The 121,896-nt window shown below is 36.3% G+C and overlaps 1 protein-coding gene and 1 pseudogene across 3 annotated transcripts; one reads left to right on the top strand and one right to left on the bottom strand.

Moving 5' to 3' along the window:
* Window positions 1–321: 321 nt before the first annotated feature.
* LOC150053799 (coiled-coil domain-containing protein 127 pseudogene) lies at window positions 322–1,113 on the bottom strand (annotated as a pseudogene).
* Window positions 1,114–36,635: 35,522 nt separating this feature from the next.
* Ccdc172 (coiled-coil domain containing 172) lies at window positions 36,636–85,998 on the top strand. 3 transcript variants are annotated; one of them, XM_090346888.1, is made up of 9 exons: window positions 36,636–36,827; window positions 37,008–37,151; window positions 37,360–37,445; window positions 64,133–64,249; window positions 65,706–65,871; window positions 71,416–71,517; window positions 71,861–71,963; window positions 84,586–84,673; window positions 85,736–85,998. In XM_090346888.1, the coding sequence occupies exons 2-9, from the start codon at window positions 37,073–37,075 to the stop codon at window positions 85,769–85,771; spliced, it is 777 nt and encodes a 258-aa protein (XP_090203014.1). In that variant the 5' UTR covers window positions 36,636–36,827; window positions 37,008–37,072; the 3' UTR covers window positions 85,772–85,998. The 3 variants fall into 3 exon arrangements, with proteins under 3 accessions (XP_090203014.1, XP_090203016.1, XP_090203015.1); XM_090346890.1 differs by lacking the exons at window positions 84,586–84,673; window positions 85,736–85,998 and adding an exon at window positions 81,172–81,225; XM_090346889.1 differs by lacking the exons at window positions 84,586–84,673; window positions 85,736–85,998 and adding an exon at window positions 75,483–75,529.
* The last annotated feature ends 35,898 nt before the right edge of the window (window positions 85,999–121,896 follow it).

Genomic DNA, 121,896 nt, shown 5'->3' with positions numbered 1-121,896 from the left:
CTAAAATGAGACAACACTGTTGTGCTAATTTTTTTTTTTTTTGGTTGGTTGTGGGACTTGAACTCTGGGCCAGGGCGCTGTCCCTGAGCTCTTCAGCTCAAAGATACCACCACCCTACCCCTTTGAGCCATAGTGACACTTCTGATTTTCTGGTGGTTAATTGGAGATTAGCGTCTCAGGGACTTCAGTACCCCGGCTGCCTCTGAGGCAGTAGATTCTCTGGAGAGGGCTATACCTGATCACCAACGGGTGGCAGGGAAAAACAAAACATCTCAGATTCAAGAATGCAGAAGGTCCACGACAAATGATTGTCTGGTCTTCTTACTTTTCTGGTATGACCTGATCCACCCGCTTAAACTTTTTCACTTCAACTAAGTCCCAGTATTTGAGATACAGCCACATGGGCTTCCCATTTTGGCGTTTGTTGGTATTCCAGACATCCCCACAATGCTTATCATGCTTAAATATCTCTGTTAAGCCAGCTGCCATCTCTAGGTTGGTGGCCACTGCATTCATGGAAGCAACATCAATTGGTTCTTTTCCAGCTGCAGCCGGATACTGCGGGGGAGAATTGGACTACAGTAGATGCTCTGTCTTTCCACAAGAGCCTCTTCTGTCTTCTTCAGCATGAGCTGGGCTTTCCTTTGTCAGTCCTGCACTTCCAGACAGCTCAAGTACACACTTCTTAGAGGCTGCCACTACATTTTCTTGCTTTATTTGATCCCGTTTCTGTTCTAGAAGCTTCCTTCTTCCACCAACTTGTGTTCCTGAGAGACTGAGGGCTTCTCTGTAACTAGTTGTTCTGTTTTTCTCCTTTTCAAGTTCCAAAGACAGCTGAGCAACTGCTCAGTGTTCTGAGATGACAGCATGGTAACTGGCTTCAAGATCCTCTTGGAAAGCAGCTGTTTTTTGTTTTGTTTTGTTTTGTTTTTGACAATACGTTTCTCTCTCTTTTTCTGTTTCTTTCTGGGACTCCCTAGACCAAATCCAACGAAATGTGGCTAATCCCAGCATTGATACCAACAGGGCATAATTCTACCTGCTCCCATCACCTTCATCAGCTCTGGAATTAGGCCGGATGTTCCAATTTGGGAGATCATTTAAGTTATTCATGGAGATATACCGGATCAGACTGAGCCACCAGTGACCCCGAGCCCGGGAGATTGCTTATCCACCACCCCGCCAGGGGCAGGGGGTAGGGCTAATATGATTTTTTCTATGTCTTTCCATTTCTTTACAAATGGGGTGATGTCATTCTTTCTGACAGCAGCATAGAATTCCATTGTGTATAAATACCACAGCTTGTTGATCCACTCACCAACAGAGGAGCATCTGTGTTGGTTCCATATCTTTGCTATGGTAAATAGTGCTGCAATGAACATAGTTGTGCTAGTGGCTTTAGTATGTCTTTTTTCTGGACGATTGGGTAAATGGCAAAGAGCGGAACTGTTGAGTCATAGGGCAGCTCTGTTTAGTCTTTTGAGGAACCCCCATACTGCTTTCCATAGTGGTTGAAGGAGTTTGCACTCCCACCAACAGTGTAGTAGTGATCCCTCCTGGCCACATCCCCACCAGCATCTGTTGTTATTAGTTTTCTTGATCCTGGCCATTCTAACTGGAGTAAGGTGGAATCTTAGAGTTGTTTTGATTTGCATTTCTTTTATGACCAGAGATGTGGAACATTTCTTCATGTGTCTATAGGCCATTCTTATTTCTTCTTCAGAGAAGACTCTCTTTTAATGGGATGATTGTTTCTTTGGAGATTAGTATCGGAGTGATTCAATTTTTTGAGCTGTTGATATATTTTAGATATGAGGCCTTTGTCTGTTGTATGGTTAGTGAAGATCTTCTCCCACTCTGTAGGCTTTCCAGTTAATTTCCTAGCTATGTCCTTTGCCATGCAGAAGCTCTGCAGTTTAATGCAGTCCCATTTGTCCAAACTTTGTTTAATTTGTTGTGTTTATGGGTCTTTATTAAGAAAATTTCAACCTGTGCCAAGGAGACCTGATGTATCTCCAGTTCCTTCTTGTAAAGTTTTCAGTGTATTTGCTTTTACCTTGAGGTTTTTGATCCATTTGGAGTTAATCCTGGTGTAGGGTGACAAAGAAGGGTCCAACTTTAATTTTCTGCAGGTGCTTAACCAGTTTTGCTAGCACCACTTGTTGAAGAGGCTGTCTCTCTTCCATTCTATTTTTTTGGCTCCCTTATCAAATATTAGGTGGCCATAGGTATGTGGTTTAATATCTGGGTCCTCAGTTCTATTCCATTGGTCTTCAGGCCTGTTCTTGAGCTCACCAGATCTTTTGACAGGGAATGGGTAATAAGGGATGAAAAGTAAAATAAAAATGGGAGTATGGCTCAAGCTTTAGAAATATCTATTGAATAGCAAAGCAGAGATCAATGTTTTTGAAAAATCTTCCAGGATAACCTTCGAATATATACATATACTATATATTTATGCATATACAACTAGTATACATATATAAAGGCTATATGTTTATATATTTAAAGGTTATTCCAAAGAATATAGTGGTGCTTGCCTGAGCCTCCTCAGTGGTGGAACTGCAGGCTATACCACCAGGTGCAGCTCTAAAAATATTTTTTATTTTATATTTGGTTATTTTAGAGAGAAAAATTCCAAAACTGTATATATTGAAGTTCACACATACCTGCTTATCTGCCATCTATTATTTCTGAGAGCAAAATCATGTTCCATGACATGTCATTGCTTCACTGGTCTTAATAAGGAATTCAAGAAAAAAATTGAATCTGTTTATTTTTATAGATTATTAGTACCTGATATACTGGGCCTCTTTTTCCTACTGTCCAGTGACTTTTTTATTGACCCAGATTTAGCCCTAACACTTACATTTTGAGAAACTTCCATCAAGACCAAATTCTTCATAAATTATGGATTGTTTTATTAGCAACATTGAGAAAAATTATAAGAAGTCAAGAAAGACATCTTGAAAAGGCAGTGGGGCGGAATTTGCAAGTTCTCTGTTACCCTGCTACAACAACAACACTGGAAAGTCCTCTTGGCTGACATCCTGTAACATAAAGCATGTTGTTTCTGGAGAGGATGCATACGAATTTGTAAATCCCATCTTTTCTTGAGGATGGCTTGGGGAACCTGACAAAAGGGGTTCACAGTGTATGTCAGCAAATCCAAATCAAGTGTGCAGCATTCATTTCAGCTAGTTCTGAACTGTGTCTTACGGAACTAGGAACAAAGTCAGAATTACAACCTCTGTCCATCATGTGACATCATCTCATATATCAATCGTGATAGATGATTGGCTCCTAGTGTTGTATGTTTTTTCCTTTTAAATTTAGAAATTGTCAACAGGTCAGAACTACTACAGGCAACAATCTCTCTACAATAATATCTAGTGTCTGTAAGGACACTAGAAACAAGTCATCTTGAGGAATCATCTCCATCATCAGAATGCTGGGCTGGGGGGAAATCCCACACTTTGGCCAGAATTTGGTCTCAGCACTTGGTTCACTTGAAATGGAGTGGGCTGGGAGGCAATGACACTCTACAGAATATCACACGGTATAGAATTAGCAAGAGGGCTGGAAGTTTGGCCTAGTAGTAGAGTGCTTGCCTAGCATGCACAAGGATCCAGGTTCAATGCCTTGGTACCACATACATAGAAAAAAGCCAGAAGTGGTGCTATGGCTCAAGTGGTAGAGCTCTAGCCTTGAGAAAGCCAAAAAACAGTGCTCAGGCCCATAGCCCAAGCCCAGGACTGGCAAAAAAAATGAGCAAGAATTAGGAAGGAAAGCCATTATTCATGTGAAATCATTGCCCAGTGGTTAATTACTCAGATTCTTCAGTTAATTCCTTTTTTCCAAGAGCATACTGTTTTAATTAGGTTGCACCTTACAAATTTACCAACATTCCACATTTTTATTTCCCAAATTTCTCTTTCTGATGGTACAATCTAATATACTAATAGTCACATTAATGGCTACAGGTTGATCCCTGAGGCTGTTATTTTTGTGACTACTAATAATGTCATACATCCCAATCATACTAATAATTTCTACCTATTGGTAGTACCCATTCATATGTAATTATTTGTTACTATATAGTAGAATCAAGTGTCACTAGGTAATGAATGACTACCCACAGTACTAAGTTGTTTATGTACCTTGTTTTATTTAACCTTATGAGATTATCCTTCAGATTTATTCAGTTATTCATGCAAAGGGACATTAAGGTTTTAGTTTTATTTTACGAGAGTAGCTTGAAATCGGATCAAGTGTCATCTTAATGATAGAAGGAGTAAAGAAAATTAAGGCCACATTCTTATAGAAAGATTACATAGAGGCAGGAACCTAAGTAAGACTCATGTGTCAACTCCAAGAGGCTTTTTGTCAAACACTGGCTTTCATTTACAGTTCCCCATGAATCTTGGGGTTAGCTACCCTCTAGGAAAGGTGTTATGCTCTATGCTGGTGGGTCAAATTGTGCTCATGCAAACACACACACACACACACACACACACACACACACACACAGCAATAGAGAAGAGCTCTATAGACAGACTTCACATTAAAATTAGAGATGTCCCATTTGTGGCCAGAACAGTTCTAATTCATTCCTACTCTCCCAGCGTAATTATTAAAGCTCCTATATTACTCTCAACGTTAGGGGAATGAGGTAAGTAATGTGCTTTCCCTGGATACAAAATTAGAGTGGTGACAAAAGACTCAGTAACCAAACAAAAATCAAATTTAAGTCCACGTTAAAAAATAGAAATCATGCAAAAAAAAATCTATGGTTACCAAAATGCAAACATCTGGTTCCCAGTTGGGTCCATCAAGCCCTGCTCAAATGCACCCCCATTCAAACAAGAAATTATAGAGTGACCCAAATTCAGATTACTTTATAAAATTACTGTGAAAAGCTTGTGTATAAATTGCTAGATACAAGTGTCACCTTTTGTATATTAACTGTGAGGCAATTACTGACATCATTCCCATTTATAGCTGAGAAAACTGAGGCTTAGAGAACCGGATACATTGTCTATACAGAGCTTCCATATAAGAGAGGGGCCAAGATTTAAGTCCTGGCAGTCTGGCTGTAATATTCCTAGCCAGTATTCTAGTCCACACCTCTGAGAGAGCTCAATAAATGTCACTCCTATTAGTGTTATGATAAATAATAAAAAGACATAAGGGACAGGTCTGGGAAAGGGTGGTGGGAGGCGAGGGAATGGCTTCACCTACTTCTCAATTTGTACTAAGCAACAGCCCAGAATAGAGCTGTTAGCCAGCTGTCATTTTTTTGTTTCTGCTTCCTGTCAAAAGAACAGATTGGACCTGCTGATCTCTGAGCTCTCTTTTAGCACCAAATAATTGTCTTCTAGTCTCCGAATCCTCATTACTACGTAGCATTTCTCTGACACTTGCTTAGTCTTCCAAAGTCTGCCTGCCTCTCTCTGTCTCTGTCTCTGTCTCTGTCTCTGTCTCTGTCTCTCTTTCTCTCTGTCTCTGTCTCTCTGTCTCTGTCTGTTTCTCTGTATCTCTCCTCCACCGTCTCTCCACCCCACTTTCCATTCTCAGCCCTTCTGTACTTGTCTTCCTCTCCATATGGTATTTCCTTAGTGATCTCATCCATTCTTATGGCTTCAGCTCTCACCTCTCTGTGGCTGACTCCCAAGTCTCTGTCTTAGCTCTGTCCTCTCTCCCAAGGTCCAGACACGTTATTTCCAGCTGCCAGCTGGGCTCTCCTAAATCTTATATCGGAAGTTGTGTGTCATCAGGTCACTTCCCACTATCCTTCATCACCCAGGCTCAGCCACTAACCCTGTCTCTTGTAGTCCTAGTCAGGTGATTGTTGAGATTTGACAGCTTTAGCTCTTCCAGCACCACCTGATTGCTTTCTTTCCTTCCATTCTCACTGCCTTCTTTCTCTATGTCTTCCTACAGTCTGCTAGAGACCTCACTGTTGTGAATTATGCTTAGGATCCTTTTTGGCCTTCCCAAGAACATTCAGTCATATCCCAGGGTCTACAGAGGAAAGGCCAACTTCAATTTGGCTCCAACTTGCTTTCTCAAGTCGTATTTTCCTTCTCAATTTTATATATCTGATATGCTTATTTCTTTATGAATGTATATATACATATGTGTATTCTATTCATTTATCTGTCTCTCTACCTATTCCTACTTTTGGCATATGCTCTTTCCTTTATTTAATGTTTCATCTTGTCCCATGCTTCAAGATCCAACTCAAGTACCCATGTCTTTATGAACTCTTCTAGCATTTCCTGGGCAGATGTCAACTTTCTGTCTTATAAAAATGTGTAACACTTTCACAGCTCTTCTTGTGACATGGTAGAACCTCAGAGCTTCAGGGATCACAACTTTCATCTTTCTAATCATCTGCACCCCTCAGTTCTGTGTGAGACTATTAAAAAACACAAGCACATGGGTGGAGAGTTTGACCTAGTGGTAGAAAAAGCTGAAAGTGTTTCAATGGCTCAAGTGGTAAAGCTCTAGCCTTGAAAAAGCTCAAGGACTGAGTTCAAGCCCCAGGACTGGAAAAAAAATACAAGCACTGAATTGTTTGGTGGGGAGTTTTTAAATTGTCCTGTCCTACAAAATAACAGACCTGTACATTTAAGCAAATACAAGAATAAGGTCTAGAGTACCATTCTCTTTCCTAGACTGTGATGACTCACTCTGAAGTGTAGGCAACAAGCTTGTAGGAATAAACTTGCCCAAACACTCTAACTCCTTTCTTCCTTTCAATAACCTCATTCCCTATGCTAATTCTTTCAAAGAAGCTTCCAGAACTCTTAGGGAGTAACTCTTTGCTCTTCTTCATTCCATTGGATATGCTGAGTTTAGATGCTCTTAATAAAGTATCTTTATAGTAAACAGCTATTTCAAATTTGTCGGGGGAAAAAAGTTGTTACAGCAAGTGGAGCTGTGGCTCAACGTGGAAGAGTGGTATCCTTGAGCTGAAGAACTTAGGGACAGCTTCCAGGCCCAGAGTTCAAGCCCCACGATCGAGGAGAAAAAAACAGTTGTTACAAATACTATTTCTAGTGTTTGTGCATGGGCTAGTGTATTTAGACAAAGCAGAAAAAAGGCTTTGAAAGTAACCACAAGCTTCTCTTTTAAGATGACAAACTTAAAACACCAGTGGTTGGGGTAAGTTTCCATACCGTATTTGGATTTGGGCTAAGACCAAACATCAGAAGGAGTTATAAAGAAAAATAGAGAGCAGCATCAGCAGAGGTCATTCATTTTTAACAGTTAAGAAGCAATATTTTAAAAAATACCACATTTCTGTTCAAACTTGTCCTTGGACTAACAAACTGGTTGTAGAATTTTAATTTAATATTACGGCATATGTTACCTTTATGGATTTAAAAATTCATGAGTCGACTCCAAACTCTTTTCAAATTCTGCAGAAAAATAGTCTCACAAAAGTAAGGTCATTATTTGGAATATTTTAAATAAATGTACAATTTCTGAAAAAATGGAATCAATAGATACAATTAATATTGCAAATAAATGCCAGAATGATATACTTCTCACCATATAAACGAACCCTGTTTCACACATAAATGTGCTTTGTGGCAGTGGTTCAAGATCCTTTTTCTTCAACAGTAAGCAGATTGAATGAAATAAAAAATGATGTGCCAGGACTTAAAGGTACAAATGGTACAAATTTCAAATTATTGATTGCTGACTGTGCTTACAGACATCAAACAATACTTTTTCAGGCAGCTATAATAGTCCACTTCAATGGAGACATGATAAATTACAGGAAAATTGAAAATGTAGGGATGATATGACTGGCCCATCATCATTTTAAATTATTAAAGTTTAAGATCTCTCTCTTAAGGTTATATTAAAAAAACAAATACAAAGTAAATGAAAGCTCATTAACTTTACACTTTTCTTACCTAGCACCTTTATTGTAGCTTGAAAAGTACCGAGATGTTTACTCAGAATATAAACTCACTTTAATGTTAGCAAAAGTGCACATTTGGGTAGAATCCATATACAGTGACATCCTTTAATGGAAATCCTAGCAGGACAAAGCAATCATTCTTAAGGGAATCAGACTGTATTTATGTATGTCGGGGAGTAACTTCTGATTTATGAGTGGGACATGAAAGTGTGAGTCTGAGCTCTTTCAACCTGCCAAGTCCTTTAAGATCATTGCTAGGTAATATTTTCCCCCAAGTAATGGTCAAGTATAGCATCAAAATGAAGTCAATGGCCCTGCATCATTGCACTTGAAATGCTCTTTCCCTAGCCTGAAAATGGGAAGCAGATTTATGGATTAGCAAAATTTGTGAGTTGGATTTCTTTCAGTCGCAAGTGATAGAAACCAAATTCAAACAAGGTTCAGCCAAAAAGGTAATTTATTGTTGTCCTTTATTGGAAAGTTCAAGTCAGGCTGGATCCAGGAGTTTAGATGATGTCATCAGGAGTGTATCTGTTTCTCTGTCTCTCAGCTGTATTTCCTCCACGATGGATTCATTCCCAAACTGGCTGTTACCAACGTGGATCCATTCTGGGCTTCTGGGAACTGGTGCAGGCTTGGAGGAAACTTATCTAGGCATTCCCAGCCAAAGCCGGTGAAAACATCCTTACAATTGCCATTGTATTGAACTACGGCACTCTGGCCTGGGACACTGTTTGGCACCTCCTTGCTTCAATAAAGTGATATGTGCTACCTACCTATCTGCTCCAAAACCTCAATGGTCTGCTTAGAGTCCTCCATGATTGGGAACTGAGAACTTCATGAAACAGCAGTCAGTCTCTGTCTCTGTCTTATCCCACCATGTTGCTCTTAATCCATACCAAATTTCAAAGCTGTATACCTTCTGATCCTATTTGAGTCATCCCCAACCGTGGCTACTAACAATGTTCAGTGAGATGGAACAGACTGATGGGCCGGGGCATATCCAGCCCCCGTGGGATTTGGGAGCATCTCTTAATGGACAAGCTCATCAGTTACATGAACAATAGGGTACAGGAAGCAGTCCCTGGAAAGAATGGTTCTACCACATGCAAACAAGAAACAGATTGTACTCAACTATTCAAAGTGCTGGGCAGAGTCAGGACTGGTAGTTGCATGCCATTTTCCTGGAACCCAGTTTTCTAATTTAGCTAAGAGCCAGAAAACCAGTTGAAACAAGTCAAATCTGAATTTCCTCACTCGGCGCCAACACGAAAGGAAAGCTTGTTTCTGACTGCTGCAGTGGCACGGGCTCTTTCCTCCTCCCGAATGTGTTGCTCAAGCCTGCTTGGGGGTCTAGGAACGACACCGGAAGAACCCCGTGGTACCGAGCTGTGGAGCGGTGAAGCTGTCAATTATTTCAAGAATTGAGGAGAGGAAGTTTACTTTTGTCTTTCAGGTTGGCTAAGGAGATGAATATGCCATTGCAGGTACAAGTTGGGTCAAATAAAAATATAAAGGGAGACTCTTTTGAGGGTCATACATCATTGGGTGATATAGAAGTTAATTTTTTTAATCTTGAGAATGTTCACAATTTTTAAGGGATCCCAAAAAAAGGGATCCATGTGTAGTAGTACCATGTGGTGAATGCCAACACTGGTATGACAGTGTTAGAAAGATAAAGAGGAGGGAGAATTAAGTTGCTGGAAAGAGAGGGAATGATCAGTAATCAGGAAATAAGAACCGAGGGGATGTCAGTAGAGGTTTTTATGAGGAGGGGGACAGCAACTGAGCTGAAGCTGAGAGAGTATAACTTGGGGGAAGAATAGCATTTCAGGCAGAGTAAGCAGGAACAGGAGCGAAAGGGGAAATCAATGCATTACTCCTTAATAGAAGTAACTGGCCAAGTTTCCAAGGCCAGCACGAAGAGGGGAGGATTGAAGCAATTATTGGGAAAATTGTCTCAATCTTTCCTTTTCTCCTGGCTATGGAAATCTGGCCACTGCTGCATTTTTGTAAGAGAACGAGTCTTAATTCCAGAGACCACACAATGTTAAGTGATGGAAAGATTATTATTTAGGCAGGGCAGAGGAAAACCACAGCATCTGAATTCAACTAAGCAAAACTACATTTTATTAGAAAGGAAACAGAAAGCTTTTTCTTTGTTTCCTCTGTCTCTTTCTTGCATTCAATCCATTCTTCCCGTTTATTTATTTTATTTTTTTGAGGAGGGAAGGGCAATGTTTTCCTTTAGAAAATCCATTCAGGAAAAATCATAAGTACAGATGCATTTGTTGCCATCTGAGAGTTTAATAAATTCATGTTGTAAAATGATGATAATTAATTCAGATACTTTTGCAAAAACTTACCAATATCAAAACAAAAATCAAATGTACCTCCAGAAATTGATTCCTATGTCCTCTTTCCATTATCCTGTCTCCCAAAATGTCTGGGTAGCTTGTTGACATTCAATACTTCCTTTGAAGATAAAGTATCATTAAATTTTTTCCTTACAAGAAAAGGGATTATGAATTTATGTGAAAACAAGGCGAGTAGGTATGCATACAGGGAAATAAATCTTCAGTTCATTTTTTTTTTTTTTTGCCAGTCCTGGGTTTGAGCTCAGGGCCTGAGCACTTTGACTTTCTCAAGGCTAGAGCTCTACCACTTGAGCCTCAGCACCACTTACAGCTTTTTTTTTTCTATGTATGTAGTACCCAGGAGTCAAACCTGGGTTTTCGTGCATTCTAGGCAAGCACTCTACCACTAGGCCAAATTCCCGGCCCTTCAGTTCAAATTTTAACAACATGGTACATTATTGGATTTTGGGCAAAATCATGCCTTTAAGCCTCAGTTTCTAGATGGTGGAAGTGACGATCTCTATAGCACAGACTAACTTTAAGGATTAAGAAGTATAATCCATACAAAAATGGTCAACACAGCGCATGTTATTATTTCAAAATCAGCAGAGCAGAGGAAGTAGCACATTTGGTACTAAGCACAAAGCAGACATTGTATCAGGATTGTAATCTGGTACCATCTACCTCATCTGTTTGTTCTTTCATCAAAGGGTTGACATTAACATAAATTTAGGGATTGTTACTATGACATTGATCCATAATAGATAACACCAAATGGCCAAGGGATGACCTTTAGAAATTTTGACCATTTTTTTTTTGTAGAAAGGAAAAAGGATACTGGATTCCACTCTCTGAAAACTCTGGCCATTTGGCATCACAAGAGTTTGATTGTAAAGAAAATTAGAGAAAGTCCTACTATGATGTTACCATTGAGCCCCAAAGGCTATGACATAAGCTGTTCCTCTACCCTTGGGCAGAATTTCTTCTGTTATCTGAAAATATACTTCAAATACAACACACCACTTTGTAGGCATTAAATCTTAGAATTTGCTAATGTTTGACATTTGCCTTGAGCTACACATTCTCTTTATAAGAGAAGTTTCTTACTAAAGCATGGACTGGTATCAGTGGATTTGCTATCACTCAAGAAGTGACCATGAATGTTCCCTTTATGTTACACTTAAGAAGAACACATCATTTAGTGCTGCATGCCTTTAAAATATATCTGCCTATTGGGATCTTGACTTTGGAACTGATTTCTTACAAAGGTGCAAATCATTCTTCAAAGGAAAAATTTATGTGGAAACAGAAATCATGACAGAATTTCTGGACATTTACATAATGAATAGATTTTTTTGTACCTCATTTTTATAGTTAACTATTTTGTACTGTTGGTGCATTTTTCACTTAACATACAAAGAATAATGTACAATGACATAGGTTAACGGATATAAAAAGTGAAAGCAAACACTTGGAAGGGAGTTCTGAGAGCTATTACACATGGGCAAAATTCTCCATGACTTGATTCATATACTAAATGTTTAAATTCACTAGTAGGTAGGTATGTCTACCAAATATATATGTTGACTATGATTTATTGAAGCAGTTGAAAAGTTATAAACTATAGCCCCTATGGTCATCTCTCATTCACACTGATGATTAGGTACACTTAGAGAAGGGAGCAACATGAAGTTGGAAGAACAAGATCGTGTCATACTATAAGAAAATATTTAATCATAGAGTGGTAGCCTTGAGCTAAAAAGCTCAGATAGAGCTCAAGTTCAGAGTTCAAGCCCCACAACCAAAAAAAAATATTTAACCAGAAAAGTATAGATACAGTAGATTTGTGGAATCAGAGAAATACAACTTTGCAAAATGGGTAAAAGCAATGACACCAATTTCATAATTAATTATTGATACCTTAGGTTAGATTTGTCCATGACATTCTAATGGTCTTTGGCTATTTACCTGCCTTCTAAAGAATAATGTTGAGGGAAATTTTTGTTTGCTTTTTTTTATAATGAAGACATGGTATTCTCTGCTTGGAAAACATATCAATCAAAAGTAGGAGCTTTTGAAAATAGAATCAGCTCTATCACTCTGCAAGCTAGAGTCTCACTAAAAAGGAGTGTCATGTGCTCATTTCTGTCCCCATCCATGGCTAGCGGTTTACTACCTAGATGAGAATTACAATGCTTGGAGCTGCTGGCTTAGAGAGATGCTGAATGTCCTATGTCAAAGGCTTCCATAGAGCTGCTTGAACAAAAACTTAGACCAGAGTTTGAACTACAAACTATATTTTTTCAGATCATTGATCCTGCCATAACTGAATATACTTCATAAATTAAAAGGGCATTGTGGAAAAATAAATTGTGAGCATATGCAACCAAATATACCAGGTATCATCAATGTAATGTGTCTCAGAACTTTTAATGTAATATACAGTATGAGTCTCCAGGGTACCAAGACCATGTAGATAATTATGGATTTTGTGTTTTAAGGAAGGAAGATTTGAAATTTTTTTTGTTTTTGCTAGTCCTGGGGCTTAAACTTAGGGCCTGGACACTGTCCTTGGGCTTTTTCAAGGCTAGGGCTCTACCACTTGAGCCACAGAACCATGTCTGGCTTTTTCTGAATATGTGGTGCCCAGGAATTTAACCCAGGGCTTCGTGCATGCTAGGTGAGCACTCTACCACTAGGCTATGCTTCTGGCCCAAGACTTGAAAGTCTTGAGGAAAAATTAAGGTTCTTTTAGGTACTGATTCAAAAATACTTTTAATACAATTTTTCTCAAATTTGAGTGTACACTGGTACATTTTAAATAACAGGGTGACAAAAAAAGTATTCAATAAATGTTCTGTGGGGAGGTTTCTTGGAATTTGGCACCCTCCACTAGAAGGTCTTAGGGATGTCTTTTTTGGTAATGAGTTAATTATGGCTTGTCAGTGATTTCGATAAAGAACACTTCCCAAGCCGACAGAGATTGCTGGAGGAATTAAAGAACATATACAACATGGAAACAAGTCATAAGTGTGTTCTTTCTGTACAAATTTTGAGATGAAGAGAGTTTTTTATGTCATAAAACAAAACTGTTAACAGTGGAACAGAAGTTGGGTCAGGCAGATATATTGCTTCTGAGAATATGCTGATTATGGTTCTTATTTTATGGTAACTGAAGAATTTGAGTTGCTTGCTAATGAGATCAAGCACCATTACATATATTACTGGCATCTTCTGAAGCTGTAGATTCATTTTTGGAACCACTTTATGCTACGTTTGTTCAAACTTTTGTCTTCTTTGTGAAAGAATTCACCTGTACATTACATTTTTATGTAATAAATGCTAGTGATAGCATAAAGAAATGTTTCTGTGTTTCTCTTTGTCTGAATTTGAAAGGTATGCATTTTCTTTGAGTTGCATTTTTTTCTGAAAACTAGTTGTTGACAAATAAGTCTGTCACAGAGATTGCAGAACTGAATTTCCTTGTTGATTTCCTAATTCGTTCCCTGAATTACAATGCTTCAGAATAAAGGCAGATCTCTAAAATATTTTGTCATCTTACACTGCTTGGAAGATGAATGGTCTTAAATAGGATAGTTGCTGAAATCCTTTGCTAGAATTGAAATTTCAACACCAAGTTCTATTTATAAGAGAATGTTAGTGGCCAAGATTACTCTGTTGGATGATTTTTTTCTTTAATTCAAGTAGTAGAATTCTGAAGTGAAGTCCAAAGTAAAAAAGATAACAAAAGTGGATTTCCAAGTTAATCAAAGTACTGGAATATGTATTAAGAATATATGAGGTACAATTTTCTCTTCAAGACACTGATTTTATTTCTTTTGGATATATGTCTAAAATGGATTAATTGGTGATTTTAAAGGTAGCTTTATTTTTAATGTTTTGAAGAACCTCCATCATTTTTTTTTTTTTTTTGCCAATCCTGGGACTTGAACTCAGGGTCCAATGCACTGTCTTGAACACTTTTTGCTCAAGGCAAGCACTTTGCCACTTGAGCCACAGTGCCACTTCCAGCTTTTTCTGTGTATGTGGTTCCAAGGAATCAAACCCAGGACTTCAACAATGCTAGGCGAGCATTCTACCAGTAGGCCACATTCCCAGCCCTCCATCCTATTTTTTTTATAATGGCTGTATCCACTGACAGTATTTTCACAGCAGCATTATTCACAGTAAGACAGAAGAAAAGCTGGTTCCTTGCACAAATGAATGCAAAAAGAATCTATGATATATTGATATAGTGGCATACTTTCTAGCTTACAAAGAAGAAATCTGCTGGATGCTAGTGGATCATCCCTATAATCCTAGCTGCTCAGGAGTTGAGTTCTGAAGATCATGGTTCAAAGCCAGCCAGGACAGGAAATTCATGACACTCTTATCTCCAATTCACCACCAGAAAAATTGGAAGTGGAACTGTAGCTCAAAGTGGTAGAGAGCTAGCCTTGAGTGAAAAGAGCTCAAGGATAGCACCTTGGCCACGAGTTCAAGCCCCATTGACTACCACCATCACCAACAACAAAAGAAATCTTACCATTATATCAATATAATTGAACTTGAATGAGATGAGCACAACACACGAGACAAATAGCACATACATTAAATGGAGAATTTAGAATCGTGAAACTATTTTAACAGAGAGTAAAATTTGGTTTCAAGGGCAAAGAAGATGTTTGTCATCAAGGGACACAAAGTTTCAGGAAAGTTCTGGAAATTCAATATACAGAACTTTGAGCATATAATAATACTGTACTTTATGCTCGAGATTTGAAGAGAGGGTAGATTCCTGACTATTATTACCCCAAAAGAAAAATAAGTATTGTATGAAATAGCCAATATGTTAATTAACTTGATTATGGTCAACATACCATCTATACATGAATAGAATCATCAAGTTGGCTTCCTATAGATGATTTTTAATTGTCAAATAATTTTAAGTAAAGCTGAGGGAGAGTGGAAAGGGGGGTTCAGATTTGTCATGAAGCCTGGTTAAAAGGAGAGTCTCCAAGTATCAATTTCCATATTTATGAAATGAAAAGAACCTTGTTAATGAGTAATTTAGTATGAAACAAAAGGGGAGGAAAGAAAATTAAAATATGGAGAATAATACCTAAGTATAGAATTCTTCTCACAATTTTAGATGTGAGGAAAATCATTTTTTTCCCTTACTGATTCTAAATTCTTTGGTTTACCATTCTGTATGTAGATTAGCCATGACTATTGCTTTGCAGGAGACAGAATCTGAAAATTGGACTCAATTTCCTGCCTACACATTTGTATATTGTTGTATGCCTGGATTTTTTTGACACTTCTCATTTGAAAGGCTTTCACTTGCTATGCCTATAAGCTATAGTATTAAGGCTCAATGCCAGTAAAGTTTTAGGAGAAAGAGTGAAAAATTATTTAAAAGGACTACTTTTTGATAATGGCAGTGTTTTGACAGTTTTTGACAGGCAATTTAGAGTAATGCAACCTCCTGGATTAGAGCCAACTTCTGAAATGAGCTGTAATTTAGAATGATGGCAGCTTCTATGACCTCTGTATTGGAGAGTCCATGGAATTAAAACAGAAAAAAATATTCTCCAAACACATTAAATCTTTATTTGAAAACGTGGTTTTAATGTTCTAATATGTAGCCACTTTATTTAGTGAAAGGATTTTCTTGTCCTGTGCACAATTCAAATACTTTGCCAAGGAAGATTTTTGGCCTTTTTAGTGTTTGGTAAAGGTCTTCTTAGATTCAACCGGGTGACAGTCATTTTAAAAAGCTGGTTGTGGGTCTATCTACTCCCTCAGCCCCCTCAATTAAACTAGATCTACTCAGGCACAGGTAATTTTATCACTCTGTCACCCTTTGAGTTGTTACAACATCAAAAAGTTCCTATTTCCCTACAAATATGCTGTCTCAGGTTTTGAGTTTGGTCCTCAAGGCTCCTTTGAAAAATAGATTCTTTTATTCCCTTAATTCTGAGAGTTAAATGCTTTTTAAAGAGTTGTGTAACTTAAATATGAGCTGGTGCACAGTACAGTTTTTAACTGAACCACAATTCTCCAAACATACCAATATATTCCAAAATTGCTAGTCGCAGGCCATAAAATATTTACATTACAGAGTTAATAATGTATGTTTAGTAAAAAAACAATAAAATATTTACAGTTTTTCTAAAGATACTGTATGAGTTTTTTTCCTCTTCAATGGCCATTTTTCTTGAGGTAGACAAAATAGCCTACTTTCAGAGCTTTGAGGCAATATAGAAGGCACAGCTGAAGGAACCTAAATATTCTTCAACATCTGGTGGAAAAATCTAGAAAGCAGTACCAAACAATTCTTTATCCTTACCATTAAATTGGAGCGCTGATAGACTTGGCCATTGGTTTGCTAAAGCTCATCTGTGGGGGTATCATGACCTTCAGAGAATGCTATAACATTTCAAATTTCTCAACAGAGATATTTCGGAAACATTCTCTTTCCTCATAGACCTTTGAATATGATCAGGAGAATCCAATCACAGCTACTAAATCTTCACTGCCATGTGTTCAGGTGTGTGTGTGTGTGTGTGTGTGTGTGTGTGTGTGTGTGTGTGTGTGTGTGTGCTGGTCTTGGGACCACTGACATAGCTTTCAAGGCCTCAAAGAAATTCTAGTAGGAAAAAATTGGTTACAGAGCCCAATAGACTTCACTTTATTGAGAGAATTTCCAGGTGCTTTTCATCCAGATTTGAGAAATTTTGTTAGTTGAATAATTGCTTTCTAAAGTATCATATTCTAATTCTGAGAACCTATAATTATCAAACTACATTTGTGGTATAATAGAGTATGCAGGTATAATTGAATTATAAATGTTGAGATGGGAAGATTATTTTGGATTAGCTGAGCAGGACCTAAATGTAACCAAAGTGTCATTGTAACAAAAGGAGTCAAACAGAGGCTTGACACAGAAGACAACACAAAGTAACATTGGAAGCAAAATGTTAGACTGCTGACTCTAAAAATAACACCAATGAATGCTAGTGGGCTATGGAAATGTGAAAGGGTGAGGGAAAATAATGTCCCCCAGAGCTTCCAGAAGGAACCAGTCCAGCTGATATCTCTCAACTTTAGTCCAGTGAACTAGTTTTGAAATTCTGACCTTTGAACAGCAAGAGAATAATTGTGCATTGTTTTAAGCTACCTAACACATCACAGATTTGTAAGAAATTATTAGCACCATTGCTCTACCCACTTCAATTTTAGTAGTCTTTTATTAATAAGCATAAAGATGTAAGGCAATTTCAAAGTCCTAGGATTTAGACTGATTCCAACCGCAGACAGACAGAAAATCAACCCTTTTCGTAGTAAACATGTCACCTCCACTTCCTTATCAGTATTGAGGACCTCTCCCACAGTCCTAGTCCCTTGAGGTAAGAGGCAAGACAACAGTGTAGGCTCACGGCCAACAATTTTATCCCTCAAATTGTGATCTCAAACCAGGAATTTCTTCTCCTTCTGTGTGCTCAGCATTCTGGTAGCTATTGATGGGAGTTCAGAGAATCAGGAGAGGTCATTCCCCACTCTCCTGCTGAGCAGAGACATTGCACAGCCATTACAAACACTTAGCTTGCATTTCCAGGAATGTTAACGCTTCTTTGGCCACAAAAAAGTATTTTCTCATTTGGGGACAAATCCATCATCACAGTTTAAGGAAAGATGATATCAAAGCATATGGTTACCCGTCATACTCTGATTAGAAGATCTGGAAATCAAGTCCCTTTTCCCAAAGGTTCTCAGGAAGCTAAGGGATGTATTGACAATGGGTCTATTCCAAGGTGGATAAGAGGTTTTTGTATGTGAGAGTGGTGTGTGTGTGTGTGTGTGTGTGTGTGTGTGTGTGTGTGTGTGTGTGTGTGTTGGGAGATGAATCTCCATATTTTATCAAGACTTGTTCCTGTCATCCCTTCTTCATAGTAAAAATTGAAAGGAAAAAAATGGCAGCTGCATAGAGTGAGGATAGCATCTTGTTTCTATGACAACAGTATCTGCTCCCAAGCTCCATCTGGTATTTTCAGGCCTAAGAGCCAGGTAGCATGTAAATGCCTGATTTAAAAAAGAGAGAAAGAGAGAGAGACATCAATAAGATCCTTTGGATCAGGCACAAGTGAACACAGAAGCACCATACCCCTAAAAAAAGAAAAACCCAAACCAAGCAAAGTGAGTGTATTTCTACAGGAGCAACAGGGCATTATGAAGACAGAGTATACAGAATATGCTCAACTCCATTTTATGGACTGAGTGAGTGCAACACGCACATAAATAAAATAGTTTTGGGGGCTGAAATCAGGAACTTCCTTCTAAAAGCAATGTAACAGTGCTCTCATGGGGCGATTCTTTCCCTCTCCCAGATTTCTTTCCTGGGCCTGCTTTGTGGGATTGTGTGTGCCTAAGGTAATACAAATGTTGTAATGCTTACCTGCCTCACTGACCTTCCCTTCAGATTTTATCTTGCTGATTGCTGTTTCCTAGTAACTCTGCACAATTTATGAGCAGAATTTCAGTCTTCCTCCATGGGCTCTGGCACACACACACACATGCTTCTAAAACAGCAGGTCTCCACTATCTTCTACTCTCATTTGGAGTGTATTTATTTAATGAAAGCATCTCCTTTTTCCTCTAAGTAATTACCATCATTAAAAGCATAATATCTCTATGAAAATAATTTCATCTAAAATATGATATACTATGACTTAAATGATACATTTCAATGAAATGTTTGGGACATAATTATACAAATTATTTATTATTAAACTGATATCCAACTTTAACTGTATGTTCTACAATTTTATTTGCCAGAAATAACCAGCCTACTTATAGACAGGTTTGTATAGGTTTCTAAATTCATTTGATCACTTAAGTTTTGATACGGTGTATTAAAATACCAATATGCTGAAGCTTTCTCTAGTTATTGAAAGAAACACTTGAATGGTCATTGCTCACATCATAAACTCATAAACTGTCATTTATAACAAATGTTTTCATAGACTTATTTTTCTTTATTAATTCAACACAGAGTTATTAGGCATTTGGTACTTCCCTGACCCTTCCAGAAGTTGGGAATCTGAAGTTTCCAGAGACACAGCACTCCTCAGTCCCTACCTCCTCCTCTCCCCAGGCATTTGTAGCTCTTGGATTTTATTTCAGGACATTTACTCCCATACAAGTCACTGGCAAATACAAAGATCCATTAGATATGATTCTTGCGTATAGAGAGCAGATAAATTAACTAGAAATGTGATATCTTATCTATCTTAAAATTTCTCCAAGCCTCAGCCAATCCCATGGGCATTATGTTGCAGAGTTGTACATTATCTTACTTTGACTGTTTCTTCATTGTGCTGCTTTCCTGTGGATCACAGGTCAGGAGAGGAAGCAATTGGCTGTGGAAGGATGGGGGACTACTGATAAATTCTGGCCATTGGTGTTCCATATGGTCTTTACTAGGATCTATCCTTCTGAAGGTCCTTCATCTGTCCTATTCTCTCAAACATGAGATCTGGACTTACCAGGAAATTCACATTCTTTTTCACACTCCTTGCCTCAACTCTTTCCTTTAGACTATTCTATCTGTTTGATACTGATACCATCTCAGAGGAGAAAATGGAGAGTCTACTATGTTAAAGAAAATTCTTGTCAGATGAACCTCTTTACCTTTTTTTCTATATGACTCTGATATTTTCATAATTTATCCTTTTACCATGACACATTTTTTTCCTGAGGATTTTCTGTATTTAGAATAAAAATAAATAATCAGTATGTAAGTTGAATAATTGTCCCCAAAGATGGCTGAAATGTGAAATGTGAATTTGACACCTTACTGGGAAAAAGGGACTTTGAAGATACGATTAAACTAGATTTTTAGATGAAAATATATTGAAATATAGGAACGCATGGAGTGGAATCACATTCTTTTTAATAAAAGGGACATCAGAGTTGAGAATAGGATAGAAATTTGAGGATGTTACTTTCCTGACTTGAAAAGGGAAGGGATCAGAAGCCAGTGAGTGCAGGTAGCTTTTACTAGCTAAAAAAGGCAAGAAATGGGATTGTCGCCCTGAGCTACTGGAAAGAGAATGGACATTTTGATTTGGGCTAAGACTTATTTCAGACTATGATCTCTAGAACTGTAAGACCACACAGTTGAATGATGTTAAACATTGGCATGATGCTTAAACAATAAGATACCAGTACCCCTTGTATGCCAATTAGTATAGATCCCTGAGGCCTTTTGCTAAGTCAGATGCAAACTGGTTATAAGATGGGTTGTTGAGGGGCCAGGGGTTAGGCCTAGTGGTAGAGTGCTTGCCTAGCATGCATGAAGACCTGGGTTCAATTCCTGAGTACCACATATACATAAAAAAAGCCAGAAATGGTGTTATGGCCCAAGTGGTGAGCTCTAGCCTTGAGAAAGCCCAAAGACAATGCTCAGGCCCTGAGTTCAAGTCCCAGGACTGGCAAAAAAAGATGGGTTGTTGATATATATGTATACATATACATATGTAAGGTATATGTACACACATATACACATATATACTTATGTATATATGCATAATTATGGAAGTGGGTCTCTGGTGGGGATGGCACTTAAATGCAAGTTCAGTGACTACTTTTTTTATTAGAGAATATATTAACATTGATTTTTACATCATATTTTAAATGACAAGTTTAACAAACAAGTGTTCAAGGAGGGAATCTCTATTTACAATTACTGGGACCTAGTATTTAGAACTTAATCAAAATTAGGCTAAGGATTTGTATGTCATAGAAACATATTAATTTATGAAATAAAACATTATGTCTATAGAGTCATAGATTTTTATGTCTATATAGTTATGTGTATATTTCCATTACCATGTCCATAGCTTTGAGTATGCAGTTATTGAGTCCTCGCTCTTGTACTCTTTGGATTTAATAGCCACATATTAAGGATACCATGCGCCTTTTGTTCCTTACGTCTTGACTTGTCTCACTCAACATGATTCACTCTAGATTCATCCACTTCCCTGCGAATGCCATTATTTTATCTTGTCTGTTGGCTATGTAGAATTCCATTGTGTATATATACCACATTTTCTGTATCCATTCGTCTGCAGTAGGGCATCTGGATTGTTTCCATTGCCTGGCTATTGTGAATAGTGCAGAGATGAACATAGCTGAGCAGGTGTCCTTATAATATCCTGGATCATGATGTTCAGGATAGATGCCCAGAAGTGGTATAGCGGGATCGTAGGGAAGGTCTATTTTCAGTTCTTTAAGAAACCTCCACACTGCTTTCCAGAGTGGCTGAACTAGTCTATATTCCCACCAGCAGTGTAGTAGGGTTCCTTTTTCTCCACAACCCTGCCAGCAACTGTCATTGTCTGAGTTCAAAATCTTGGTCATTCTTGTTGGGGTAAGGTGGTATCTTAGGGTTGTTTTTATTTGCATTTCCTTTATGACCATATGTTGGGGACCGACTGTGGGGTCAATGACCTTGGACCTGACCTTGGACCTACACAACTGTATACACAAGGAAGTAACTCTGATCAGGATGACTTTAAGCAAAGTCAATCAGTTCTTATCATGATGACTTTAAGCAATGTCAATCAGTTCTTATCATGATGACTTTAAGCAATGTTAATCCTTTCTCATTTATCCTATATGTGATTTGTTTACTATTTTGTATGAATGTAGCCTCTGGCAACTCCAAGTTTTAAGAAGAGTATTTAAGGTCGGAACTTAAAATAAACGAGACAGTCTTAGGCAGCAGTCTGGAGCTCACAGTCTTCTTGGACTGCTGACTTGGGCTGTAGTCCTCCCGAACTCCATCTGTTTGTCTCTCTTCTATTTTTTCCTAGTCCTTGCCCCTATTTCAGGAATCCCAATCCGCGAACCCTGGTTTGCTGCCGGCTGACCCCGGCAACTGGCGCCCGAACAGGGACCTGAAAATCTGGGACAAGGTGAAGGACCCCCCCTGTGGTGAGTAACACGTCGTAGGACTATTAGGAGAGTGTATAGTCAGGAGAAGAAAAAATTATGGGTCAAGTTAATAGCTATATGTCATATTTACCGATCTTAACAGGCCTACTTGAAGCCCACGGAATGTGGGTGGAAAAAGGGGCACTTCAGAGCTTCCTACAGTTTCTCGAGGAGGCATGCCCAAGGTCTATAGAGGAGGAATTCCAAAAAGCCTGGCAGGGGATAGGAAAAAGAATTAAAGATTATTATAATGTATATGGCCCCGAAAAGACCCCAGTAGAGGCTATCGATGTATGGAATTTAGTAAGTGAAGGCATAGATCCTGAACATGAGAATGCTGAACTTGAATTAAGGGAACTTTATGAATTAAAGGACCCTTCTGAAAAACCTGAGGCTGAGCCATATGCCGCAGCCCAAGAGAGTCTAAGTGAGATCTTGAAAAGGGAACAACAACCAGTAGATATTGAGTATCAGAATTCAAATTTTAATATGAGGGAGGAAAGTTATGATGAGCTGATGGAGGACCGGATAGCTACAATAGAAAAGAGGTTAGAAGAAATGCTACATCTACTATCTAAAATGGGGATAGAGCAGAGAGCCCCTCCAGAAGTAGGAAGGAGATATGACCCTCAGGCCACTATGGTTTCTGATTCTAAATCCTATCCCTCACACCCACCGCCTCTGGCTGCAGCCTTACGGCCTCAATCCCTTTTCCAACCTTTCAAGCCTAAAGGCCCTAGCAATAAGTCCCTTTTAACAGGCACTACAACCAGGCACAGTGCATCGCAATTAAACCTGGCTCAGGCTGCTAGAGAGAGGGAAGTTATTTCAGAGCCTCGATGCTTCCCTAGTTTAGTTGATCAGGATGAACAAGTATACCATCAACCTGTTACTGTTAAACTATTGCAGGATTTAAAGAGTGCCTGCTCCCAATATGGGCCAACTGCCCCTTTTACTCAAGTAATATTAGAGGCCGCGTGTGCTGGTATTGTATGCCCAAATGACTGGAAGCGGCTTGCCAGAGCATGCCTTAGTGCGGGAGAGTACTTATTATGGGAGACAGAGTTCACTGCACAGTGTCGGGCTAAAATTGAAACAAATAGGTCTAAGAACCTGCCTTACACTTTTGATCAGTTGTTAGGAGAGGGAATCTATAAAAACACCGAAGATCAATTGGGTTATGCAAAGGAAGCCTATTTACAAATAAATGCTGCGGCGAGAGAGGCTTGGAAAAGGTTACGTAATTCCCATCGTACAAAAAATTTAGTAGAAGTTAAACAGGGACCGAATGAACCTTATCTAGAATTTTTGTCTCGATTAATGGAGACTGCAGACCACCTAGTACAAGATGAGAACGCAAGGAATATTATAGTTAGACACATAGCCTATGAAAATGCCAACGCCGCCTGTCAGGCGGCTATCAGACCCCATAGGAATAAGGGAGGAATCAATGACTTTATTTCACTATGTGCTGATATTGGACCCTCCCATGTACAAGGCCTCACTTTAGCCGCCGCTCCTCAAGGAAAGACTGCTACTGAATTTCTAAAATATAGAGGCCAGAGGCCAGAGGCCCGGGCTGCTAGACCCCCAGGGCGTTGCTTCTCTTGTGGACAAATAGGACATTGGATGACGCAATGCCCACGCCAGGCCAGGTTAAAGAGAGAAAAATTACCTGGCACATGTCCACGCTGTGGTAAAGGGAAGCACTGGGCTAAAGATTGCAGGTCAAGAACAGATCGCAATGGCCGCCCGCTTTCGGGAAACTGGAGAAGGGGCCAGCCTCTGGCCCCGCAAAACCATGGGGCAGTCCCTCCCTCTTCTCGGCCACAAGTAAATCTTCTAACAACCCCCCAAAATCAGTCTCCAGCCTCTTCCGTGCCACCCCAGGCAGCGCAGGATTGGACCTCTGTTCCTCCACCTGCTCAGTATTGACCCCAGAAATGGGGACACAAGCTCTCCCCACGGGGGTCTTCGGTCCCCTTCCCCCGGGAGTGGCTGGATTGCTGTTAGGGCGAAGTAGCTCAGCCCTTAAAGGGATACAGATTACACCTGGCAAAATTGACCAGGATTTCACTGGAGAAATCAAAGTTATGGCCTCTGCCCCGAAACACGTAGTATCAATCCCAGCCGGTCAAAAATTAGCACAACTAATACTTGTCCCTTTATCTCATGGGGAGACTGCTAATTCTTCTGCCCCATGCGGACAGAGAGGATTTGGATCCTCTGATATCTATTGGGTACAAAGCATAAAACAAGAGAGGCCTGAGATGACTATATTTATACAAGAAAAACCCTTTAAAGGAATATTAGACACAGGAGCGGATGTGTCTGTAATATCTAAAAAGCATTGGCCAGCCCAATGGCCCCTGACTACCTCTATGACTTCCCTACAGGGGATTGGGCAAGCAACTGACCCACAGCAGAGCAGTGCGATCCTTGTTTGGAGAGATGAAGAAGGGCACTCTGGTCATTTTCAGCCATTTGTCTTGGATCATCTGCCAATTAATTTATGGGGTCGTGATATCATGGAAAAAATGGGAGTGTATATGTTTAGTCCTAGTGCTGCGGTCACTAAGCAGTTACTTGATCAAGGCCTCCTCCCCTTTAGGGGACTAGGCCGAGCAGCACAGGGGGAGCTAGAGCCACTCCAACCCCAGTCTCACCCTACGAGACAAGGATTAGGGTATTCTTTAACGGGGGCTGTTGTTTGTCCTGCCCCTCATGCTGATCCCATAAATTGGCTCTCGGAAGAACCGGTATGGGTCGAACAGTGGCCTCTTTCTCTAGAAAAGATCATTGCAGTTCAGCAGCTGGTACAGGAACAACTAGACTTGGGACATGTGGCCCCTTCTAACTCTCCATGGAATTCTCCAATTTTTGTTATAAAGAAAAAGTCAGGTAAATGGAGGCTGTTACAGGATCTGAGAAAGATAAATGCAACTATGGAACTGATGGGAGCCTTACAGCCCGGCTTGCCTTCCCCCATGGCAATCCCAAAGGATACTTATAAGATTATTATAGATTTGAAGGATTGTTTCTATACTATACCCCTGGCGCCTCAAGACTGTAAGCGCTTTGCCTTCAGCGTCCCCTCTGTTAATTTTAAAGAACCCATGAAGCGATATCATTGGCTTGTGCTCCCACAGGGCATGGCAAATAGCCCAACTTTATGTCAAAGTTTTGTAGCTAGAGCCATTTCTTCCACCCGTGAAAAATTCTCTTCTGTTTATATTGTTCATTATATGGACGACATCTTGTTGGCTTGTTCTGACCCTATCGTCGTACGACAAGCCTTTGGACAACTAAAGCAAGATCTGAGCCGCTTTGGCCTTATAATAGCAGCTGAAAAGGTTCAGGAACATCCCCCTTTTACGTATTTAGGCCATATATTAGGCCCACACTATTTTAAAAGCCAAAAAATACAATTAAAAACTTCACACTTAAGAACCCTTCATGATTTTCAGCAATTCTTAGGAGATATAAATTGGCTTCGTCCTTATCTAAAGCTGTCCACAGGAGAGTTAAAACCCCTCTTTGATCTCTTAAAAGGAGATACCAACCCTACATCCTTGCGCAATTTAAATCCCGACGCCGAGAGGGCCATCCAAATCGTAGAAAAGGCAATTTCCCAGCAACAAGTGAACTATTGTGACTACTCTAAACCATGGGGAGTTTACATTTTAGCTACTTCTCACTCCCCAACTGCTGTATTGTGGCAGGATGGCCCACTTTTATGGCTTTATCTACCATCAACACCTGGCAAAGTGCTGACCCCCTACTACGAATTGGTAGCTAATCTGATACATATGTGCCGAGTGGATTCCCGTAAATATTTAGGTCAGGAACCTCATTTTATCTGTGTCCCATATAATTCACAACAACAAGATTGGCTATTCGCCCATTGCGATTCTTGGGCCATTGCTTGGGCCAATTATACGGGAAAAATTTTGCATCACTACCCATCTAACAAACTCCTCCAATTTGCTACGTGTCATACGTTCCTATTTCCTTCCATAGTACGGGCCTCGCCTTTATCTTCTGCCGCTTTAGTATTTACAGACGGATCCTCTAATGGAACGGCTGCTTTGACCATTAATGGGAAAACTCAATCTTGGGTTACGGGTTTTACCTCCGCCCAAGAGGTAGAGTTAGAGGCTGTTTTACAAGCACTCGTCCTGTTACAAGATGAGCCCTTTAACTTATACTCAGACAGCCAATATGTAATTCGTGCTCTTCAAGTCATAGAAACTGTTCCCTTTATTGGAACTACTAACTCCAATATCCAGACCCAATTTCGCCAAGTACAAACTTTGCTTTGTTCTCGCAACCACCCCTGTTTTTTTGGCTTCATTCGAGCTCACACTAATCTTCCTGGCCCTTTAAGTGAGGGTAACGCAGTTACTGATTCTTCCACCAGAGTTTATTTAACTCAAGTTGAACTTGCTAAGCAGTCACATGCCATCCATCATCAAAACAGCCGAGCCTTGCGCCGACAGTTTAAATTATCTAGAGAAGCGGCACGTCAAATAGTTAAAACTTGCTCCAACTGTGTGCCCTTCTCACCAGCTCCTCATTTAGGTATAAATCCACGAGGACTGCTTTCTAATCACATTTGGCAGATGGATGTCACACATGTTCCATCATTTGGCCGATTAAAATATGTTCATGTTACTGTAGATACTTATTCTAATTTTATCCTAGCCACCCCCCTTGCTGGGGAAGCTACTAAACATTGTATTTCTCACTGCATTCGATGTTTTGCTGTGATGGGGATTCCCTCGCAAATAAAAACAGATAATGGCCCTGGCTATGTAGGCCAAGCATTTCAGTCCTTCTGCCATTCTTATAATATCACTCATATTACAGGCATTCCTTACAATCCTCAAGGTCAAGGCATCGTGGAGAGAGCTAATGGATTATTAAAACATCAAATTGCTAAAATACAGAAAGGAGAGTCGTATCCCGCTACTCCTGTGAATATACTTAATCATGCTTTATTTGTTTTAAATTTTTTGAATCTGGATTCAAATAATTTATCTGCTGCTCAGCGATTCTGGGAAAAAAGAGAGCAGCGTGCTTTTGCCTTAGTAAAATGGAAGGATCCCCTAACTGGTGCTTGGCACGGACCAGATCCTGTTCTAACCTGGGGTAGAGGGCATGTATGTGTTTTCTCACAGGAAGAAAATGATGCCCGCTGGCTGCCCGAACGCTATGTTCGGATTGTGGAGAGTGACAGTGGTCATCCAAGCAGCGACCCACTGGACCTTCACCCCCAACCCTCCAGTAATGCATCCAGTAATGCAGAAAAGACCTGAATTCATGTTTTTGTGTTAAGTGTAAAAGTCTCTGTTTCTTTGTCTTGTTCATGTTACATATTTTTTCTTGTCCAGTTTTGTCTTTGAAATTGGTACCAGTTTTAAATATGGATCCTTATGTTTTTTCTAAAGTTTTGTTTTGAACCTGGTTCTCACCTGCAAGAGTAAAATTATGTTACATATTTTTTCTTGTCCAGTTTTGTCTTTGAAATTGGTACCAGTTTTAAATATGGATCCTTATGTTTTTTCTAAAGTTTTCTTTTGAACCTGGTTCTCACCTGCAAGAGTAAAATTGGCAAAGCTCTCTTGACACAAACTTCCGGAAAATGAATGGCCAATATTAATTTTGTGCACTTTAAAATCTTTGAGTATGAATGTGTGTGAATGAGTGAGTGAACATGTTCAAGGTTTAATCAAGAAAATCATTTATGTTTGAATTATTGCATTGTTTTAAAGAGGGGGGAGAATGGAATGTTAGATCAAAAAAAATGTACTTGATGATTGTATGACAGCTCTTAAGTCCCATTAAGAAGGTCGAATCAGTAGATTGGAGAGAGAACTCCGAGATCATAAAGGGAGGCACTTGGAGCAGAGAAAAGAGCCTCAAGAACCTACTAGTAAGGTCCCAGAACAGCAGAGACTGATCACGTTGAAAACGACTGCAGCTTCTGAAGAATGAGGAATTGCCAGCACTTCAGATCCACCAACAGCCAATATCAAGCCAACTGCTGTTGTTTCTACTCCAAGTAAAGTGACAACTGAAGCTATGGTTGGGAACAAATCAACACCTATGGCCAGTAGCCGTCCAATGGTCACATCTGCAACAGTCACCAATCGAACAACTCCGCAGTTCTAAGCCCCAGATGGATGAATTCCCCCCCCCCGAGAGGAATCGCAGTCAAGGATGGGATAAGAGGGGACGCTCTCTGACCAACCTAAGACAGGGCCTTCAGCTTGATCTGAAGAAGTTCCCCATGACGGGTAAGGCAGAGTCAGCGATCCACCCAACTCAAGACAAGCAAGACCGCATCTTTTAAAAGACAGACGGGGGAGATGTTGGGGACCGACTGTGGGGTCAATGACCTTGGACCTGACCTTGGACCTACACAACTGTATACACAAGGAAGTAACTCTGATCAGGATGACTTTAAGCAAAGTCAATCAGTTCTTATCATGATGACTTTAAGCAATGTCAATCAGTTCTTATCATGATGACTTTAAGCAATGTTAATCCTTTCTCATTTATCCTATATGTGATTTGTTTACTATTTTGTATGAATGTAGCCTCTGGCAACTCCAAGTTTTAAGAAGAGTATTTAAGGTCGGAACTTAAAATAAACGAGACAGTCTTAGGCAGCAGTCTGGAGCTCACAGTCTTCTTGGACTGCTGACTTGGGCTGTAGTCCTCCCGAACTCCATCTGTTTGTCTCTCTTCTATTTTTTCCTAGTCCTTGCCCCTATTTCAGGAATCCCAATCCGCGAACCCTGGTTTGCTGCCGGCTGACCCCGGCAACCATAGATGAACATTTTCTCATATGCTTTTCTGCCATTTTAATCTCTTCTTCTGATAAGTCTCTCTTTAGTTCCCTTGCCCATTTAGTGAATGGTTTATTGGGTTTTCGGGGGATTAGTTTCTTGAGTTCCCTGTAGATACTGGATATTAAGCATTTGTCAGATGTATTGTTGGTGACTATCTTTTCCCAGTTGGTTGGCTGTCTCTCTACTTTTGCAACTATGTTTTTATCTGCAAAGAAACTTTTTATTTTTAGGTAGTCCCATTTATCGAGTCTCTCTCCAATCTGTTGTGACCCTGGGATTCTGTTCAGGAATCTTTTGCCTGTGCCTATGAGTTCCAGTGTCTCTCCTATTACAGACCTATCTCTCTAATGAACACAGACGCAAAACTCCTCAATAAAATATTTGCCAACAGAATCCAGAAACAAATTTAAAAAACCATACACTATGATCAAGTGGGCTTCATCCTACAGATGCAAGGCTGGTTTAACATTCGCAAATCAATCAGTGTAATACATCATATCAATAGATCTCTGGACACGGAGAAGGCATTTGACAAAATACAACATCCATTCATGTTGAAAGCACTAGAAAAAAATAGGAATAAGAGGTACATTCCTCAAAATAGTGAAAGCCATACATGAAAAACCTACAGCCAGTATTATACTAAATGGTGAAAGACTGGAACCATTCACCTTAAAATCAGGAACTAGACAGGGATGCCCACTCTCTCCACTTCTCTTCAATATAGTGCTGGAACCCTTAGCCAGAGCAATAAGGCAAGAAAAGGACATCAAAGGGATCCACATAGGGAAAGAAGAAATTAAACTATCCCTATTCGCAGATGACATGATCCTCTACTTGAGTGACCCAACAAACTCCACTCCCAGACTTCTAGAATTAATAAACTACTTTAGCAAAGTGGCAGGATACAAAATCAATCTTCTGAAGTCAGTAGCCTTCTTGTACACCAACAATACTCAGTGACTACTTTTACAACCAGTTAATTAGCATTTCAATATATTTTTAGTCACTATGACTATACAAAAGAATTTCTCCTCCATGTACAACAATCTTAAAGCATATGAAGAAGATTCTGTCCTCACACTTAATGCTTTGTTTTGTTTTCTTCTAAGGTCTTGTAACCAAAATTGCCAAGGCAATGAATTTTCTGTCTTACAAATTGAAATTTCTGTCTACAAAGATGGAGTCTCTATTTCCTTTCCATTTCTTTTCCCTATTTTCTTCCTTTTTAAAATTCTGCTTCCTGTCACCACTTGAAAATAAGTGAAGTTGGGTGGGGGGGAATAGTCAATAGCTGGTTAAAGACCACATAGCTAGTATTCAGCCAAGTGGAATTCTGGGTCAACACAAATCATCTCGTCCACAATTGTGTTATCATTCCAAGCTAGGGAAAAGAATTTCATCGTCATCTTATCCTTAAAATTCTTTCATTCCTCCAAATAATTTTTTAGAGTCTTCCAGTGCATTCTGAATAACATCCAAACTCCTTGCATTGTCTTTAGGGACCTGCATCATTGGATCCTTACACTTCATACAACCCATTGTATAGCAATGGCTTCACCTCCTTCTCTATTCGACAGATGTCAAGTCCAACAGATGCCCAGGCGAATATTTGAAAAATAAATGTATTGTCTGCATTGTAGTGGATCCCATCCCCAGACATTCCTGTTTCACCCCTACAGTTACTGAGTTTATATGGAATGAGTAAATGTGTATACTTTGTTTTTAGTTGTTGGTGTTTAGAGGGTTCAGTGATCTCATTCACTATTGTACAACAAAATCTGGCACACAGTAAGCCTTCAATAAACACTTACTGAGAGATATCCACAGTCAAGCTTCATGGACTCACCGCAATGCCATGTAGCATCTCTCTCAAGGCACGGAATGACTAGTCCATCTTGCAAACCACTCAGATGACTGTTAGCTAAATGTTGGGACTGAATAAAAGAAGTTTGGTCTGTTACATAAAATATCTCTGCCACACTTAAAGGAAGTAGAAAGCAGCTTTTTGACCTCTGTGGTAATCAGCATACACTGTGAAACAGGAGATTGGAATCTCCTTATCTACTCCTAGATGAGAATATTATGTTTCATTTACAGTTACAGCCATTTGGGCTGAAATATCATATTTTATGAGTAATAGCATCTGTAAGTAAGATAAAAGACACCGCAAAAGAAAATGAAAGCATTTAAAATACAACAATTACTGAAATAAAATCATCTGTAGGACATTTTTCTGACAAGTTCTCTTAGGTTTTATTAATTTCTGCTAAGAATATCACCATGCATCTTTTTTATTAGTGTTTGAATAGTGTCTGCATAATCCTTGCATTTATTCACTGGAGGCTGAACCATAATACCGCATGGATCTTAGTGGTTTTCCTGCTTTTGTCTAGGTTAATGCTTTGAAAAGGGAAATGATAAAGGGCAGATTAGAAAATAGTTTACGAAATCTGTACATGTATAAATTTTATAAGTAGAATGAGGAAATAAAGTACATAAGAATAGAAGTGTCAAATGATGACAGGTACATAACTTATTCAGAAATTCCAATATTTTGCAATATTTCCTTATATGTGTGAAGATATTTAAATTCTTTATGCTCTACTCAGAGTATTCTTGATTTAATAATGGATTCTTAGTGGACTCTTCTATTTAAATGCTAACTAATTATTTCCTTTCATCATCTTACAGGCTTGTCTATATTCTATTATCAACACCAGCAATGTCAAATAAAAGATAAGGTTTATGAGCCATGTACACTGTGATAAAATATTCTGAGCTGTCTAAGGCATTGTGGAGAGAAAATAATGGTAGTGTCTAGTTTTTATAAAGTAATACCATTTGACGAAGGCCACCAAAGTCATTTTAAACACTGAAAGCATAATGCTATTTTATCCTGATAAATAAGCAATTTAGCAAAATGTTTTAAAAAGGATTTATACTTACCTGCTTATACACATATAGGTAAAAATATACACTTGATATTTTTAAACTTAGAGTAACTAAATAACTCATGGAAGGAATAAAGTATTAAAATTTACCCTAATACTACAAATACTCACTATAAGTAATTCTCTCAAATGAATAAAAATAGTCCTTCATCCTTCTTATTAGTAGTTCAGGGGCTTGAACACAAGGGCTCATGCATACCAAGCAGACACACTTCTGCGTGGCTCTACCTTATTTTAGGAATCTTTGATCTTTGAAGTTTTAATAAGAAACCAGATAGAGTAGAATATGATAAATGTTTGCTTAAACTCAGATCTACTCAACCATTATGAGTTGGCAGTTTACTTATTGAGTAAGAAAAAAATACATTAAGGATTACAATAAGTAGTTGGTGATTTGGTAGTAACTAGATAACCAGGTGTTTACTACTCTGCCTGATCCAATTTCCAGTATTTTTCTCTACATAACATTTTATTTTAATTCATTACAAATGGATTGCATCACTAGTCTACTTTCCAGAAGTCTGCAAAAGTTTTCAGAAGAAAATATTAATTTTTAATAAGCATTTAAAGTATATCTGTTTTGAAATGAAACATAGAAATAGTTTCCCTTCCTTCAGTGTTTATATTTTAGAAGCAGTGTGAAGAGGTTAAAGGATGATAGCTTCTGTGTGTATCATGGATCCTTAGCTCTTTCTACTTCAGTCCCCCAAACTCCCCAAATCACTGGTCTCTGAAGGTTGCTGGGCTGATGAAAAGAATTCATGTCTGGCAGGTTCTCAGATGGTGATTGGCATGCAGTGAGAACTATTTTCTGAATGTTTGAGTCTATACACCTATGTTGAATTCTAACTCTAGAGTGTTGCTATCAGAAGTGGGGTGTTTGAGAGCTAGTTGAGAAGGGCCGCATTCCCACTGCGCAGTACTAGGTAGCTCCTCCCACTCAGGGAGGATGAAATGAGAATATACCTTCTATGAACCTGGAAAGGGTCTCTCCACAGACCTGAATTTTCAGGCACTTTCCTCTTGAGTCAGTAAAAAATGAAACACTGCACAATTCTATTATATTTAAAAATGATAAACATCTTCCAGATATTGACTCCAACTACACTTCCTGCTTGAATTTTTAGCCCCCTTTCCTTCCTCTACTGATAAGTCTTCTTAAATCATCGCTATCAGACTCATTCACATTTTCCCCACCATATATGTATAGTACAAGGGTGGAAGTTTTACACAAAGTCTGCTCAGGAGTTATTGTGTATATTCTGTTTAGTATGTACAACATGGCTATGTCTTCAACTATATTTCACACATAGTGCCCTGAAGAGCACTCTATACTCAGTAGATACTCAATAAATGGTTGTTAAACTTGGTTGAACCCGTGTGTGTGTGTGTGTGTGTGTGTGTGTGTGTGTGTGTGTGATAGATGCCCTAAGAAAAACATAAAATAAATGAATTACTTTTCTTCTTTTCATTGCAATATATAAATGCTCAGAGCTAGTGGGTATTTGCAAGTCTGCTTTAGAACTTAGGAAAGTCATCAATCTAAGAAAGATGAGGAAATGAATTTTAAATCACAACAGCCATATAGCTTTTATAAGGCCTCCTAGCAAAGCAATTATTGATGGCTCCATAACCCAGGTGCTTCTGTTATTATGAACAAAAGTCTGAGGTTGAGAAACAATGGGTAATCTTAACTTTAATATTGTACTGATATGCAATTCAGTGAAATATGCCATGATGGAAAGTTGATAGATCCAGGAATCATGTATGGGTATCATAATGCAAATAATTGGCTTTCTTTTTGAAGAACATCTGTTGAAACATCTGAAAGAAGTTGTTTATATGGCTGCCAAAATGCTGGAAAATATAGTAATTCCCCAAGGAGGTTAGAATTATCCAAGGAAAGAAAAGTATTTTTATGTAGTTCTGCTTTTGTCAAATCTTGTAGCTTCTTTAATATGGCACATAGGAAATGTTCAATACTCTGTATTGAATGAGTGTTGAATGAAAAGCAGAAACTCATTAAGCAGTTGTTGGATGAATCATTCTTTCTTTTTAGACATATACAACACATTTTTGGAAAATGGTATGGCCACAAAATTTTATCATGTCATATACCATTTTTATTTGGTATAAATTTAAGTAATGCTACTCTTATTCTGTCCATTATAGGATGCAATCAGAACATACATATGCATATATGAGAAAAAATATTACCCTTATACAAAATATATGAATAAAGCTAAATAAATATATAATCATAATATTTTCATTTCTTAATATGTTAGTTATTCATTATTATGAAACATGTAAAACTAGGATTGTGGGCTTACATAGTTGTGCTTGCTTCAATAAACAAAATAAAAAATTTAAATCCTGTTAATATCTATGCTATAGTAATAGTTCCTCTAAGAAGATTCCAACAACATTAAAAAGCACGAGAATGTTCTGTGACAGGAAGACGATGACTGGAGAACACGAAGATACCATTTCTCTCCATTATCCCTTCTTTGAATTTTCAGCAGCCCTCTTTTCCATTCTCCTGTGTGAGTGAGGGGACTGAGCTTCCAAAGGCTGCCCAGATTTCATGCTGTCAAGTTTTTGTACTGAAAGAGCATGTTAAATAATAAATGGAGTTTGAGTGTAACTAATAAACTGGAATTTTAAATAGCATCATGCTTTTGAAAATCAGCCTCCTTGTGAGGATGCTTCCTATGCAAATCCACAGGAAATAATAATGAATTAGTAATATAATTTATCTTCTTTTTGATGGTCACTGTGGTATATCTTGGAAGCCTCCAAATGAGTGCTCAAAGAAAATCTCAGCTTTGTCTTCTATCCTTGAATAGATATAATTGATGAGTTTATTTTTATATAGCCAGATTATATACATGCATACAGGATTATGTATTTAAAAACATATTACTAAGGGATTTTGAATGACATGGTAAAATACTTGTGATGTAATAAGGGGAAAAGAGTGAAATTCAAAACTGAATTCATGATTTTTGATCTGAGATTTCTTTTTTTGTATGTATACTAGTCCTGGGGCTTGTACTAAGTGCCTAGATACTGTTCTTGAGCATTTTTGTTTGAGGTTAGTGCTTTACCACTGGAGTCATGATTGCACTTCCATCTTTTTTGGTACTTAATTGGAGATAAGAGCCTCATGGATTTTCGTGCCTGGGCTGGCTTTGAACCAGGATCCTCCAACCTCTGCCTCCTGAGTAGCTAGGATTATAAATGTGAGCCACCATGCCTGCTAATCTGAGATTTCTTGATTTCAGGTCTCTGCCATTTACTCTGTTTGCAACCTTGATCAGCTACAAAGTTCAAATCCCGATTCAATAGTTCTTCTTAAGTATTGAAAGTGATCTTGGACAGACTATTTAGTTCTTTCTACCTCAGTACCCAAAGTAACAAAAGTATTGACCTTATAGAATTGTTGGGTTAAGTAAAAGAACATACTTCAAGTTCTCAGATGGTGACTGAACTAAATTGTTCATTACATTCACTTTGTTTACTAAATTGTTTTGTACCTCTGTTTAGCTAACTATATAAGAAGTAGCAAAATCATCTCAAAAGTGCTCTGAATATTAGCAAATATGCAAGCCATTATAGGATTACTTAATAATTACTAGTATAGAAAACAAATAATGACTTTTCATTATTGTTTATTCACAATGATTTCAAGCAAAAGACAATAGTCAAAATTTAATTTTCATTTGCTTCTGAATATGTTTATGAACAGTTCTCTTTTATTACCATTTTCAATGTGCATTATTTTATAATAAAGTTAAAAAACTAGATCTTTCTTAGACATGAATGGAGGGAAATTAAGATAGATGTTAAAATATGTTAAAACTTCTCAACTATTATACTATAGAATGAATGAAATGTTAAATAAGGTTATTTTGATGTATCAACAGTTTACACTTGCCGTATCTTAATTCGACATAAATTCTAATCTTGAACTTACATTTTAAAGTTTAAGCAATGAAATTTTACATTAGACATGAAGTCAAATGTTTATTATAATATCAATATTTTAATATGTTTTCTTCATTAACGAAACAAAACAACTCTCGAATCTGCCAATGTCCCAAAGGTGCCTTTCCCGTGTAAGCTTTAATTATCAACCACTTTGGTCTCTGATACAAACTGTGCAGACCTTTGAGTGTTCACATTACCGCCGCTTGATTACAAAAGGCCATGATTAATTTTACAGCAGACAAAGAGAGATGCCCTGATTACCAAGGAATGATTAAGGCGGAATGTCAGACATTGCACATTTAGAGGAGCCTTTGCCATCCGCAAAGGATAAGACTTTGAAAAGCTGCATCTTTGGAATCACGGGTCCTTCGTACTTGGTGCTCTGGAGATGTGGAGCCCGACTGCAGGAGGACCTGAGGTCTTGGAGGAGTTGCCTGGGTGAACGCTCCTCCCTGGGTGCAGGGTGGGCCCTGAGAGCCGCCGTAGTTCAAATTCTCGCGAGACCTTGCCAAACTCCCGCCCTTCCAGGCCCTGACCCTGTCGTTGGCCTGGGAGGTTTTCGGTGCCTCGGAGGCCACGTGGGCTTGGTTTTGGAAGACCTGAAGACGAGGACCGGGCTGCCAAAGGCCTCTGTTCTTACTTGCTACCAGGACAACACCACGGAGCGAAGCTGAGGCGTGGTCCCGGATACAGGCGGGAGTTGAACCTGTGGCGGGAAAAGCCCCAGGTCTGTGCGTGGTGGGGCGGGGGGGGGGGTGACCGGGCCCCAGTCACGCGTGGACCCCCCGGGGCTCTGAGCCGGCCCCTGCCCCCCGCAGCCCCCAGCTCCCCCTCCCAGAGCCAGGGGCGGGGCAGGAACGGGAGGCAGCGGCGTTGCTCTACGAGACTCCTTTCTTGTGCCTTCCAGGATCCTCAGACTCGGTTATAAAATATTTAACGGTCAGAAAAGGATCCGCAGAGCCTGGGCCCAAGATGAGCTTGGAATCCTTGTTCCAGCACATTATCTTCACCGAGCATAAGGCCGAGGAGAGTCGCCGGGTGATGCGAGAAGGTCAGGTGCTTCTTCTGCCTTTCACCTGGGACGTTGTGGGGGGGGGGGATGCAGAATGGGAGAAGCCCAGAAGGAATGATCTGAAGCCATTGAGGGTCGTTTGCTTTCCACACTGAAGGAAAGACATCTGGGCAGTGTCCCACCATATGTACCTACGTGGTAACTTGAGAAAGATGAGTTGTGTTTACACATGTAATTTGTATTACAGTAAGGTCAGAAATAACTAGATGTCGTGAAAACATCAAGCAGGCAACAGAGAAGCTGAGTGAAGAAAAAATCAAGTTGGAATCTAAGGTATGGCTGTATAAAGCATGCGTGTTATTTGTTGAAACAGTCTACCTTAATTTGGCTTTGTGGGGGGGATATTTTGCTGTTTGACGATTTGTTCCCCAACTGGAGAGCACAGGACTTTGGTGTTGTTCCATGCTGCCCAAAGGTATGTAAAATTCAATCAGAGCTACCTTCAGTTCTAAAATGAACTTGCTTTAAAGAAACGAGTTTAAGTAATGGAGAAATTCATTGTCCGTTCTGTGGGATGGTTAAGTTTTTATAAGAGCATAATGCTGTTGAAAGAATAATTGTTCAATAAGTAGTTAGTGAGGTATATAAATTTTGAATTATAAATAATTTAAGTGTGCTGTGTGGATGTAATGGATTGAATGTAACTCTCAAACGAGTCTCTGCCTTTAGTTTTCTAGTTCTCTACCAGTTTGTACATGTCTTTTATCTAAAACCATACTTTTCCCACTAGTATTTTTCTCTTTTCTGCAGCATTTGCAAAGTTCTATTAATTAAAATATGGAGAAATTAGTCCAATGGCTTCATGAAGAACTTTGAATAGTGGGTAGATTTTGGAGAAACAGTAGAAAACATTTGTAGCCCAGGCACATTGAGGTGAAATGTAGTCAAAAGCAGAGCGTTGATATCTAGGATTAGGTGAATTTTTTTCATGGTTTTTGATCATGTGATAAAAGAGGTTTTAGGAAGATCTCTCTCAACTCTGATTTGGAGTATGTTAACAAGTAGTAGATCACAGTGTGGATGGGAGAAATTATTTTAAAGTATATAGTACCTAATAATGAACTAAGTAAGCAGCACTGAATGGTTAGCCTGTTTGAACCATTTTATTTTCGTCAAATACATCTATTTCAGCTTATCATTATAAGGAAATTCAGTTTCTGTGAATAATCCAAAAGCCTTCACCTGGTGTGCTTCAGCTCCTTTTTCCATGTCTTGCTCATACATCACACGTGAAGCTCTCCTCTGATGTTTTTTTGTTTCTTGTTTTTTGTTGGTTGTGGTGCCTGACCTTTGATCATGGGTGCTGTCCCTGAGTTCTTCAGCTCAAGGCTAGCACTCTACCACTGTGAGCCACAGCCCCACCTCTCTTAGACATTATTTTAGTAAACAAAATATGTAGTGGCTTCCATTATGTTTTGTTGCATATTTAAGATTTTTTCCATATACATCTCTTATTCTTGTTATAGTTATTGCTTAGAATATAATATATATTAGTATAAATAATACTAGTATGGTAAGTATTTGTAGTATTTGCAGTATTTACTGTCTTTTTAATATAATTGACACATAGAAATTGTACATATAGATGGGTGTTATGTTTCTCTGAAAGTTATATTTTGTGATAAGCATTTTCTCATTTATCGTTTCGTTGTGGTAAAAATATTACCAACCTCTTCTTAGAGCTCTTTTGAAATATATAGTACGTGATAGTTATTTACATCTCCAGTTTTTTTTTGTCTAACTCCAGCTAAATAAGCATTGATCAATCTTTATCCACTCTTCTCTCCCTACTGAGAGAGACTGCTATCTTTTAAAATAGTGTCTGGAACTATTATTCCATAAATCTTCCAATTTTGCCTCTGATTTGAAGACAAACTACCTCATACTAACAGTGTTAAAAGCTGGTGATTGGAGCCAGGAGTTTGGCCTAGTGATAGAGTGCTTGCCTAGCATGCACAAAGATCCGGGTCTGATTCCTTAGTACCATGTACATAGAAAAAGCCAGAAGAGGTGCTGTGGCTCAAGTGCTAGAGCTCTAGCCTTGAGAAAACCCAAGGACAGTGCTCAGGTCCTGAGCCCAAGCCCAGGACTGGCAAGAACAACAACAAAAAGAACTGGTGACCTGGGCCACACACATAGAATGACATGATCTAACTTTTCTTTGAGAAATAATTAGGATATTGTCATTTCTGGTAATTAGAAACTAAAAGAAGCAATAAACAGTATGTACATAAATATATAAATAGGCCATACTTAATGAATACTTGCATGCTGAGTACCATTCTGGATTCTTTATCTACATGAACTTTTAATTCTAACAGGGATCCTATACTAAGCAACCGTCATCAGCCCTTTTTATAGTGAGGAAAAGAGAAGGTTAAATGACTTGTCTATGATATTTTAGTTTTAAACCAACTAAACTACCATAATGAAAATAATAATTTATTAAAACTGATTTCTTGAGCTCATTTTAAGCATTTTGTTTTTTATGACATGTAATAATATATGCAAATATTGCACCTAGAGCAATATTTTATAAAGGTCGCTTATGTAAGTTTTTGAATAAGATGCAGTTTTTCTGGGTTGGTGAAGATATTGACCTGACAGATAGTAACTGCTTATTTGGTTTTTTTTTTAATGAAAGGTTTGCACTCTTTGTAATATTTTCTTTGTAAAAAGTGTTTGCTTTGTAATATTTTCTTTGATAATAGCCTATTTTGCCCAAAGATGGAAATTTAATTTGTTGACATATCACACACATAATGAAAATGTTGATTCATTTGTTTGCATTAAAGAAGAACATTCCTAACATTGCTTGGAAACATTTGTTGAAATTACTAATTAATATAGGCTTATAAATGTGCATTGCTTTTTAATCAGCTCATATACATGGGTAATAATGCAATTGTTTTATGCTAATAAAATTAACATATGAAGGGCACAGTTCATACAATACTACTTTGTAATTGAAATCATTTGATTTATAACTACAGTCAAGATGGTGTGTGTATAAAGATTTTAAAAGTAGAACTACAATTATAATGTAGATGACTAATGGGAAGAACAAAAGTAATCATAAATTGATTTCTTGTTTCTTTTATTCCTAGAGTTAATTATGTCTGTCAATAATGATGAAAATATATTTACTTGACTAGTTGACATGGCATTTATTGACCCATTTATCAAACAGAAGTAGGATAAAGAAAAAGTAGACCATAATTTGAATAGGATAATCTGTTACATAGTGCTATCACACAGTCATATATTCAGAAGATATTTTGAACATTTATTTTGGAAGTTGCTGTGGTCCAAAAATGAACTTAGGAAGTACAGTGTTCTTTTTTTTTTCTGTTCTGTAAAACCCAGGTAGCATGTAATTAGAACTTGAATGATAGCATTTGCCTTTCAGGGCTCAATGAGTCCTTTAAAATAAATGGTTGCAGAAGTCTCAGATTATATAGTAAGAGTACTTTGTGAATTGGACAGCTACAGTATGCCTGGTTAGGTTTGGTAATACAAAAAAAACCCCGGAAAGATGAGAACAGATCTTGGATTTGCAACTAATGCCTAACCAGTAGCACACCTATAGCTTCTAGTAGCCAAGGAAAAATTTTACCTTGTTAATGACAGCAAACTAAAAGCAATGACTCATAGAACTATTGTAGTTTCTTATAAGTGTCTGGAAGGTTTTCTTCAAAACTGGATATTTTGTTATAAATTGGGCATTTAATTTTTATCCTTGTACTATGTAAAGTCTGATATAATTCATACTCCCTTAAGACAGAGAAAATGGAGGACAATATAAGACTATGAGCCTCTGGCTCATGCCTATAATCCTAGCTACTCAGGAAACTGAGATCTGAGGATCATGGTTTAAAGCCAGCTGGGGCAGGAAAGTTCACAAGATTCTTATCTCTAATTAGCCATCAGTAAAATGACAGTAGTTTCTGACTCCAAGTGATAGAATTCTAGTCATAGTGAGAAAGGGTCGAGGACAGCACTCAGTCCCTGAGTTCAAACTTCACTATGGGCAAAACAAAAAGGCTTCTCTCATATAAATTTACATTGTTTTAGGGGAAGGATTCGAATTTTGCTACATGAAATCTGGGAGTATATTTTAACAGTACATTATTTTACATTGAGTGTTAGTTGAATTTCATTACTAAAGTAGATTAGTACAGTGGATGACTGTCCTTGTGTACCCCAAATATTACTTAACAGTTCTCAGGTTCACATACTTTTTTTTTTTTCAAAAATAGGGACAAGGATGTTGCTAGAAGATATCTCGGAAAAGTCAAGGACCTCCATTTCCTAGACTCTTGGCAGATAGATAAATTTTCTCTTCCATCTTGTTTGTATCAATTGTGACTTAAGAATGCCTCTGAACCATTAACTCTGGTCTTTCAAATTCAGTAGGCTATACAGAGATGGTTCCCTTTCCCCCAAACAGTATGATTTGTTATCAAAGATAGGAAGAATGTATGTGAGGTAGACGATCTGCCTACAGAAAAGATTTTTGTGATTAAAATAAGAATGTTTTTAGAGTGCCTGTGGATGGTTCAGATGTTTCAGCTCCATTCCTGATAATGTTTTTTTTTATCATTTACTCAGCATAATTTATCACATATGGTAGAATATAATGCAAGATTTTCCTCTAAACCCTCATTTAGGAAAGAGTTCTTTTATGTTGGGGGTCCTTGAAAAGCTTTGCAAATCATGAAATGTACTGTAAATTCTCTCACTTTGGATAAAACATTAGTAGTTTTAGATGCTTAGAGAGATCTTCTGATCGAATTGAAAGGAGGAAGACAAAGACATTTAATGGGCTTTGTTATCATTCTTGGAAATACGACCTCAGAATTTCAAGTGTTAGTTGTCACTTAATGATGCTTAAAAATAATTAACAAATCTCTAAAACATAATGTGATTAAAAGCAAACTATGGAAGTTGCCTAAGTATAATGCCATTTAAATTATGCAAAGCAAAAGGGTATCTTGTAAGGAGTATATAAATATTGGAAAAGCATAATGACATGCATGAGGATGATAGATAGCACATCAAGATAGTGATTATCTCTCTTAGGGGCGGAAGATAGCTGTAATCAGAGAAGGGTATATAGGGCATTTAAGCTTGGAGGTAAAGCTTTATCCTTAAGCTGGAGGTGGGGACACAACCTCTAGGTCACTGTACAAAAAAATAGAACTACACTTGAAGTTTTTCAAGGTAGTGATTTGTAGGTTGTGCTGCAATTACTAATTCCAGACTATTTTAATCACCCTCAAAAGAAATCTTAGAGTCACCCCACCAACCCACTCCCAATTCCCCCAGCCCCAAGCCACAGTGGATCCAGTGTTTATCTTTAGACATTTCAGATAAATAGAATTGTGCAAACATGGTAGTTTATTTTGTTGATCAGGTTTTCAAGATTCATCTAAGTTGTTTCAGTTATCAGTACTTCATTTGTTTCTGACATATGAAAATATTGTATGTATATGGTACATGTATGTTATATAGACATAATTTATATGTAAGTACATGTAATACAATAACATATATTAATAATGTATGTGTTATATATGTATAAATAGACATAAACACAAATATATCAGGTCCATGTGTCATTTTTCGGTTGACCATTTCTACATTTTATTTCTTTTGAAAACTGCTGCTCTGAATATTCATGTACAAGTATTTGTTTGAACATAGTTTTAAACCTCTTGAGTATTCCATGTGAGAATGAAACTTATACATTAGATAATAACTGGGTATATTTATTTTAAATTTATTTTAAATGTGATGTACAGAGGGATTACAGTTACATAAGTCAGATAATGAGTACCTTTCTTTTTGAACAGTGTCAGTCCCCCCTTATTTTCTACCAGTTTTTCCCTGCTGACACCTTTCCCCCCATGCTGTAAAGTTTATTTCCAACACAGTATCTGTAGAATTGGTTCACCTGTTTCTGTGCTTTGCCTTTCCTTCACCAACTCAGATAAACTTACATACAAGACAAAGATAAATTTATATGCAAGACAAATAAAAAGCATCAATAAAAGAGAATAAACCAAAGGAAAGAAAAAGAACTGAAAACAGTACAATAAAAAAACCTCTTGTTTTCATATCTTGGAGTTCATTTCAATAAACATGATTTTATATAATCATATGCACATAGATATTGTACCCTTGTGATTATCCTTTTCTAAGTATTTCCTCCTTGGTTCTTATTGTGTGAATGTGTAGAATGCTGTTTAATTAATCATGTCCAAATGTAATTACTTCTCTTTTACTATCAACTCTGGGTTTATCTTGCTGAGAAAATGCCAAACTATCTGAATGTATCAACTATTCTTTCAGGGTCTTTGTACTGACTCTGTCATCTGTCTAAAATGTGTCTCCTCTCTGCTACTACTGTGACATAGATATTTACTTCACTTGGTTCAGGTACTGGGAACCAAACATCCTGCTGGACTTTGAATTCATGCCAGGAAATCCCCAAGCAGATCCTCATGGTTGGTTACCCTCAAGCAGCTACTGGGTTGCCACCTTAGAGTATTGGTTCTCAATGTGTGATCTGCAGATTTAAAGAAGTCAGGTCCCAAGGTATTTTCGGACTAGATCGGGTGCATTCAGGGTGGTATGGCCTTAGACTCCCAAGGTATTTTCAAAGATTCTGTGAGGTCACATTGTTTTTCTAATGGTAAAAAGATATCGTTATTTTCACTATGCTATTATTTCCCTGGTGGTACAAAAGCAATGATGAATAAAATGATTATCATCTTAACACAAATGAAGGCAGTAGAACCAAACTATGCTAGTAGTCTATTTTTTCACTGCTGTATGCTCCCCATACCATAGTAAGATAATACAAACTGCCAATTCTTTTTATGGGTAAAGTATAAAAAATATAACTTTTGCATCTAACCCTTGAGTCTATGCATTTTCAATATTGTATGTGTTGACATGGAAGTTCACTTACTGAACTACTTGTGCATTTCAGAGCACTTGGGGAATACTTAGGGAGGACTCACGTCTGATGTGCAGTGGCAGTTTTCCTAGAAAACTATTTTTACTTGGATAATTAACAGACAAATTGTAGTTATTTAGACTTGGGTATTTGGCAGAATTTTCTCAGAAATGAAGTTAGCCTAGTAATTCAAGGTTGGCATCTAGTTTTATTATCATTTTGCTGGTAATAATTCACTGTTTCAAACAAAAATTAGAACTTTGATAGACCCATATAGGCCACTAAAGGCTTGAAAACTTCCCAGTAGTTTACTGATTTTCTAATCAGCTTTGTAGTGACATTAGTGAATATGTTATTTTTAATATTATGATATGAAATGTATCAGCATTTGGAGGCTTTCTACAGCTAATGAGGCATGGACTAGTACATAGTGTTACAGAACTGCATGGATAAAATATATAAACTCAAATCATACAATGGACTAATAGAGCTTACTGTAACATACTGAAAAGTTCATTGAAATAGGTCCAGGTTCAAAATTTCAGTTATTCATTAATATTTTTTAATTTTGCTATAGTATAAAAGAGGAACATACACAGTTACAGTTATTTGAAAATACTATAAATGCTTCTATTTGCAGTTGCATATTTGTGTATTCTATATTCTCCAACCAAAATATAGTTAAAACATTGAACAGTAGCAAATATGAGATCAGCTGTCTTCAGTTAATCCAACATTAGTGGTGATTTTGACATAAAATTAGCTTATTATTGTAATTAAATAAGTGAAATGTTTAAATTTTTCCATTTTGAATATTTGATTCAGAAAATACTATTTGATGAAATTTACAAACAAAATCCTTTATTATTATTATTATTTTAGATTCATTTAAAATTTATGATCAAAGGACTCTTTTTCTGGCCATTATGCTGTTTCTTTCACACACACCCTTTATTAGGTGCTAGGTGTTTTTTAAATCATGTATTTTAATTTTTTATTGATCATAGAGCTTATCTTTCCTGACAGTTCTACACATTCCCTTGACAGAAAAGATGTCCCTAAGAAGCAGTTTTATCCCTGCCACTAAGGCCTTTCAAGTGTGCCTGTTGAGGTCAGCCTTATTGTTGATATCCATGCTCAGAATTTTTATAGTTGAGGAATAAGAGATACTTAAACATCCATGAGCAATTCTGGCTTGGGGCTCCAGTTTACTCATATTACTCTTCCATTTCTGGCTGAATGAATGGGATGCAGTTTACTAAATGACACCTCCCTAGACCAATGGGTAGAGTTTTGTTTTTCTAGTTCTATAGCTTCTATAGACACTCTGGGATATGCCAATAGACTGATTTTTTTTTATATTTTTTGTTGTAATTAATAAAAGGGTTACATGATATTTGCCAGATAGAAGGTGCATTAATTCACATACATTGATACCCTTTCACATGTCTTGGAACCCATTACCCTCCCCCCCCCCCCCCCCCCCGGTCTTGGTTTTCCCCCCTTCCCCTTCCCTATCAAACAGATTTTTTTTTAAAACTATGCAGTGAGCTCGTTTCAGCTCCCTACAGCCTTAACTATTGATCAGATGTCATTAGCCCCTAATGCCTGCCTTTCTGAGCAATATTTCTGTGGGTTTGAATTTTAATTAGTCTTATTGTTATCTCTTTGTTTCTGGAATGAACCTTTTCTTCTTGTTGTTTGGATTAAATGGGTTAAAACAATATATATGATCATATTTTATTCAGGATTTCTCTATATTTGTAGGCTTTTTACAAAGTTATTTATATTGCCATATTAACAATATTACTTTACAAACATTTCTTTTTCTTGAGTTCGTATTTTTAATTTAGATTTTGGTGAACTGTATAATTGTTCAAGGAATTTTTTAAAAATAATCAAATGATAGCTTTCTAAGTCATTAATATCTGAATTTTATTTCTATTATCTTCATATACATTTGTCTGTATACAGAATATTGAGTCAGATCTGTTTTTAGAAAATTAAAAAATTTTGTTCAGTTTTCTCTGATTGCTCTTTTTAAATCTACAATTTCAGGTTTTTGCATGGATGTACCTATTCTATCTGGAGCAAGGACTAACCTCCCATTTTAACCTGATGTTAAAATTATATTCTGATTTTTTTCAAGTAGTTCTACTTACATAGTTCAGTTCTCTGTGTTTTCTGAATATTCGTCTTCTGTTATTTGATTGCTGATCCTTGGTAATCTTGAGAGTTTTTTTTTTAATACCTCCTATTGCCAGTTCCACCTCCTACCAATTCCACCTTATTGTTTAATGTTTTCTGCAAATTTAAATTTTAAGTTGCCTTTTTCATATTTTAAAACTTTTTCTGGCTTCCTTTTCATTTCAGCATTTATTTTTTTCCTCTTAATACCCTTACTTGGTCATTTTTTCAGATAATCTTTTATTATCTTCTTGTGAACATCAAGCCATTGATTCACACATATTTTTTGACATAATAGTAAAATATTACAGTGACATTCTGCTCTTTTTGAAATCTATCTAAAAATGTATTTAATTTTTTGTTGGTCATAGGACTTGAACTCTGATCCTGGACTGTCCTGAGTTCTTTCGCTCAAGACTATTGCTCTACCACATGAGCCACAGTGCTACTTCTGGCTTTTGGTGGTTCATTAGAGATAGGAGTCTCACGGACTTTAATGCCCAGACTTACTTCCAACCGTGATCCTCAATCCTCAGCCTCCTGATTAGCTAGAATTACAAGTGTGAGCCACTGGTGCCTGGCTAATAATTCTTTTTTTTTTTTTGAGAATTCTTTTTCTCTGCAGTGAGCTTTTGTATGGCAAAGGACATAGCTAGTAAACTAAGTAGGAAGCCTGCAGAGTGGGAGAAGATCTTCACCAACCGTACAACTAGCAAAGGCCTCATATCTAAAATATATCAACAGCTCACAAAATGGAATCAATCCCAAACTAATCTCCAAAGTAACAACCATCCCATTAAAAGATGGGCCAAAGACTTAAAGAGAGTCTTCTCTGAAGAAGAAACAAAAATGGCCTATAGACACATGAAGAAATGCTCAATATCTCTGGTCATAAAAGAAATGCAAATCAAAACAACTCTAAGATTCCACCTCAATCCAGTTAGAATGGCCAGGATCAGGAAAACTAATAACAACAGATGCTGGAGGGGATGTGGCCAGGAGGGATCAGGACTACACTGTTGGTGGGAGTGCAAACTCGTTCAACCACTATGGAAAGCAGTATGGCGGTTCCTCAAAAGACTAAACATAGAACTCCCCTATGACCCAGCAATTCCACTACTTGGCATTTACCAAATTATCCAGAAACAAGGACATACTAAATCCACCAGCACAACAATGTTCATTGCAGCACTATTTACCATAGCAAAGATATGGAACCAACCTAGATGTCCCTCAGTTGATGAGTGGATCAACAAGATGTGTGGTATTTGTACACAATGGAATTCTATGCTGCTGTCAGAAAGAATGACATTGCCCCATTTGTTAGGAAATGGAAAGACTTAGAAAAAATCATATTAAGTGAAGTAAGCCAGACTCAAAGGAACATAGGCTCAATGGTTTCCCTCATTCATCATAATCAGTAGAAACCTTGGGCTCTCCTAGCAGAGATTTGCAATAGAGCAAAACCTTGATACAAAAGGCCATATAGTAGGATTCTAAATGAAAGGATCTCTAGGATATAGAAACATAAGCCATATAATGAATGATTGTTGTTCTTAAGGTACTATGTTATCTCTCATTTCTTTTGCTGTCCCTTGGTTATCTCATATTGTTACAGTATCTCACTTTGTTACCTGATATATCAGATATATTTGTATTTGGTTATTTGAAATTGGATAGGGAACGGGGGAAAACAAGATGAGGGGTGGGGGTGGGGGGAGGGAAATGGGGACCAAGACATGTGAAAGGGTATCAATGTATGGGAATTAATGCACCATCTGTCTGGAAAATGTCATGTAACCCTTCTATTAATTACAATAAAAAATATATGAAAAAAAGAAAACATACAGTAGACTGGTCCAAGATTGGTAAAATTTTTTCACATCTAATTTATATGAGAATACTAACACTAAAACAATAAATAATTTTTCCATGAAAAAAAAAGAATTCTTTTTCTCTTCTTTCAAACCTCTTTTCCCTGGCATTGGGTTCATGTTATTACTCTGAAAGCTCTGTTTAGACTCACCATTTGCCACCGGATGAAATAACATGTTCTTTGACTTGTTCTTGTTTTCTTGATTTTTTAAGAATTGTCTTCTCATACTTAAAGCTGGTTGAGTTGATGTGATCCCAACTAATTTCTAGAATTCTTGTGGTTTACTTTATTTAACTTGTGAGGAGAATCACTTTTTTTCCTGCTCATGTTTTTTCTTTATGAGGAGAAAGTATATTTCACAGAATCAGTGATATTGTATAGTTCTATTTACCTAGAAAACCTTTCCTTCTGCATTACATTGACAGAATAGGTTCATAAGGTCATAGGCAAGGCACTGTTACCAAGGGGTCAAGTAACAAAGAAGCCATCTTGTTTCAGGCATCTTTCCAGAGGTTTTCAGATTAAGTAATACTGTCATAGAATTTCTTGGATTATCAGTGTTTGCTCAATGTTCTTTCCCTAACAAATTAATACCTAGCTGACACTGACAGGTTCTCAGGAATGGGAGTTGTAATGAAGGTGTTCTTTCTGTAAAGTGTAGATCTAGGTGTTCTTTCTGAAAAGGACAGATTTAGGTTGTAGAAACTTTTGAACACCAGATGAGTACAAAAACTAAAGGAAAACATAAAAGCAAAACTGTATGCGCAACCTATAATCCTAAAACTACTGGGTACAATTTCTCCTATTTTTACATTGTTTTGTTTGTCATGTCTTATGACTTGTTATTGCCTGAATTCATGTCTCAAGGTAAATCGAAAGCCTGATTTTCAAGCACAGTCTTGTCTGGAGTGAAATTCTAATCAGTTTTTTCCTGAAAAAGAGAAAAGAGGAAGTAAAGGGAGAAATATAACCATCACATTGAGGAAAATAGGTAAAATTCTTATGCTAAAGTAGGCTTTAAAAATATTATGAGCTCTTGTTCTCTTTGTTAGGAGTCTTTCTTACTTCCCTGTGGGAAAGAGTGGGTTGTGTTTCTGGAAACTTCTGAAGACCTTCTACCAGTATCTTTACTGAACATAAAGATTTTATTCCAAATTAAAGTAATTCTATTATCTTAATTTCATATAAGCAATGCATGTTTATTAAAATACATTAGTCTGAAAATGGGAAGCATTCAGAATGAAAATTACTCCACTGTGAAGTTAACATTTTAGTAGATTTTCTTTAAAACTTAAAATGTGTATATATATTTTAAAATAATTTTTGTCATATCTTTGATAATATATGATTTTTATATCTTATGTATTTCAGTAAATTTATATCTAAGTTCCTACTGTTCATATCATTGTGATGACAGTCTATATATGTAATTGTACATGCGTCCAAGTGTTTTTGGGAGTAAGTCTTACAAATCTAATAGATATGCCAATGAGCATGTACTTCTCAGTTTTTGATAATTTTGAAGTTGTCCTAAAGAAAGATTATTCCAGTTTGCATTTTGCAGATGTTGCAGACCACTCATATATATGTTAATGTGCATATTCATGTATACATATTTAAATTCTGGGATGGTACCCTTTACTTAGGCTTCTATGTTCAGTTGTCAATCTACCACTTGAGCTACATTTCCAGCTTGGGTTTTTGGCAGGAAAAAGGGCAAAGTTTTGTGAGCTTTTTTGCCTTAGCTTTTTGAACTGTGATCTTCTGAATCTCAGCCTCCTAAGGAGCTAGAGTTCCAAAGGCAAGCCATTGACTTCTTTTTATGCTTTTAGTTTGATTTTTAGGTTAACTTACACTATTATTCCATTTATTTGTATTTGCTTCATCTGTTTATCCCTTTTTGTCTTTTCTTATTGACTTGGGGCATTTATATCTCACCTATTACCCTCGATACCATTTGTGACGAGTTGAATTATTTGTATCTTGAGTTTATATGGATTTCTTTTTTTGAAATCAGGTCTTACTTTTTAGCACAGGTTGGCCTTAAACTTATGTCTCAGAATGCCTTGTGACATCTTAGTGTGAGGATTACAGACATATATCACCATTCCTAGCTATGTCATAGTTTTCTAGGAAAAGATTATAATTATTTTACGTGTTAGAATCTTTTTTCATATATTTTTTATTGTAATTAATAGAAGAGTTACATTATATTCACCAGATAGAAGGTGCATTAATTCACATACATTGATACCCTTTCTCATGTCTTGGTCTCCATTTCCCTCCCCCCTCCCACCATCCCTCATGGTGCTTTTCCCCCTTCCCTATCCAATTTCAAATAACGAAATACAAACATATCCAATATATCAGATAACCAAGTGAGATACTGTAACAATATGAGATAACCAAGGAACAGCAAAAGAGATGAGAGATAACATAGTACATTAAGGACAACAATCACTCATTATATGGCTTTTGTTTCTGTATCCTAAAGGTCCTTTCTTTCTTTTTTTTTTTTTTTTGGCCCCCTTCTCTTTCTTTCTGGCCCTGCTCGCTCCGGCCCCGCTCGCTCTGGCCCCGCTCGCTCTGGCCTTGCTGGCTCTGGCTCGGCTCGCTCCCGCACGCTCCGGCCCTGCTCGCTCCGGCCCCGCTCGCTCCGGCCACCACTCGGTTGGGCTCTGCTTGCTTGCTTTCGCTCTCTGTGGCTTGTTGCAGTCTCGTCTCTGGCACTTCCGGCTTGGTTGTGTCTCGTCTCTGCCACTTCCGGCTTGGTTGTGTATGTGGGATACCGAGGATTCGAACCCGGGTCCTTGTGCATGCTAGGCAAGCACTTTAACCGCTAGGCCAAACTCCCGGGCCCTAAAGGTCCTTTCATTTAGCGTCATACTATATGGCCTTAGGTATCTAGGTTTTGCTCTATTGCAAATCTCTGCTAGGAGAGCCCAAGGTTTCTACTGATTATGACGAATGAGGGAAACCATTGAGCCTAAGTTCCTTTGAGTCTGGCTTACTTCACTTAATATGATTTTTTCTAAGTCTTTTCCATTTCCTTATATATGGGGCAATGTCTTTCTTTCTGACAGCAGCATAGAATTCAATTGTGTATAAATACCACATCTTGTTGATCCACTCATCAACTGAGGGACATCTAGGTTGGTTCCATATCTTTGCTATGGTAAATAGTGCTGCAGTGAACATGATTGTGCTAGTGGATTTAGTATGCCCTTGTTTCTGGATGGTTGGGTAAATGCCAAATAGTGGAATTGCTGGGTCATAGGGGAGCACTATTTTTAGTCTTTTGAGGAACCACCATATTGCTTTCCATAGTGGTTGAATGAGTTTGCAGTCCCACCAACAGTGTAGTAGTGATCCCTCCTGGCCACATCCCCTCCAGCATCTGTTGTTATTTGATTTCTTGATAATGGCCATTCTAACTGGAATGAGGTGGAATCTTAGAGTTGTTTTGATTTGCATTTCTTTTATGACCAGAGATATTGAGCATTTCTTCATGTGTCTATAGGCCATTTTTGTTTCTTCTTCAGAGAAGACTCTCTTTAAGTCTTTGGCCCATCTTTTAATGGGATGGTTGTTACTTTGGAGATTAGTTTGGGATTGATTCCATTTTGTGAGCTGTTGATATATTTTAGATATGAGGCCTTTGCTAGTTGTACGGTTGGTGAAGATCTTCTCCCACTCTGTAGGCTTCCTACTTAGTTTACTAGCTATGTCCTTTGCCATACAAAAGCTCTGTGGTTTAATGTAGTCCCACTTATCCAACCTTTCTCTGATTTGTTGTGATTCTTGGTTCTTCTTAAGAAAGTTTCGACCTGTGCCAATGAGACCTAGTGTATTTTCTATTCCTTCTTGTAAAGTTTTCAGTGTGTCGGCTTTTCCCTCAAGGTCTTTGATCTACAGTTTAATTTGTTTGCTTCTGAATTCATTCTCTGTTTGAGAAAGTTTGTCCTACTGTGATTCCACGTCATATCCTGTCTATTAGAATGGAGAATCTGAAGAACAAGATTTTCAGGCAAAAAAAAGGAACTAAAGGCTTGAAAAAGGAGTATGCATGGTGTGTTTGAGGAACGTCTGAGAAGCCCATGGGTTGGAGAAGGAAGTAAGGAAAGACTGATAGGAAACATGTTTGGAATGGTGATTAATGTTACAAGTTATACAAAGATTTAAAATTCATCATAAGGGATAGAACTTCCTAATACTGAACCTTCCTTGTTGATTGTATCAGCAGAATTCCTGTGTCATAATGAGGTATTCTTTAAATACTGATTTAAAAAAATACAAGTCTGTTTTTTAGAAATTGTTAACATCTGCTATGGATAGAATATTCATTGATGTGGCCTAGTGTTTACAGTGTCTTCTGTCATATATGTTATAATCATATTTGTTTCCTTTATTGTGATTTTAGAAGTGTGAAATCTTTTATACAGCTCCCTTTGTGCTTTTTTATCTAAAGTGTCCCATTATGCTACTGCACAGAGCATTTAATCAGCAAAATGTCACTTCTTCAAGGAAGAAATTATTTTTAACAGCAGTAGCCACAACAAAGACTAGCTCTACATTTTGCTTACTTGGACCTAAACATTAATTTTAAATCCTCAGTCATTTTCAATTTTTTAAAATTCTTCTGGTAGAAAAATACCTAAAGGCACCCAAGCAGTAAAAGTAGTGAAAAGTCACAAATCATAGCTTTATTGAAAACTGACCTCACTGGCCAGATAAGTCAGCACTGGGAAAACTATAAGCTGTGTTAAAAAAAAGAATCAAATATCCCAAGAGGAAAAACAAGGAAAGGGGGAAAAATCTTTATTGCTGAGAAAAGCAGAATTAAACACTGCTATAAATTAAACTTTTCCAAAACGGCAGTATTTTCTGACAGATTTTGGCCATTTGATTTCTAGAACACACTTTAAGGCTTCAGGTAAACATTTTCATTTCTAGTCAGAAGACAAAGAAAGATGAGGAAGAAATTTTTATGCCTGTCATTAGAAACTTTCTGCCCTTTTTTCTTTCCATTGTTTGTAGCCTCTGAGATTGTTTGGACAATTTAGTATACAGTCAATAGCTGAAGTTTCTGTTTAGTACAAATTTAATGGTTCAAGCTCCCATAGGTGTTTTAGTGCCTCAGTACAGACTTGATTCAAATAGATGTGTTTCAGAATAGTTTTTATGGTACAATTTAGTATTTCTTGTGCCATTATGATTGTCACCCATCACTTTTGTAACAGAAGGAAGAAGTTTCTAATGGCTATTTATTCTGTGAAATGTTGATCCTATCAGTATATTCAGAGCACTATTTTGAATATTTACTTAATACTTACATATTCAGGAGGTCTGATTTTCAAACACAGGAGCATTAAAAATTCCTTAAGTGAATTGAAATAATGGAAAGAATAAAAAGAATAATACAGATTCCTGTGGTAAAATGACAGGTTAGCAGCTTCTTCCATTTTACTCCTTGAGTTGGAAGAAGAGTCATTAAAGGGAAGACTATATTCCAAGGAGAGAAAGAAAAGGCATTAAGAATTATGGAAGAAGTGTAAGGACAGCTGAAAAAATGTGAGAAACAAAAGGCTTTGTGGACAAATGTAGGAAACAGTCTGCAGTGCCAACTCTTTCTAAAGGCAAATCAAAGCTACAACCATAACAAGCCAGGGCAACATCAGTAGTAACAGACTGGCAGCCCTAGCCACAGGATACATCTATAGTTTTGGAAGGCCTTCAGTCAATTACAGGGATTTGGTGAGGCAGTGATTCTTCCTGCACAGCAGACCAGCATTAGAGAAGAAATCCACTTTGTTATTCCCAACATCTGAATGCTATGGTCCAGTACTATTTTGAGAGGATTTTTGTCTGAGACTTGAGATTCTTTGAGGACCTGAAAACAAGGAACAGTTGTACTTCAGGGTGTAGAGGGATTCCTTCTACAGCATCTGGGTGGAAAATGGCTAAGAGAACCAGTGATAGGAAAAGGAGGGTCAGACACAGACCTGCTGAGAAGTTTAAGCAGCAACAACATCAGGTTGTGAATGACAGTCGGTTGATGGGTCTGCCCTCTGTGTAAGGGAGTGAGCCCCATTTTCTTGAGAACTACTATAGATACTGGCAGGGTCTGAGCTTGATCTTTACTGATATCTCTTTGATACCTATGCTTTGCTGTCGGGTAAGGATTTAGAACTGGCTCTCTCTTCCTTTCCTGCCCTGGCAGGGTAGTTTACTGCTAGGCAGGTCCTAAAGCACTGAGACTGGCAGGCAGAGTTTCCTTCATTTCCTCCAGTGCAAATTCTTTGTTCCTTATGCTGGCCAACTCTCTGGTGCACTTGGTGCACACACATAGGCTTGGACATTTGCATCCTCTAGGTGCACAAAATAGAGGACATCTGGAGTAGGTGGGAACCTGAATTTCTCACAGACTGTAAAGTAAATTTTGTCCAGGAGCAAACATGTGATGTGTCTACCTCAACCCTTAGCACATATATAGCACCAACCTAAATAGTAAAAACTGTGACAGACTCAAGTTTTCCCCTACTACTACACCCACTCACTCTGGCAGGCTCCAATAATAGAGAACCCAGAAAAGAGCTTCTCCAATTCTTTGTCAGGTTTTAATGATTTTTAAACCATAATGTTACTACTGCAAATCATGTTTTTATTTTTATTTCTCTTCATCTCTTTGTTTTTGTAATCAGATTTACTCATTTGTCTATGTCCTTTTACTTTTTTTACAAAAACATTTCTTTCATTTTGCCTCTTTCCTCTACTTTTTTCCCTCATTTTTATATCCTTTTATCTTAATTGACTTTCTTTTTGCCGGTCCTGGGGCTTGAACTCAGGGTCTCTGCACTGTCCTTGGGCTTTCTTCAAGGGTAGAGTGCTATCACTTGAGTCACAGTACCACTTCTGGCTTTTTCTATGTATGTGGTACTGGGGAATCAAACCTGGATCTTCGTGGATGCTAGGCAAGCACTCTACCACTAGGACAAAACTTGCAGCCCTTGACTTTTAAGGATATAATGTAGTCACTTATTTTTACCAGTTATTTTTGTATGGAAATTAGTGATATTGTACTTGGCTTTAATTGGTTTTAATTGCATTTCAAAATCTGTTTGTTTTTGTTTTTGTGGGTCATGGGGCTTGAACTCTGGGCCTGGAAGCTGTCCCTGAGTTCTTCAGCTCAAGGATACAGCCCTACCCCTTGAGCCACAGCACCACTTCCAGTTTTCTAGTTTTCCAGTAATTAATTGGAGATAAGAGTCTCCTGGTCTTTAGTGCCTGGAGTGGCTTTGAACAACAATCCTTAGATCTCAGCCTCCTGAGTAGCTAGGATTACAGACTTGAGCCACTGTACCAAGCTAGAAATTTTTTTAAGTGGTATTGTTACAACATTTCTTTTTTTACCTGAGTAGAAATGGATTTATCTCTCAAGGGGAAGGTTTTAACTAAGAAGATATTCAGATAATATTGGAGATAAAACCATTCCAACAAATATACAAATCACATGGTAGAAACACATGACGTTCATAACCCTTCAATGACTGAATCTGAAAATACTGAAATGCTAAAAATGCTGTATAGTTCAAAAGTCTATACTTACAAATCAGTAATGACCTCAGAGTGGATACAGACAAATAGATGAATGCAGTAGAGAGGTGTTCATGATTTGGACAAGAAAGGAAATAACATGAATGAGAATTAAACCCTGAAACAGGAAATTAAAGCAGAACTGAGGAAATGGAAAAACCTCCCATGCTCCTGGATTGGAAGAATCAACATTGTGAAAATGACAATCTTGCCAAGGGCTATCTACAAATTCAATGCAATACCAATCAATATCCCAATAGCATTCTTTAAAGAAATAGAAGAGGCAATCCAAAATTTCATATGGAATAATAAAAGACCCCGTATAGCAAAGACACTTCTTAGCAGAAAGAACAGCTCAGGAGGAATTTCAATACCAAACTTTAGACTCTCTTACAGAGCTATAATAATCAAAATAGCTTGGTACTGGCACAAGAACAGGCCTGAAGACCAATGTACTAGAACTGAGGACCCAGATACTAAACCACAATGGCCACCTAATCTTTGACAAGGGAGCCAAAAAAATAGAATGGAAGAAAGACAGCCTCTTCAACAAGTGGTGCTGGCAGAACTGGTTAAGCACCTGCAAAAAACTAAAGTTGGATCCTTCTTTGTCATCTTGCACTAGAATTAACTCCAAATGGATCAAAGATCTGGAGGTAAAAGCTGACACACTGAAAACTTTACAAGAAGGAATAGGAGACACACTAGGCCTTCTTGGCACAGCGAACCTTTCTCAATAAGGACCAAGAATCACAACAAATCAGAGAAAGGCTGGATAAGTGGGACTGCATTAAACTGTGGAGCTTCTGTATGGCAAAGGACATAGCTAGTAAATTAATTAGGAAGCCTACAGAATGGGAGATCTTCACCAACCATACAAGGGACAAAGGCCTCATACCTAAAATATATCAATAGCTAAAAAAATTGAATCACTCCAAAACTAATCTCGAAAGAAACAACCATCTCATTAAACGATGGGCCAAAGACTTAAAGAGAGTCTTCTCTGAAGAAGAAACAAAAATGGCCTATAGACACATGAAGAAATGCTCAACATGTCTGGCCATAAAAGAAATGCAAAACAAAACAACTCTAAGATTCCACCTCATTCCAGTTAGAATGGCCATTATCAAGAAATCTAAAAACAACAGATGCTGGCGGGGATGTGGCCAGGAGGGATTGTTACTGCACTGTTGGTGGGAGTGTAAACTTGTTCAACCTCTATGGAAAGCAATATGGTGGTTCCTCAAAAGACTAAACATAGTGCTCCCCTGTGACCCAGCAATTCCACTATTTGGCATTTACCCAACCATCCAGAAACAAGGACATACTAAATCCACTAGCACAATCATGTTCATTGCAGCACTATTTACCATAGCAAAGATATGGAACCAACCCATATGTCCCTCAGTTGATGAGTGGATCAACAAGATGTGGTATTTATACACAATGGAATCCTATGCTACTGTCAGAAAGAACGACATCACCCCATATGTAAGGAAATGGAAAAGGCTTAGAAAAAATCATATTAAGTGAAGTAAGCCAGACTCAAAGGAACATAGGCCCAATGGTTTCTCTCATTTGTCATAATCAGTAGAAACCTTGGGCTCTCCTAGCAGAGATTTACAATAGAACAAAATCTAGAGACATTAGGCCAAATAGTATGACACTAAATTTAAGGACCTCCATGGGAAGGAAACAAAAGCCATATAATGAGTGACTGTTGTCCTTAATGTACTATGTTATTGCTCATCTCTTTTGCCATCCCTTGGTTATCTCATATTGTTACAATTTTTTACCTTGTTATTGGATATATTTTATATGTGCTTAATTGGTTATTTGAAATTGGATAGGGAAGAGGGGAAATTTAGATAAGCGGGGGGGGGGAGGAGGGAAATGGGGACCATGTCATGAGAAAGGGTATCAATATATGTGAAGTTATGCACCTTCTGTCTGGTGAATACAATGTAACCCTTCTATTAATCACAATAAAAAATTATTAAAAAAAGAAAAAATAATAAAAAAATAAAATTTTGACTTTCATTCTTTTCATTTGCATTTGTTAGGCAATCCCAGAAAGAACTTTGACCACTGAAGCCATAGATGATACAATTGTAATTGCAGAGATTATTTTTCTTGGGAAAAAAGCCCTTAATGGAAAATATTAGCAATAAACTAAATCAGACAGAAGAAATAGCAAGGATTAAACATAAAGTCAGGGAATTACTATATTCAGAAAGCAATAGGCAAAGACAACCATGGCTTCATTAGACAAATAGACAACCATAGGCACAATATCCAAAACCCGGTTGGGACATCATTAATATTGTTTACCACTGATTAATCTTCAGTGTAAAAGAGGAAATGTAGATACAGAGTTAAATGTATACAAAAATATATCAGAAAATTTTCCAAACTTGAGAGCAATAAATTGACAATGTAGATAATATTTAGAATCCTTTGTTGACATGACCTCTCCACATTAATTATAGTTAAATTCAAGAATGAATACTGGAAGTTCTGAAAAGAGTACCACATTACTGTCAAAGCCAAATCTAAAGACTAGGAGAGTATTTCAGCCATGAAACAAAGTAATTGATGACCACCATTCTGATATCCTGAGATTGTTAAAAATCAAGGGTAAAAGAACACTTGCTAATAAATTTAAGGAATTCATGACCACAAAGATTACTTTGGTTTTTCTCTCCATGTATTTTTTAATTATAATTAAATAGAGGGGTGACAGTTATATTCACCAGATAAGAAAGTGCATTACTTCACATATATTGATACTCCTCATGTTTTTGTCCCCATTTCCCTCCCCCTACCCCCTGCCCTCATCTTGTTTTCCCCCTTTCCCTTTCCTATTTCAAATAATCAAATAATTGTATATACAATATACCAGATAACAAGGTACGATACTGTAACTATAGGAGAATAACCACGGGACAACAAAAGAGATGAAAAATATCATAGTACATTAAGAACAACAATCACACATTATAAGGCTCTTGTTTCCATATCCTGGAGGTCCTTTCATTTAGCCTCATTGTATATGGCCTTGTGTATCTAGGTTTTGAGCTAGTGTAATCCTCTGTTAGGAGAGTCCAAGGTTTGTAGGAATTATTACAAATGAGGAAACCATTGAGCCTATGTTCCTTTGGGTATGACTTACTTCATTTAATATGATTTTTTCCAAGTCTTTCCATTTCCTTACAAATGGGGTGATGTCATTCTTTCTGATGGCAGCATAGAATTCCATTGTGTATAAATACCACATCTTGTTGATCCACTCATCAACTGAGGGACATCTGGGTTGATTTCATATCTTTGCTATGGTAAATAGTGCTGTAGTGAACATCATTGTGCTAGTGGATTTAGTATGTCTTTTCTGGACGATTGGGTAAATGGCAAGGAGTGGAATTATTGAGTCATAGGACAGCTCTGTTTAGTCTTTTGAGGAACCACCATAGAGGTTGAACAAGTTTACACTTCCACCAACAGTGCAGTAACAATCCTTCCTGGCCACATCCCCGCCAGCATCTGTTGTTTTTAGATTTCTTGATAATGGCCATTCTAACTGGAATGAGGTGGAATCTTAGAGTTGTTTTGTTTTGCATTTCTTTTATGGCCAGACATGTTGAGCATTTCTTCATGTGTCTATAACCCATTCTTATTTCTTCAGAGAAGTCTCTCTTTAAGTCTTTGGTCCATCTTTTAATGGGATGGTTGTTTCTTTGAAGATTAGTTTTGGAGCGATTCAATTTTTTTTAGCTATTGATATATTTTAGATATGAGGCCTCACAAAGACTACTTTTAAGAGAATAGAATTTTAAAAAATTGCGCAGAGAAGAGGAATAAAGATGTAGAATATCAGGAAACTTTGGGAAAGAATCAATTTCATGAAGCAAACAGATAAATGAGAATTAAGAAAGACTAAAATTGTTACTCTGGAAAACTAAAAACATTTAAATCAAATAAGTGAAAAGATAATAATATAGACCTCTAAATATCACTAAATGTAAACACTCAACCACCAAGTTTCAACTGTTTACTGCCTGTAAGAAACTCATTGCTTTGACAAATATAGACATATAAGAATAGAAAATAATTCTGTCAACACACAATCTGGAAATAAGCAAGAGTAGTAGGACTCATATCTGACAAAGCATGTTTCAGGCCAAATTAGGAAAACATAAAAAGATTATCACATTAACAAAGATAACTTGACAATATAACAATTACAAATACAGGTACACTCAATTGCTCATACATTACTGAACATGAAAGAACAGACAAGTGCATTTACAACAACCCTGGGTGTCTTCAATGCCCCATTATCATCAATAGATTATCCAGACCAAATTCAAATGCACTTTATAGATGTTTATGAAATATTCCATCAAAGAGCTGTGGAACACATATTCTTCCAGCAGTCCATAAACTTTCTTTAGAATACTTCTTTTTCCATGAATCATGTATTGGTATGCCAAATACTTGAAATGATTTATTCTAACTTCTCAGCTCACAGTAGCTAGAAAAACTGCAAAAATTGTGGGTCTAAATGATCAGTGGATCATTAAATAATCTGATGAAATACAATTTCTAGAATCAAAAATTAGACAGTTTACTAAAAACTCTGGAATATGGAGATGTGAGTGTTAATATTAGAGGTTTAAGTACATATACTGAAATCTCGACTGAATAGTGATACTCTTACAGGTCTTAGAAACTGGATTAAAAGGAAGAAAGAACTAAAGTTCAGAAGTGGATATAGATGAAACGGAGATTTAAAGAATAATATAAACAATGAAATGAAATCGGTTCTTGGAAAAGTATAACAAAACCTTTCTTCACTCTGTGAAGCTAGTGTTGTCCTGAAACCAAAAGCAGATATGGATACAACAGAAAAAGGAAACTGTAATTATTCTGATACAAAAATCCCCAATACTTCCTCACTGGAATATCAGTGTAAATTCATTTTGAGAAAAACAAGAATGGTTCAACATACAGAAGAAATGTAATACAACATATAAGTAGAAGCAATAACAATCACATTTTCACCTCAGTTGCTGCTGAAAATAACAAAATTCAACATCTCTACATAATAAAAGCTCTTAAATTAGAAATAGAATGATTATATATCAACACACTAAAGGCTCTAAACACAAACTGATAGCTAATATACTTGATGAGAAAAAATCTAAAGCATTTCCACGAAAATCAGGAAGATATCTGCTGTTATTTAATATTATGGTTGAGTTTTAGCAAGAGCAATAAATAAATAAAAGGCATATAAAAAAGAAAGGATGGGGCTGATAGTTTGGCCTAGTGTTAGAGTGCTTGCCTAGCATGCACGAAGACCCAGGTTTGATTCCTCGGTACCATATGCATAGAAAAAAGCTGAAAGTGGTGCTGAGCCTCAAGTGGTAGAGCTCTAGCCTTAAAGTCAAAGGACAGTGCTCAAGCCCTGAACTCAAGCCCAGGACTGACCAAAAAAAATAAAAGAAAGAAAGGATAGCCAAGCACCAGTGGCTCACACCTGTAATCCTAGCTACTCAGGAGGCTGAGATTTGAGGATTATGGTTCAGAGCCAGCCAGGGCATGAATGTCTGAGTCTCTTATCTCCCTTAACCACCAGAAAACTGGAAGTGGCATTGTGGCTCAAGTGGTAGAGTACTAGTAGAGCTGAAGAGCTCAGGGACAGTGCTCAGGACCAGAGTTCAAGCCCCTTGACTGCACAAACAAACAAAAAAGAAAACTTCACAGTATCTCTACTTGATACTTGAAGGTCATGTAATCCATATATAGAAGGTCCTAAACATTCCACTGTTATATATGTTAAGCACTTTCAGTCAAGTAGAAGGATGCAAAAGTGGTAGCTTTTCTACATAATTATAATAATCTTACTGAAAAATCAGAAAATAATCCCATTCCTATAGCTTAAAAATGACAAGACATCTGGGAATAAGTCTGGAGCAAATGGCCTTTATAATGAAATCTATAAGAAAACTGAAAAAATGAAAGAGGTGTGCTTCCAATCATTTTTGTTCTTTTCACATAGAGTCCTCATGTTTTTTTCTCAAAGCCAGCATCGAACCATGTTCCTTCCACATATAACTCCAACATGGTATTGCCACATCAGGCTTGTTTTGTCTCATTAACTTTTTGCCTAGGTTAACCTTAAGTAGAAATCTGACTAATCTCTACATCATGACTTAAAGTTACGTGGTACCAATCCTTGGCCTAAATTTATATAAATTCAGCTTACTCTATTTGAAGTCCTTTCATAGCCTCAGAATTACCATTTCATTACTTTGACTTTATTCTGATATTTATGTATTAATATCTGGATTTTTGTGAACAAAAAGCAAAAATCAAAAGACAATTAATTTACTCTTAATGAATTATATACCCTTTATTAAAGTATTGTACTTCTCTGGACTTCATTTTATTTTCATTTATATAATAAGAACTGAATAGTAGTGACATTTAGAGTTCATGATCAACATCCATTTTCCTTTGTATTTCTGTATCATTTTGTAGATATTAATACATGTATTCTAAGTTCTGTCATTTCCTATAGTAATATACCAACTGTGTAATTATTTTTAAATATTCCATTCCTTTGATCATGTAAGTTGTATTTTTCTCTATTAATACCTTTTAAAAATTTGAATGGATTAGAACAGCACTGTGTACTGTAGGTGTGGGCAGATGTGCTCTGACATAAATATTAGATATTTTCTAGTTGTTGCTTTTTATAAATGCAGTATTCTTAGGACTTTGTAACAATAATATTTCAAAATGTCTTTAAGCTTACCATTTGCTTCTAGACTAGACTATTTCTGTGTTCTTTACTATTCAATATCTTCTGGGACAGAGATTTCACAATCTACCTTTCACCTTGAGAAGTTCTTATAACTAACATAAATCCTGCTTTCTGCAATTTGAGGTGGATTTATATTCTTTTCCTTCTCTCTGTAGAGATGGGAACAGCCCCGAACTGGGAGTGATGTGTTTTTATGAGGGCTAGTACTGAAAATTGTAGAAAAATTATTTTCAGACTAACATTAGTCTTAGCTTTTGTGTATCCGGCTGTTTTTTGTATCCATATCTCAGGCGCTACTGTTTTTAAATCCAAATGAAATAGTTGCATATCTGATATTAATGTTGATTATATTACTTGTTCTTGAGAACCAAGTGAAGTATTAAAATAAACAATGACTTCTGTTGTGGACTAGGGAATAGAAAAGTTCACTTCCCTCAGATACATTTGAAACACATACCTATTGGTCTCTGATATTGTTTACAAAGAATCTGTTGGCTGAATGCCTAAAAGATAGGTAGAATGGCTTCAAATTAAACTATTTTAGATAGCAATATTGACCAACGAATGCAGAGTTTGGTAATAAACTTAGACCTTCCCCCAAAATAAATAAATGAGGCCAAAAAATGAGTTCCCCCACCTGAAGGGAGGCACAATTCAATTACTTGAGAGACGGAGATAGGAGAATTGTGAGCTTAGGCCAGCCCTGAGCAAAAGTATGAGACCCTATCAAATACAAATAGCTACAGCTGTAAGTATTGGAGGTTGGAACAAGTGGTAGAGCACCTGTGTAGCAAGTAGTAAGTCCTTGATTTCAAACCTAAATAACCATCAAAACAACAGCAATAAACTTTGAGGAATTTGACCATATTTATGTTTTATTTGATATAATTATAGTCATAGAACTGGGTTTTAACATGATTTTTTTTTTTGCCAGTCCTGGGCTTGAGCTCAGGGCCTGAGCACTGTCCTTGGACTTTCTCAAGGCTAGAGCTCTACCACTTGAGCCTCAGCACCACTTCCAGCTTTTTTGTATATATGTGGTACCAAGGAATTGAACCTAGGTCTTCGTGCATGCTGGGCAAGCACTTTAACCACTAGGCCAAACTCCCGGCCCTAACATGAATTTTATATAGTATATCTCATTTTGTTAGCTATATTATAGAAATGATTTATCCATCCATCTATTATATGTTATGAGAATACATGTGTTCTTTTCAAGCGAGCTGTCTTGAAACAATTTTATTGTATATTGTGGGAAAGCTTTAGTATATAAGGAATGAACTGTGCTAAGTATAGGGATGGAAAAGAAAATATAACTTTTATCCTTGAGAAGCCAATAGTCTTTCAGGGAAAAGTTATAATTATAGAGTACTTAAAAGATGGTACATAAGTATTAAGTAGTTTAGTGTGTTTTATTCTGTATTTTTAAGATTTAATACAGAAGAAGTTTTATACTATACATATACTATACATGCTTTCATCTAATTTCTGTTTTTTTTTCTATTCTACAGGTTCAGCAGTTATCTGAAAAATCTTTCCTCTTACAGCTTTCAAAAACTCATGAACATGCTCTTGAAAGACAGTACAGTGAAACTACAAATCAAAAAAATATGCTTCTTCAAACCTTTGTAAGTATTCAACCATTTAGAAAAATCTATTTAAGTTGCTTAAAAATACACATTTAGAAAATCATCTCTATACATATTGGCAGGTAGTACTAGTTAAATAAGGGAAAATGTCAAGCCCTATTTAAAATTAATTATAATGTTAATTGAGAGTTCTATTGGCAAGCATGTAATACAGTTTATTTGTTGATTTTGTTTGAACTCAGGGCCTTCTGCTTTCTTAGCTTGCTTAGTGGCTGACACTCTACATTGAGCCACACCTGAACCTTTGTTTTCACTTGTTATTTTGGAGATGGAATCTTGTGTACCTTTCTGCCCATTCTGGCTCTGATATCAGAACTGTCATTTAGATCTCAGCTCTCTGATGAGCTAGGATTTCAGATGTAAACTACCAGTGCCTGAAAGAAATTTACGTAGATGTAATAAGACTAAAAAGAAGTGCTCAGGCTTTAAGAGGCTCACATTGTAGGCATAATTATGGATGCGGGTGTCAGATACAACACTAGACCAAGGTTTGAATGTTAACTTGTGATTAGTTGATATTTTAAAGAAAATATATTTAATAATATTTAAAATGTAGTTTGTGTCAATACCAAAAAACTGTGATCATTTTGAATAACATGGCCAATTGGTGTGGTTCATAATTATTTATCTCTTAAAAAATAATAGAAAAGTATTTTAATTGTATGATTGTAAAAAAAGTGCTTTTGCATTGTCCAAATTTTGAAAATTTGTATTCTGATTTTAATATTATACAAAATATGTTAGAATTTGTTTTGAAATGAATATATAATTTTGCTTTCATCAGTTTACATTTTAAAAGGTTTCTTTGGATATGCTAGTTTGTTTATTTTTTTTAATAAAGCAGTGATACTTTTGAGCACATTTTAATTTTCAAGTTTGGTCATTATTCTGCCATCTATTTTTATAGGTAATAGGATGGTCTATATGATTATAGAGTTTAATTCACAAACACAAGTATAATGATGACTGATAGTATTTCTGCCTCAATAATTACCTCAAAACTTTAAGGAGAGTTTTTTGTTATTGTATAATAACTTCAACTTAAAATATATTACTAAAGTAAGGCTGTAGTAGCTCATGCCTGTAATCCTAGCTACTAGCAGGCTGAGATCTAGAATCGCAGTTCAAAGCCAACCCCTGGGCACTGAAGTCTGTGAGATTCATCTCCAATTAACCACCAGAAAACTGGAAATGGCACAGTGACTCAGTGGCCTTGGCTGAATTGCTCAGAGATAGCAACCAGGCCCAGAGATCAAACTCCATGACCAACAAAAAAGCATACAAACACACACACACACACACACACACATTACTAAAACAGTAAGCATTTTTGTAGTAATACAAGTTTAATTGATATTTTTGTTGCTAGTAATTTTTAAATTTACATCATTAAAGAACCAATATTTGTATTTTATTTCTATTTTCTGTTTTTCAGGAGGCTATAAAGAAAAAAATGACAGATGAGGAGGAAAAATTTATTAAGGAAGTTACAGACTTCAATAATGAGTTTGAAATATCAAAGAAAAGAGACCTTTGGATGAAAGAAAATGTGAAGATTGAAATATCTGACTTAGAAAATCAAGCAAGCATTTTGGAAAGGGGTATGAACCATACTACTTCATTTATTTGGTGTTCATGGGAATAAGTTACCTTGAATGAATGAATTATTGAATGAATGAATTTCATAGAAATTTAACTTCTTCATAAACAGACTGGGTTGTTGCATATTCTTTTACCTCTATCTTAATTTTCCTAATGAATATATATACATATACGAGTGTTTATAAATATATAAATATCTGTATATATCTCTATATTTCTCCCTCCTTCCCTCCCCACCTTAAGTCAAGGTAGCACTTTGGATTTTCATATGTATGATACATTTTATTAATACGTTATCATTAATCTTACTTAGTTGTGGTCTCATGTATTCTAATGTATGGCTAAATTCTATTGTTAAAAATTCTTTAACACTTTTGTGAGTTTGGTCTTGTGCTTGTGTATTATAATAATATTTTTGAATGTATTCTTTCACTAGTCAGAAAATGTAAATACTTAGCTTATCTATTCCTTCAAGAAAGAGGCTGTGGTGACTTTTTCTCCCTACTAGAGCAAGGAGTTGTTGAAATTTGGCCAGATTTCAGAGCAGTTTTCCCAGGGCAGTTTTAGTTTCCATTTGTCTTCTTTCCTGTCAGTGTTTGCTCTTCCATTCCCTCTACTAATTCGTGCCACCACATCTGTTATTTCCTGACACTTGAATTCTCCTTCTTTCTCTTCTACCCTTGGTTTCTCCCTCTGACTTTTCCCACAAGCTTTTGATGGTAACTGATTAGTCATCCAGTTACACTGGATTTTGGAAAAAAAATAACTATATCTTTAGCTCTTCATAGCTGATTTTATTACTTACTACTATACAAGTACTTTTTTCTACTTCCAAACATTTCCTTTGAATTATTGATTTCTTAGTAGCTTATTGGAGATGAAAGTGTCATGGACTTTTCTGCCTGGGCTGGCTTGGAACCATGATCCTCAGATCTCAGCCTCCTAAGTAGCTAGGATTACAGGCATGAGCCACCAGCATCTGGCTTTGACACCTGGCTTTGATTCGTTATTTATTTATTTTTTGCCAGTCCTAGGGCTTGAACTCAGGGCCTGAGTGCTGTCCTTGGGCTTTTGCAAAGCTAGAGCTCTACTATTTGAGCCACAGTACCATTTTTGGATGTTTTTTCCTGTATATGTTGTACCGAAGAATTGAACCTGGGTCTTCATGAATGCTAGGCAAGCACTCTACTACTAGGCTAAACTTATACCCTCTTGATTTATTATTTTTTAACCTCAGAATTCTCACACCTTAAGTTTCCCAGAACATTACCATCTCTATATTTTAAAGTGTTATTGCTAGTTCACTCATATCAAGCCTCTTATGTTACACTTTATTTTAAAATCTCGTTATTCTCTGTTTAAAAATGGCATAGCAAACCAAGTTTCTCAACATGCTTTGTCTTTTACCTGTAGTATAGTGTCTCTCTATCTTCTAATCTGTCCCAGCAGCTTTTGCCCTTGGTGTTAATAGTGCACTGGCCAGTCTCTTGTTTTCTTATTGAGCAAAGCTTCCTGCCTTGGGACTTTGAATTCAAAAGTCTTTTCTTATCTTATATCTAGTTAACTTGATCATTTTTCTAATCTCAGATCAAATAACTTCCTCAGGAAACTCCCAGAGTTTCATACTCCCTCCTCACAGTTCCATATTAGTCTCTAATAGTTTTCTGTAGTTTTTTTTCATAGCAATGTAATTTCATACTTATTGATTCATATCTACCTCTTCACTAAAGTACACTATTCTATGAGGATGGAGCTGTATTTTGCTCACAAGTACATTTGTGTGTGTGTGTGTGTGTGTGTGTGTGTGTGTGTGTGTGTGTGTGTGCGTGTGCGTGTGTGCATGTGACTATTCTGGTCCTTAAAATCAGAAACTGGGCACTTTATTGAGCTTTTTTGTTCAAGGTTACTGTTTACTTTTTGAGCCACAGGTCCACTTACAGATTTTTGATGGTTATTGATAAGTCTCACAGACTTTCTTGCTCTAGCTGGCTTTGAACCGTGATCCTAATATCTCAACCTCCTGAGTAACTAGGATTACAGGCAACAGCTTTTGGCACCTGGCTTACAAATGTATTTTTGAAATTCACACAGTACATTCATTCATTCATTCATTTAGTGATATTTAGTATGCACTTTTATGTGTATCAGAAGCTGATACAAGCATTGGTGTTACTGCAGTGACAAAAAAGAAACAAATAAAAGAAAACAATATATATTCAAGTAGGGGAAACTATATTCAAGTAGGGGACATAGGAAGAGAAGGACACAAGTAGAAGGTGAGGGAAGCATAAGTATTGGAATTGGATAGGTGGTATAGTATTAGATGTCTAGGGAAGGTTTCATTGGTAATAAGATGATTTTTAAATAAAACATGAGAAAGCTAAGCAAGTGAGCCAAATAAGTACCTAGGATAAAGAGTGCTTTATAGAGAGAAGTTAGCTAATATAAAGCCCCTAAAGGGTTATTATGCCTAATCATTTTTAGAATAAAAGTCTAGAGCCTAATATCTTCAGGGAAAAAAAGGTTGAAAGTGATGAGAATTCAAATGACTTAAAATCTTTTGGGCTATTCTGATGAGTGTTAACTAAGAGTGTGAAGTCAGAAGCCAATGGAGAAGTTTGAGCAAAGTGAAAGGTCTCACATTTTATCAGTTACTCTGGTTACTACTGAGAACATTCTGAGGAAAGGTAAAGGCAAAACTAGGGAAACAAAACACAAGAGATGAAATTAGCTTGGATAAGGGTTATAGCAATAGGAATAACATAATGAACTTAAATTCTGAATATATTCTGAATATAGATAAATAGAATTTTTAATGGCCTAGAAGATATAAGGAATAGAAAATATGTTAAGATAAGCTTGATTCCAGAGCAATTACAGATAGGAAATTATACATTTGTGAGATGACTAAATATTTTTTCATTTTAAACATCTGGTAATTTAAGATAAATAGTTCATCATTGTAGCTTTGGAATAGTGGCTATCTTAATGTGTTTATCTTGACATTTTTCTTAAAACATTTCTGGTATGCATATCTCCCAGTTGGTGAATCAGATGTGAAATGAGGTATTCTTTTTAGATGTGAAATTAGATATTTGTATATTTTGTTTCTTTGGTGAATAATATTCCTTAATATTGGTAGTGTATGTTTGAGGACAGCTCATATTAAAAGATGGGAATAAATTTTGACAATGTTACTTTTCATTTAATTTTGAAAGCCATAAGACCTATCCATTGGATTTTATATAGTACAAGGAATTAAGAGTGATCACCATATCAGTTATACCTTTGTAGACATAAATTAAAACTATTGCAAAATTAAGACAACAGAAAAATGGGGAAAGTTCACTGTCAGCACAATATTCTTTCAGCTATGTAAGCTGTATTAGCAAATAATACATTTACTATATCTCTTTTATTGCCAGTCCTGAGGCTTGAACTTAGGGCTGAGTACTGTCCCTGAGCCTATTTTGTGATCAAGGCTAGAACTCTACAAATTGAGCCATAGCTCCACTTGAAGCTTTTTCTGGGTAGTTAATTAGAGATAAGTCTCATAGCTGTTTACTGGTGTCTCATGGCTATAATTCTAGTTACTCAGGAGGCTGAGATCTAAGGATTGAGGTTTGAAGCCAGCCTGGACAGGAAAGGCTATGAGATACTTAACTTCAATTAACCACAAGAAAAACATAAGTGGTGCTGTGGCTCAAAGTAGTAGAGCACTAGCTTTGAGCAAAAAAAAAAAAACTTAGGAATACCTCCTAGACCCTGAGTTCAAGCCCCACAACCAAAAATAACAACAGGGAAAAAGTCTCATGACCTTTTTTTTTTTTTTTTTTTTGCCTGGGCTGGCTTTAAACCTGGGTTCTCAGGTTGACTTTGAACTAGGATCCTCGATCTCAACTTCAACAGGCATGAGCGACCAGTGCTCAACTGTTTCGTTCTATTTTTAATATTTGTTTTAATTTTGTTGGAAAGGTGATCTACAGAAGGGTTACAGTTACATGAGTAAGGTAATGAGTACATTTGTTGTTGAACATTGTTACCCCTTCCCTGTTTTATTCTTTAAAGTATCAGTAAGCAGTTTTTTTTAGACTAGTCAGGATTAAGAATAAATAAATAATTTAATATGAAGAATTAGTTAATATATACTTTGTCCCAGATGTATTTAAAATTTCTCATCATTCTTACCTAATATTAATACAGGTATTTTATTATAGGGTATCTGATAATATATAAAATCTCTTCTTCTTATTATTATTATTTTATTATTTGTGGGGATTAAACTCAGGGCTTGAGTTCTGTTCCTGAGCCCCTTTACTCAAGGCTAGCACTCTACTATTTTGATCTACAGTTCCACTTCCTGTTTTCTGATGGCTAATTGGAGATAGCAGTCTAATGGACTTTCCTGCCTGAGCTGACTTTGAACAACTGTCCTCAGATCTCAGCTTCCTGAGTAGCTAGGATTTCAGGTGTGACCCAGTAGCACCTGGTTAATATTTATTTTAAAGTATCTAAAGATTGTGTTAGGATAGTCTGGAATACATATCTTTTAAAGATATTCAACAGATATCTGGAGCTTTGTATATGTGTTTTGTATGTATATATATAGCTCTGTATATACTATACCAGGTACAAGAACTGAAGATTGTAGCACAATTTCTATTTTCAAAGCGCTGATGGCTTAATGTGGAAGAGTGAGAACTAAAAGAATAATTTAAATATTCTATGTAGATAACCTTAACATGTGATCACAAAGAAGTAATTTTATGGAATTTTCCCTTCTGCCACAATCAGTCAGAAAATAGGAGAGAGCAATATGTAAAACTGGTTTTAAATAGTGAGGTCAAGAAACAATTCAGATGGTAGAGGAGAAACAAATGAGTTAAGCTCTGTTATCCCTCCATCATTCTACCAAAATGTAGTTTATAAACACAGACATGAAGAGGAAGAACTTAATCGACACAAAGAATTGTGACTGAGTTGAAGACACAAAGTTTGAAGTTCAGGAAGGCCAAGACAGTGTACTTGAGAAGATAGGTTCATACAATGAAAAAGTTGTAGATTGATGTAGAAGTTTCCTTGAGTCTTTGTCTAAGAGAACCAGTAGAAAGGAACAGTACTAGTGAACAGAAGTAGAAGATGAATGACCCTAAGAGCTCACAGGGAACGTGGAGATATCCATGTTCACTCTTGTCGTAAAAGAAAATTTTCATTAAATAGAAAAATCTTGTCTTAATAAGCTAGGATTAAATTAACCTTAGATTAAATTCTTTTCTAAAAATGTCCGCCTCTCTATATTAAAAAAATACTTCTTTTTATTTCTGTAAAGAATGCCATTGGAATTATGGTAAGGATTACTTTGAGTAGCATGGACATTTTAACAATTTAAGTTTTTGATGCATGAACATGGGATAACTTTCTGTTTAGTTTTGTCTTCTTCAGTTTCTTCCAACCATATTTTATGGTTTTCAGTGTTCAAATATTTACCATTCTGATTAAATTTCTCTCAAAGTAATTTTTGAATTTGCTCTATTTGTTTCTAGAAATAAAGTTAATAAAAAATGATAATAACCAATTAAATGAACTTCAGAAACAAAAGAGTGAATTGATGCAAGAATTATTTAATCTCCAAAGAAAACTTAAAGGTAACCTCATTATGAGTGAGTTAATTTTGCAGACAGTATTGCATTCTACAAGTTATTATTATTTTATTATTATTCTTTCAAAATAAGTTAACCAGTTGAGATTATAGTATGCACATTGATATAAAAAAGAATATACACAACACAGAATTATGTGTGAGAGCTAGTATTCTTAATGTCATGAATTTGTAAATTTTTGTCTATAATTGCTGTATTGAAAGAGAATATGAAGACTTAGTATGTATATTTGATATGTGGCACCAAAAATTAGAGTATTTTTTATATGAGAAAAAAATTTAACGTTTTTTATTTATTAAAGAATGTAAGATGTTTTAAAATTGTTTAGTTCTTCAAGATGAAGAGAATGAAGCCATTTGTACAACCAAGTATCTAGAAGCAGAAAAAGTAAAAATCAACAAAAAGCCCCAAAGTGATGCTGAATGTTTAAGGTGAGAGATAACTACCATACTTTTCTACAAAATATGGTAATTTTTTTAAGTCAAAAAGAGTTTAGGAGTTTGGCCTAGTGGTAGAATGCTTGCCTAGCATGCATGAATCTCTGGGTTCGATTCTTTGGTACCACATACACAGAAAAAGCTGGAAGAGGGTGCTGTGGCCCAAGTTGTAGCCTTGAGAACACCCAAGGACAGTGCTCAGACCCTGAGTTCTAGCCCCAGGACTGACCAAAAACAAACAAACAAAAATCAGCACAAAGTCAAATGTAATTTACTTTTAAAGTTCCATCTAGAGATACTATGTATCTTTAAGTATATTTATATATCTCTATGTATATTCTAAATCTTACTAAAAAGTTAACATTTCACTAGCTAGAAAATACAATGTGTAAATTCATTAGATTGACTAGAGAAGTAATTTTTTATCTTTTCTTATCTTTCATGGTCTGTTATTAACATCTCAGCAGGTAAGTTAACTGTCTTTTCTCTTATTCTGTTTTTTTTTAAAGGAAAAACAGCTGAAACTCTAATAATCTCTGTACATTTGAGGGGTAAACATCATAATCTATTGCTTTACTTGAAATTTACTACTCTAGTTCAGTCTTAAAAGAATTGAAATGTGGTTTTGGTGACGAATATTTACATTTTATGTATGTAATAATGGCTGATGTTGGGATGACATACTCATAAAAGAAGAAAAGCTCTTAGTTTTAAAAAGTTTGAATATTATTGAACATTCATGGTCATATTTTCTGCCTTTATTTTTAAAAATTCCTATACTTTCCAGGATTAATATGAGAAAGTAAACCTCATTACTGATTTTATGAAGAAGTAAATGAAGCCTTCTTTTACATAAATCATACAGGAATATGTCCACTAGAGCTGAACAAATGTTTCATATTAGCAGTGTATTGCCATAGGCCATAATTTTAGGAGATAGTGAGAAAATACTTGCAATTTGATTTAATGTTAGGTTTTATAAGCATAAAATATCAATCTCTTGGATGATGTGTGTGACGCAGAATGAGTTCCTTAATGACAATCTGCTCATTGATTTCTTCACATTCTTAAAAATGGGCATGCCCACTGGTATCATTATACTGAGTAGCATGAGGGCTCCCAATATGAATTCCTGTTTTGGGAAAAATTTTTCCCTGAGTTAGGATGAAACACACAAAATCTTCTAGAGAATGATTTTCCTTCATAAATAGTGACAAAGCAAATTTGAATAGAAAAGCAGTCCTTTATGGAAACAAGAGCTTAATTATAAGTGACTGTTTTCCTTTATATATTATGTTTTTCTCTCTTCTCTTGTGTTGCCCTTTGGTTAATCTCATATTGTTACAGTATCCCACTTTGTTACCTGGTATATTATATAAATGTTTACTTGTTTATTTGAAATAGGAGGGGAAAAATGAGGGGAGGGGTGGGGGAAAGAAAATGGGGACAGAAACCTAAGAGGGATATCAATGTGTGAGAAGTAATGCACCCTCTATCTGACGAATATAACTGTAACCCCTCTATACATTGAAATAAAAAAATTATAAAAAGAAAAGAAAAACAGCCCTTTAGCCATTCTTTGATTTGAATACTTACTAATGACATACTAATGTTTATCAATTCCCATTTTAAATTGTTTGGTGTGTTTACTTAGTTTCTCTTTAGTATATATCATAAAAGTTTTCCTAAGTGTGAAGAACAAAATTAAGGTCCTGTTTATAAAGGTTTTCATTTAGAAAAACACCACTGTCCTATTGTTAGTCTAACAAGAAACTAATGATGACAATAAAATTCTATGGCATTTAGATGAAAGCCAAAATTAAATTTATTTTGTTTGAAATTCTGTGCTAGAATAGTTTTTTTTCATCTAAATTTTCAGAAGTATAGTGAATGCTATCATAGTTGCAGTTTTCTTAATTTTTCAGTAGGTTTGACCTATATTGCAATAGGTGTTATTTTTAAACAGGATTTTTCAAACTTGGCACTTGGAATTTTAGGTCAGACAGTTCTTTGTTGAGAGTGGCTGTCCTGTGCGAGGTGTTCAATAGCCTCTCTCCAGTAGATGAAGTAATGCCCCTCCAAACTGCTGTTACAACTAAAATATCTCCACATATTGCTAAATGTTTTGATAGCAGGAGTGCGAGGGAACAAACCCATCTTTATTTGAGAAACTCAGTTAAGTTTATTGTAATTATACCTTTGCCTTGATTAAACTTTAACCAGTAAGAAAGATACAACAAAAGGATACTTCAATATCAGTTAATCACCAGAAGATTGTTTCTTTAGTTATCCTTTTCTTTTTTTTTTTTTTGCCAGTCCTGGGCTTGAGCTCAGGGCTTGAGCACTGTCCTTGGACTTTCTCAAGGCTAGAGCTCTACCACTTGAGCCTCAGCACCACTTCCGGCTTTTTTCTATGTATGTGGTACCGAGGAATCGAACCCGGGTCTTCATGCATGCTAGGCAAGCACTTTAACCACTAGGCCAAACTCCCGGTCCCTAGTTATCCTTTTCCTTTTTTTCAGTTACTTATAAACTGTGTTCTAAAATTTGGAGAGAGATTTTGTACTTTTTTTTTTCAAGACAGAATGTCCCTATGTAGTCCAGGATAGCCTGGAGCTTGTGATTTTCTTGTCATAATTCCAGACAATAGCAAGGCTACTGTCACATACTTCCCTTTTTTATCATACTGATTGAACTTAGAGCCTTGAGCTTTCTAGGCAGGTGTTGTACCACTTGATCCAATGCTAAATCTTTAAGCTTTAGTTTGTTTTCAGATAAGATCCCAGGTTCAGACTGCAGTCTTCCTACTTATTCTTCCCATGAAGCTAGGATCCCAAGTATAACTGCCACTTCTGGCTCATGTATTGAAATGGGGAGTCTCACTAACTTTTGGCCAATTCTGGTTTTAAATCATGATTTAAAAATCATTCTCCACCTCCTGAGTAGACAGTGTTCAAAATGTGGGCCACTATGCCAGGTTTTGTCACAAAACTTTTATTATTGTATATTGTTATAATGGTTTGTTTTTAGTTATGATTGTTAATCTCTTGTTATACCTCATTTACAAATTAAACTGTAATAGTTGCATTCTATAGTTAATAACATAAGTTTTCCTTCGTGCCATCCATGAAGATGTTATGTAATTCAATCTTCTTCTAATTTACTTCCCTTCCAATGCTTTAAACGCAAAGGCTTCCCAAAGGTTAAGCATTGATACTTTCCTTATTTTGCACACTTCATGGGGTATCTCATTTAGTTCAGTGGGTATAGTCATCATTGATATAATTTCCAAATCTATTTCCAGAACCTTTCTTTCTTGATCTCTAATGTTGAAATCCAAAAAGCATAGAAATGAATCCAAATTGATGCTGCCCCAATTAAACAAAACAAAAATCTTGTATCAGAAGTTCAAAAGTCTTCAAAATCTGTGTCCATCTATTTCTTCATTTTTATTACAAACTTTGCTACTTAGAACATCAGCCTAATATTTGTGTTGTTCCATATATTTTGCAGGTCTTCACACCTCCCTGTTTGCCATTCTTCATGAGCTAAAATCCAAGTCAATCTGCAAGGCTCAGTACTTGTATCTTTTTTTCTAGGCATTGCTTAAGTCTAAAATGTAGCAGACAACTGTTAAGTCCACGGATCTCCTGACTCTAGCCTATCTAATCCCTTAGCATATTTTGTTAGTTTTACTTTCAAAATACATGCTTTGAATTTACTTCGCTATGTCTATTACTTCTGTATAAGTTATAGCTACTACTCTCTTTTACCTATGTCTCAATAAAATCTCTTCTCTCCTTTCACTCTTTCATCCATGACTCTTCATTATATGGCCTCTGACCACCATCATTTTATTTTTATCAGGATCCTAGTTTATTCTGCCAAACTTTCAACTAAAAATGTTGCAACTATGTTTTTGACTCTTGAAATGATCTGTTCTCAGCTCTGTCGGCCTCTCAACTACCTGATGGGTCAAAACTCATCCTTAGAGTTTGGTTAGACTGTTTCTTAAATAAGTCCTTTCTGGCTGGAGGCCAGTGGCTCATGCCTATAATCCTAGCTACTCAGGAGGCTGAGATCTAAGGATCATGATTCAAAGCCATGCCAGGCATGAAAGTCCGTGAGACTCTTATCTCCAATTAACTGCCAGAAAACTGGAAGTGGTACTGTGGCTCAAGTGATAGAGCACTAGCCTTGAGCTGAAGAGCTAAGTTAGGACAGCAAACAAGTCCAGAGTTTAAGCCCGATGATCAGGGGAAAATTGGCAATGAAATCATCTTTCTACTTCAGTGTGGAAAAATTTTACTTGTGTAGCTCTCTACACTTCCAGCTGCCTTCATATTCCTTATCCTATGTTAAGAAGTGATTAATCTGACCAGAGTTTGGAAGAATAAAATGAGGGCCCAAGTCTTTTTCTTTTCTCTGTGATGGAATTCTATCAAAGAAAGCATATGGAGTCTGGTGCCATTTTGAATGACAGCCAGTAGGTTATTTTGATTCTTGGTTTCAGTATTAGAAAACATTAACCTGGAATAATAAGCCGTATTCTCCAGGATCTGTCTTATCAGGAAGAAATGGGATAGTTTTGCCCCTTCTTCCTTCTTTATTTTTCAGTTGGACAGATTTGATGCAAGAAGGTGTGGTATGTTGAGTCCCTGTGAACTCCCAGATCCATTACTACTCAATTCCAGAGCTACCAGAACAGTGCTTGACTATATGATATTTTGTTTTGGTTTTATATAGGATCTCTGTATGTAGCCCAGGCTGGCCTGGAACTCATGATTCTCTTGCCTCAGTCTCTCAAATACTAAGATTACAGGCATGTATTACCGCACTTAGTATTGTAATTTTTTAATTACTAAAAGTAGTAACATAAAAGAAAACTTTAAAGATTTTACACATTTTAATACCTACAAAACTCCTTTCTGGAGTGATATTTTGTATCGCATACAGTCAATTTTTGTGTGTGTTTGATACAACAGGAAACTTTTATCAGAAATAAATCTGCAGAGTCAACAGCAGGAGATTTTCATTCGGAACGTTTAAGATAGTATGGTTATGTGAAGGGCATATTTGCAATTGAAACTGCACAAAAATTAATCTACAGCTGCTGAGATATTCCAAAATGCATTTGTCGGTAGCAGTAATACAGTGCTATTACCTCCTCTGTGAAAAAGTCATCCTGTTAAGCTGGGCGTAGGGATCACACTGGTGGACCTCAGATTTATAAGAAGGCATAAATATGTTATAGTATTAAAACATCCAAACTGCTCTAAAAGACACACTGATAAATATGTTTACATGTGTATTTTTATTTCATTAAATATATTTAAATATACTTAGTGAATTTTTTAAAAAATCATCATGAAGATGTAAAACATCAGAATCTCCCTTTTTTATTACCTCATTGTCATGTCAGAGTTATGACTGTGGTTAAAAGTTTGGTGTTTCTACTGTTAGGATTTGTGTATTTCTGTATATATGTACATTAACATATGCACATGCATCCTGGTGTGCATATTTATTAAGCTAAATGAGAAAATGATTTTGTACTTGTCTGCAGTTTGCTTTGTTCCTTGCTTAGCAGTTGTAAATATTTTGCACATTATTTTGCACTGATCAGCTTCATTTTAAAAACCTCACTGGCTGCCTCTAAATTAGACATTTTTATGAGGAGTGTTTCTATAACATTCTTTATAATATAGTGACAGGGACTGTTATCCAGGAAACATTTAGAAAATAGTCCATATTGACTTGACTCTGTTTTCAATAAGAATTAACTCAAAATGGAGAAGTTTAAGATTATTTTTGCTCTAAAGCCTCAAAATGCTAAATAACTATATCTGTATACTAGGTTAATCCATAACATTAATCTGTATTATTAATCTGTTATATCTTGCTGTATACCAAGAAATACTTAATTAAAAAATTCTTCATTTTTGTTCCAAGGTCATGTTTAGCTATGTATTTTGTTGGCTGTTTCTGTTGACTACATTTTTTTTTGGTAGAACATCATCACTTATTCACTCACGGAAGTGTCTCTGCAACATTGATTATATAGCCTTCAAGCCAGTAGAAATCTCCTGTTTTGTGAATTCTTTGCACATGCTACAATTATTAAAGTTTCTAAGTAAAGACAGAGATAATTTTGATGCAGATTCGGTTGATTATTTTTAAAGTTATATTCTGACCCATCTATAAGTTTAGGAGAAAATGATTATTATACAAATAATCAATGATTATTTTCTATATCCACTGGAATTTTTTGTTATCATGCAGGTCTTTTTGCATTTTCATATGTTTATAAACAAATCCCTTTTAGTGTGAAAGCGGGGACGATGACAGGAAATACATGATAAAAGGAGAAGCCTAGCCCAGCCAACCCACAGTTTAGAGTAAGAATACTCCATCTTGCAGATCCTCCAAGACTTCTCTAGTTCAGTGTGTATACCTGCGAATGGCCTTACCTGCCACCTGTGGCCTGGAATGTGGCAAAACATATATATTTTTTTCATTCTAATTTTATACACACACTTTTCAAACCTACTTTCAGAAATAATGACATAAAAAGGAGTCACTATATTACTATAATCACTTCTAAAGGATAATTTTATGTTTAAATAGCATCAAAACAATTTTGTGTGAATTAATGTAGAGAAATAATATTTAGAAAATCAAGCCATTGAAAAATTAGTGGAAATTTGTTACTTTAATAAGTAGTACATAGTAAGTAGCTACTGTGGTGAAGGAAATCAAAGAGGACAAGATTTAATACATTAGATTAACAAATTAACACATAAGATTTAAAATTATATGTGCCAAAAATAGCACATATAACGTTACCAACATATAATGGTAAACTGTGTAAAGATTTTAGTTATGACAAATAAGAAATACCAGCTTATCAAATAATCAACTGATAAAACCTACAAGACAACATTCAAATCAAGAGTTTCCCATTTCTGCATTTACCCAACAGGCATTTAACACCTCCTTCATATCATATACTGTTAGTTACTGGCTTCCCTCAAATGAATAAAACAAAGTAATTTAGATACACTGCTTATCAGTGAAAGAGGCAAATTAAAGCACTTAATGTTATTCTGTGTGTGTGTGTGTGTGTGTGTGCGCGCGTGCGTGCGTGTGTGTACACACTAGTTAATTCTGAGGCTTGAACTTGGAGACTGGAGCATATTATTCCTGAGCTTTTTTTGCTCAATTAGCTTTATACATATCCATGGAGTCACATCCATTTTTGGCTTTCTGGTTATTAACTGGAGATAAAAAGTCTCACAGACTTTCCAGCCTGGGAAGACTTCTAACTGTGATACTCAGGTCTCAGTCTTCTTAGTAGGTAGGATTACAAAGATTTCAGCCACTGGCTCCCAGCTGAAAGACATTCTTAAATGACCATATTCAAAATGAGCAAAGATGCCATGCAAAGATGACTAGTACTCTCCTAGCATCAATATACATTGCAGATGTTTAGGATGCAATATTGATTTTAAACTTAAAATGCATTTATATATATTACTGCATAAAAATTGTTATGGAAGCCTGGTGTAGTGGCTCACACCTGTTATCCTAGCTACTCAGGAAGCTGAGATCTGAGGATCATGATTCAAAGCCACCTCGAGCACCAAAGTCCATGAGACTCTTATCTCAAGTTAACCACCAGGAAACTGGGAGTAGCACTGCGGTTGAAGGGATAGGGCAGTAGCCTTGAGCTGAAGAGTTCAAGGACAGCACCCAGGCCCAGAGTTCAAGTCCCATGACCGACAAAAAAGATATTATGGAATGTCTTAAAGATTTTTTAATTTGACCCAATAATTAACTTATGAAAGGTGTGTCCCAGTGAAAACTTTTCTAAGAGCAAAACAAGCTTTGAGGACAGAAGTGTTCATAATAACCTTATTTATTGTAAAAGAATTAATAAACAACACAGTTGCTTTACTATAATGAATGGTTAACTGTGGTGTCGCCACTTAGACTACTATATATTTATTTTAAATGATATTGACTAGTACATGTAATATGCCAAGGGAGTTGTGTGGTACAAAAAACAAAAGGAAAAACCAAAATTATATAATCACAATTATGTGGCAGCTAACAACAAAATATGCCTAAATTTCAATAGCATTTGAGTTTGAGCCCTAGAATTTGGGGTAGAATTTTTCCTTCTTAAATTATAATACACAATTCAATAGGTACAGAGAGTATACTGTTGATTCAGGTTTTTCTGTGTTTGAGAGGTAATTGGAAATAATTTTGGAATTGAGCAGGAACTTGTTAAACTACATAGAACATAGTGTTTGTAAACTGACAATATTAACTTATCCAGGACATTATTTGGTAACTCAAATAGTCAAAGTAGCAAAACTAATGAAAGAAACTCTTAGTTCTTGTCTAGTGGTTGAAGAAACTCCTTTAAGCAATCAGTCTAATCACTGAAGCATGATTTCTGCTTACCAGATATTGCTTTGGCTAGTTACAAATATATTAATATTCATGCCATTATGATTTAGCGTATTTTAAAGCTGAGAATAACAATGTTTAAGTGCAGCTCTAAATTCTACATCTTGATTATATGCTGAATAGAGAAATGCTTCCTATAATTTGCTCTGAATGTCCCCCTTAATTTCAAGCTCTCAGGCTTATTATTAGGATACTAAAATGGAGAATAGTCACCACCAAATCCTGATGGGCATGAAATACCTTAGAGAATATATAGTGCATGTGAACTAAATGGGGAAGACACAAGTATTGATGTCATAGTAATGATAAAGACTAAAAAATGAATATATTGAGCTATGGCTATTATTACATTGTAATAGCAGCATGTAGGTACATTATACTAACAAGAGTACATTGATCACTTATCATTTACAACTTCCATGCTATCTTTATGTTTTGTTGCTTTGCAAATAATTTTATTCCTTGAGATTATTTTATTATTTCTCCTCTAGATACATTACCAAATCACTTGACAGTTGAAGTTGCTTACTTTTTCTCTCTCAAATTCTTATAACTCTAGTTATTTCTTTAATTTCAATAGCAAAGTATTTTTTTTAATTTATTTTGTGGTAAAGGTTATGTACAGAGGAGTTAGATACATAATTAAAGTAATGAGTACATTTCTTGATGAACATCATTCATCAAGTTTTCTTCCCAATTTCCCTCTCCCATTCCCCTCCCCCAGGTTATGGAGTTCATTTCCAAGAGAAAGGGAATAACAAAAATGGTAAAATAAAAGGACAAAGATGAACCAATGCAAGAGCTATGGTCACAATAACAAAGTATTTTAACAAAATAGAGGTAATTAGAGTAATGAGGTAATGAGTATCATTGTTCCTGACCTTAAAGACATTTCCTCTAACATCTTTCCTGACAAGTGATATGCTTACTTCTGATCTGACATATATTTTTATTGTATAAAAATAGTATCCATGAATTCAGATTTTTGTTAAATGTTTTCAATCAGGTATACGTTTTTATTTTTTCAAAGCTTGTTTCAGTAACTTCAGAGGTAATTATATTTTCTACAAAAAAATCCTTAATACAAAGGCATAGTTAAAGGTAGATGGGGCTGTAATATCTTTGTCAGAATTCTTGAAGTCTAGTTTCCTCACATCTTTATCAACATTTGCTATTAGCTTGCATTTTAGCTATTCTGGTGACTGTTTTGGGCATTTCTTTGTGCTTCTCTTTGTATTTCCCTGGTCATTAATAAAGTTAAACAGCATTTCATAGTTTTACTATTGGTTATCTTTTGTGGTCTGTTAAAATTTTAGGGTTTTGTTTCATTCCCATTTTCGGTTGTATTTTCTTTTTCTTATAGATTTGTAGCTTTTTTTGTACATTGTGATGTAATCTGCTATTTCTTGTTTCTGATGATCTTTTTCTTATACTACGTTTCCTTTTTGGAGTACTTACTATAAACATTATTTGTTGTCAATCAGAGAAAGAACTGTGAATCCTAATACGTTAATGTTTCGCTCAGAAAGACTTGACTTTTTCTATCACTGTTGTCCAAGGAATTTTGCTGCTCTGAACCCCCTGTCTTTTTTCCTTGACAACTGGAGCACAATGGAGGTCCATGTTGATCTAAAATTTTCATTTTATTTCTGGCCCACAAGTTGCTTAACTTCGTGAAAGCACTAGTGCTTTCAGCATGTGTCCTTGGGCCTAGTTCACATTCTAATTACTCATCATCATCAGGTCTGAGCTCTCTAGGTTTCCAGCCACAATTCATGGCTTATAGTTATATTTTTCTTTCATTTATGTCTTAATTTTTATTTCTTATAATTGACAGTGATGTAGGTGGATTAAAAGAAGAGTTACAATTACGTAAGTCAGGTAATGAGTACATTTCTTTTTGGACAATGTTACCCCCCCTTTCCTCACCCTCTCCCAGTTTTTCCTTCCTGTTCCCACTCGTAAGTTGCATAGTTCATTTTCAGCATAGTGTCTAGTGAGGAGCACTGCTGCATTTGTCCATTCCTTGTCCCTCTATTTCTGTGCCACCCTTTACTCTTCCAAAGACAGATTATTAAGCAGACCAGACAGAAAGAAAAGCAGACAAAAACAACAAAGGAAACAGTCTTCCTGTTTCCATTTCCTGGAGTTTATATTGACCAAAATTATTTTATATGATCACAGGCACATATGCATTGCCCCTTGGTTTTTCGCCCCTAAGAATAGCCTCCTTTGGCCTCACCTTGTGTGAATGCCTAGAGTCCTACTGTTTTTCCTTTGAAATAATGTGAATTAGTGCAACCACTATGGATATTCCTCAAAATATTACAAATAAACATTTGTTTATACATATATAATATCACTCATTATCCAAAAAAATGAAAGACCACCTATACTTGCATGTTCAACACTATTTTTGGAAACAGCTCAGATGCCAACAGCTAATGATTGGACACAGAAACACACACACACACACACACACACGCACACACACACACACACACTGAGATTTTATTCATCCATGGAAGAATAAAATTATCTCATTTGCAGGGGAATGACTAGATCTGGAAAAAAATCATACTGAGTGAAGGTAAGCTATGCCCAGAAAATAAAGTGAAACTCCATGGTCTAAAACTTTGAACAACTAACAGATGGCTTAACAAAATGAATACCCAGAAGCTGAAACATGTCTTGAATTGGGCAGGGTGGAGTGGAAGGGGATGCTAATGAGAAGTGAGAGGAAGGTGATTGTATGGAAAAATGGTACAGTGAACAAATGCAGTCATGATGTTCAATCTGTGCATGTGGTAAGAAGTGGGGAACTTGATAACTTGATATGACCAATGGCAAAGGAGTAATGCACGGGGAGAAGGATGGAAAGGGCTGCTCAGATTAAGATGCATGGTACACATAATTGCACATGTTTATTTTGTAACCTCTTTGTACAGTCAGGTGAACATTTAAGAAAAATCAGCCATTTTGCTAGGAATGGAAGATGATTCTTTATTATCTTGAACATTAAATAAAGATATAAAATAATTTTTAGAAGAATTCAATTTCTTGAAGTATGTAAACTTATTTGGGGAAAGGAAATATTAACATTCCTCTAACTCTCAAAATATCTTTTATTTATGTATGTGTAAAGTTAATTTAACTGTAGAACAGGAAGAAAAGCAGAGGTCTTCTTTTGTTCTTTGGATTTTTCAGGTGAGGAGCAGAGATGTTAAGTAATTTAAATAAGTTTGTTCAGTTTAGTGGACATAACTGAAGCAGAGGTCTTCAGACATAGTACCATATCCGTCTCACTAACCTAGATCCATCTTTTAATTAACATCAGATTATTGAGTGACTATTATCATATACCTTATTTTCTTTATGGGATTTTTTCCCTTGAATTTTTTTTTTTTTTGCCAGTCCTGAGCTTAGGACTTGAGCGCTGTTCTTGGACTTTCTCAAGGCTCGAGCTCTACCACTTGAGCCTCAGCACCACTTCTGGCTTTTTTTTCTTTTCTTTTTTTTACCTTGTTTAAATAGTTTTATTAACAATATGAAAGAGAATATTAGAGGGTATTTATATACCAGTGTTTACAAATGCACTTAAAAACACAAGTAGGCAAAGGTTTTACATGATTTAAACTTGTGAGCACTGGTTACTCATCATATATCTCAGTGATTCTATTCAGAATTTCCTGGTAGTAAGTCACTCTTAGAGCTATTCAACCATTTTCTCAATTTTTTGTTTCAACTCAAAACAGATTTATTATTATTATTTGTGTTTTTTTGCCAGTCCTGGGCTTGAGCTCAGGACCTGAGTGCTGTCCTTGGACTTTCTCAAGGCTAGAGCTCTACCACTTGTGCCTCAGCAACACTTCTGGCTTTTTTTCTATGTATGTGGTACCAAGGAATCGAACCTGGGTCTTCATGCATGCTAGGCAAGCACTCTACCAGTAGACCAAACTCCCGGCCCCTTTGAAATTTTAATATAGTCCTTATAGGTTTATAGAGAATAACATTTTCTAAATTCTTTGTGTGTAAGTAGAAATTCTGACCTTGGAGACTACAGATTTTACCCTCTATAATTAAAATTATTTTGATATAGGCTGTTACAGTAATAAAATGTATTTTTCTTTTAAAACAGACTTAAAAAAGAATTAGAACTTTATAAGGAGGATGACATGGAAAGTGTCTATGAAGCTCTACAAACAGAAATCAAGTTTTTGGAGTTGGTAGGTCCTCACTGTTTAGCTCTTAAGCTTTATTCTAATTGCTGATAAGAATAATTTTACTGAGCTACATATGTTGAAAGTAGAGTTTTGCACTTATATAAAAAGCAAACTGCAGGGGCCGGGAGGTTGGCCTAGTGGTAGAGTGCTTGCCTAGTATGCACAAAGACCCGGGTTCAATTCCTTGGTACTACATACATAGAAAAAAGCCAGAAGTGGTGCTGAGGCTCAAGTGGTAGAGCTCTAGCCTTGAGAAAGTCCAAGGACAGTGATCAGGCCTGATCTTGGGTGCAGGACTGGAAAAAAGAAAAAAACTGCAACAATGATTAAGCCGAAAAATCAAGATACAAATCTATGAAGTATTTTAAGTTCCTGAAGAGTTTCGTGTTACATAAAGTTAAGAATTTTATTCCATTTCAAACTAACTTTTAGCAAATCCAAATATGACTTTACAAGATTTCCCCGACAACCTTTTCTGTTATTTGAGGATTCATGTACTGAAGAAATTTTACTGTCATACTACTTAAAAGATTTTTGATAGGCCTAAATTATACTTTTATATCATTCTCAAACTTCATATTACAAGTTTTTGTAATCTCAAAAATATTTGACTCAATTATTGGAAACTTGTTTGAGCATTCTAACTTCTAAAACTGCTTATTTTCGGTGTTTATAAAACAAGCACATTGTTTCTATTCTCCATTTTAATACAAGACATAAATAGCCTTAATTTTAAAATATAGTTTTAATTTGATATATTACATTTTGTTTTGTTTATTTTTATAAAACTTATCTTTTTTAAAAAAAGTCTTAAATTATGTTTAGATCTATAATTTCTATATGGGCTGTCAGAAACGTCATTCAGCAATTCCCAGTTATCACTATTATTTTGTTAAAATTTAGTTATTATTACATTTTCATAAATTTTATCTAATATTTTTGTTGAAAAGTTAGTTTGGATATAGCTCTGTGGTAGCATAGTTGCTTGGTGTATGCAACAATAGAGTTGTATCTTGGCATTAAAATAATTCTGTTTTTATAAATATTTACCTGTTTCCTTTTCAGAAACTGGCAAAGAAAACTCTTCAAGATAACAAATAACTTTTCACCAATTGATGAACCATCTAATACTTGTCCAAAGCATTTAAGAACGAATTGTTGTAGTGGGTTTATGTTTGGTACCTATTACAACAAGTGTTTATGGCAAACATAAGGTCTAGAATATTCACAGTTGTTGCTATATAGAATTGTGTTTACACTGAAATAATATTTGTCTCGCCACTCACTTCAATTAAGGTTCTTGTGTGTTCTGATGTTATTCTAAAAGAAGAGAAAGTGTTTTCAGGGTTCTTAATCATCCTCTGAGCTTTAAACTGATCCACCTTTCCTAATCTATTCATTAATTTTTTTTGATGGCACTACAATTTAAGCTCAGCATCTTGTGCTTGCTAGGCAGGCACTTTTATTACTTTAGCCATACCCCATCTTTATATCTTTTTTTCCTTGCAACTTATCACAAGCCAGTTTAGCACATATAGGAAGAAATCTTTGATCATTGGCTAACTTTTGGTAGTGCCATTTTTCACACCAACAAAGGATGTTTACTTTTGACTAGTTGTGAAATGACTTGACAGACTTCTTCTGAGTTCTTTCATCTGTAAAAGCTAGTTTCCTACATTTTCTCTCTGAGTCTATAACCTAAAGTCCGAAGCACTTGCAGATATTTTCCAGCAATTTGTGCCTGCCAGTTTTCTGCCTAATGTCAGTGGTGGTTAGAATGAAAGCATGTTATCCATGTAAATAATCACTGTATGGCCATTGGGATTCATTTTTTCTGGTTTCCTGAAACACTCCAACTGAAAGTACACTTGTCGTTGGATCAAACAGTACTGACACCAGACTTCCAGCATCACTTACTTTCCCATTGTTACTACTCCTGACTAGCTAGAAAATTGTATTTTCAGGGGCCGGGAGTTTGGCCTAGTGGTTAAAGTGCTTGCCTAGCATGCATGAAAACTGGGGTTCGATTCCTCAGTACCACATACATAGAAAAAAGCCGGAAGTGGTGCTGAGGCTCAAGTGGTAGAGCTCTAGCCTTGAGAAAGTCCAAGGACAGTGCTCAGGCCCTGAGCTCAAGCCCAGGACTGGCAAAAAAAAAAAAAAAGAAAACCTGTTTCTGACCAGGAGTTTGGCCTAGTGGTAGAGTGCTTGCCTAGCATGCATGAAGACCCGGGTTCGATTCCTCAGTACCCCACATACAGAACAAAAAGCTGGAAGTGGTGCTGAGGCTCAAGTGGTAGAGTGCTAGCCTTGAGAAAGTCCAAGGACAGTGCTCAAGGCCTGAGCTCAAGCCCAGGATTGGCAAAAAAAAAAAAGTGTATTTTCACTCATGTCGAAAAGTGTATTGAAACTGTTCATCTAGATCCTAATTTAGTACAGGTAAGAGAAGAAAACAAAAATGTACTTGGGAGAGGCTATATTTTAAGGTACTGAGTTTTTATATTAGAGTCTTGCTTTCTTTTGTGTTTGTATCTGCATTTGTTTAATGTCCAATGTGAAATGTTCACAAATGCTTATTAAGGTCTATGAATGTTACATACGTAGGTCTAGTTTCTGCTTTTTGATATATGTTGTTTTACACCCTTATTTTTTGAAAACTAAGAATATTTATATCTTTTGGGATGCATAGCAATTGCCATCTGTTTAAATAATTTTCCTATTAAGTTATTTCTAGTTTCATTTTAAATACTATAATGAATTACTACTCCTTGAGAAAAAATTAATTCTGTCAGAGTTGTAATCTATTTTATATAGCAATGTAGAATAGAAATAGATATTCAGATTAAGTATGGCTTCAGTTCTGTTTTATTTATTTATTTTTGCTGGTCTTGGGCCTTGAACTCAGGGCCTGGGCACTGTTCCTGAGCCTCTTTGTGCTCAAAGCTAGTGCTCTACCATGTGAGCCACAGTGCCATTTCTGGCATTTTTGAGTAGTTTATTGGAGATAAGCTTAACAGGGACATTTCTGTCCCGGCTGGCTTAGAACCACAATCATCATAATTTAGCCTCATAAGTAGCTAGGATTACAGGCATGTACTACCAGTACCCAACGATTCTGTCTTATTTTAAACCAATTATCTACCAACATTCTAAATCTTATATTATTGTAAGTAATGTCATATTATTAATATGCAGAATAAATTTACACAAACCCCTTTATAGTTACTAGTAGCTTTGGTTCCTTACTGGTTTGGAACTAAAATACTGATGTGTACTAAAAATCTGTTACCTGTTCGTACAAAGCGCACATAATGGCCTGTATGTACTGTTACCATGCTTCTGTTTTTCACATATATACCACATGGAACATATACATTGAATATTAAAAATAAGATGAGCATTCACATGAGCTGATTTTGAGGAAAAGTATTTTGATCATTTCAAAATGATTAATGTATCTTAGGACTTAAACTCATTTTCCTATAATCAAATAAATGATTATTTTAGCATTGCATGGTAGAGTAATAGAAAGCACTATACATGTGGCATGTGATACCAATCAAAATAACTGGGTCTGCATAACCAAAGGAACAAGTTCTCTGAAGCAGAGAAAACACAACAATAAAAATCAATGTGTAAAGCTAAAATTTTATCAATATAAAGTACCAGCTAGTAGGTTAGATCTGACTTTTTTTTAAGAATGAATAAGTCTTATCGGTGTATAAATATATCCACGCTAAATTCAATTACTCTGGAAATAAGACCTTGACTCTAGACAAAGTGTGTTAACTAAGTAAATTCATCAGATTCACCATGTCCTTAGTTACAACCAGCGTGCACACTAGGAGTAATACTGGTACCTCCCCTGGTCACTGGTATGTCACTATAGTAATGTTACCAAAATTCTCTCCGAAGCAGCTTCCTAATTGACAGCTGCCCCAATGGAGATACAGAATATATACTTTGCTGCATATTTCTCCCATTGATTAGTGGATCTGTTTAGCCATAGGAAAAGGATTTAGAGCAGGAATTGGAACTGAGATTACTTTCTTCCTTCTCAGCCTTATTTTTAGAAGAAAAGGGAATGCTTACAAAATACACGAGGAAGACTTTTATAGTATTGTTTGGACAATAGCAATTCTTTTACCTTGCTTTCTTCTGTAAAAGAAACAGACATTAAAGAATACTTTGCCTGCCTGCCCACTTTTCCTTGGAACTTGAGAAGCCATGATAAGATTCAACAAGTCTAAGATAAGGTTGAGGTCATTGTAATTAATTAAGACGTAGAAATAGAGTAAATTGGGATTGATAATTTATTATGGAGTGGGAATTATGCTGTGAAAAATCTATTAAGTCTTCTACCAGATGGGAAAGCAGTTATTTAGCTGGCTGACTGCAGATGGACAGAAAACATACACTGGACAAGCCCTGTTCTAAGCTTTTGCTGAGGACAAAGTCCCTTTCTATTTCCTACCAATCAATCACAAATAACTGTGTCACGCTATGATGAATAAATCATTTGTTTGCAATCCAGAAAGCAGTAGCAGTTTAGTGACATGATTAGAAATAAATATGAGACCATTTTAATCCTGGAAATACCAAAAAAAGATGCTGTATCATTTAAATACTTATTTATAGAATAAAATTCATCATTTGAAGAGGTTCAAAATGCCTAAACATTTGAAGCTGATCTATAGTAGGTGAACTTTTATGATTCCATTTTAATCCCTCCTCTCTCCTTTGTCGTCCTGAAAAACTTCAGGATGTAGTTAAGAACATTTTGTATAGGGATTTTTTTTTTTAGGATGTGAACTAAAAAATGAAAAAAAAATGTCATTAGCCTGTAGCAGGGATTAAGTTTCAGAGTTTTATGGTCCTTTTATCTTAAGTCAACAGGCTTTATTTGTTTTGATGTAATTGTGAGAAGGTGAAGTAATTTTGGAAATGTTCAGAAAGGAAATATATACCTAGTGGCATTTGTCCTTTCTAAGCATGTTTTCAAGTTAAGTTTTTTTTTTCTTGTACTAATAACGAGTGAGGAATTTATTCTCACTTAATTTACCAATATGTCACAAAGTATTGAAACACCACTGACCATATGAAGGGAATAACATAAACCTTTCCTCTCCTCTGTAAGAAAGATGTTGTTCATGTAATAGTGGTTAGACCATACTTCCTCTGAAAGAAAGAGGAAAGAAAGCATAACAAAGGCAGCAATGACTGGTGCCTGACTCTCCCAGCTGGTGCTAGGAAAAGTACCCAGAGCAAAGCTGTCAAAATTGAATGCTTATTTAAACAACTGCTTTTGATACATAGCAAATTTATTTTTAAATGGCCCTTATAAAATCAATAGCAACAGAATTCAAATGTCTAGGACAATAAAGAGTAAGTATAAATGTGAAATTAATAACAATTACTGACATAAGTAGCTGTTCAAAATGAGGCCCACAGGAGAATTTATTTTCCCTCTTTCACAATACAAAGAGCTACACTATCCTAATAGAATAAAAATTAATTATTTTTATACTTGTAATAAATTGTCATTCTGATTAGTTGGGAAATAAAATCTTGTTTAAATAAAACTCTCTTAACCTACATTTGGTAGATGCAAATATAGTTACTAATGGATATTCCTAAATGTGGCTTTGTGATTACAGAAAATATTTTCTAACTCAGGCCACCATTGAACAGTGTCTTTCTGGGATAGTTTTTGTGGATGGGCATTAGACAAAGAAGCTCCTGAGTATGGGTGACATGGGGTTAGTCATAGAGTCAGCATAATCGTAGCCCTAAATCTAGCATCAGTTACAGTTTGTAAAGTGCCACGGTTATATGTATATTAATATTTTTACCCAATAAACTTGAGACTCTTTATAGAGATGGTATTTGGAGAAAAGCGTATATTTTCGTTTCTGCAGAAGAAACTAAATTTTTTATTGACTATCTGATTTGTGTGAGGTCACACAGAGCAGTGGATCCCTTTATGGTTTAATTGCTTGGAGTTCTATTGTAACATACTTCAAAATATATTGTTTCTGAAAATTGGCTTATCATAAAATCTCACACAAGAAAATGTTAGAAGAAAAGAGACATTTAGAATTATGTAAGTCATCCTTTGGTTCCAGAATATGTTGAATTAATCAGAATCAGCAAATATGATTCTTTGATTAGCTGAGAATATCTTCTCACATGCCTTGAAAAGAAAGTGGTAAGTCAGCACAAGAGAGTAACAAGTAGTATTGAGAATTCACCTTTTGGATATTTCTTGAAAGTAATAGCTGTTCATCTTCCTTTGTTCTACTCTCTCCAGATACATTTTTTTCTATACTATTCTGTGATCATTGATATTTAAGGTAATAACTAAAGGATGACAGTACCTTAAAATAGCAAATAATTCTTAGTCCTTGTCAAGGTGAGAGTGTCATCTAATAGAAAACTTTCACAAAAATCAAAATCTAGAAGAATCTTTGAGTAACCTGAATTTAGTGTTCTTGCTCATTATTTTTCTTTTCCTTTCCTTTTCTTCTTGTAGTCTGCTCTTTCATCTGTCCTGGCTCCTGTGTGTCTGTCAGAACTCCTAGACCATCTTCCTCTTTCTTGCATACTTTTCCCAAGCTTCATGGTGCTTCTGTCTGTTCACCAAATTTGTTCTGGCTTTACAAGTATTTCTTGAGCTTTTCTCTCTGCTTGGAATTCTCCCCTTGCCCATCTCTTCATGGCCGCTTCTGGAATATCACCAGAAATGGAACCTCTTCAAAGAAGCCCTCCTTTAAACAATCTGAAACACGCAGGCAGTCTTGTATGATTTGATTATAAAATGTCCTTTACAGGCTAGTATGTTTTGTGCTTAGCCCCCATCTTGTGACAGGATTGGGGGAGGTGGTAGAAGCTTGAGGAGATGAGCCTCTCTGGTGGCAGTAGATCACTGCAATCATGCCTGTGAAGCCATACCTTGTCCCTAGTTCCTTCTCCTGCAATTCTTTCTCTCCACTGTGTATGTAGCTTTCACTTTCTCCACACAGCTCTCCATGATGTTCATTCAGCCTTGCCTCACATTCAAAACAGTAGATTCAGCTGGCCATGGACAGAAATCCCTGAAAGCATCACCCAGCATAAACTTCCCTGTAAGTTATTCTCTCACAGAAAAAAAGAAATCTGACTGGCACAACATCCACATTCAACTCTTCATAGTCCTTGGATTTTTTTCTTCTTTGTTTGATTGTCTTTATCACCACATAAATATAAGCTCCATGAGAACTGGGATATTATTTTTTTGAGGGGTGGGGTGGGGTTATGGGACTTGAACTCAGCCTGGGCACTGCCCCTGAGCTCTTCTGCTCAAGGCTACCACCCTACCCCAGGGCCTGGGCACTGTCCCTGACCTCTTCAGTCAAGGCTACTGACCTACCCTTGAGCCAAGCCCTACTTCCGTTTTCTAGAGGTTAATTGGAGATAAGTGTCTCAACTCCTTTTGTGCCCTGGCTGGCTTTGAACCTTGATCCTCAGATCTCAGCCTCCTGAGTAGCTAGGATTACAGGTGTGAGCCACCGTGCCATCTGTGGGATATCTGTCTGGCATATAGGAAGTGTTCAAATATGTGTTGAAATTTCATTGGAATTAATTTAGTTTTTAGATCACATTTATTAATTGAGGAGTTAGTATAAATTAATTTTCTAGCTAGAGAAACTGGATTCATTCATTATTGAATGAGTCGAATGTGTGATGAATAATTCTTGGTCAGATTGCTCACTTTCTAATTTTCCACTCTTTCTGACCGTAATAACTGAAAAAAAAATAATGGAAGTGATAATCCTTGCTAATTTCAGACCCAGTCTAAATAAAAGAAACAAAAGCATTGGAAATGAATGAGAAGAAACTAATGATCCCATATCCAGTCTCCAAAAAAAGTTTGTGGCTCTCTCAATGGTCACTTATAGCTATCTGTTATCAAGCTGTTGATTGACAGATAATGGTTATGAATGTTTCCTTTCCATCAACTGCTAGAATAGAAAGAGAAAATTGTAAGTTGCTTTCAAGCTATGAATGTGCATTAGGGTGCCTTAGGAGCATTATTTCTCCATGGTAATAAGAAATTTTGAAGTGTGTTTGCTTCTATGGTTTATTCAGTTTTTCTGCTCTTAAATACAAATTTTAAGCAATCCTGTTTTTGCACTGTATTTACAAAAATATATGAGTGCCATCTGCTGGATTTTTATGGTACTTCATTGTACAAGAGTTAAAAAATTGAAGGGGTCATTTCTTGGGTTCAAGTTTGATCCTAAAAAAGCCTCTTATTTATTTTTATATCAATTTTTAATAGTTCTAGGTATTGAAGAGAAGACTCTGCACTTGACAGAAGTGTACATTACCACTTAAATGATGCTCCTGGCCTATTGATTCTCTTTATCACCACATAAACATAAGCTCCATGAGAACTGGGATATTATTATTTTTGGGGGGGGGGGCATGGGACTTGGACTCAGCCTGGGCATTGTCCCTGAGCTCTTCAGCTCAAGGCTACTGACCTACCCTTGAACCCAGCCCTACTTCCTGGGGATATTTTAGCTTTTGTGATTTTTTTTTTCAGTTAAGGTCTTATTTTTTGGACCTATGTCATCCTCATACTGAGACATTCCTATGTATGGCCTCCTGGATAGAGGCATCACAGGTGTGCATCAGATTATACATTAATATGTATACATCTCTATGTATGTATGTATGTGTATATGCATGAATATATATATATATATATATATATATATATATAACCTAGATCTGAAGCTGGTCTGGGCAAAAAGCGCAGAACAGACCTGTACGCATAATTGTCAGTGTGTGTGGATACATTACCATTTTAAATTTTTATTCATATTAAAATAATGTTACGTAGTTGTACAATGGGTTTCAATTTGAGGAAAGCAAAACTGAAGAGTAGAGAGAGCAGAGGCCACGTGAGTAGTAAAAGGTAAAAATCGATAGTGGCTTAGACCAGGGTCATAGTAAGATAATTGGAAAGAGTTGGATTTGAGAAAATTTATGCACTCACATTAGGAGAACTGTTTAGCATATTTCCAGGGAAATGAGTGGGAGAAATGAAGAAGATGGAGAATCATGGCGTCTAGCTTTCTAGCTTAAATATTAGGTTGCTATCAAAACAGATATTGTACAACAATGGCAGGTTGAAAGGAGAAGTATTGTGGTCCTGCTTCATAATTCTGAATATGAGATATTCACAAACTGTCCATATGAAGAAACCAAAAGCAATTGGATCAAGAGAGAGAAATGGGTTTGAATTAAATACTTATTGTTGACTGATAGACAATAATTAAAGACTTGGAGATGAATTCACGTGAGGAGAATGAGTGAACTCAGGTGAAAACCTGTAACAGTCCCTGAAGGAACGAAAGAAGTTTCAGGGTCAACTGGAGAAAGAAGAGTCAGCAATGAACCGGTGAAGATTGTCTTAAGAGCTTACGGAAAAACACACTTCAGTGAAACATTGAATAAGACTATGAATACAGCTTTCAAGGAAGAAGTTGGACAACTGAGATGGTAAGAACTAAAGTGTGTCCATACTCCCCAGCGCAGTACCTAAATTTATAATCATTCACCAAAACTTTCATCAACAATGGTGCGAGGCTCAGTGCTCAGGGTGAAAAAAAAATGAGAGAAACTATTAGTGCCTGGTTACTGTTAATGATAGCTTGATAAATAAATGAGTAATACAGCAGACTTTTTGTTAAAATTTCAGATGAAGATATTTGAAGAGGTAATAAAACAAGTAAAGAAAACATCATTGGTAGGTAAAAGACTTATTAGTAAGACAGAAGAATAATTAGGAACTGTCACTTGAAAGGCTTCACTTGTATGTCACTGGCTTTCAGACCTCTCTCTTGGCTCCTCATGAAATTCTACCACCGTATTAATCTATGTTCATGTGGAGCCTGTGAAACTGCTGAAAATATACCACATTTCAGAAATTGTTCTTATCATGAAATCTACTGGATCAAACCAAGCAAGTTAGTTCACTAAAACCTTTTCTTTGTGACAGAAGGGAATACAGAAAATTATGTTGTCTATCCTAATTCTTTGAAATGGAGAAATACATTATTTTCTTATGCAGTAGGGATAAGCCAATGACTGCAATGCTAACTGGCACATATCATACCTTTACTCCTTTGAACAAAAGGATGTTATTTTCTTTGGTTTCTCATGAAAAATAATATGTCTTAGTTAAATTAATTAAAACTCAATGTCATTCAAAAGTATAACAGTTTTGTTAACAGAGTATCTGAGTATCTTTAGATTAGGGAGCATGTTAGAAATGAGGTCTCACCTATGTACATAGAAAATGGTAATACTTTATGTATCACTTGTTGCTAATTTCTCATCATTTATTTGTGTATCTGTATGGTAAGGGTTGGATTAAAATGAGATGACAGTTTAGAATGTTTGGCATCATTTGCATCTCACAGTAGGCATTCAATCCTTTTTTATTGTATTTTTATTAAAGAATTTATTAACATTGATTTTTACCTCATATTTCAAATGACATGTTTAACAAACAAGTATTCAAGAAGGGAATCTCTATATACAATCACTGGCACTTAGATTTTAGAATATAATTAAAATTAGGCTGAGGGTATGTATGTCATAGATAACATTAATCTATGTAATAAAACATTATGTCTATAGAATCATAAATTCTTAACTCTATGTAGTTGTATTTAAATTTCCAATAGCATGTCCATAGCATTGGGTATGCAAATATTGAGTCCTCGCTCTTGTACTATTTGGGTCTAATAGCTACATATTAAGGATACCATGTGCCTTTTGTTCCTTAGGTCTTGACTTGTCTCACTCAACGTGATTCACTCTAGATTCATCCATTTCCTGTGATTGCCATTATTTTATCTTGTCTGTTGGCTATGTAGAATTCCATTGTGTATATATACCACATTTTTTGTATTCATTCACCTGCAGTAGGGCATCTGGATTGTTTCCATCGCTTGGCTGTTGTGAATAGTGCAGAGATGAACATAGCTGAACAGGTGTCCTTATCATATCCTGGGTTATGATGTTCAGGATGGATGTCCAGGAGTGATATGGCGGGATTGTAGGGAAGGTCTATTTTCAGTTCTTTAAGAAACCTCCACACTGCTTTCCAGAGTGGCTGAACTTTCTTACAATCCCACGAGCAGTGTAGTGGGGTTCCTTTTTCTCTACAACCCTGCCAGCATCTGTCATTGTCTGAGTTCAAAATCTTGGCCATTCTAATTGGGGTAAAGGAATATGTTAGGGTTGTTTTTATTTGCATTTCCTTTATGACCATGGATGATGAGCATTTTCTCATATGCTTTTCTGCCATTTTAACCTCTTCTTTTGATAAGAGCATTCAATTCTTTAAACCATTTTTATACCTCAACTGATACATTGGTTACTGATATCAGCCTACTTGTCTGCCTATGCCGCTGAAGTGATACATAAAGTATTGCCATTAACATTAATAGAGAGAATTTAAAATTTAATAAAAAAGAAATAATACAAAATGGTTACGGGATATTAATAATTAAGAAAGAAGATAGAAAAGCTAACATTCATATTAAAAGAAGCTCAAACTCATTTATAATTTAAAATGCTGATAAAATCAAAACAATTTCCAAAGAATTGCAAAAATGAAACAGGATTATTTCAAACTTATAAAATTAGGGAAAGAGCATACTTTATGCTACAATTTTAGAAAATTTGTTAATATTTTAAATCCATAATTTATATTCTAGAAGATACTATTAAGTCACTTCTGGGAGAATAGTTTAGATATTTGTGAACAAGGAAGTAGCTCTGCTTATAGCTTAGAAAAACTTGGAAACCTTTTTTCAAAAATATTCATCTGTCTGTACCATTGAACATCTCTTAGGAGCTAAATACTTCATTTCCATATACTTTTGGACTTATCGTATCCATTTCTACCCTATTCTTCCATCCTAGAGATGGGAGAATAACATTTAAATTCAAATGTTTTTAAAGCATTTTATTGTAAAGGTGATATACAGAGGTTTTACAGTTACATAGTAAGGCCATGAGTATATTTCCTTTTGAACAGTGTTATCCCCTCCCTCACTTTTACTCATTCCCCCCACCCCAACTCCCCTAAAATTTGAACCTTTAGTGAAGTTATATGTATATTGAAATGAAAATAATTCATGTGAAGACAAATTTAAAAAGTATATTAACATTTTAAATAGCATTTCATAAACCTTAATGTATAACTTGCATATTTATATATAGATAGATCGTGATATATTACATTAGTTTCCTTTTACTGCTGTGACAAATTGTCACAAATTTAATGGCTGAAAGCCACATACATCAGTTACTTGCAGTCCTAAACGTTAAAAGAAAAGGCTTCCACTTGATTTACAGCAAGATATGAACATGGCTGTGTTCCTTCTGAAAACTCTTAAGATGAAGCCATATTGTCAGTTTAGTGAACCTTTATTCTTATTTGGTATAAATCACTTCTTTCCCAAGAACTTTTTCTAAGCCATTATCATGCCTCAGTGTTCTCTATACCATTTCTAGCTACCTTAGCTCTGGTGCCGATGAATTCAACACTGTATGAGAAAGAATCTACTGTTGTTTAACTTTTAAGAACTGTACTAGACTTAGCCCAGTCATACCATTTCTGAGGAGTACTGATTCTAGTTATCTGCCTAGAGGCCCGTGTATTTTCTAGACCTTCTGAGTAAAGCACTTAATAATTAAGGCCACACGTGTTCACATCTAGTCTTTATCCATTGGCAGCTTCGTTCAAAATAACATTTCCAGGGGGAGAATAGTATGTTATATCCTTGAATTTAGAGATAAAGCTTTTAAACTAAGGGCCTAGGTCACAGTGTTCAGAATACATAGGACCTAGGTTCAACATAGTATCAAAAAAAAAGATAAAACTTTAGATAGTAATAGTTAGAGCTAGATTTGACATCATGTGTTCCTGTGTGTATTTCCTATGTTCTGCTGATGGGGCAGCAGCTTCTTTCCTGATTAATATGGACAACATTAATATCAGCATATGTTTCATTATGATGAAGAGACCTGATTGTGTTATTTCACTGGCTGGTGACTTAATGGTTGCTGAATACAGTTAGGAAGAGCTTACTGGAGTTACATTTTGGATCTGACAGCCTCCAAAAGTACGTGTGTCTTGCTCCTCAGCAGGCAGTCTGAGGGAGATAGGTCTTTAAGGAGCCTGGTGAGAGGTCTGTGAACCACTGGGACAGTGTCCCTGTTGTGTTATGTTCCACTTCCTAGATAGGGGAAGTAGGTTTTCTTTGCCAGACACTCTCATGATGAAGTGTCACGACTGGCCCACAACAATGATCATGAAATTTCTGAACCTGTGAAGCAGAATAAACCCATTCATTTTGTTGCCTCCATGTTTGTGTTGATCAGAAAGCAGACTTAACACAATAGATTTTGTCTCCTATTAAGTGCAAAAAAAAAAGATAGAAGCAGACATACACGTCTTTACTAGAAGCAACATGGTTCTTGGTTTCATTTCTGAAATTTCAATGTCTAAACAAGGTCTGATGTTATGACTCTCATAGTCAGAGGTGCTAGTCTAAGGAAAGTAATAATGGGGGAAGATCTTATAAAAATGTATCAGCAATTGCCAGAAACTGTTCAGGGTCTTCTATTTTTTTTCATCAAGGAAACCCTGAGGAATACACAGGTCACTAACTCTCTCATCTCCGTCAGTGTTTTCCGAAAAGCTCATCTTAAAACACAGCAATTTCCAGACATGTTTAGTCCACCCTACTCAGGAGGCAGAAAGAGGAGGATCACTTGGACCCAGGATTGCAAAATCAGTGGAGGGAAATGCTGAAAGCTAATCTCTGAAAAGGAAGGTGAAGGTCAGAAGGACTAGTTTGAGAACTATTTCTCCAGCTCTTTATGTCAAAAGACATTGTCTTCTTAGTCCAAAGACTAATAGAGGAAAGAATGTTTCATTTTTTACCAACATTTGATTTTATATAACTACAGGAAGGTTAATAGAAATAATTACTGCTCTGTATTTCTGAAATGGTATAATGTACTTTCATCTTCTGTTTCCTAACTTACAGGCTTACCTGTGCTAACAGATATTTCATTTTTCTATATAAATATTTTCTAAAGTGACAGGAATGGAGAAACTGACTAGTATGGCCAATATGTTGAAATTTCTCATTTATGAGAACGTATAGCTGCAAAAATTTATAAACATTTAAAACAATTCTCACTACTTCCAAGTATAATTACTGCAAACAAAAATATATCTTCTAAGATCTTCAGTTTTATGTATATAAGTCAGTGGTTCAAGTAGGGGGAAAGGAGCTCACAGATTGTATGACACAGTACTCCTTTCCTAGAAAAATAAAATTTATAAAAGCTTAGCAACAGTAGCTAAGCAACACATTAAAGAGCACATTGATTTTGTGGAAAGAGACTTGTTTATTGTTGGATGAAAGACAAAAACTTAAAAATATTACTATTTTGATTAATACATATTGATGATATATTGCTATTGTATTCACCTGCTACTTATATTAACTAAAAGCCTCTTTATTCTTCAGGTTAATTGGAGAAAAGGACTACACTAGAGTAAAATATCACTTTATATTTTAAAACACTAATATTTTTCTAGAGCAAAGCATTCTATAAATATAAGTTTATGATTTTTAAAAATTTAAATTGGCTGAATTTGTGTTTAAACAATTGAAATTAGGTAGAGTTTTTCATTTCCATGTATTACTATCTTGGAATTATTTACTATGGTATTATTGATTAAAATATAGTATGAAAATTATTTAGGTTATACTTGATGTTTTCCTCCAGAAATCCCTTGAGCTAGTTTATTTTATTTTAAGAAGAGATTTATTACAGTGGTTATACTTAGAGCAAATTTTATTTTGGTAAAAAAAAAAGGCTCAATCATACTCATATGCTTTAATCATTTTAAAATCTAAAAATTCCTATAAATGTATTAAAAATTTTAAATAACAAAATTATTTACTGTTTTAAAATGTAAAATTGGTGCAGTAGATGGTATTTCTCCATTTTTATGTATGAAAAAGCAAGCTGTGTACTCTAGTTCCCTATTGTAAAAGACAGTTATGGAATTGGGAAGTGTCATCACCAGACATGTAAGTTAAGCCTCTGTGCCTTTGAATACCTTGATTTGTTTCTGAATGCAAGTGTGGGAACAGACTCTATGAAGCCAGAAGAATGGTCTTGATAACCAAAGGAAACCAAGGTTGAATTTGAATGCGAATTGAAAAGGAGGTTGTAAAAAGATGAGAGGGACAGGAAGGGACTAGAGAACTATATAGACATTTAAGGTTTCCTTTAAATCTTAGCAATTTATACTAAATTTACTAAATGACTGGTGTGTATTTGTGTATGTGTATGTGTGCGTGTGTGTGAAACCTGAATTTTCTATAAGCTTTATTTTTTCCTTAAGCCCTTTTTCATCCATCAATAATTAATGATAAGCTAGGTAAGTCACTGCCTTTTGGTGCTGGTAGCACAGTGACAAGCCAGATTCATTCTTAGAGTTTAAGGAAGTTATAATTGTTAAGCCAAACATTGAGACCAAAAATTCTCTGAAATAGAAGTTTAATGAGTGATTACAGATGCTACCAAGAAAAGAATCAGATGGGAACATTTTCTAACTTCCACCAGCAAGGCTGGATATCAGTTGGAAATATGCCCACTGGATCTAAGGATTAAGAACATTTTTTTTGTGGAGGGGCAGTCCTGGGCCTGAGCTCAGGGCCTGAGCACTGTCCTTGGACTTTCTCAAGGCTAGATCTACTACTTGAGCCTCAGCACCACTTCTGGCTTTTTTCTATGTATGTGGTACCGAGGAATCAAACCCAGGTCTTCGTGCATGCTAGGCAAGCCCTCTACCACTATGCCAAACTCCCCGCCCCGGATTAAGAACATTTTTATATGGAACAATTGGGAAAGAGAACAAAATTTGTTGATTTTGAATCTATAGTAGCTATAGCTAAGGGCAAGATAACACAAAATGGGAAAGTTCCAGAATAGTAGCACAGCCCACAAGGAATACTTACTACTTCCGGCCTGCTTGGAGTTAATTGCCGAGAAAGTTGTAAATAAGAGTGGGGGTCTACCACCAGGGGTTTTGTTGTAGGTGCAGATTTTGTAACATGCTTAAAAACTGCCCTTGCTGACTCCTTACTTAATCCCCCAAAATGAACTTAAAAGCAGGGTAAAAGCTAAGCATACCTGCTTCTATTTCATTTCTGTATCCTTTCCCTGAGTCATTCTCTCCTGCAGTCAGTTTACAACCAGTCTCTTTCCTTCTGGTTTTTGGTTTTTCTATTTTCCCCCATTTTGGTATCAGTTTGAGGTGGATTGTTCCTACAAAAATGACCTTAGACAATTTAGGACTTCATTATTCTTTCAGGTTTGACTCAAAGAGGAGAGAGTACCTTACAACTGCTTGAATAAGGTGAGAAAGATTCTGCCTGGCTGGGCTTGGGTTGTGTGGTGATCCATAAACTTCAGGCATGGCTATGCTACATCACCTGACATCATTTCTATGACAAAGGATGAGGGACTGGGCAGCAGCCCTCCCCACCAGGTGGGAAACCCATTGAAATAACAAAATAGGAGACCTGCACTATCTTATCTAAAAATATTTGAGGTGTTGGGATATGTAACATCCCATTCAAGCTGATGGGTGGAGCTCTAGAAAAGGAAAATTCTATGAAAATATCCAAATTTAATATGGAAAATATATCCTGATTGCCTGTGGGGCTAAATCTAATTTGATTATCTGTTCTATCTGGCCTATTGACCTAGATTTTGTTCTTTCATCTTAATTAAACAGCTTGTCTTAAAAACAGATCATTTCTGATAATACTGGCCCAGCATTCCTGTGTGGATGTAGTCAGCCCCATCTTCTATGTGAATCAACAGCAGTTAGTCCCAGCTGTTCCCTTTTCATGGAGCCCCAGCACTGCTACTCTATTCTATTTCTAACACCAAGGTTGATTTTAGTTGCCACTTGCACTTGTTTCTTCTAGAATAGATGATTGCTCTGGATGCCATATATCATCTGAATATGAGAAAACGAAGCTTGCTTGATTTGTGAACAATGCAAGAGATCTTTCTTTGATAAAGTAGAGAATATTCCTCCATGTATAATTTGCAAATAAAAGAAGATTGTACTGAAAGTACCATGATTTCAGAGGTCATTATGAAATAAACCATTCTAAGAAAGCTGACTGATATATGGAGAAGACAAAGGATGAAGAATTTAAAGTGAAAATAGGAATGAACTTTTAGTAGATAGTTCTCTTTGAATATGAATAAAATATCTGATGGTACTATAAATGAGATTATAAATTAAGTTAAAAAGAATTTCCAGACATCAAAAGCCTTTTTAGATGGTAAATTTATAAAAGAGCATAGTAGATTGCAGCAGAAATTAAATATTATACACTGAAATAAGCATCTGTAAATGTAAGTTTTACTGGAAATGTTGCTGTCCAGTATATTCAAGTTATAGCTTAACCTTACAGAGAATTTGTATAAAAAGTTTAGTGGATTGCAGCATTTCTCTTGCAGATGATGACAGCACAGATATAAATAATACCACCTACTTATCTATACTTAATTAGTGATATGGATATGAATTTTTATATTCCAGGAGATGGGATGCCCTGACTGGAACTCAGTAACTGACTTAGAGAACATTTTGCAAAATGTAACATATTTGGTCAAAATAAGTGAATGTGACTCAGCTCCTGTAATGAGCAGTGGTTTAATGTAAAAACTTAAGTTGGAGAAAAGAACATGTTCTATTTGGGGGGTCATGGGGCTTGAACTCTGGCCTGGGCACTGTCTCTGAGCTCTTCAGATCAAGGCTACCTCCCTGCCCTTGGGCCTTGGTGCTGTTCCTGAGCTCTTCAGCTCAAGGCTACCACCCTACCCTTGAGCCACAGTCCCACTTCTGTTTTCTAGAGATTAATTGGAGATAAGAGTGTCATGGCTTGCTTTGTATTGCCAAGGATGGCTTTGAACTGTGATCCTCAGATCTCAGCCTCCTGAGTAGCTAGGATTACAGGTGTGAGCCACCGCTCCCAGCTTTGTGTCTATGATTTTTAAATATATCACTGATATATAGTTATTTTCACCAGGAACCAGATACAATCCCGTGACTAAAAATCTAGACACTCTTAAGGAATCTTTTCATGAATTGTGTATGGATTGCCTGTTACAATACATGGACTTTATGATTGAGGACTAAGAGTTATTTCTAGACACTTTCAGTGGATCTTGGGTTTTGAATTCAGGGCTTTGTTCTTTGTAGGCCAGTTTTCTACCATAACAGCAACTTGCCTAGCTATTTCTAAATAGGATTAAAAAGTCTATACTTAGTCTATACTCCTAACAGTAAGCAGCAGTCTTGGTCTTTTCTCTTGATATTATAACCTTTTGACTTAGACTATGTAATTTCTATCATAACCTGTAGACTTTCAAGATCTTTACAGATAAACAAATGTGTAATTTTATTTGCTTACTTTAAGTAAATTATGTCTATGGGAAACTAATTTGGCAAGGAATAGCCAGGTCAATTAGCTTGCTTTTTTTTTTTTTTTTTTACCATTTTTATGAAATGGAAATGTTAGTTGAAGAGGGTATGAAAGATAACTTCAGTAATGTAGATAGTGAGATATTTCACTTTTTCAATGTGTTCATTTCACAATCTCAAAGATTGCTAATGTCGTGCCTGCTTGTTTGTATTGTTAAATGGCTTATGATGGACAGTTCAATTTGGGTTATTTTGCTGATTCATGACTGCTCTGGCATCTAGTCTACTCTACTTTTTTCTATGACTAGAGGGCTCATGTAGGCTATTCAAAAATAGCCTACATGGTCTGACTTGAGCTTTGATATGCTCCATTATCATATGATGATGAAAGGCTATATTAAGGAGAATGATACATACGATGTATATAACCAAAGAACATTAATTTGTCAACATGTATCTAGCACTGTCTTAAAGGAAACTCTTCTTAGATCATTCTTAGATCAGTGGTCTCAAGAATATTTCTTAGATCAGTGGTCTCAAGAATATTATTGCTGTTTTGATAGATGCAACGTGTTTTTTTCTGGATTGATTCAATTGGCTCTCCTTGAACAGACATTGCTCATCTACCAAAAGGAAAACAGCTGATTGGCTGAGAGAGAAACTGTTATTATCAGGCATCAGAATGTCTTGTCAGAACTGAATTTTTTCCTTAAATATTGAAGCACTTGCTTTCTAGTTCACATAGTGAAACCCCTTATCAGTTGAGATAACTAATCATCCATAAGTATCCCAATGAAATATCTTAAATTTTTTTGCCAGTCCTGGGGCTTGAACTCATGGCCTAGGCACTGTCCTTGGACACTTTTTGCTCAAGGCTAGCGCTCTGCCACGTGAGCCAAAGCACCACTTCCAGCTTTTTTGTGTATGTGATACCAAGGAATCGAACTCAGGGCTTCATGCATGCTAGGCAAGCACTTTACCGCTAGGCTACACTCCTGGCCTCTGATGAAATATCTTTACCTGTAAACAACAGGTCAGATAAGATCATGCTTGTTGCTTATTTGTAACTCATTGCTCTAAAAGTGGTTAAAATGTGCCCATTACTGTTCAACTGAGCTTACACATGATGAATGGGCGTAATGGTGACAGATTCCTTCACTTTGATAACTTAGGAATAAAATTATTATTTTACTTTGAAAGAACACATAAAATAAGTGAACTTGGCCCCTAGTGAACTGTTTGGGAGGAATTTGGGAAATTTTCAAAGTTACTTTCTAGTAGTTATGGAAAATAAAAGATATTTCTATGAATGTTATGTTTTTCTTTTATTTTAATATAGTAGCTTTATATCTTGACAGTATTACCCCACAGGCTAGTTGAATATGGGTTTACTGTGAATAGAAATCATATCAAAGAAGAGTAGGTAAACTCCAGTGTTCTCAACATTGACCTGGGCTGCTGACAAAGGCGAAATAGTTAATGACTTGGTAGACTTTCCCACAAAAACTTAACTAATATAAGTTTACATTCTCCTCAGAGAATAGGTATTCTCTGACATGCATGTAGCAATATGTTACTTGACACATAAGACTCTATAACACGTATCAAGTCTGTCAGTATGGAAGTCAATAAAAGTTGAATGACTGTGAAACAAGATTCTGAACAATTAATCTCATAACTGAAGTAGTGAGAAGAGTAAATGGAAATTACAGATATACATAAAATATATACGTATACATAATATACATAATAGTCACATTTTTATTTTGTCTTATATTAAAAATAAGCTTTATTTTTAAAATCCATCATGAATATATTGAAAAGGTTGAATTTGTCTTTTAGAAATAATGTGTAATATTCCCTAGTCACTTTTTTTTGTTGTCAGGATAATCTATAGAGGGATTACAGTTACATTTGTAAGGTACTAGGTGCTTTACTTCTCGCACACTGATACCCCTTCTCATGTTTTTGTCCCCATTTCCCTCTGTTCACCCCCTCCCAATTATCCTTTTTCCCTTCCCTCCCCTATTTCAAATAAACAAATAAACGTATATAAAATATACTAGGTAACCAAGTCAGATACAGTAACAACATGTGCCTAGTTGCTTTCTGTAATTGATTGAATTCCCAGATGAGTTTGGAGTAAATTCATTAAGAATATTTTCCTAAGAACTAATGTTGGAAGTTGTTAGTATAAAATACTTAAAATATTTCAGAAAGAAAAGTCAGTATCTAACTGAGGAATAAATAGAACAGAAAATCAGACAGTCCTGTTCCTAAAAGTCCTCAGTATAGATTTGATGGACTTAATGAAACCAGAAAGCATTTGTTGAAGAGCATTTTGAAGGTCATGCAGTTTAACATTGCACCAGATGCATAAATCTCTCTTACATCACCCCCAAATAGTCATACTGCTTCTCCTGAACATTGCCAGTGACATTGGATTTATTGCCTTTCTACCCAGCTCATAAATTTTATCAACTACCTGTTTGTAGAGTTCTTTATACGCCATACAGCGTCAATCAAATTGTAGTTTCCTTGAGGGCAGACTAAAATCCCCAAGTTCTTACTAATAACTAGTGTTTTCTCTAAGGATAATATCAGATATATTAGTGAAGTAAGTAATTAATGGTTTCTAATTTGGGGAAATTCTCCCTACTAGTCGATTTCTTTTTTTAATAATGATTTTTCATATATTTTTATTGTAATTAACAGAAGGGTTACATTATATTCGCCAGATAGAAGGTGCATTAATTCACATACATTGATACCCTTTCTCATGTCTTGGTCCCCATTTCCCTCCCCTCACCCCCACCCTTCATTTTGTTTTCCCCCCTTCCCTACCCAATTTCAAATAACCAAATACAAATATATCCACCATATCAGATAACAAAGTGAGATACTGTAACAATATGAGATAACCAAGGGACAGCAAAAGAGATGAGAGATAACATAGTACATTAAGGATAACAATCACTCATATGGCTTTTGTTTCTATACCCTACAGGTCCTTTCATTTAGCGTCATACTATATGGCCTTATGTATCTAGGTTTTGCTCTATTGCAAATCTCTGCTATGAGAGCCAACTGTTCCCTTCCTAACTTGTCAACTGGTCTATTCCCTGTATTAGATTCTTCCAACCAAAGAGTGGGGCTTCAAGAAGAGCTGAAAGTATTTAACTCATTTTTTCTTTGTCATCTTCCACAATGAAAATAAGGGGATGTTCAGGCTCTGCTGCTTCAAAGAAACAGAACATTCATGTTATTGTAATATCTTAAATATACTCGTCATAAGTAAATTTCTTTACATATCCAGGCACACTGGTTCTTTGTTTTAGTTGCAATTTAAAGTCATTCTCCCTTCATAACATTCCATAATGATGTAAAATCCTGTTATAAAAGAGATGTTCTTTTCTGGATAATACCAAGAATTACTGCTTTACTGCCATCAATACTGAGATAGCACAGGTGCGAAGAAATCATCCCATTTTGGGATACTTTCTTGGGTTTTTTGTTTGTTTAGACAAAGCAGAGCTATGAGACAGGCAACCACATTTGTCAGGTTTTTTTTGGAAAAACTTGTTCAAATATCTATAAAAGTGATCCTTCAAATTCAAAACACAGACTATTTTAGAAACATAGAGGCCCTTATATCATGAAGTACAATGTCCTGATTTTGTAGACAAGACTGTCTAGACCCAGAAAGAGCACATCGTCCTAGATCATAGCTAGCTAGTGGGTCAGAAGTCTCTACTGTATTTCCATTGTTTCTATCTCCAGATACCCCTTTCTTACACTGCTCTGTTTAGATGTCAAGTTGGGTTATCTTTTCTATATGATATTCTGTCACATTTTCCAGAGGAAGTAAATACTCTTGTTAAAATATTTTTGTAATTTATCATATAAAGAGAGTAAGGACATATACTCCATAAATCTCCAATATTGGAATTCCATTGTCTGTAACAGCCCCATGCACTGACTCTTGTGAAAAAACTCAAAAGCAAAATACTCCAAGTTATCTTATAAGATAAAGTCATTAAAATTGACCTATCCAGACATTTTGAAAAAATAGAAGCATAACTGAAGAATATTGAATGTATTAATGAAATTATATAATATTAGGTCTAATTGAAGACAAATGTTCACCACTATCAAAGTTGAATTCTTAGCATTATTTGTCATAGTATTTTTTTTACCATGTATTTGTTCTGTTGTAGTACATTTATCTACTTTAGAGTATTTAGTAAAGGTAGAAGGAATGGCTTGAGTAAAAGATTCAGAAGGTAGATTGGGCAGTGAATATGAAGAGACATGGACCTGTTGATAGGTACTAGAAACATACTGATGAGTGAAAAACCAGGTCTGATCCCAGGATAGTTTGGTCTAAGGGAGGAGATACAGATAATTTAGAAAGTGTATATTAAGCATATTCTATGTTCTAGACAGGGTACTTGACATGAATAAGCTGCAGTGTGCTCAGAACTGCTGATGATGAATTCACTGCTCATGACTATCCTATAGGCCTGGCTGAAAGCATTGATTCTAGAAGTTCTCCTTGGAGAAAAGATGTAGTTGTAACTGGTGAAACTTTTAGAGCATACTTTTTCCACGACCTAGGTATTCCTGCAATGTGCCAGGTACCAAAATAAGTGCTGCTAAATCTCCACTTCACTAGTTATTCCATGTCTGCTAAACAGTGCAAACTGAGTACTGTGAGTGCCAGGAAGTATTTCAACCAGACAAAGCAGCCAGGTTTTGAAACCACTCTAATTCATAATCTTTGGGGCTGACTCTTGCATAATATAAGAAGGTTTTTAAGAGAAGATAGGGTGCCCCATAAATTACTGAAATTTTAATGCTATTATAGTAAGAGAAAAACAAATAGAGAAAATCCAAGCAATATTTTAAGGTATCTTATATGAGCACTTTAAAACTTAGAAAGTTAGAATATTTCTGGATTGAATTACTTATCACTTTAACTCAAGTCAGTAGTTTAAAAGGCAATGTTTTATTACATTAAAGTAGGTCATAAAGATACTTTAATACTGGAAGGGTTTGTTTAATTATATACAAACGTAAACTTGTACATAATGCTTGATATCCATAGTGTTGGTAACATTATTTTGCAGGAGAAGAAAGAAACAATCAAACTTTCTAGCCTACGGTCACACATTATTAAATAAGTGGCAGAGGGGCCGGGAATTTGGCCTAGTGGTTAAAGTGCTTGCCTAGCATGCATGAAGACCCGGGTTCGATTCCTCGGTACCACATACATAGAAAAAAAGCCGGAAGTGGTGCTGAGGCTCAAGTGGTAGAGCTCTAGCCTTGAGAAAGTCCAAGGACAGTGCTCAGGCCCTGAGCTCAAACCCAGGACTGATAAAAAAAAAAAATAAGTGGCAGAGCCAGAATTTGGACCTAGATATTAGACTGTAAGGTCAGTGATAATAACCACTGTGCTATATTTTCACACAGAAAAAAGAGGTGGATTAGATGTGCTCATTTATTGAACTTCAAAACATTTTATCAATGTCTATTTCTATTAGTTTCATACTTTTCAATTATACACTATCTAGCATTTCAAATCCTTCATATTACTTTCAAGAATGAATCAATGTATGTTTAATGAAAATATTAGTACTAATGAAATAACAAAACCTCAGAAGTTTTTGCCACTAGTTATGAGAAGTATACCATACCGTACATATTGCTAGGTTTGCAGAGCTTAAACATCAAAGATATGTGAGGTACACATTCTTCTGTTCTTCTTGACCTAGAATTTAAATGTTAAAGTGATGTCATTTTAAAGAAAATCACATAATACTTTCTGGTGAGATGACTTTATAAGTAAATACCTTCAAGAAGACTTTTATATGATTTGATGCTTAGGATTTTAGATTGCACATGAAGAGGCAAGACTCACAATTTATAATAAGTTCTTTTAAAATAATAAGTGTATTCATATCCATATGTAATTGACTGACTTTATTCAATGGAAGTTACCACTAACTTTGTTCCTCCCCCACCCCATCAGTTGTGGGTTTTGAACTCTGGGCCTGGGCACTGTCCCTGAGCTCTTCAGCCGAAGGCTATTACTCTACTATTGAGTCACTGCGCCACTTCTGGTTTTCTGGTGATTAACTGGAGATAAGTCTCAGGGATGTTTCATGCCCAGGCTGGCTTTGAACTTCAATCCTCAGATGTTAGCCTCCTGAGTAGCTAGGATTACAGGTGTGAGCCACTGGCACCCAGCCTGCTAATTTCAATCTTTAAGAATATCATATTTATGAACATTGGCTCTTTTTATACCTTTATTATTTGTTATAAAGTGCATCATTTTATTAATACTGAATGCATCTGATATAAATATGAGAATCTAAGTTACTCAGAACAAGACTGTTCTGAGTTCTCTTTTACCTCGTAGTGTTACAACTTTAGATATAACTCAGTTTCTTCTTGTCTAAAATAAATTTTTATCTGTAGCAGTGAATGAGAAAAATGTAAGAAACTTTTCCATTTCAGTGCCTTACTCATAGTAGATGTTCAGCAAATGTCTTAATGAATGAATGATTGAATTCGTAATGTGGTTTGGTTATATGAAGATACAGTATGATGTATGGGCATTCATTTCTCTAGAGTATAATATTCATTGATACATCCTGTTTAGAATATGGTTTACTAGTTTTCATCCATTCTTACCATCTTGATTCAATATCCTGGCTATAAGTAATAGCAATTATTTGTTTTAACCAAAGTAGAATGGAAGAACTCCGTATTCAAGGAGGTAAAGTAGGCAGACCAATCCCATTATCTGAAAGTATGATGTAACTGATTAAGATGGCTTGGGACTAAAAAGATGTTTTCCAAGTCTGCATTCCATTAAAACACTGGTTTAACTTTTAACCTGCTTGAGTTTGAATCCTCATTCAGCTGCTTGGTAGTTATTTACCTTCATATAAGTACCTGAGCTTTCAGTTTCTTCACCTACAAGCCTGAAGAATAATAAAAAAACAAGTAAGTAAGATAACTCATGCAAAGTTATAAGCCTAGGATCTGGGATATTTTAATAGTGAGCAAGCAATGAATGTTATATATATTTTTTGCAAATGAAGAAGGCCAGTCACAAGCATGTTAAGTAAGTATGCAAGGCCAGGATGCTAGTTGGTGATAATGGCCAATCTTTCACTTCTAGTTCAGTATTTTTAGTCCTTGCTCTCTGGATTTGCCTCACAAGATTTTTTTTTTACAAAAGTATATGAAGGTAATAGAACTATCATTAGATTTTATAGGTACTAGGAACTGTGCTCTATTTTGCATGAGTTTCTTGCCCTAACATAGTTCTGAATGCTAAATTGGCTGTTGCACATAGAATTAAGAAATGGTCAGTGTCTTTCTTGATCATTGTGAGATATTTAGAGCCACAGATACAGAGAGGGATGAACAAGGGAGTGGTGGCAGGGAGAAAACAGGGAAGGTTCAAGAGCTGAGCTCTAGGATACCCTCACTTTAAGAAATTGAGAAGATGGAAAGGAACTAATAAAGACTTCCAGAAGTACTCAGAGAGCAGGAAGAAACCATGGGGAATGGACATCCTGGAAGCCAGCCAGGATGACAGAAATAATAGCATTTTTGTGTAATGCTGGGAATAATGCAATGGAAAGATGAAAAATTGTGTAACAAGTAGAAGAGAGTATTATGGACTGTTTCTCCTGAGTAAGAGGAAATTGAGTTGCATATATAGGATGAAAGGTTGACCTTTGTAGAAAGGAAGAACAGTTCATCTCTTAGGAATGTATAGGTTTGCAGTCATAGGCCAGGAGCTACATGAATGGGTTGAAAGCCTGCAGATCTCTTTGTTTCTGTTTACTGCTTGACATAGGAAGCAATTATCAGCCAAAAAATGATTGGCAAGAAAATGTTGGAAATTTATAAATAATCCATGAAAATATGACATGATGATTAGGCAGATTTGAGATTCTTTAGCTCTCTAATTTACACATTGAAAGTGAGGTTTAGCATGGTATGGCTTGTGGGGTTTTTTGTTTTGTTTTGTTTTGTTTTGTCAGTACTAGGGCTTGAACTCAGACCTGGGCACTGCCCCTGAGCTTTTTTGTTTTTGTTTTTGTTTTGCTCAAGGCTAGCATTCTACCACCTGAGCCAGAGTGCCTCTTCTGACTTTTTCTGTTTATGTGGTACAGAGGAATTGAACCCAGGCTTCATGCCCGCTAGGCAAGCACTCTACCAACAGGCCACATTCCAAGTCCTGGTATGTTTTTCTTTTCTTCAGGCATATTTTGCTGTACAGTTGGAGGCAGGAGAAACTATTGGATTTAACCAGAGTGATGGTTAAGTCAAGTGAAGTAAGAACAGCAGGTAAGTTCAAGATATACTCAAAGGAGTGATTATACTAGATCATGGATTTTAATATGGTGAGAAGAGAATTGAGAAGAGAAATGGTTAACAAGTGAAAACTTAAAATATGGTTAGATGAAATTTAGATATTATATATTTTTATTATATTTTACAGCTATAACAAATATTATAGCCAATTTAATACTCATTTTAAATAATTATGACAAACATTTCACTTATGTTATTTATTACCAATATCATATCTATCAAATTTAGCTAAATCATTTGCATTCAGTCCTCTGGGCCTGAGTGCTGTCCCTGAGTTCTTCAGCTCAAGCCCCTTGAGCCACAGTGCCACTTCCGATTTTCTGGTGATTAATTAGAGGTAAGAGTCTCACGTTCTTTTTTAAAATATATTTTATTGTAATTAATGTAACACATTATATTCACTATATAGGAGGTGCATTACTTCACAAACATTGATACCCTTTCTCATGTTTTGGTCCCCATTTCTCTTCCTCCACCCCCAGCCTTCATCTTGTTTTCTCCTCTTCCCTATCCTATTTCAAATAACCAAATAAACATATGCAACATATCAGATAACAAGGTAAAATACTGTAACCATATGAGATAACCACCAAGGGATAGCAAAAGAGATGAGAGATAACATAGTACATTAAGGCCAACACCCACTCATTATATGACTTTTGTTTCTATATCTGAAGGTCCTTTTATTTAGCCTCATCCTATATGGGCTTATGTATCTAGGTTTTGCTCTATTGTAAATCTCTGCTAAGAGAGCCCAAGATTTCTACTGATTATGACAAATGAGGGAAATCATTGGGCCTATGTTCCTTTGAGTCTGGCTTACTTTACTTAATATGATTTTTTCTAGTCTTTCCATTTCCTAACAAATGGGGCAATGTCATTCTTTCTGACAGCAGCATAGAATTCCATTGTGTATAAATACCACATCTTGTTGATCCACTCATCAACTGAGGGGCATCTGGGTTGGTTCTATATCTTTGCTAGGTAAATAGTGCTGCAATGAACATTGTTGTGCTAGTGGATTTAGTATGTCCTTGTTTCTGGACGGTTGGGTAAATGCCAAGTAGTGGAACTGCTGGGTCATAGGGGAGTTCTATATTTAGTCTTTTGAGGAACTGCCGTATTGCTTTCCATAGTGGTTGAACAAGTTTGCACTCCCACCAACAGTGTAGTAGAGATCCCTCCTGATCACATCCTCACCAGCATCTGTTGTTATTAGATTTCTTGATCATGGCCATGAGTCTCACGTTCTTTAGTGCCCAAGCTGACTTTGAACCATGATCCTCTGGTCTCAGCCTCCTGAATAGCTAGGATTACAGGTGTGAACCACTGCACCTGGCTTGTGAATAATTTTTGAATTCAGTATTTCTGAAGGAACTTCTCCATTGAATTTTAGTCTCATGCATACAATTTCCTCTGTGATATCTCTACAAAAAGATCTAATTTATATCAAATCCATATATTGAAATTTTCAATATTGATTCTACTCACCCATTTTATTTCTTATAAAAAATTTCCCTTTCAATTAAAGGCAGTTTCACTTTTCCAGTTTCTCCAGCCAAAGACTTTGGTTTCATCTTGAATATTCAATCATATTGTCTTACTACCAGCAATTCTGTTGGTATTCTTCTAGAAAATATGCATAGTATCTGACCATTTCTTACCAACTCTGCTGTTACCACCTGTGTGCTGGCAAGCACTGCCTCTTACCTATTATATTATATAGAGTCTTTGCTGGCCCACGGCAGCAAGACTTGCTGTGCTCCAATCTATTGTCATCTGAGAAGTACAGTATAAAAGCAAAAGATATGTAACGTATAAATCTATATGGCAGTTGCTTAATAGGAAACAATGATGGAAAAACTAAATAAACAAATGAGTCTATTTCACATCTCTGCTCAGAGCCCCACAATAGCTTTCAACATTACTTCAGATTAAAAGCCAAAACAATTCCATTGGTCAACCAGACACTAAATGTGTTAGCACTCTGTTAGCCCTCTCAACCTTCTGCTACTGATTTAACATCCTTTATTCAAAGTCCTTGAGGCCAGCTAGGTTCTAGTATTCATTTTGGGGAGGGACTGTAGAAAAGTACTATGAAGGGGCCAGGAGTGAAGCCTAGTGGCAGAGTGCTTGCCTAGCATGCACGAAGACCCGGGTTCAATTCCTTGGTATCACATACATAGAAAAGAGCTGGAAGTGGTGCTGTGACTCAAGTGGTAGAGCTCTAGCTTTGAGAAAGCCCAAGGACAGTGCTCAGGCCCTGGGTTCAAGCCCAGGACTGAAAAAAAAAAAGAAAAGAAAAGTACTATGAAAGATACTGTAAATACAAATCACTCCGAACAATCAGCAGCAGCACCCCCATTACCAACCACTTGACTATTTCTCTAGTAAAATTTGTGACTTTTCACATTAAGATAGAATATTAACAGCTTTAGATCAGTTTTATAGCAAGGGACTTTAGAAACTTAAAAAATAGTGGAAGAAAATATCCAATCCTAACTTTTTTCCCACAGAAGATTTTAGATTTGGGAGTTATACAATAAAATGTTGTAGAGCTCCCATTTTCCTCCTCCTCCTTTTCCCAGGACCTGGTCAGCATAATTTTCTCACAGTCTTAATTACAACAGGCTCCCTGCTTCCTTTAAGAGTCTCGTACTTTCTCTTCTGTCTGCCTGGAATGATGTTCCCCAAGATGCCTACTGTTTTTGTTCTTTAGATCTGAATGCAAATGCGATCTTTTAAGTGAGATCTTCCCTGGCCACATGTTTGAATCACAAACCCTTCCTCATTTAGACACATAGGTACCTCCACTCATTCTATTCTTCATCTCCCAGCACTTGGCATTGTTTATGATATGACAGCTTTTTTTTTTATTCACTATGCTGTTTTCTGTCTCTATATACCCTGTAAGACCATACACTTCAAAAGGGATAAGAATTGGGGCCAGGAGTTTGGCCTAGTAGTAGAGTGCTTGCCTAGCATGCACAAAACCCCGGATTCAATTCCTCAGTACCACATACATAGAAAAAAGCTGGAGGTGGTACCGAGGTTCAAATGGTAAAGCTCTAGCCTTGAGAAAGTCCAAGGACAGTGCTCAGGCCCTGAGCTCAAGCCCAGGACTGGACAACAAAAAAAGAATAGGAATTTCTTCACTCCAAATTCCGGTGTTAACAACGGCAAATAACAAATACCTAAGCAAGTGTTTCTTGAATAAATTATTGAGGCTATCCTCCAATTTTTCTATACCATTGGAAAAACAACTGTTCATGTCGACAGTTCATGGTAACATAAATAACTCATTTAGAAAGTGAAAAGTAGGAAAATGTGAAATGATATACTAATGTATATAATTTTTTGTTTGTTTTTGTTTTGCCAGTCCTGGTGCTTCAACTCAGCACCTGGGTACTGTCTCTGAGCTTCTTTTTAATTGAGGCTAGCACTCCACCACTTGAGCCACTTGAGTGCCACTTCTGGCTTTTTCTGTTTATATGGTGACCAAGAATGGAACCCAGGCCTTCATGCATGCTAAGGAAGCTAGGTCAAACTCCCAGCCCCTGCATATGATTTTTTTTTTTTTGCCAGTCCTGGGCTTGAGCTCAGGGCCTCAGCCCTATCCTTAGACTTTCTCAAGGCTAGTACTCTACCACTTGAGCCTCAGCACCACTTCTGGCTTTTTGCTATGTATGTGGGGTACCGAGGAATTGAACCCGGGTCTTCGTGCATGCTAGGCATGCACTCTACCACTAGGCCAAACTCCTGGCCCCCCTGCATATGATTTTTTAACCAATTAAAACTAGCTTTTTATAAGTTGTGTTTCATATTTTTATTGAGGAACAGTCAGATCAAAGAGAAAAGAAAACATTTTAATTGTGTAATATATTGAAATGTTAAATTGAAATAACTGGTAAAAGAACAAATGAAGTTGAAGGAAGAAATTTTATTAGTAAAGTGAAAAGTAGAAACATATAAAGAGAAATACGTAATTGATAAATATATGTGACAGTTGCTTCATAACACCCACAAAATAGGAAATCATGATGGAAAGGCTAAATAGACAAGAAACAACCTCAGATTTGGAGAACATTAAAATTGCCATACTTTGCATGAATTCATGCTAAAAACATTGAAAATCTAGATGGAAATCTAAGTCTTTGTGCCAAATAAATCCCAGATGGGTGAGCATTTAAAAGATACAACAAAAGCATGAAATAAAACCAGGATGTTGGAAAATGGTGGATTGATAATAGCTGTCTTTCCCTGTCTCTGAGGATCAACTCAGGTGTATGACTTAAGGAAATTGAAGCTTGGGTGAGGATTGCAAAAAACAATGTAAGCAAACTGTCGATGAAAATTTAAAAATATTAAACTAAGTCCTAGAAGTAAAAAACAAAGTGAGAACTCTCTCCTAATAATTAAATGAAAGACATAAAATGGAAGACAGAATTTCAGGGCTTGAAGACAGTGCTGATATACTACAAAAAGGGAGAACAAAATGTAGGGGGAAATCAGACAGGAAATGATTGTGCTGATGTTCAGGACTCTGTTAGAAGACCAAACAACCAAATGATAGGCATAAATTAGAGGGAGCCACAGGAAACATTCAACAGAGATAATGGCGGGAAACTTTCCAAATCATAAAATGGTAAGTCCATTCAAGTACAAATGACTTTTAAAACCTACTACAGAGTAGATTAAAAAAAAAAAAACCACATGGTACCAATTACATGTTAGATACTCATAGCTAGTTGTCGGGGTTTTTAGCATTCTTTGCCTCCTGACCAGCAGGAAGGGCAAAGCGAACACGCCCCAACTAAGACCGAGAAAGGATAGGGCCGGCTGGCCGCCTTCACCCAGCCCTCCCTTCTCCAGAGGGAAGACACAGACTTGCCAGGGAGAATGTCACAGCAGACTCCTTTAATGGGAAGATACCAGGGGCTAAAGTAAGAAGCAGGATTGTCTATTAACATAAAAGTAGGTAGGACAGGGGGAGGTAGGTGTGGTCAGAGAGGGCTGGCCAATCCATGGGTTTGAGGTAGCCTTATTTTACATCACAAACCACAGCCAAACCTCCCAACCAGGAGACAGGCAGGTTGGATCTCCAAAACCAGAAGTGAGCACTGTGCCACGAGGTAGGCCTTTTAACCTTGATGTGAAGTGCCCCACAGCTAGTAGCTTCCATATTGACCAGTATCCATAGACAACCTTTCTGTCTTCACAGAAAGTTTTAGTCTAGATGTAGGTGAAACATCTTTATTTAGGGAACAGGAAAGAAAGGGAACCAGAAAAGGCCCTATCCTGTCTTTATTTTTAACATTTAGTTTTTTATCAGCATGTATTATTCAAAATAATAAGATTCATACCGAAATATAATTTTTAGCCATATTCACCTCCCATTGTCTGCTCCCCACCTTCCATTTCTAGTCTTTACCTTTTGTATAACTTTGGGGCCTTCTTTCTATCACATGTATTTTAGCCTTGGCATCCAAAGCAACCTTCTGCTCTTGCATCATACCATGCAAACATGATGATTCTTTACTCTCTCACTATGCCCCCACACTCCCTCACACTTACATGCTTACATTTCATTTCTGAAATCTGTTCTGTAGCTGAGATCTTTAGCTAAGAACAAAGGAGACATCCATTATGGGAATAGACAGAAACTGTCCTTAAAAGTCTGACTACTGTCATTGACATGAATTTAGAGATATAAATATAGAGAGACATATAGCTCTATGATAGGACATGCTATAGATATACATTGATGTGTAGATTGATATGTGTCTATGACATACAAAGATTCAACTTAATTTTAATTATAGTCTTAAATTTATGTGCCAGTGATTGCATATAGAAATCTTTCTTGAATACTTGACTGTAGAACATGACATGAAATATGATGTAAAACTGTTTTAATAAAAGGTTTTTAATAAAAACAGAAATTTTTTTAAAAAATCTGGCTATTGTAACTATCAGTAAAGAGAATATGATTTAGCTTTTGAAAAAAGTGCAATTCCAGCCTTAAGCTTGCAAACATTTTACTGCATTAAATAAGACAGACACTAAAGGATTCTGCATGTATGAGGCATTGGGATAAATAAAAGCTGTGTTTAATGAGTACTAAATTTCAGCTTGAGATGAAAGCATTTTAGAGAAGGATGGTACTGATGATTGCACAATAATGCAAATGACTTAAAACCACCGACTTCATACTGTAAAATGATTTAAAATTATGTTTGCATTTTAAAAGACAAACAATATATGTTGAATGTAAGTATTTGGGGATGCTTTCTCTGCCCCCAGGGTTGCAGTGCATGTCTACTTAGAGTTGACTCTTGGATTCTTTCAGATGCTGTACATCCACTCCACTCTTGCACAGTGGTCAGTAAGGCAGAACATGATGAAGACCACTCTTTAAGTAATACTAGGTTCTAATGCCAATAAGAAAATTAGAAAACCAAGTCTTTGCTTATTAAAAAAAAACATAGAAGCAGTGTTCTTCATACTCTCTTCACTTTCCTCAACCTGGACAGAATTATGACTAACTAAACCTAGCTGATTTTGTAGTGGAAGGAGGGATTTGCTATTTAAATACCTTTGTTGCTAACTATCCAGTTGATACTGCATTGCTACCAGAAAGTCAGCAAAATTATCTACCTCAGTTCTTTTACTTGTGAGAGAAAAACATGAAATATAGTCAAAGTAATAGGAATATTGATTAGGCAGAATGAATATGGGGGTCAAAGGAGATTGTTATGTGTCCTAATGCCACAGGAAGACAGCCATCTTTGGGGTACAAATATGAGCATTAGGTTTAAACAGAGCATGGAGAGGCAGGGAGCAAAAGATGTGCATAGTTGAAGAGTCCTTGTTTCAGGTCTGGTCTGGTTGGCCATTATTTCAACACTTCTCCTGAGGTCTGGAAATGACCCCCATCGTCACTTGATGGGAACATTCTGATTCCCATGTGATGATTCCTCAGGGGTAGCCTGTCCGTTATAAACAGTCATTCTATTCTTAAGTAGGTGCTCTGTCTTGTACAGCTCAGCTGTTTCTTTGAGGTGGTTTCAATTTTAATCCCTTTTTTTTTCTTTTTGGTCAGTCATGGGGCTTGAACATTGGGCCTGGGTGCTGTCCCTGAGCTCTTCAGCTTAAGTCTACCTCCTAGCCCTTTGAGCCACAATGCCATTTCTGGTGTTCTAATGATTAATTGGAGATAAGAGTCTCATGGTTATGGGATTGGGGATTTAGCTCAGCAGAAGAGCCCTTGCCTGGCAAGTGCAAGGCCCTGATTTCGGTCCTCAGCTCTGGAAAAAAAAAAAAGTCTCATGGTCTTAGTGCCTGGGCTGGCTTTGAACCCTGATCCTCAGATCTCAGCCTAGGAGTAGCTAGGATTACAGGCATGAACTACCGTGCCTGGCTTCAATCCCTTTTACTAAAGATCTTTTTTATTTGGTCCTGTCTTTCCTAGAGCCTGAGGTGTGTAAAGTGACTGTGGAAAGACAAAATGGAGGTATAAATGTCGGGTTTTTCTTCTGTTTTCAGTTAACTCATGTCAGCAAAAACAGCTGAAGGACCTGTTACAGGTACAATTTCAATAGACTAAAAGTGGGTTATGTCTAGAGTGAGAACACCACCAGTAACCTTTGGAGTGGGAGTACTTTACTGCTATTGGTTGTGGGACACTCCTGTTCACAAGTTTAGTCTTCAATTCTGAGGTCACTCGTGAGTTGGGAAATTTAATTACAGTATTTTTTTCCCCTCAGAGACCTTGTGATCTCATCTTCCATTTTAAGTTTCTTTTTCATTTCCTTTTCATTCAGCCAACTGCTCCCTATCAGAATGAGTCAAGGTCTGCATTTGAAGCTTTCCTCAAGGGCGATCCATAACATGGTACAAATTTGACTGAGTTTGTTTATAAGAAAACAAAATCAAACTCTAATTAACATATTCTCTTCTCCAATTAAGGAATTGTCAAAGGTAAACATGGTGCAGTACAATAAACTTGATCTTTTCCCTGTTGAAAAGTCTTTTACTTTCTGTAAGAAGGAACGAAAAATGAACTCCCCCCACCAAAAAAAAGAATAAAGGAGTCTGTGGCCCCATATAAGTTCATGACGTGTGCAGTACCAGTGGCTATGTACATACTGTGCGTGCCTATCCAGTCATTCTGGTGCCTGCAACTTTTCCAGGTTAGAACAGGCATACCTTTCCCAGCACGTAAGGCGCAGAGGTTTCCTCAGCTTCCCAGTTTCCACTCAAAATCACAGACTCTTGAGATCCATACATGGCAGACATTTCAAAGGCATCTTAACAAAAGGAAATTCTCACAAAGTGGAAGTTTTATCAAGGAATGTACTTTGGTATAGCAAGATAAAATAGGAAGAAAACAAGGGAAGAGGAAAAGCATCTCCTTTTGGCAAGAAGTTCAGGGGTAGAAGAGAAACTTGAAAATGGCAGCATTCTTGTAAATTTTATGTGCTCTGAACTGGGGAAATACAGATCATTAAGTCACAAATCCAGAAGCCTAATCATTATATAGTGGTTCTGGGCAGCCAACATGGGTGCTGTTTATTACTATAAAACACTCAGATGTCATTTGGGACTATCAAAACGGGGACAATAAGTGCACTTTAGAGCTTCCTGTTCCTAAATGTGCATCTCAGTTTTCTGTCTCTTACCCTTCAAGTATCCTTGCAACTTCTTATCTCAAAGGACACAGCAAAAGCAGATTAGCTCCTTTTTTTACCTCCTTCTTCACCTCTTTCTTCAGAAGTTGCCAGATGCTCTGATTTGCTTGCTTTTCTTTGGTTTGGTTTACTTGTTCTAATATCTGAAACTGGCTCTTTTGATATTTATCAACTTTAATTTCCCTACTTCCTCATCTGTCTATCCTGCCTCCTCCCTACTTGTAGTTGTAATTTACTAAAAACGAAACAACCCAGAAAGTGGTCATCAGAATGAGTTGATCTGGCACCAGCTAGGTGCCACATTTACTTAAAGAATATTACTATAACAAATCCAATGAAATCTTGCTACTTTGATGAACCTTTCCTGTTGTGTAAAAATGTCAATTTTTATGTCCATCTGGACATTATCCGTATTCAAAGGGCTCAAATGAGTTATCTGTTTCCCACCTATTTTTATGTTTTAAGTGGTGACATTCTTGGACCCTTTGACAACATATTGAATGAGACCCATTTATCATTTAGGGGGACATTTTCCCATGTTTTTCTTTCTTGCATTCAGGATGTCTAGGTTGGTGATATCAGAGGCAAATGATTCTTCATACTGCTCTGTACCAGAGTTAAAGGTACAATAATACATGTAAAAGCTTTAGGTTCATGTGGATAATATCCAGATGGCTGGTGTCCATGAATATGCATTAATACTTTGCAAAGTTCATCATGTTAGGCATTTTTACTGTATGTTGAATTTAATGTCTGTTTTCCATTCAGGAATATTGACATGGGAGATCTTGTCTGTTCTGAAATTGGTACTTGGCTAGTTAAACAATTAACTGCACCGATCTCTTGTTTCAAGTGGAAAGAAATTTAGTTAAAATGATAATTGAAAATAATTTAACGTTTAAGAGCTATTTCAAAGATTCTTAAAGTTCTTTTTAGACTGTGTTTTTAATAACCTTATTAAATACATTTTTATGAAAAATAGATGCTGATATTATAAAACACTAAAATTGTAAAATGTAATATACACTTAGTTATAAAGAAATAAAATCTTTGCTTTACAAAGAAATGTTTACAAGTTAATGTTTGGAAGTTTAAATTATGAATTTTAGTGAACCTTACTTTTATTGTTAATAAGATCCATAAAAATTATCTTATCATTTAACTTATGAATGAAGAATAGAGGTTAGAATCCCATCACACAAAAATTTGGCTGGAGACATGGTTCCAGTGATAAGTAGAATGTTAGCCTAGCAACCATTGGGCTGGTATTTTGGATTTGTACTGCAGCACCTATTCCATAATGTTGTGTTATCAAAAGAAAAGCAAAAAGGCACAAGTATAATAAATTCTACTCTAAGAAATACTCTGGTCAACAAATATCAAGTTGGATAATAGTGAATTCTATAACTAGAAGGTAATATACTTACAGTCTTATGAAATGCAATCAGAAAATCCTATTATGAGAGACATGTGTTCATACTAATAAGAAATTAATGGAAAATTTGCTGGCTAATTAAAGTATCTCCCCATTATGGCAA

The sequence above is a fragment of the Megascapheus bottae genome, chromosome 15 (assembly GCF_031878675.1).
Source record: "Megascapheus bottae isolate mThoBot1 chromosome 15, mThoBot2.hap1, whole genome shotgun sequence".
NCBI lineage: Eukaryota > Metazoa > Chordata > Mammalia > Rodentia > Geomyidae > Megascapheus > Megascapheus bottae.
Note: the sequence above shows the minus strand (reverse complement) of the source record. Positions and strands in the feature narration are given on the sequence as shown.

Coding starts and splice junctions, on each gene's coding strand:
- Ccdc172 (XM_090346888.1), top strand. CDS start 37,073: ATGAGCTTGGAATCCTTGTTCCAGCACATTATCTTCACCGAGCATAAG. Junction 71,518..71,860: donor TCTCCAAAGAAAACTTAAAG/GTAACCTCATTA, acceptor AAAATTGTTTAG/TTCTTCAAGATGAAGAGAAT. Junction 71,964..84,585: donor AGTGATGCTGAATGTTTAAG/GTGAGAGATAAC, acceptor CTTTTAAAACAG/ACTTAAAAAAGAATTAGAAC.